The sequence below is a fragment of the Trichosurus vulpecula genome, chromosome 9 (assembly GCF_011100635.1).
Source record: "Trichosurus vulpecula isolate mTriVul1 chromosome 9, mTriVul1.pri, whole genome shotgun sequence".
Lineage (NCBI taxonomy): Eukaryota > Metazoa > Chordata > Mammalia > Diprotodontia > Phalangeridae > Trichosurus > Trichosurus vulpecula.
The window spans coordinates 2,572,149-2,701,100 of NC_050581.1; the positions used below are offsets into that span (position 1 = coordinate 2,572,149).

Below are 128,952 nucleotides of genomic sequence, written 5' to 3' on the forward strand. Positions count from 1 at the left end.
CAAAATGAGGTTTGGAAGGGACGTGAAAGGGGTATATGGAGGAGTCACTGCCCCTTGGGTGGAGCCAGAAGCAATGGTCCCTGATGGTTTCCTTCTTCCTAATAGCCCATCCCTGTTAAAGGTCAAGGTCATATCCTCCCCACTACCCTACCTAGTTGAGGAATGCTGGGTAAACCCAGAGGATCAGATGTTAAATGACCTTCCCAAGGTCAGTTAGCGTAGTTTCAGATCTCAAATATCTAGTCCAATCACCTCATTTATAGATAAGTAAACTGAGGCCCAGGAAGCTGAAAGGCCTTGCTCCAGAGGATACAGATAGTAAGCAGGCCAGCTGGGATTCAAAGCCCAGCATTCCGACTCCAACGTCCAACATCCTTTCCAACGTTACGTTCCAACAATCTAACCCAATGTTACATCAAAAGCTTTTTGCCTATTTTTATGTTCTTTTTCTTGATCTGGCAGTAAAATAGAATGTCACTTCTTTTATAGGCATTGATTATCCTCTAGATCTGGTGGTAAAACAGAATATCACTCCTTTAGTAGTAATTGATCATCCTCACAATTGCTTCCTAGGAACATCGGTAGAAATCACATAGTGGAAGCACCAGAAACCTTCGTTTTTCCCTTTGGACTCAGGAAAGACATAAAAAAAAAATCTGAGGAGGAGAGAAGGGCCTTCCCTCCCCACTTTAATGGCAGATTCCTAGACAAGTAGCCCCTAGGCTGGCGTCCTATCTGGTGAGGTTTTAAGGGTCTATTAAGTTCAAAGCCTATAACTTTGACAAATATAAGAACTCTGGTCACTGCAAAGACTCCACGGTTCCAGAAGATCCATGATGAAGCGCACCGTCAACCTCCTGACAGAGAAGGATGGACCCAAAGTGAAGAAAGAGACACATGCTTTGGACATGGCCAATAGGGGAATTTGTTTGGTTTGACTAAGCTATGTTGTTACAAGGAGTTTCTTTTTCTTTTTCTCAATGGAGTGGGAAATGGGGGAGGGTGGGAGGAAGAGAAAATAGGTTTCCTGTTAATTAAAAAAAAAAATTTAAAAAAGTTCAAAGCCTGTTCTTGAGCCTGCCTACTGAGACTGACAGCAACTCCCTTTACAGAATCAGCGAGAGATCGAACAATTCACTCAGCAGCTCTCTACAGTTTAGACACTTAGTATTCACTGAACGTGTAATATGTTCACTCATCTGATCCTCCCAACAGCCCCGAGGTTGGGCTGGTATTATCCCAACTGAGGAAACTGGGATCACACAGCTAGTAAGTGTTTAAGTCAGCATTCACACTCAGATCTTCTGAATGGATAAGCTTAGTGGGTCCCCTGGTACTGGTGAGTCCGGTCTGCGTGGGATCCAGAGTAAAGCGCCGTATCTTTTTCTCCTCCGTATCTCATCTGTTCTGTCGCTACTCATCAGTTTGTACTTTGAGCCCAAAGTTGGTATCTGGGAGTCAACATCATTAATTATTGGCTCCTACCTAGATGTGCCTTTCCTGTTGCAGAATGACCACCATGAAGCTAATAGCATCACTCCCTCCCTGGCTGTCTCCTGCAAGTGGTTCCGTGCCTTAGAATCGCCGCTTTTAATATCAAGACCTTTGGTGAGACCAAGATGTCTAATGACACCGTCTCTGACTATATTGTGATGGTAAGTCCTGGGTGGCCCAGGCAAGCCACAGTCACCATAACTGATCTCGTTTAGGAAGCCTTGGGGCATCATCATCATGGGTGTGCTAGAACCAGCTCTAAGCTGACGGCTAAGATTTCATTGTGAACGCTTACACCTTGGAGATGGTCAAATTCTACACATCGAGGCTTAATTTATTGTTTTGTTGATTTCTAGACTTAAGAAAGGTGACGGAGAAAATGTCCATAACACATATTAAACTTGAGAGCGATTCCTGCATGCGTTTTTCTCCTAAGAACAAGCTGTTAACCATTTACTAGCACATCCCTTTAGTGTATTTTGAAAGTAATCATGAGATTTCCAAGATGGCTGTCTGAAGATGGGGATGGATGGGTAGCAGACCACCCAGCTCCCTGATAACTACTCTAATAAAATCCTGAAGCTTGCATCAGACCAATTATAAAGAAATCTAAGGAGAAACTACAGTGACCTGTAGCCAGTCAGAAGCTGGAGGGAAATAAAGGCAGCTGCTATCAAAGCCAGGGGGGGTAGCCTCCCAGCGCAGCCAGAGAGGCCAAGAGCCCATGGAGCCCAGCGTGTCCCAAGGCAGCAAGATCGGAGTCTCCAAAGGATCTCTGAGGAAGGATGTTACCCGCTTCCTGACAGAGTGGGCATGAGCACAAGGGGCAGAAAGAGATTTCCATTTTTAGACATGACCCAAGGGTTTGTTTTTCTCGGCTATATTTACGTTATGAAGAGCTCTTCCCACTCCCTTCTTCCCCCATTAACTGAGGAGGATTAATAGGAAGGACGATTAATAAGAGCAATGACAAAAAAAGACAGTTATGTCATTTTAAACATTTTGTACAAGAAAACAGAAGGAAGTTCAGAAGGAAGCACAAACAAGCAGGACAGTTTTGAAAGTAATATACTAAAAAAAAAAAGCAAGTGGCATGAAATAGAGACTTATTGTTTAACATAGAATTCATTCTGGCAGATGGAAGTGTAAGGATTGAAATAAAAATAGAGAAGTAGCCCTCCCTACTGGGTGAGTCAACTGATGGTTTGGTACTGGCTTTGACACATTCACTGGCATGCACACTGAAATTGGGAGAAGCTTAACTGACAGTATTCTGTTCGCAGTCTCTCAAAGTAAAAATCTGACTCCAGGGAGCCCCTCAGGCTTTATCATAGTGGGGAACCTGGAAAGCATGAGAAGGCCTGGGGAAGAATGCTGTAGGTATGAATGGGGGAAAACCATTGGGATGATGGCATTTGGGGAGGCCACCTGTAGTACAGGGACAATTATACCAGCTTCTCCTTATTCAGAAATTCTCTTCAATGTATTGAGTCTTTCCACATTTGCAGATCCTGAATCAGTATGATATTGCTCTCGTCCAGGAGGTGAGAGACAGCCATCTGACAGCTGTGGGGAAACTGCTGGATAAACTCAACAGGTGGGTCTCTGAGCTGGGCTGCCACATACAGAAAGAAGATGTGGATGAGGAGAGCTGCCAGGGAGAGATCCTGGCTTTGAAACCCAGACTGTGATGAGATTGGGAAAGGGTTTGTAATTGAGACAGGCCTACAGTGAAAACATAAACCTTCAGGATTAGCCCAAGAATATTTAGGGTTAGAACAAGCTCTTTTTCCATCAATCCCAGATACAGTGGTCGCCACGCCCTCCAGCACCAGGTAAACGTCCAGAAAGAAAATGTGGAGAGTAGAAGGTATAGTTACATGAGATGGGGCATCATTGGCCCCATCTGTATTAAGGTACCTTCAGTTGCAGGAATAAAACGTTTAATTTTTCATTTCTTTTCAGTGACTCAGCAGATGCCTATCATTTTGTGGTCAGTGAGCCTCTAGGGCGGAACAGTTATAAAGAACGCTATCTCTTTGTATTCAGGTAATGCCCCCAAATTGGGAGAGGAAACAAAGATGGCTTCTCTTGGAAAGAAAAATAAAGGACTTTGAGATTCTTAATCACAAGCATTTACCCCTCTAAGGGTGGAAGGGTAATAGACAGCAGTTGTGTCAGGTGGGATCCTACCTATGAGCAGAGAAACTGGATGAAAGGGACCCTGCTACCCTCTCCCCCCACTCAGGATTCTATTGATCTGCCAAGACCTAATTAGGGTTTCAGCCTCACTGTCAGCAGAAGCCAGGGGAAGCTGGTGGACCCATTTCACATGATAGGAACCAGAACTAAGAACAGTCAAGAATCAGATTAAGGATGTACCAGAGACAGAAACAGATGATACAGAGTTAACTATGTCACATCATCAGCAGGGCCAGTCTTGGAGACCAGGAGATGCAGGGTTACTGAGACTGAACCTAAAACCCAGAGCCAGGTGAAGGCCAGCAGGGTAAGCTGCAAACATCATTAGTGGCTTAACCCTCGAAGCCAGGATTAAACCAAGAAAGGTCTGTAGACTTCCAGGTCCTTCTATGAGCATCCCTCATTGATAGCCTTAGTTCTATAGGAGAGCCACTTTAGAAAGCAGGAATTAGAAGGGCTAGAGGCTCATATCTGATTTTGGAGTAAGAGACCAGGCAGAAGTTGAGAAATTTCAGTATTTACCCATTCTCTCCTTTCCTTCTTCCTTTCTCCAACGTCCTCCACCCCCAGGGGACTATACACCAGGTAGGGAAGAGAACATGCACCACTCCCCTAAGATCATTCTCTGCCTGAATTCTCCCCCTGCAGACCTGACAAAGTGTCTGTCCTAGACAGCTATTATTATGACGACGGCTGTGAACCCTGTGGAAATGACACCTTCAGCCGGGAGCCTGCCATTGTCAAATTCTCCTCTCCAACTACAGGCAAGAAGCACTCAAAGAAAAAGACCTACCTGACATCCCCAAAGCCAACCTCCTCTAGGCTGTTTCTGGATCCTCCCACAACCTTGTTTTCAGGGCTTTCCCTGATCACCCCCTATCTATACTTCTACCCTCCCAGTAGGATGTGGCTCAGCATGCTGGTACCCCAGGCTGGGGATGGGCAGAGGTGGTGGGGAAAGAGGACAGGGAGTGGGCAGGCCTGGAAAGAGGGACCGGGACACTGAACAGAGACAGGCACTGACCACAGATGCTACTGCTGCTTCCTCAGAGGTGAGCGAGTTCGTCATCGTACCTCTGCATGCAGCCCCAAGTGATGCTGTGGCTGAGATTGATGCACTCTATGATGTCTACCTAGACGTCCGCGAAAAATGGAACACAGAGGTACGAGCCAGAGGAGCCGAACACAGACCTCACACACCTCTCACTCTTCCTACTCCAGGCAGGGCGTTTGGGGAGGTGACGATGGGGTGGCATCCCCTCCCATTTTTTCTATTATCCCATCTGAGAGGATTTGAGCCCAGATTTCCCTTACTTGGAGGCCAGCTCTCTATACATTATGTCACCCTGGGCAAGTCCCTTAAGTTCTCAGCGCTCTAGGCAACTCTGTAAGATTATAAATTGTAGGGAAGGTGCCACTCTGCACTGGTGGAGGGTGTTTGTTTATTTGGGAGTTTCCTACAGGTCCACTGCTGGTCCCTATGTCTATCCCACTTAGCTTCCTGAGAAACAGGGCCCTCCTGGCTAACAATGGGACTCTGCTTGACAGGACATTATGTTCATGGGAGACTTCAATGCTGGGTGTAGCTATGTCACTGCTTCCCAGTGGTCGTCTATCCGTCTGCGCACTGACCCAACATTCGAGTGGCTAATTCCTGACACTGCAGACACCACTGCGACAACTACAAACTGTGCTTATGACAGGTAAAGTTAGTCCCTGGGCCACTGGTTCAGCTGTGTTTGAGATCACCTCAGAAGTGTAGGGGCAGCTGGGCATTCAGAAGTGCAAGGGCACCTGGGCATTCGGAAGCACAGGGGCAGCTGGGCATTCAGATAGTTATCTGGTTTTTTCACACTGATACAGGAATGCATTGGTAACAAGCACTGGCCAAGTACTTACTGCATGTACTTAGCTCCCCTACATTGTAGCCTCAACTTTGCCACTAACTACGGTGGAATCTTCAGCAACTCAGTTTCCCTCTTGTGAAGTGGTCAGATTATGTGATCTCTAGGGTGCCATCTAGCTCAAATGTTATATGCTTGAAGTACAGGCAGGTGGCATGATCCAGGAGAGACGGCACCTAGTTTCAATTTCACAAATTATGGGCCGTGAGACCTTGGGTAAGCCACAACCTTTGTACCTTAACTTCCTGCCTCTCAATTAAGTCCCATACTCTTAGAACATTAATCATACAGTATACAAAATGCATATTGGGGGATAAAGGCATGAACTGTGACTTTGAGTGAATAGCACCTAGTCTTTGTAAAATGAACAGGACAATCTCTAAGGTCTCTTCCAGTTCTAACATTTATAACCGAGGCCCCAAAACCCCAACCAAACAAACAACCTGATCGTTGATCAGAATGAATCTGGTGTCTTGATTTTTCAGACTTTCTCGAGTCACTCCATTTCACCACTGCCCTCTGAGGCAGTAAGACTGCTTCCTTTCCTGTCTCAGGTCCAGCATTACAAAGTATGGAAAGCTGGAGAGCTTCAACATTCTACATGAAGTGCTGGGAGGTGGAGGGGTGGTAACAAGCTCAGAGTTCTCTCCTCTGTAAGAGAGTTTTCAGGGTGGAAAAGTCTTCAGCTGCCTTCTCCTTCCTTATCTGACCAGCTCCTGTAATCCTAAGAATTTAGCCTCACAGTGGTATCTAAGCCAAACTGATCCTGGCTGGATGGGCGAAGGAAAAGCAGCAGTGAGAACAGTTGCCAAGTTCCTAGGTGTCCTCTCTGGACTAGTAGCAATTCAAGGATTCTGATATGAAGATGCTGACCTGGCAGGGCAGGCTTACACTTTGCCTCCGGTTGACTCTCCAGTGCTAAACTTTGTCCCTTGTTTTCAGCAGATTTAGGGGTTCCAGGATCTGGAAAGTTGCTTTCTCAATCTCATTTTCAACTGAGACTATCTACCACATGCACTGTTTTCTGACTTTGCAGTTCCTATTTCAGCCCTCTCCAACATCTATACGGAAATCAGCCTTGGTCCCAGTCCAGTGCTCCAGTACTGGTCCACTGACCCTCCAGTACAGGTCCAAGAACCTGGTCCACATTCAGCATAATAGGAAGCTGGTTCCTGATTTTACAGGCTGTGCACCTGTCATACCACTGTACTGATACTTTACCTTGCAGGCTCATTTCCTTTCAGTAAGACTGAGGCATGGGTGGCAATGATTTTTTCCAGGTATGTTGATCCTGAAATTCAGGGGGAGGTTTTGACCTTTGTACCCGGGTGTATGTTACAGGATTGTAGTCTCTGGAACTAAGCTACAAAGTGCCATCGTGCCTGGGTCGGCCACCACATTTGATTTCCAGGCAGCATACAATTTGAGTTATGAAATGGTAAGTTTTTCTCATTCCCTTTTTATCCTGTTTTGAAGTTTCATTGAACATGAGCCTGCGACGTTACAGTTTTTGAGCTAAGACCTGAATTAGCTGGCTCAAGATAAACTTACCTTGTGAATGTACCATAAAGGCCCTTCCTCAAAGACTGCCTTTGATCAGAAGCAAAACAAATCTCTCAACAAATGCTAAGACCGGACACAATACCCACTTTTGCAGCTTCTTTCTTCCACTTTGGAATTGGAGACACACACACACACACATCCCTGTATCTTCCACGGAGACAAAAGCCTCCTTTAGGATCACTATCTAGTGTCGTACCGAAGGACTCAGGAATGTCTGGCTCTAGAGGCTCAGTGGGGAGAGCAGGAGGCTTTCCTTTCTCTCTTCATTGGTCCTCCTCCACCTCTCAGCCCTCCAATTATGATGTTCCCAAGGATCGGGCTCTTTTTTCTACAATCTCTTCCAAGGAAATCTGATCTGTTCTTCCCAGTCACCCAGTCTTGAAATGAGCACAGTGGTTTGCACTCGATGTGGAGTCTGAAGCCTGGGCTCGTGGCAGCTGTTATCTATCCATATAACCTTGGACAAGTTAGTTGGTCTCTTTTCTCAGCTGTCAAATGAGAAGGTTGGCCTAGGTGATCTTAAGGTCCCTTCTAGAGCTAAAATCCTGACCTTTGGTTACCTTTGTGAATCCATAAAGATTTATAATCTTTCCTCTCTTTATAATCAATTCCCATCAGTACTTCCAAATGTTTTCCACATCTGTTCCTTTCTTTACTTTTCCTACTGTCACCACCCTAGTCCCAGTCCCTACCTGCTCAGACATAAATTACAGTACTGATCTCCTCCCTCCAAATGAATTCTTTCATGTGATGCCGTGGTAAGTTCCCCCAAATAAGGATTTGATGTTACTCAGCATTCCACCTCAGAAAACTTCAATAGCAACCTACTGCTCCAGGATCAAGTCCAGACATTTTGTCCTGTTATTTCATGGTCTACTACATCATATCCCCTATCGCCCCCATGTATACCTTCTACCTTTGTCTACCTCATCTTACGTCCCCAAACTACACTTTCCAACTTTAAATTGTTTTTTATTATTTTATTTTCCCCCAGTTACATGTAAAAACAATTAACATTCATTTTAAAAACTTTGAGTTCCAAATTCTTTCCCTCCCTCCTCCCATTGAGAAGGCAAGCAATTTGATACAGGTTATACATATATAGTCACACAAAACATTTCCATAAGTCATTTTGTGAAAGAAAACATAAAACCAAAAAAAAAAAAACCTCAAGAAAAATAAAGAAAGTAAAAAGTCTGCTTCCATCTGTGTTCAGACACCATCAGTCCTTTCTCTGGGGACAGACAGCATTTTTCATCCTAAGTCCTTCAGAGTCGAACTGGATCATTGCACTGTTGAGATTAGCTGAATCATCCACAGCTGATCATCCAATACGGCTGCTGCTTTGTACACCGTATACTTCACTTTACACCACTGCATGCAAGTCTCTCCAGGCTTTTCTGACAACATCCTGCTCATCATTTCTCATAGCACAACAGTATTCCATCACAATCACAAACCACAACTTGTTCAGCCATTCCCCAATTGATGGATGTCCCCTCAATCTCCAATTCTTTGCCACAAGAAAAGAGGTGCTACAAATATTTTTGTACATATATGTCCTTGTCCTTTGTTTTTTCTCTTTTGAGATACAGACCTAGTACTAGGTGCTACCCAGTGCAAAGGGCATACATGTTTTTATAGCCCTTTGGGCATAGTTCCAAATTGCTCTACAGAATGATTGAATCAGTTCACAACTCCACTAAAAGTGCATTCACGTCTCATTTTCCCCACATCCCCTCCAACATTCGTCCTTTTCCTTTTCTGTCCCATTAGCTAATCTAATAGGTATGAGGTAGCGCCACAGAATAGTTTCAATTTGCATTTCTCTAATCAGTGAGTTACTTTTTTCATATGGCTGTAGATAGCTTCGGTTGATTCATCTGAAAGCTGATTGTATCTTTTGGTCATTTATCAATTGGGGAATGGTTCTTACTTTTATAAATTTGATTTGGTTTCGTTTGAGACACGGGACCTTCATTAGAGAAACTTGCTTCAAAAATCTTTTCAGTTACTATTGCTAACTATATTTCCCTCTATCCTATCCTCGCCTCATTTATTCTATTCTCTCTTTTAACCCTGTCCGTTCTGTTACTCCCCCTCCCTTCTCTAATCCCCTTCCCCTATTTTCCTGTAGGGTAAGAGATTTCTGTACCCAGCTGAGTGTGTTCTTTCCTCTTTGAGCCAATTCTGATGACAGTAAGGTCCACTCACTCTCCCTCACTTCTCCCCTCTACTGTAATAGCTTTTTCTTATCTCTTTTACGTGAGATCATTTACCCCATTCTATCTCTCCCTTTCCCTTTCTCCCAGTACATTCCCCTCTCCTCTTAATTTTACTTTTTTTTAGATATCATCCCTTCATATTCAACTCAACCTGTGCCCTCTGTCTATATATATGTATATTCCTTTCTATTACCCTAATACTGAGAAAGATCTCACGAGTTACAAATATCATCTTTCCATGTAGGAATGTAAACAAAACAGTTCAGCTTTAGTAAGCCCCTTATGATTTCTCTTTCCCGTTTACCTTTTCATGCTTCTCTTGATTCTTGCATTTGAAAGTCAAATTTTCTATTCAGCTCTGGTCTTTTCATCGAGAAAGTTTGAAAGTCCTCTATTGTATTGAAAATCCATATTTTGCCCTGGAGTATTATTCTGATTCTTGGTTTTAATCCTAGCTTCTTTGTTTTTTTTTTGTTTTTTTGGAGGGGGGAAGGCAGGGCAATTGGGGTTAAGTGACTTGCCCAAGGTCATACAGCTAGTGTGTCGAGTGTCTGAGGCCGGATTTGAACTCAAGTCCTCCTGACTCCAGGGCCGGTGCTCTACTCACTGGGCCACCTAGCTGCCCCAATCCTAGCTTCTTTGACCTCCAGAATTGAATATCATATTCCAAGATCTTCAATCCCTTAATGTAGAAGTTGCTAGATCTTGTGTTATCCTGATTGTGTTTCCACAATACTCAAATTGTTTCTTTCTGGCTGCTTGCAATATTTTCTCCTTGACCTGGGAACTCTGGAATTTGGCTACAATATTCCTAGTTTTCTTTTTGGGATCTATTTCAAGAGGTGATCAGTAGATTCTTTCAATTTCTACTTTACCCTCTGGTTCTAGAATATCAGGGCAGTTTTCCTTGATAATTTCTTGAAAGATGATGTCTAGGCTCTTTTTTTGATCATGGCTTTCAGGTCATCCAATCATTTTTAAATTCTCTCTCCTGGACCTATTTTCCAGGTCAGATGTTTTTCCAATAAGATATTTCACATTATCTTCTATTTGTTCATCCTGGGTGTTTTTTAATTGTTTCTTGATTTCTCATAAAGTCATTAGCTTCCATTTGTGCTATTCTAATTTTTAAGGAATTATTTTCTTCAGTGAGCTTTTGGATCTCCTTTCCCATCTGGCCAGTTCTTCTTGCATTCTTCTCCTCATTGGCTTTTTGGACCTCTTTTGCCACTTGACCTAGTCTTTTTTTTTTAAGGTGGTATTTTCTTCAGTATTTTTTTTTACGTCTCCTTTACCAAGCTGTTGATTCGTTTTTCATTATTTTCTTGCATCACCATTTCCCTTCCCCATTTTTCCTTCCACCTCTCTTACTTGATTTTCAAAATCCTTTTTGAGCTCTTCCATGGCCTGAGAACAAGTCACACTTTTCTTGGGGGTTTGGATGTAGGAGCTTTGACTTTGTTATCTTCTGAGTGTGTGTTTTGACGTTCCTTATCACCATAGTAACTTTCTATGGTCAGATTTTTTTTTTCTGTTGCTTGCTCATATTCCCAGCATATTCCTTTACTTTTTTTTAAAAGTAGGGCTCTGCTTCTAGGGTGGAGGGCACACTGTCCTAAGCTTCTGGGGTTTTATGCAGCTGTTTTCAGAGATATCTCTAGGGACCTGTAAGTTTTCAGTTCTTCCAAGGTGGTATGATCAAAGGAGAGGTGTTTGCTCCTCTTCTGGCCTGCGGTCTGGTCTGTGATTGACCACAAGCACTTTTTTCTGCATTGGAACTGTGACCACAAGCTCTGGTGCTCCTCCTCTCCTTGGGACTGCCACCCAGGACTGGGATCCAATTCCAAGTATGAGGAAAGCAAGAGTCCTGCCTCCATGCTAGCAGAGACCCATGATCTCTTTCTGACCAGTTGTTTAACCCCCTTACCATTTCTGGGCCAAAAGCTCCAGAAGCAGCTGCTGATTCAGTGGCTCCCAAGGCCTGCTCCTGGTTTGCTGGGGCTGGGGCTGTGCCGGCACAACCTGCACTCCTCTGTCCTCCTAGTGAAAAGCACCTTTCCTGCCAACCTTCTAAGTTGTCTTTGGCGTCTGTGGGCTGATAAGCCTGGAAACCACCAGTGCTGCCACAGATTCAGTCTCCTTGAGGCCCTGCTCATCTGTCTGGAGTCGGAAATTTTTTTTCACTGTCTTTTTGAGTTCTGCTGCTCTAGAATTTGTTAAGTCATTATTTAAAGGTATTTTGAAGGGTCTGAGTGCTTAGGCAAGTTCCTACATTTACTCCATCATCTTGGCTCTGCCTCCACTTTTCCACTTTTGATCCTACTGCAATACTCTCTTCTTTTCTCCATACAGACAAGTGTTCTAGTTCGCTCGACCCTCATCATATTCGTGCTAGTATGGATGGTATATACTGTTAGTTATCTTTCCCAGGGTTAGGCCTCATTTCCCTAACAAGATTAAGGACAAGACTCACATCTGTAGTGTGCCCCCCACCCCGCCGGAAGCAGCGCTCTGTGTTTGTCACTGATGTGTTCCTATTGGTGTTGCACGGCCCAAATCACCACACGGGTTTTCTTTTGCTTAGGCTCTAGCCATCAGCGACCATTATCCTGTGGAAGTGACACTGAAGAAAGCCTGAATCTTCGTGGCGGCCTTATTCATCCAACGTCCTTATTTCATCTAGTTCTCTAACTTTTCCTGTCTACTTATGACTATCTGTAGCCAAAGTCACCAAAAGAAATGAAAATGATGGCTGGTGCATTTACTAGCCTCCAACCCCTTCGCACGGGCTCCTAAATGTTGACATGCAACATATTCTATGATGAGATCTGGACAAACTGGATAGTATTCATTCTGATTTAGTAAAACAAAACAAAACAAAACAATAGCTACCACCTTCGTGGGCCTGAAAGAGACAATTAAGTTGATTAGGTTTTAAAACTGATATCCTAGAGTCAGGGTCCTGAAAACATCCTTTTCTGAATTGTTAAAGAATTAAAACACAGGTAATTAAAAAGACCTTAAATGGAATCTGGGAAAGCCTTTGATCAAAGTCAACAGTCGTTGTTCCTAGAAGGAATAATGATCTATATCCTATGGCCCTACTCACCCATCAACATTAAAGAGCCTGATCCTGGCCACTACTCCTCTGTATCTGTCGTCTTCCCCCGTTAGAACACAAGCCTTGTATTCTATGGCAGGGCCTGTCTTTGCTTATTAGTACTTGGCACAGTGCTTGACATATAGTAAATGCCTAATAAATGCTTTTCTGTTCATTTATTATTTACTATTCTTTAGCACATATTAAAATGGTTTAGACTTCAGGTACACAGTAGATTCTACTACTATGTTCCAAGTATTCACCACAATGTCTCTGCTCTCCTCATCTCCATAAATGACTGTCATGGTCCTGATTTGCATTACATTTTGATTATCTGTCAATTCACATGCACTTGTATATGTCTCAATGCAACGTAATTATAAGCATTATAGAATCATCTAATAAAGCTTTTAGAGCAGACACAGTTCTTTGATTTCTGATTTTTTACAGCTTTCAACAAGGGAGTTTTCTAGTCTCTCTTCTCCTTTCTTTTTACCTTGTTTAGATGAAGCTCATTTGTGATTACAGCTTTAACCAGCACAGAATCCCTAGGGTTTTGCCCTGGAGGGCTAGGGGGGTAGGGGTGGGAGGAGAGATTGTCTTGTGACTGCACGTATTTTCTCCCCAAAACCCTCACTGCTTTGCCTTAGTGTCTTCACATGGCAGGCACGGCACCACTGAGATACAACTGACCACAGGCCTACCCCATCAGCATCCGCTTTCTCCCTCCCAACCCACGTGGGGTTGCAGGCCAGACTCTTGGGGTATGAGCTGCCTCTCAATTCAAATGAACTTGCTCCAGGCAAAGGATTCCTAGTTATAGCTCTGGTTGTGCCCTGGACAAAGCCTGATTCCACCTAACAGAGAAGTTAATGGAAGAATTATACCAAGGAAGAAGCAACAAGACTAAACCTTTTCATGCCCTCAAAAACTTTCCAATAAAACCGGTTTCTTACTGTGGCGAGCTTTGTGTAGACTCTAGAGATGTTCATATCTGCAGCCTGTAACGGTGTTGGCTTTTTGTGTCCCAGAGGTCGAGACAGAGGAGGTCGCACAAACTCAGAGAGACTTCATGTACGGGAGTAATTTAGTTTTAAAAAAAGTAGATGTTCAGATTAGCAAAAATATATAACCAGTCATACTTGTGTTTGTATATGTGTATGCACACACAAATATGTGTACATACATAAACATGCACATACGTGTGTGTGTGTGTGTGTGTGTGTGTGTGTGTGTGTGTGTGTATACACATCACAAATTTATTAATATATAGGCAGCTGGCTTTATTGGACTCTATGACTATACACTGTACATACACTCAATCCCTGAAAGGCAGCTTGCAAATACGCTACAAGTTAGAAAGGGGTCTAGATGAGAGTTTAGGAATGCCCCAACGTAAATTCCATTCCCACTTCCAGGGAAACTCAAGCCATTTTTTTTTTTTTTGGAGAGGTGAGGGAGGGAACAAGGAGGAACACTGGGTTGACTGGAAGTACAGTGGCCACTCATGGGTAAGCAGCCTGGTGCCCCGCCCCCACCTGCCATTTCTAGGGGCTCATCATATTGGTACCAGATACTTTAGCACACTATAGCTAAGAGCTATTTTCTACTGCTGGCAGATCACAAATATCGCTTTAGCATAAAGACATTACTCTTGTTACAATATCCTTGTGCACCTGCAACCTATGATGGCTATTCAGCCACTTCAGTCAGGTCCCATTCGGGGTTTTCTTGGCAGAGACGCTGGGCAGGTCGCCATTTCCTTCTCTAGGTCATTTTATTGATGAGGCGCCTGAGGCAAACAGGGTCGAAAGACTTGCCCAGGGTCACACGGCTAGTTAAATGGCTGAGGCCAGATCTGAACTTAGGAAGATGAGTCTTCCTGACTCCAGGCTATTCTCTGCCCACCACACCACCTAGCCGCCGGTATCTGTATCTACTTATAAGGGTAACTACCAAATGAGTATTAGCATATACACGTATCAGTTAATTTAGGGCAAAGCAAAAGAATACCATCGCAGTCTCTCATCCTACTAGAAGAACAAGAACAGAGGTTTTAAAAAACACTTTAATTTCCTTGGCTAAGACAAAAGAGGTTTATATTTCTGATATTTCCCTTTGTTTAAGCCAGTCCTTCACAGTTCAAGTCTGCGTTTGTGTAATAGGAAGATTTCTTGTTACTTTTTACTACAGAAGATCAGAGGGACTATGAATTGTACATGTTTCCATTCTTCATCCCCTCTACAGTAAGAGCACATCCTCTGATGCCTCATAAATTCAAAATGAATTCAATCCCTTAAAAGACTATTGGAATTTGCCAGATTTCTGTCCTTTGAATATAGCTGCAGTCAGTGTTTTTCAAGAGCTTTGGTGAGAAGTTCATTCAAACGGCCCACCATTGGTCTAGGGTCATCATTCAGTCCTGCTGCTATCATAGCATTCTCATATATCTGCAAAGCAAAGGGAAAAAGAAGAAATATACATCAATGTGTAGCAGAAAAAAAGAGATAAAAAAGCCACGTTGAGCTTGGAATCTCTAGCCTTTAGAGAGTCCAGGGCTCTGGTTCAGATGTCAGCAAAAGTGGGTTAGGCTTTTCTGAACCAGCACAGCAACAAAGGCGTGCCTCTCATTTCTATTCTAATGCATGGCACTCATTATAAATTAAAAAATCAAGAAAGACTTTCCTCTTGACTGATGAAGGATATGAGTGGATCCTCTTTCTCAAAATGGGATTTAAAGGGAAAATAATGTCTCAGTAGCAGCCATAGCTCCTTGAACATAATCAGCTTTCCTTTTAGGTATCTGTATTTTCTACAATAAGCTGGAAAAGCTCCAGAACCATCATGAAAAGAAGAGTAAAATGGAGTTTCTTTGTTGACGGCAGAAGCCATAGGCACTGAAGAAAATTCTTCCCCAGAAAGACATTCTCATACTCACCTGATCAATCAGCAGCTGGGCCAGATCGGCGTGACTCTCCCTCAACTGATTCAGCTTCCTGATCAGAGGATGCCTGCAACGTAGACCAACGTGATAAGAAGGTTTCCAAGAGCAGCTAGACACCTAGAGCATATTGCCCTGATACTGGTGCGCCTTATTTTAAACAATGACATACAGAAAGAATTCTAAAAATTGTATTAAAGGCGCTCACTATTTAAAATAATCCTACCATAATTCCCTTATAAAACCAATATTTTTGTAAAGCTCTGAAAATACAGATTTCATATATAATTTAAAGCAGAATACACCTCTATCAAGCCAATCAAGGTGATTATCAGTCTTCCAATAATTTTCAGAAGTTCTTGGTGAACTACTTTGTGTTTCACCATTACTTTCTTTTCCCACAAACTTCGTGATGGGCAGAGATGCTCCAGAGAGGGAAGGATAAATATGCAAAATGAACCTAAAAGCAAGTCTTTGGTCCTTTCTTACTGTTCCTGGTACCCAGTAAAACCACACCTCTCCCAACTGTCCCCAGGACGATGAGCTCAGTCAGGTAGCTGCCAAATAATCCCCACTAAAGTTTAAAGTTAAATTGACAAGGGTTTGAGATGTTACCTTTTCTGGGGTTTTTCTCATGTCAGTGGAAAACTCCTAAAGACTGAAAAGTCTTCAAAACCCAGATGTATTTTGAATCCCTAGTAGTGGGATTTCAGGCACTGTGACAGCCAGTGAAAAAGTAATTTTGGGGACAGAAAGGCCTTGTTCAGCACCATTCACATTATACACCACATATATGAGGACTCATGTACACTTGTAAGGCCAGATATGAAAACCTAATCAAAATGGCTTTTAAAGGATGGGAGGGGTGAAACCGCTGATGTATACCCACAGTTAGACACCACAGACAGTAGCTATAATGAAAGAAGAATAGGAACTGGGACAAGCAGAAGTTCATGAGACACAAAATTCAAGAAAAGGAACCAGAAGCAAAACTCCAGGCCTTGAATCAAGACGGTCAAAGCTTAGGCGACAAGAAACATGAGCCAGAGCTCTGAGTGCAAGGAAGCAAATGTGACCTCCCAGGTGTCACAGAGCTGTTGGAAGTGAAACCCAGGACGGGACAGAAGAGACTGAATAGATAAAAGTGGGGTAAATGGGGCAAGAACATACAATGCCGTAACTACTGAATTATTATCTTCGTTCAACGAACCTATTTATCTAACTGTAGTGCAGCATTCAAAATTATTTTATTATCAAAATTATCATCTACAGTTTACTCAGCCTTGCTAAGCACACTTTTTAAAGGGGGCTTTTGGAGGAATGTCATCAAGTTGTCACCTTGTCATTACGCAAGACTGTACCTAAAATCAATTCCTGTGTTCAAAGAGAAAGATTTAACTGGTTACAGAACTCCAGTGTCTCACAATGCAGTAGTACTGTCTACCTTTTATCCTAATCCAGGGGGAGAGAAGCCACATGTCACCTTCTAGGCACTGGGCTGTTGCCTTTTGACTGAGTCCAAGTTTTATAGAACAAATCCCTTTATGAAGGGAAAAAACAAGCCTGAACCTTTTTGTGCCTCAAAAACCTTTTGAGAAAACTGGTTTCTTACTATGGCGAGCTTTGTACAGACTCTAGAGATGTTCGTATCTGCGACCTGTAACGGTCTTGTTGTTTCTGTCCTAATCCCTGCTTATGCCCAGAAACAAGACACTGTCCAAAGACAACACTTCAAGAGAAAGCTGGTATAAATATATTCATTCAGTGATTTCTCCTTATTGAGTTATTATGCACAATTTGAGATTCCACTTAGCAAATATGAAAAAATATTTAAAATTAGCAACAACAGAGAAATAAAATAAATTATGAGGAAAATACTTCATTGATAACAGTTCTCAGTTCCTCAGGGTTTTCTACAGGTCCTTTGTATAGTGACCAGTTTCTACTTCTTCTGATTTATATGGACTCAGGGCAAGTCGCCCTGCTTTGCGCTCTTACAGACGACGCTTTTCTGCTGTGGCCATGAGGAGCAAGAACACAATATTTTATCTGATCACTGGCTTCTTCTTGATTATAAACAACAATTTCTATTATAACATACATTCCATTTCCAACTCCCTGATTATTCAGAGAATTACACTTTTGTATGAATTTTCTATACTACTTCTCAAACTCTGTCCCAGGGCTCTGAGTAATGCTAGCTACACACATCCCAGTTAGTATTCATTACGCCCTATGGATTACAAAAGTCAAGTTTAAAATTCTGCAAGCTAGCCACTAGGAAGAGGCAGTGGGGTCAAACTCCAGACTAATGCCAGCACTGCTGCTGTGGTATACCTGGCCTAGGCCTCTCTCCTGGATCTACACTCCCCAATGACCTCAGACCCTGACTACCCCAGACCCTGCTTCATCTCTCCTCCGCCTCAATCTTAACAAACATGACAACCTCTCTTGCTTCATCATGGTGCAAAGGAAGACACATTATTAACTAAGAGTTAGCCTGATAGTTGACTCATTCATTTATTACAGGGAAAATGACTCTGACTGAATCCCTAGGCATAGTCAGCTGTACCTGGTATTGATTTCAAGGGTAGGCTGTAGAATCTGGGCACGCTCCTCAGTGGTTTTGGCCAACTGCTGCATGCGCAGGAAATGCCTGGCAGCCCCCATCTCTAGCACAGTGATCATGGCAGGGTGGGTATCCAGGCGAAGAGTCACCTAAAGACCAATTGTGAAGAGAAGGCACAGAAAGGAATGCCAGAATTTTGATAAGGTCAATGTTCAAATTCTTCTTAGACAACAAGACATAATTAACCATTAACCGTTCTTCTGAGGAAATATATTTTTACAAACCTTAATTAGCTACTTTTCTAATTAAGGTTTCCCTCTCAACTTTTCACCAATTGTACGGACAACACTTGGGAACCTGAGCAGTTACGTTAAGAGGTACATGTTTACAGAGTTCCATGTGTGCTAGGAGGGAGATATTGCTACAAAATTCTGACTGGGATTTATTCTCCACTTCATTGTCCATCGTTCGGCCATTCCTCGGATTTCCCCAAGTCCAAAGTTACTCTTATCTTCCCTCCCTTCAACACAAGTAGTCCAGCTCCAAGGTCTCCTGACTGCAATATTTTCTCCTTTTCTGCAGCTTCTCTCCCAGTCTCAATGGGCTGCTATTACCCTGCATTGGTGGTTGCATCAGTCTTTTATTTGTTTCCTTTGCCTTAAATTCTTCTTTCTCATCATCTCATGCTAAACACATCTGCCAGAATAATCTTACATGACTGCTAAAATAATTAAGCCCCATTTTCATCATATTCATTCCTTGTTCAAGAATGCATCACGTACTGTTACGGCCCCCATCACAGATCCAAAATCAGTCTGGCATTCAAGGCTCTTCATCAAACTCTGACTTGTCCTTAATTTACTCGAGACGTTCATTTAATTATCTTTTCCTACAAGACTGATGATTTCATCTGCACGCCTTAGTTTCTGCTGTCGCCTCTGCCAAGAATGCCCCCTCACTCACTGATCGATCATTCTCCGAAACCTGGTTCAATACAGAATTCCTTTGGATTCTACCTTCCAACACTTAATAATGCCTTTGTTCGGTCCCAGTCTACATTAATTTTTATTTACATTCCTTGGTAAATGTCCTTAGACTCTTGTGTTTATTAAGGTCTGTATTTCCAGATAGACTCTCAAGGGGCTTTAAGCTTCTGAAGAATAGGGTTTATAGCTTAATTCTCCTCTCTCTTCCCACAATAGTTCATGAAGGATTCCTCATTTAGTATTCTGTGAAGAGCTGGAACTCAAATATCATAGGCTAACAAGATTCCTTTTTCATCATTTCTCATGGTCCACCAAGAATTCTTTTTTTTTTTATTTCTAAATTTAATTATTTTATTTTTCTCAATTACATATAAACAAAAATTTTTAACATTCATTTTTTAAAATTTGTGTTCCATATTCCCTCCCTCTCTTCCCTCCTTGAGAAGGCAAAAAATTTTTTAATTTAATTTAAATTTATTTATTTAACATATTTGGTTTTCAGCATTGATTTTCACAACAGTTTGAATTACAAATTTTCTCCCCATTTCTACCCTTCCCCCCACTCCAAGATGGCTTGTATTCTGGTTGCCCTGTTCCCCAGTCAGCCCTCCCCTCTATCACCCCCCTCCCCTCTCATCCCCTTTTCCCTTCCTTTCTTGTAGGGCAAGATAAATTTCTACGCCCCATTGCCTGTGTAGCTTATTTTTTAGTTGCATGCCAAAAACTTTTTTTTTTGAACATCTGATTTTAAAACTTTGAGTTCTAAATTCTCTCCCCTCTTCCCTTCCCACCCATCCTCCCTAAGAAGTCGAGCAATTCAACCTAGGCCACACGTGTATCATTATGTATAACCCTTCCACAATACTCACGTTGTGAAAGGCTAACTACATTTTGCTCTTTTTCACCCCATCCCGCTTTATTGAATTTTCTCCCTTGACCCTGTCCCCTTTCCAAAGTGTTTGTTTTGATTACCTCCACCCCTATCTGCCCTCCCCTCCATCATCCCCCCCCCTTTTATTTTTTTTTATCTTCCTCCCTCTTCTTTCCTGTGGGGTAAGATGCCCAACTTATGGTATTCCCCCTCAGGCCAAATCTGATGAGAGCAAGGTTCACTCATTCCCCCCTCACCTGCCCTCTCCCCCTCCTCCCACAGAACTGCTTCCTCTTGCCACCTTTATGCGAGATAATCCACCCCATTCTATCTCTCCCTATCTCCCTCTCTCAGTATGTTGCTCTCTCATCCCTTAATTTCATTTTATTTCTTTTAGATATCTTCCCTTCATCTTCAACTCACCCTGTGTCTGCTCTCTCTTTTACATATATATATATGCATATATATGTATATACATACACATAAACATATATATACACACACATACATACACATACACACATATTCACATATATACATACATACACATTCACTTATATATATACATAAACATATATATATATATGCATATTCCCTTCAACTACCCTAATACTGAGGTCTCATGAATCATACACATCATCTTTCCATGTAGGAATGTAAACAAAACAGTTCAACTTTAGTAAGTCCCTTGCAATTTCCATTTCTTGATTACCTTTTCATGCTTCTCTTGATTCTTGTGTTTGAAAGTCAAATTTTCTATTCAGTTCTGGTCTTTTCACTGAGAAAGCTTGAAAGTCCTCTATTTTATTGAAAATCCATATTTTGCCTTGGAACATGATACTCAGTTTTGCTGGATAGGTGATTCTAGGTTTTAATCCTAGCTCCATTGACCTCTGGAATATCGCATTCCAAGCCCTTCGATCTCTTAATGTAGAAGCTGCCAGATCTTGGATTATTCTGATTGGGTTTCCACAATACTCAAATTGTTTCTTTCTGGCTGCTTGCAGTATTTTCTCCTTGATCTGGGAGCTCTGGAATTTGGCAACAATATTCCTAGGAGATTTCTTTTTGGGATCTATTTGAGGAGGCGATCGATGGATTCTTTCAATTTCTATTTTGCCCTGTGGCTCTAGAATATCAGGGCAGTTTTCCTTGATAATTTCTTGAAAGATGATATCTAGGCTCTTTTTTTGATCATGGCTTTCAGGAAGTCCAATAATTTTTAAATTATCTCTCCTGGATCTATTTTCCAGGTCACTGGTTTTTCCAAGGAGATATTTCACATTGTCTTCCATTTTTTCATTCCTTTGGTTCTGTTTTATACTATCCTGATTTCTCATCAAGTCACTAGCTTCCACTTGCTCCAATCTAATTTTTAAGGTAGCATTTTCTTCAGTGGTCTTTTGGACCTCCTTTTCCATTTGGCTAATTCTGCCTTTCAAGGCATTCTTCTCCTCATTGGCTTTTTGGAGCTCTTTTGCCATTTGAGTTAGTCTGTTTTTTAAGGTGTTGTTTTCTTCAGTGTATTTTTCAGTATTTTTTTGGGTCTCCTTTAGCAAGTCATTGACTTGTTTTTCATGGTTTTCTCGCATCCTTCTCATTTCTCTTCCCAATTTTTCCTCTACTTCTCTAACTTGCTTTTCCAAATCCTTTTTGAGTTCTTCTATGGCCTGGGGCCAGTTCATGTTTTTCTTGGAGGCTTTTGTTGTAGGCTCTATGACTTTGTTGTCTTCTTTAGGCTGTATGTTTTGGTCTTCTTTGTCACCAAAGAAAGAATCCAAAGTCTGAGACTGAATCTGGGCACGTTTTCGCTGCCTGGCCATATTCCCAACCAACTAACTTGACCCTTGAGTTTTTCAGTGGGGTATGACTGCTTGTAGACTAAAGAGTTCTATGTTCCACGTTTGGGGGGGAGGTGCCAGCTCTGTCAGACCTGCACTCCTCCTTCCCCAAGAACCCCCAGTCCAGACTGGGCTTAGACCTTCAGCAGGCTGTTGCACTCCTGCTCTGATCCGCCACTTAATTCCTCCCACCAGGTGGGCCTGGAGCCAGAAGTAACAACAGCTGTAGCTGCCCCACCTCCGCTGCCCCCGGGGCTGGAAGCCGAACCACGAACTCCTTCCACTCCTGCAGCTTTTCCCACTGACCTTCTCCGCAGTCTTTGGTGTTTGTGGGTCGAGGGGTCTGGTAACTGCCACAGCTCACATATTCAGGGCGCTAGGGCCCCCTCCACCCAGCTTCTGGTCTGGATGGTCCCCGCCGCTCAGGCTGGGCTCTGCTCCACTCCGTTCCCAGCTCCCAGCTCCGTGTGGAATAGACCTCACCCAGAGACCATCCAGGCTGTCCTGGGCTGGAGCCCTGCTTCCCTCTGTTCTGTGGGTTCTGCCATTCTAGAATTGGTTCAGAGCCATTTTTTATAGGTTTTTGGAGGGACTCAGGTATGGAGCTCACTCTAGTTCCTGCTTACCAGCTGCCATCTTGGCTCCGCCCCCCTCCACCAAGAATTCTAACCCACCTACTTTACTGTTCTGCTTAGATTTCCACCTTCTCTACAAAGCTTTTTTCCACTAAATAGGAAGTAAAGGTGTTGATCCAAGCTTATTCACTCCCTTTCCTGTGAAGACAATCATACATAACTTGAGACACAATATGAGACAAAATTAAATATTCTGTGAACAGTCGGCTATTTGCTGCAATTTGTACATCATTGTCTCCCTGTGTATTCAGTGCGTTTGGCTACGTTAAGGTTATCTGTTTTAGTATACGAACTGAGAGGGAAGCTTATTTAACTTTTCCTGAATGGTGGCAGGGCACAGCACCACGAACACACAGACACACACATTCACTCAGTCTATGTCTAAGGACTATTCGTCACATTCTGCTTTTGTACCTTCAGCCTCAAACACCAAGGGCAGCCTTACCTTGACATTGGTGACTCGAGTACCCAGTGCATTTCTTATCCAGGCTGTTAGATCCTCGGCCTCCTTCTCTGAAAGACGTTCAGTAGCTAGAACAGAAAGACAACTAGAAACTAAACTTTCTCTTTAAATGACACTTCCTACCAATGCCTGTGTGCTATATCCACGTACTGCCTCCAAAGGAAATCAAAAAGACAAATTTCACTGTAAAACACCAATGGGCCTGAGATTTGAACTGGCTCTGTGACCACAAAAGAAAAAATCACTGGCTAAGTAAGACTTTTTTGTTTAAAACTCAGAGACAAATAGAAAAGCTATTTTCTTGTCACCTGGGATCTTGAAATGGGTCCATGCCATCTTATTTGGAATATCAAAAGTATTACTATTTTAAAATAAATAGACTAGGAAGCAAGATCAGCTTCAAGGAGCCAAGTCTTGGCTATCTGAAAAATCTCCAGGTTCCTGATGATTAATCATTTGCCATTAATCTATCTTAATAACCACTGTGAACATTATGCAAATAGTTTTTTTAAAAATATGCTGAATTCACTAATATGTAAGACACTAAAGAGGCCTAAGTAAAAGACCGCACACTGTAGCCAGTTTGATGCCTTCTTTATCTCAATTATGGTTTGTTGTAATACTTACCCTCCCTTCAGTAATTAGGAAACACAGGTTGCCACGGCAGGATGTACTGTGATGCTGTTACCACCTACCAGCGGGAGAACGGGGACCTGTAAACATGTAAGACACCCACCTTGAGAACCTCCCTCAAACTTCTCCTCTTTGTAGTGATCAACGACGATGTCAGTCTCCACAGAAATCAGCTTCTTCTTGTCAAATTCTCGGAGATGCAGCAAGGTCAACTCATCAAACTGTTCGTAGCAGTAGAGCACCTGTGAAGAGCCGGGCGGCGTTTACATAGGCCCAAGGGTGCTAGAAGCTGCTCACGGCGGGAGAACAGCAAAGAGTATAGTGGATAAAAAATGCTTCCTCTATCCCATCCAATTTCCTAGTCAGGGCAGCCAATAAATGCTGGAAGGAAGCTGCAGATTGTCTGGAATTATTTTTAGAAATGGCTGATAGCATGGAAAGCATCTGGCTCTGCTAAGATATTAGGAATAAAACTGGGACTCTGGTACTAGATGCAAAATCCCTATCACTAGAGATGTAGTTAGGAAATGGACCAGGTGACCCGTTGTACCTTTTAGTTCTTAAAGCCTACATGAATTCTATTAAAATATTTCATTATAGTTTCCTTTTTATGACGACTAACTGAGCAAAGATATTAGCCAAATCAAGTCGTCGTTCAAGTCCTTATTCAGTCCTCTTCTATGTAAATCATTCATTTATCTGTCAACATCCAAATACAGTAGCAGCAAAACTATAATTAACTTGGAGACTACAGAGTATGAAATATCTCTCCTGGAATATATACATTAAATATGTAATTTATACTATAGAGACGACTCCATTTCTACATACATTCCTATATACACTTCCAGAACATATACGTTTTTAAAAACCTTAATTTCATGTAACTCTATACACAGGATACCTGGAAGAAGGTACCAGAAGAGGAGCACAGGTAACCAGAAAACTGAGGCAGCTCAGAGGTGACCAAAAGCAATGGAGAAGATAAAGATGATGAATTATTACAGGCAGTGGGATACGGTGGAAAAGTATTGGACTTGGAATCAAAAAGACCTTGGGTTCAAATCCCACCTCAGACACCTATTAGCCTTAAGGCTCTGGGTCAGTCACTTAATCATTTTTGTGCCTCATTTTCCTCATGTGTAAAATGAGGGAGTTGGACTCAACTGCCTTTAAAGTAACTTACAGCTCCAATCTTACAAGTGACAGTGGCTGTTACAAGTGAGGAGTGAGTGACGTTGCTGCACATTCTAGATCCTATCCTGTCAACTTTAATTATATTTGTACTGAGATTAATTGCAGGCTTCTCTTAGTTGCTATTCAGTTGAGCCCACATGACTCTGACAGTTCACCGACCTCCATATTCTTCTGCTTCATGGCCTCATAGTATGGTGAGTTTTCAGCCAGGTGACGGTTGGGGGCACATAGGTAGTAGATGTTCCTGGTACCAGCCTGCATTCGACTGGCATATTCCACAAGGCTGGTCAACTGGCCAGGAGGCAGAGCTGATGATTCATAACGCAAGAGCTTTGCAATATCCTCCTGGCAATGGAGATAAGGGCATATTTCAGTGATTAGCTCCAAGATGAACGGGGTTAGATTTCTCAGAGGACTAGGGAATGACCCACACAAGCTATTAGTTAAAGAGGATATTTGCTCCATTCCCATACAGCATGTCTCTATAATAGCCCTCAACCTCCCACCCCCATCTCAAGGCTTAAATATTTTTCCATAGTGTAAAAAGTACTTCCTGGTAAGTAGGAAATCTGAGTTTTACATTAGCTTCTACCACAAAATTCTGGACAAATACTTAAACACACGGTCTTTTTCCTCATATAAAATTGAGTAATTAAACCAAATGACTGCTAGAGTTTCTTCTAGCTCAAAGATTATGAGATAGATATCTAATGAAACTTGGGAATATAACAGAGAGGGTAGTTTCAGCTATGTAATCTTCTGTGTTAGGTCTTAGGTTTGTTATTAATGGAAATAAGATGATGACAGGGCAGCTAGTTGCTAGGATGCTTCCATGACCTCCTTGGGTCATGGGTGCTGCAGGACCCTAGAACCAATATATACCTTAAAGTAAGGACTATTCTGACTTTAGGTCAATTCCTAGTTGAGAAGACATGCTGGCAGGCAATTTGGTGGTCGGGGCGGGGACGGGGACGGGACCCCTCAAGTAGCCTGAAATCTCTGACCAAACATCTTCAAGAAATATGGTATGATACAGTAAAAAACAAAAACAAAAAACAAAAGAAGTAGGCAATCAGCTTATCAAGATAAGCCTAGGAACTAGAGGGGTAAGAGACTTCTCTTGGCCTGTTGTAATTCCAGAATGAAATGGGCTGGCTGGTCAAGTCTTATAATAGTTATAAGATATTAAACTTATTTGGGTATCCTTGCAGGTAAGAAATGTGGCTGCTTCCAGAGATTTTCTACTACTATGACTCAGTTATGGTCCCCAAAGCCCTCTTCTAGTGGATTCTTATTCTCTAGAAATTAACCTTTTTATAGACCCAAATTAGTGAGATTGTACAGAAACAGGCATCTCAAAATTCACCCAGTTATTATTAGGAAATCCCACAGTCATCAGGGGAAACCAGCTCAAATACATAATTACGGAACACATAAACCTGTCTATCCCTCTCAAAGAAAGTCAGGATAACTGGAATTTAGAGTAAAGGGACACACCAACATAGTGATAGCAGTACTTCTTGTAATAGCAAAGAACTGGAAGCAAAGTAGATGCCCATTGAGGAAAAGATAAACAAATTCTGATACATGAATATAACATAACTATTCACTGTGCATTAAGAAATGACAACTATGAGGAATACAGAGAAATACGGAAAGCCTTACAGAATGAAGCAGAACCAAGAAAAAATATACATAATGACTCCAACAATGTAGATGCAATAAGCAACACAGACCAATCCTGTGAAATCACAGTGCTCAAGCCTGGCCACAAGGAGCTAGCTCTCCATGCTCCTCACCCGCAGAGGGGGAGGACTGGAATTATGGAACACTGCATAGGATGTCAGACTTCTCAATTCTGTTCTGTATTAGAAGTAATGGCTCTCCACAGGGAAGAGGGGGAAGGGATACACTGGCAAATAAGGGTGATATAAAAACAAAGGATATCATGCATAAAAAAAAAAGCAACCAACCAACGAAACAAAAAGGAGAAAAGAGGCTGAAGACAATGTCTGTGAACACAGGGAGAGAGTGGGGTGTAAAAAACTAGGATTTCAGGTCCCTGCCTGGCAAGTTAATCAGAGGATCTCAGGTGACTGGAGCCAGCAAATCCACAGAGAGAACAGTTAGAGGTATGAGAGAGAGGGCCATATGTATTATGTCAGTATGAGCTCTGGTTACAGTCTCCCTCCAAAATCTGTCTAGTTCAAAACCCAAGTCTTAGTAAAAACAAAACAAAACAAAAAAAGAACAAGAATCATGGAGACAAGGAGCATTGATAATAAAAATAAATGAAACATCTTTATCTGAGCTGAAAGGACGTTTTAAAAACAAGTGCTCTTAGAGAAAATAAATCCTTTTTCAATCGCTATCATTTCTCCTCCTTTCAAAAGAGATCTCTTTATTTGGGGGGGGGGCGGGGCGGTGGTAGGGGGACAGGGACAGGCAGGGAAGATAGGAAGGGGAAGGACCTACATTCAAGGAAATGGATAAAGTATAAAAATTCTAGTTTACAACACGTTCAACATGACCAGATTCTCAGCAAGGCATCATAGCTTATGTGCATTTACATTTAGTTTGTATTTTTTTTTATGTATTTTCTATGTGCGTATATTTTTCCCAATAGAATACAAATTCCTTAACGGCAGAGACATTTTGATTATTGTCTTTCTATCCCTAGCACCTAACACAATGACTGGCACAGAGTAGGTAGGTGCATAATAAATTCATTGCTAATTGAATGATTCCTCTAGAGGAGTCTGGTGGTAACATTACTAATGATGCCTAAAAAATATAGCTTGATTAGGGCTACACTTCTGATAAACTGGGAGGGTTCTTCCACTGACACTACGTAGGAGGTGGATGGGACGTCAGATTCTTAAATACTAGGGTAAATGAAAAAAGGAAAATCACTGTCTTGCAATCCAGTCTGGAGTCCTTCGTCCTTAACACTGATCGCTTCATATTTCTTCCCCGGACCTGTCCTGTCTGATGATGCCTCATGATCTAAGGCAGCCAGAAGGAGGCCTAAAAACACGAAGCTCTTACCTTGACTTCCTGCTCAGCAATAGTTACAATTCCCTCCCTCATAAACAATCCATAATCTTCGAAGAACTTGGCATACTTCTCAGGGTCTTTTTTGCTCTGGTCAATGAAAAATTTTATCAGCCTCTGTTGTAAAACATCTCTGAGTTTTCTGCAGAATGAAATTTTTTTAAAAAAATTGTGATAAGACATTAATTTCAAACATTTCCCTACTAAAGCGTCCAACTCTTTTGAGAACAGAGGGTGGAACATTTCTCATCCCTGTATCTCCAACGTCTACTGCAGTGTTCTGTACACAGAGCAAACATTTAATAATGACCAAATCTCTAATATTAAATTATGAAGTCACCAGAAATGTTAAAAATAATTAATAATCAGAGAAATGCAAATTAACACAATCTTGAGAAGATTTACCTGACATCTGCCAAACTAGCAAAGATACCGAAAAATGGAAAAGCTCATTGTTGGCAGTGCTATGGTCAGAGGAACACACTTCACTGATGATTAGGCTCTGAACTGGTTTGACAGCTGTGGAAAACAATCTGAAGTTGCAATAAAAGCTGCCAAACTGCTCCTACCCTTTGACCGAAAGCTTCCACTAAAGGAAAATAGCCCAAGGAATCGCAGCAAGAAAAGATCCCAATGCACAAAATGTCCCTAACAGCATTATTTGTGACAGTAAAAAGTTGGAATTTAAAAATATATACACTAAGCAATTGGGAGGGGATGAAAACACAATGGTACATGTATGTAATGGAATATTAATGTACTAGAGGAATGATCGATGTGAATAATTTAGAAAAACATGGGAAGACTTGTATGAAGTGATGTACAACAAAAAAGAACAATACATGCAGTGACAATTTTATAAATAAAATCAACTTGCAGAGATAATAAACTGCCGGTCAACTACAGTGCTTAATGTGAGCAACACTGTCAAAGTCAAAAGCAGTATCCCTTCTTTCTGTTGTAAGCAATGAACTGATTTTTAGGCATTTACTGGGAAAAGTTTGTTGTCCCAAAACAATATGGATCAACAAAATTAAAAACAAAAAAATATAAAAGGAAAACAAATATGAGCTCATGAAACTCAAGGTTCTGTCCACCCTAGGCCTTAGCTGTCTGTCACACTGTCCGTCTTCCCCATTTTTCTCCTTATATTTTACTGAGAGCCAACGCTATTGGAAACAAAGAGACTAAAAGATACAAAGTTCTGCCCTGCTCCACAACAGTTCTCAGGACTGTTAATCTACAAAAAGCTTTCCACACTAACTCCTCACCACCTTCACAAGGAGTCATACTGGTACAAAACCACACCATTAACCAAATATGCCACAACACCTCAAACTTTCACAGCTCCCCTCGCATTTTGGACCTAAGATCTTCCCTGCTACAGGTGATAATGAAAAGATTCAGTTGAGGGTGAGTGAATTCATTTGACATTTTCTTCAAAGGACCAGGCCACCCTGATATAGTCACAGAGTTTCTGGATGGAAAGGTGATGTTGGTGTATTTGAATTTTCTGATTAACTTGAGAATGTGACATCTAAACTCATGTATTTCTGGAGCTTACTTTCTCAGCTGATAGCTTGGAACGTGATAACAAGACAAAAACACTGGCTTGGAGTCCTCATTTTTAAATACAACGTTTCCTCCTCTAACACATGTGCTTACCGAATGAGGGCACTTTCCTGAAGAAGCTCCCGGCTGAGATTCAAGGGAATATCCTCACTGTCCACAACACCTTGTGTTAAAAACAAAACAAAACAACAAAAAAAAACAAAGTCAGCTCTCTCAGAGGTCTGTCTCTGACACACAACATCTCTGTTCACATTCACCCACCAAATTTTTCTTACTGCTGTCCACACCATCTCTTTGTAGGTCAGCCAAATGTATCATTTAACAGTACACTTTAATAATACCATCCCCTCCATTTTCTCAGCTAATACTGAAAATGAGCTCAGCTGGGGGTGGTGGGGAAGTGAAAGAGAAGAAAAGATAGTGGGAGACAATTTTTCTGACTGTTCTTCCAACTACTTTTTGTGGTTTTTTGAGATTAAAACCTACAGCTAAAAACAAAGAGATTTGGCAAACTAGAGAAGGTAGAGATCTTTCTGAAGGCAGTGTCTGTAGTCACTTATTCTGATTGAATGTACATTTAAAATGGTCTCAGACACAAAAACCAGCTGAATTGTTTTTTAAAAGGAATTTTCTGAGTGTAATTTCAACATAGACCTTTGGCACTAAGCATCATTCACGCATGTGGACAAGTTCCACCATTTCTGAGGATGGGAGCAAAGAAGTCTAGCCCTCACACCTCGAAGGAAGCGCAGCCACTTGGGCAAGATGTCAGAAGCTTTGGTCTGGATCAGAACTTTGCGGCTATAGAGTGTGACACTGAAGCCCAGCTCCCGGCTGACATCAAACATGGATGGCTTCTGTAGAATAGGGAGAAAGAATATTAAAAGCTAGAGGGATGACTACTTCAATGTAAATGGAAAAGAACTACAAAACAATTAAAGATGAATCTTGCAAAATTATAAAGAACAAAAAAAGCCATGACATTAGAAGACACTTCCTGGTAGGGTGGTGAGGAGTCTGGCAGGTGTAGAACATCAAATATGTCATATTTTTTCAATATAATAGGCAGTTCTGCTGACTTTTTTTTCTTTTTCCAAAAACAACAATTTGTTATGAGGAATGGCTCTGGGAGGGGATGGGGGAAGGATGCAGAGGGAAATCAAGACGATATAAAAATAAAAGATATCAATAAAAATCTAATTTTTAAAAAGTCAATGGAAATAAGTAATCAAAAGATTGATTTTAACTGGAAATAGAGATTGTATAAAATAAGAGTAGGTATTCAGGGCCAGTCCTGGACAAAACTGTGAAGGAAGTTATTTATTCCTCCCACTTCCTCTTTTCTCCTTTCCTGCCATGCTCACCCTCATCCAATACAGGGTCCCATTCAGTTGACAGTGAAATATCCCCTGCTAAATGTTAACTAAAATTCGCTAGGAACCTCTCAGAGATTTTTATTTTTAAAAGTAAACTAAGCCTTCATAACAAAACAATGGCATCTTACAGTATTTAATGGTGGTTAGCCAATGGGATGGCTACTTTTAGAATGAAAACCACTCAATCTTTTTACGTTCCATTCCCACCCCTGCCCTCTCTCTTTTTACTATCTATCTGTTCTGCTGTCAGGAACTCAAAATCTGCAGCATCCTTACAAAAAGCATTGGACTCCTGCACAGTGGCACCTGGAGGAGAGAATAACCCATAGATGGCAGCTTCTACCCACAAGGGGTACCCTTGAGTCACACTATTAGCCCAAAACAGGTTTAGGCTCCTGGATGGTTGGATTTTTCTCTCTCTCCTGAAAAATATCATTCCAAAAGTCTCAAAATGCCTTTGACCTATAGGTGGGAGTTTTATCTGTATTCATAATCCACCCACAAACTTATTTTTCTTTTAGATATAACTTCTAAGTTCTATTTGTGGGTATGGAATTATCTATGTTATAATCTGATGAGGGAGCTAAGGTGCTGCCACTGCTAGGAAATATTTTAACTTCTTTTGCCCTTGTTATTCCATTTAGTCACAGTTAGAGGACTCCAATGTTGAAAGCAACCAAGGGAAGTTTATTCCTTAAGTAGAGGAAAGCACTATGCATTCTTTTCCATTCTATAGTCTCACCACATCCCCAAGACCAAAAATCAGAGTATGAATATCTCACTGATTCTGGCACATAGAAAATACTCCGTATGTTAAGTGGCGCGTCAGTCTTGTAGTGGAGAGTATAACGGGGCTTATCATAAGCTTGGGCGATGTAGCGGTAGAATTCCTCATGCTGCCATTCGCTAATGTCTTTAGAGTCCATCATCCAAAGTGCCTGCAAAAGGAGATAAATTGGAAAAGCAATCCATTTAAAATGCTTCTTTCCATCAAGCAAATGTAGACAAGCATGTCTAACTTAATTTTTTAGTGAATCAACATCTATAATGTTAGCTCCCGTCAACAAAATGGTGCTCACGCCTGGATATCTTATAGTATTAGACTTAGCAAATCAATCAGAGGAGAACTGATTTTTTCTCCAAGCTCCTACAGAGGGTGTATAAAGTGGACTGGGTGTTTAGGGGTAGACATGAAAAACTCTGAAGCAACTATCCCCATTCTCTAGCCTAAGGACGTCCTACTTTTGGAAGTGTTACCAAGATAATCACAGAAGGCTGTTATAAGAAAACAGGAGAATGATGTATGGCTTTGGGAGCAAGGATCTTGCCTCAGGAGCCTCAGACTGATGAAAGAAATAAGATCGAGATATCAAACATCAAGAGCAAAAATGTGGCTAGAGGGACGTGGTTCATAATAAAACACCCTTTAAAGAGATATTTAAGAAAACTTTCTTTTACTTCAATAAAGATGATGACTCCAAGTAATCACTTATGTGTCGATGTTAACTTGTAGGAAGGTCTGTAGGGAATCTGTCCTTTGCCCTATGCCAACTTAAAAAAAAACAAACCATCATGACTTAAATTAAATTAAAGGTGTGTGATCAATCAAGTGGTAGAGTGCGGTGGAAAAAACACTAAGTCTGTAATCAGAGGACCTAGACTGAAATCCTGCCTCCGATGCACACTGCTTGTGTGACCTCAGGTAAGACCCCTCATCTCCCTGGCCATGGGTTTCATCATCTACAAAATGAGGGAGTGGGATTGGATGACCTCTGAAGTTCCTTCCAGGTACAGATTTACGATCCTATTAAGGGCCTTCTATTTGTCAAGCACGGGGAATGCAAAGAAGCCATGCAAATCTGCAGACAACACCAGGCTGGTAGGGACAGCTAACACATGGCATGGATCTTAAAAGTTAGGAACCTAGAATAGTGGGGCCAAACCTAAGAACAACAATCAACATTTACTAAGTACTTACTACATATGCCAGGCACTATGCAAGGTATTAGGCATACAATGACCAAAAAACTTAGGTAACAAGTATGTGCAGACTAAATACAAAATAAAGAGAGGGTAAATACGAGGAGGTTAGGGAGGGAGGACACTAGTCTCTGGGGGAATGCAGAAAGGCTTCAGGAAGAAGGTGGTGCTGGAGCTGTCTTAATGAAAGAAAGGGATTTTATGAGGTGGTAGGAAGTAAGGAAGTATTTTCTAGGCATAGGGGAAGACCAGAGCAAAGACACTGACATGAGAATAGAGAGGCCAGTTTTGCTGGACTGAAGAATGATCAAGTGCAGATCTGACCATGTCACTTCTGTACTCAAAAAATTCCAGTGGCTTGCCATTTCTGAAATCCAGCTTAAATTTATAATTATCATTAGTGAATTTCATGCCTCCAATCAAGTTATCAAATCTTACTGTTTCTATCTCCACAACACCTCCTGTATTCAATTACTCACATAACTGGCTGCCACCTTATTTACTTCAGATCCTCATCACTTGCCTAGACTATTGCAATGATCCTCTAACAAGCATCCCTGCCTAAAGTCTCTCTTCACTCTAAACCATCCTACACACAGATGCCTGCCAATGATTTTCATTAGGCACATATCTGCCCATACCCTACTCAATAAACTGCAGTGGCTCCCTATTGCCTCTAGGATCAAACAAAAACTCTGTCTTTTAAAGTCTACCGCTACTGATCCAACCATTCAGGAGAGCAATTTGGAACTATGCCCAACAGGTAATCAAACTGTGAATACCCTTTGATCTAGCAATACCACTACTGGGTCTATATCCTAAACAGATGTGGGGGGGGGAGGGCAGGAGGAAGAGGGGGAGAGAGGGAGAGGGAGAGAGAGAACACAAAAACCTATTTGTATAAAAGTATTTATAACAGCTCTTTCTGTGGTGGCAAAGAATTGGAAATTGAGGGGATGCCCATCAATTGGGGAATGGCTGAACAAGTTGTGATATACGAATGTAATGGAATACTATTGTGCTATAAGAAGTGACGAGCAGACAGACTTCAGAAAAGCCTGGACTTATATGAACTGATGCAAAGTGAAGTGAGCAGAACCAGAAGAACATTGTACTCAGTAATAGCAGTACCGCATGATGATCAATACATGATGAGCTAGGAGGAAGAAGATAAAAACAAAAGGGGGGATGATAGAAGGGAGGGCAGATGGGGGTGGAGGTAATCATTAAAATTCAGCTCAAGCCAACTTGACTAGGATACCTTTCTTGTCCCTTTCTCCCCTACCCCCATCCTCTACATGGTGACCTTCCATCAATTCTCTCCCTTGTATGTTCTGATTTAGGTGTGTTGTTCTACCTCACCCCCTTGAGGACAAAGGCTGTTTGTGCTTTATCTTTGTTTGCCGCTGCATTTTGTATCATCAATAGCACATACTACGCATTCAGCAAGTACTTGTTGACAGACTGATGGCTGATCTCTGTCTTCCAGTGAAGACAATATAACCACTTATTGAGGACTCTGAAGAGGAGTTTCTGATACTAGCAACTTTCCTTGCTCCTTTCTGTCGGCCATTTGTTCCCAAGACTGTAGTACATACAGAATATCCTTTTGGGATTCTTGACTAAGTCTTACCTGTAAAGTATTGATGCGTTTTCCATTTAGGTAAAGGGGAAAGCTGACAAAGTTGCTGTACTTTGTTACTACCTCTGGAAAAAAAAATAAAAGTATTACATTACTGATTAACACTGAGAGTAAGAAAACAAGTTTTGGACCCTGCTGAATGAATTAACTAGCTAATAGCAATGAGATTCATCACCAGAATGCTGGCCACAGCAACTCATGGGTTGTAATCTACATCTGTAGGGGAGAAACCATGGATCTTATGAAAGATTCAAATAAGTGGAATTTAGAGAGTGTGCTGACTGTGTCATCTGTGATGGGCAGGAGTAGAAAGAAACAATTGGCTGGGCAGGGAAGATTTCACATGGAATTACTTCAAAATACTAAGATGTACTGAATACAGAAAGCTGTAAAGGGAATGAGTCTGAGTAAAAATCCTCTGCTTCCAAACAATCTTTCTCTTTTTATAAGGTCTAATTGAAAACTCTGACCAAATGATAAACATGCAACTAGCCAGAAAGCTGTCTCAGACACAGGGCAGTGCAGCATAAAGGGCTATGAACTTGAAATCAGAAGACTTGAGCTTGAGTCCTTGCTCCACCACTTTATTAGCCTTGTAACCATGGACACTGAACCTACTGACCTCCCAGAGTTATGATGAGAAAAATTCTTTTTAAAACTGCAAAATACGGATGTAAACTTTTACTACATTATGATTTATAATACCAACCCATTCAGAAGATTTTCTTCTTTATACATACACCTGTTGTTATTGATTCCTGCTTGTATTTTTTCCCCTTATGCTACCCTTCATCAACAGTCCTACATAGGAAAGCACCACTACTCCTCCCTCATGCCCCACCCCAAGTTAAGTATGTTTCTGAGGAACTACAGTACAAAGTGGAGATCTGGGGAGGGGTAGATCCTGAGATTCAGCTGTTCACTGCTCACAGACCAGGTCTACATGGCAGAGCCAGAGGTCCATCAAAGGGCAAAGGGTCCTTCCTTCTCTGCTCACCTCGTACTCGGTCTTCATTAGCAAACTCTTTGCAGTCTGATTTAAGGTGGATGATTATTTTGGTTCCAGTTCTAACACCTGAAGCTTCTGCAATTTCAAAAACTCCAGAGCTAAGAGGAAAAGAAGGGGAAAAAATGAATGTCACATAAGTACTAATAAATCTTACAACAGAAAACAAGTCATTTTACCTTAGGACATTTTCAAATACTAGACAAAGGAACAATGACAGCTATTGGCTCGATTACAGCTGTTTCTCCTATACACTCAATGGTAACCAAGATGACAGCTTCCACTTCATGAAAACTACAGAGCACCAGCATGCTGTCCTGGAAAGAACAGTCATTCCACCTGGTGCCTGAAGTCCTGGCTCTGTCCCCAGCAGCTGGGAGGGTGTGTGTGAAGCTCATCACTTCCCTTTTCCAAGCCCTGATTTTGTATTCTGCTAAATGAGGACAGCAATGCTTGCCCTTATAGAAAATTACAAGATTATTATTCATAGGCAACTGGCAAGTACAATAGGCAGTGCTGGGCCTGGAGTCAGAAAAACCTGAGGTCAAATCCAGCCTCGGACATTTACTAGCTGTGAAACCCTGAGCAAGCCATTTAAACGCCATCTGACTCAGTTTCCTCCACAGTAAAATGGGATTAATATTAACACCCACCTCCCAGGGTTGTTGTCAGGATCAAATGAGATATTATTTGTAAAGCGTTTAGGAGAGTGACTGGCACACAGCAGACGCTTAAATGCTTGTTCCCTTCCTCTTCCCTTTCCCCTTATTATTAAAGAGAAATTTAGGGCTCCAGCAACTGCTGCTCTGATCTAGGGAAGGCTAGTTATTGATCATTCCTCTAACAAGCAGGAATTGTGGAAGAGTTCTAGAAGGCTGCAAACATAATACTGAATACTTTGGCTACTCAGGGATGCGCTGGTAAATGTTTACCAACTGGCTATTCATTCAGAATCAACAAATGTACATGACATACTTTTAACTTTTTTCTACATTACTGACATATTTTCTATCACTTTCTTTAAGTCTAGACCAGTAGTGTCAAACTCAAATAGAAATGGGGCCACTAAACATTAGTTAAGGATCCCTGTGGGCAGCATATTGACTTGGAAAACCACATATCAAGATCATCTATGCTCTATTGTATTTTTATTTATTCTGTTATATATTTCCCAATTGCATTTTAATCTGGCTCAAGTTTTCATTGTTTGACACCGCTTGTCCAGACCATCAATAAAACAAGTCCTGATTTGTAGCATTTGCCATTTTCCAAGGTGGAAATGCTCTAACTGAAAATTTAACAATTTACTCCCCTGGTAAAAGCTGGTTCCAGGACATCTCTGGTCCTAGCTAGTGTTTTTTATGTTCTTCCTTCCAGGTCTTATGCCTCTGATGAACAGAAGAAAACCAAATGGAAAAATCTTCTGCAAAAAACGGGGAGAATAGGGAGAGCCAGAAAAGGGGACCTTGATAGGATCTTGCCTAAGTATTAATTTGGTTTGATTTTCATAAAATGAACATTGGAAATTTGTAGCAGTGGCAGTTTTCAGAGTTATAAATAACTAAATAAATATTTATTTAGTATTTCCTCTAAACTGCAGAGTTGCTGATATTATTGTTAGATATGATATAACAGAATAAAAATAAGACAACATGCTTTAGAAAATCAAAAGCAATGTGAAATTTGTTAAAGCTGCAGAAGCCATTTTTGTTTAAACCAAGCTAAGCTTTGGAAACATCTACACCACTAGTGAGAAATTCCATCCACCTATGATTATTTTGGGCGTAGAAAAAACACTCCTTTGTTAGAGAACATCTTTGGAAACTTATGAAAAAAGTAACAAAAGTAACAAAACTGTAAACAAAAAGTAACTCTGTCTGACGCAGAGTCCAACTAAACATCAACCTCGTGAGGGGAAAAGGCTGGAAAAAAAAAGGTTCTGTGAATGCCAAAAACTTTATAGCAGCACTTTTGGTAGCAGCTAAGAATTGGAAACAAAGTAGATGCCCCTACACTGGGTACATGAATGTGATGGATATTATTATTGGGTTCTTAGAAATAATAAATACAGAGCAGCATGGGAAGACTTCGGTGAAGCAACGCAAAGTAAGCAGGACCAGAAAAACATTATACCAAATGCCTAAAACGATTCGTAGATGGAAAGAATAGGAACAATAAAAACAACAAAGCGATCTGAAACGAACGCTGCGAATGAGAAAGCTTTCTCCTCGCTGTGCACGGGTGGAGAACTGTGGTGGTAAAACCCAACAGCCAACGTCAGACCTTTTGGATTATGTTTAGTTCTACCTGTCTGTTTAAATATCTTTTTATAGCATTCATTGTTATAAGCTCACTGGAAGATGGTAAGATGATTCAGCAGGGAACGGAATGAAAAAAACAGCTGATGAGAACGCTGCAGACTTGTTCTCTTCAATGAAAACATACAAGAATATGTAAAGAGGGTTATAATCTATGATAAGAATGAAAGGAAACTAGGAGGCCATGGATGCTAAGAGAAAAGGAAATCAGGTAGCTTAGGAAGAATAAAATGAATATCCTTTGGAAGAAAGAAACTGGAGTTGAGGCTTAAACTTAAAAGATTTAAATTCTCTTTTTACTATCAAGAAGCCCTCAGAAGGAAAGACTAATCTAAGATGTTAGTGAGGTGCTCAAAGAAACCAAGCTGCTCACACTCCCCATCCCAGAAAATAGAGACTATGATGAGAAAAGATGTTTAAAAAAGAAAAACCTACCAAAATTTTAAAAGAAGCAATGAAAAACGCTAGTACATAACAAACAATTCTGGACAGCAACCTAAAGCAAGAGAAGTAGAAAAGGAAACTATACAGGATCTCTCAAGAGACATTCTCAGCTGAATAAATGACATCCAAAGAGATTAGCCATGATTTAGCATTGCTTAAAAATAAGAATCATGGGGCCAGAGAAAAGAAAAATTTGGTGTTAAAAAAATCAAGAAAAGAAACAAACAATTAATGAAGAAGAATTGTACACAATACAGAGTGCGAGTAAATAAAAGAATTATCCAAGTTATTGGAAAACACCAAAGACCTGAGTGACGGACCCAGAAATCTCAGGACTGCTGATATCCCAGAAAATTTATACAGAAGCTTTTTGCTACTCTCTCCTTCTTCACCCATCTCATTTGAAGAGGTGGCCTTACTCCTTACCACGGCTAACCCTTCTACCTATTTGAATGATCCCATTCTATCCCATCTCCAACAGACTATTCCCTCTTTTCCCCCATCTCTCACTCAGCTTCAATCTGTCCTTGTCTACTGGCTCCTTCTCTACAGCCAACAAACATGCCTGCATCCATCCTGTTGCTACTCATAGATCTCTTCTGCCCTTTATGGCTAAGCTCCTTGAGAAGGCCATATATGATAGGCACCTCTACTCTCTCTGATCTCTCTCTTCTTAAGTCCCTATGATATGGCTTCTGAACTCATCATTCTGAAACATGAAATCAACTGTGCAACTCACACCTCCTCAGATCAATTCCCGAACCAGCTGCAGGACTTCACACCACTCACCCCATCCCAAGTCAGCTTCTTTTTACATATTTCCCCATTAGATTGTAAACTCCTGGAGGGCAGGGAGGGTCTTATGCCTTTCTTTGCATTCCCATCACTTAGCACAGTGCCAGCCACTCAGTAGATATTTAATAAAGTTTCCTGACTACTAAGTGATTTAGCCACAGAGTATCACACAGACAGTAAATGTCAGGTAGGATCTGAATGCAGGACTTTCTAATTCCAAGGCAATCACTCTCTTCTCTACTTCATGCTACCCCTATCATATTTATAATTTTTGGAAAAATCACACCATACTAACATTAGAATGTCACAACTTATTCAACTATTCTCCAGATGGTTTATAATTTTTTTCCTATTACAAATAGAGTAGCTGTGAATATATATCTTTTTCCCCCTTTTAGTAACTTTGGGATAGATTCCTAGCAAAGCAATAACAGAGGTGAAATGTTGAAGAAAATTCTGTACTCTGTATTTTATGCACAAGGCTTCCAAAACAATTTTTATTCATCTATGATTATTTTAAGGAAGAAATGTTTAAATCTAAGAATCTCCTTATACCTTAGGAGACCTAAATCAAGTCATTTTGATTTCACAAAGTAAATTTCAGCCATCAGTCAAGAGCAAGCAAGGATCCACACTGTAGGCAACAACAATTCAGTTAATAGTTTGCTTCACAGTGAAATCTAGCTGGTCAAAAAAGAATCCAAAATATACTTCTATAGACTTAAATAATCAAAATGGTTTCTTGTTTCTTTTAGGTGGATCATTAACCTAATCTTTTCAGGGAATGGAAAACAAACTACAGCTTCCAGATCAATCATTCAAGGTTCACCCCCTTCTCCCTGGCCTTTATCAGGTGACAGCCCTAATCAGTTTAGGAAGAAGTACTCCACAGACTCTCAAAAGAGAGGAGGGCAGGACATCGTTTTGGAATTGATAGTTAAAGAAAGACTGATAAGAACTTCTTTCTTAGATTAGTCCAAGGTTAATCTTTAAATTCTTTCTTAAAATTTCTAAATGAAGGAGGGGAGAGGCATTTAGTCTGCTTTCACAGAAAGTATGATCAGTTCTGTGTACTTGGATAGCATATTGCTATTTTGCTCTCTAAATAGCTGGACCATTCTCTCCAACAATGTATCAGAGTGCTCTGACAACACTGGATTTCATACTTTTTTAGTACTTTTGACATTCGGTTAAGTTGTTGTTTGATAGAATTGTTAGGGAGACACTGGAGTTTATTGAGTAGGAAGTGACGTGGTTGGATCTGTGCTTCAGGAAGTCACTTCAGCAGCTGGGAGGATGGGTGGGACTGGGGAGAGACTTGAGGCAGGCAGACCCACCAGCAGGATAGGACAATAATCTAGGCATGAGGTAATGAGGGCCTGGGCTGGAGTAGTGGCCCCGCATCAGGGGACAGAAATGGGCTAATTAGGGAGGTATTACAAAGGTGAAATCGACAGGCCTTGGCAACATATTTAACGTGTGTGTGTGTGTGTGTGTGTGTGTGTGTGTGTGTGTGTTTGAGGATACTGAGGAGCTGAGGATGATACCTAAGTTTTGAGCCTGGGGGACTGGGAGGATGTTGGAACAGCAAGGTTTGACAGTGAGGAGAAGATCTGAGAGGAAAGATACTAAGTTCAGTTTTGGTCATGTTGAATTTAAGATGTCTTCTAGACATTCAGTTCTGATGTCTGAAAGGGAGTTGATGTGAGACTGGAGGTTAGTAGAGGTTGGGGCAGCATAAGCAGATTGAAGAAATCATCGGCATAGAGAACGTAATTAAATCTATGGGAGTTGATAAGATCAGAAACTGAAGTAGCATAGAATGAGAAGGTTCAGACTGACCCTTGGGTGTATTAGTGGGTGTGATGTGGATGACCATCCTGCAAAGGAGACTGAGGAAGAGCAGTATCATAGGTAAAAGGAGAACCAGGAGAGAATAGTGTCCTGAAAACCTAGAGAACATGAGGTGATCGGCAAAAGCTGCAGAAGTCAAGAAGAATGAGAAATGAGAAAAGCCACTGGATTTGTCAATTAGAAAATCACTGACAACTCTGGAGAGCGCAGGGTCAGTAGAACGATGAGGCTGGAAGCTGGGTTAATAGTTAAGACTTGGTGAACATGCCAAGCGTTGTTGGGAAGTCCAGCATGCACCAACAGGAATATGTGTGTGTAATGACCTGGTTACAATGATATGATACAGTTACTTGCACCATCAAAATGTCAATACAGGCAAAAAAAAAGGATAAATTTACAATAAATTATTACATTTAAGATGTCATTTAAAAATATTTTTTAATATTTTTTTTGAAATGATGCAAATTAAAAAAAAACCATCAAAGGGTTAAAAAAAAGTAGATTTTCAAGGGGGTGCCGAGTAATTTTTTTTTAAGGGAGCAGCAGGCCAAATAAGTTAGGGAACCTCTGAGTTGGGTGGTAGGGGATGGGTAATAAGGTTTGGATGATGAGCTGCACAGGTTCAGAATCACTGGGATATATAGGGTATGACCAGGTGTGGTTCTATTCATCAGTGAGTAGAAGATGCCATCTCTGTGTTGCCAGCTTTAGCCTGTGAAGAGTGCAACTGACTTCAGGGAAAGGCCCTCAGGCCGATAGGGGCTGGAGTCTTGCTGGCATTTAAGTTAAATGGGAATTATCGACCATTTGCAGGCCACTTGTTCTGCTATTCTCAGTAAAAGGTGCTTCATCCTCTGAAAAAAAAATCCTCCCTTTGTGATATTCCCATGAATAGTCTACTAGGCTGTCAATATATTAATGACAAGAAGAGGCGGGAGATAAGAAACAAGGAGACAAGTGCAGCACAAGATGGAAGAAACCCAGTCAGATGGGAGGCCTCATTTCACTTCTCTTCCCTCCAAAGGCTGAAGAAGGTAGCAGGAAACAGAGGAAAGCCTGAGGTCCAAGGTCTGAGGGAAGGCTGCTTCTCTTCTAGGGAAGGTCTTCACATTACAGAAGGAGAGACATCAGGGCACAAGGGGGTGGAAGTTGCCTTTTTCTGGGGCATACAGAAGTTGTTTAATTGTATCAACTGGTCCCAGCAGCATTTCCTCAAGGGATGCACACAGTAGGAGATGGAAGGTCCAGAGGCAAAGGAAGGTCTTAACCCTCTTTTCACCTGAGGCTGGAGATCAAATGAGGATAACTATAAAGTGGAAGTCTAGAGAATCATGGTGGCACAGATGAAAGCTGGTTTGGCCCCTTGTTGCCTTCTCTTAGGAGACATGTGTAGTAGGAGATGGCAGGTGGATGGTCAGAAGAAATTGTTAAGTAGATCTAGTACTTGACATTCTGAAATATTGCAAGAAATCAAAAATGTATCAAATCTGGGTATTCCCTCCACTTGTAGAATGAAACCCTCCACAGGTCAGCGAACAGTTTTATGACTGCAGAGGCCAAAAACTTCATTACTTGATGTCCAAACCTCTGATGAGGTAAGCTGAGTAAAAGGTTCAATTTGGTATCTCAGATTTTCAACTCAATCACTTAAGAAATATTTGGAAAGCACTTACTTTCTATATGAAAGGAACTGACAGAAATATCTTGACTCTGTAAATAAAAGCTTGCAAAATTCTCTACATCTCACATGGCTGATAATTTACCATTTACCACATCAATGTCATATCAGATATAGAGGTGCTCTAAAAATCCAAACAGATTCTTTCCATTCCAGGGCTTTTAAATACTTTGCAAATTAGTGATTTTTCAACTTGGATTTCATTTGCAAACCGGAGATACCCATCCACATGGGGAAAAAAAATTCTTTGTGATATTCCCAAGCAATCTACTAAGTTGTTATAACATTACATGCCAAGTGCTAGTCCTTAGGGCTTAGCCTTCCTTCAGACACTCACCCGTCTGAGAGCCACTGGTAAGCTGGGCTCCCAGGCTCTGCTGACTGTGAATAAACTTCCACCTTGTCAGCTACCATGAAAGCAGAGTAAAAGCCCACTCCAAACTGCCCGATGATCTTGCTGCTTGCCTCACTCTGGTTCTGCAGGGCGTCCAGAAATGCCTATGGTGAAAAGGGCATGACAGGCATCAGAGTGGTCACAGTTTACCATGCTGGTGTACCTACTATTCTTCCACAGGGAGGTAACCGGCAGATGTGTTCATTGTACAATCTTCCCTAAAGACCCCCAAGCTCAATCCAAAGCAGTCCCTAACAGGGACATACCCGTTTGGGGCAAGGTGGTCCTCATGAATAATCCTCAATGACCTCTATTAAGCCTCTCTGAGTAGTGAACAAAGCTTTGCTGGGACCTTCCTTAAGTGGGCTATGGTTATTTTCCTGCTGGTATCATCTGACACCTATGTCTCTGCCCTAAAGGATAATGGGAAAAGATTGGGGGAACAACTGTACTATCCACGGGACAGCAGAACCAGGGAGAACGTTTGATTCCTCGAAAGAAATGGAAGATGTTTAAAGATGTAGATGACGACAAAAGGAAAACAATCAAGCAAGAGGGAAATTTTAACCTGCGTCAAGAAGCTCAAAGATAATATAACCTAACAATCAACCAGCAAGAATTAATCACGCACCAGCTACGTGCCAGGCCCTGTGCTAGGCTTGGGGGAACAAAAGCAGAAATGGAACAGTTCCTGCTCCGCAGCAGCTAACATTCAACTGGGAGAGATATGTACAAAATAAACACAAGGTAAATGAATTGACGGAAGAGGACACAGGAAAACTTAGGGGGAGGGGAAACTCAAAAAGGATGGAAAAAGGCCTTCAGACCCTTTAGAGCTGTGGAATGCATACTGGGCTCTTCCTGTAGGTGGGAGAAGGAGAAAGGACTACCTTATGTTGCAAGAAATGATGATTTAGATCTACAGGTGACATCAAATGAAAAGTCATCCAACAGAGGTTAGAGAGTGAAAGAGATGTGACTGCTAAAGATTCCTTGTTGAGAAGTGTAGAGACTGCTATCAATTAACCTGACAGATAAACCAGGTCTACTGTCTTCCTGGGACTTGTATCTAGGTTGAGAGCCTTCAGAAAATTATCAAGCCTGATGACCATTACCCACTCTGGAGATTAATACGGGGATAAATGATATAAGAAGAAACCTAGAAGGCACTTTTTTTTGAAGGCACTTTCTAAAAACAATTTTAAAAGACATTTTAAGTTTTGAGTTCCAAATCTCTCTCTCCTTCCCCTCTCCCTGAGGCAGAAAGCAATCAGATATAGGTTATCCATGTGCAGTTATGGAAAACATTTCCTTATTAGTCATTTGGTACAAGAAAACCTGAATAAAAAAATGAAAGAAGGTGAAAAATAGCATGCTTCAGTCTGTATTCAATCAATATCAGTTCTTTCTCTGGAGGCAGACAGTATGATTCATCATTAGTGAGACTGTCTTGGATCACTGTATTGCTGAGAATAATCACAGATGATCATCTTACAATATTGCTGTTGCTGTGTACTACATTCTCCTGGTTCTGTTCGCTTCACTATGCATCAGTTCATGTAAGTCTTTCCAGGTTTTTCTGAAATCATCCTGCTTTTCATTTTTTATAGCACAGGATATTCCATTACAATCATATACCACAGTGTGCCTAGCCATTCCCCAATTGATGGGCATCCCTTTAATTTACAATCTTAGAAAGCACTTCTAAAGATTATAAAGACCTAAGTAAAAATTAGAGATCCTGGAGGACAGAAGTGAAGTGAACAACTAGCTAAGAAGTTAGTGTCTAAGAAAAAGATTTGGATTTCTATACCACTGGACAAATATACCAACAATAGGCATTTGGCAAGAGATGGAAAGCTTCTTTTTGTTTAAAAAAAAAACCATAGAATTTTGTAAATCCAAAAAGGAAGCTAGAGGAAAAAACCTTTCCATGCAGCTCTGACAAGCCTGGCACCACAGAGGTACTATATACAGCAACAAAGGAAGAATAACAGAAGACAGGCTCAGTAATTCATCAGAGACCATATTCAACAAGAGCCAGCAATAAAAACCCATAGAACTGGGATGTATATATACACAAATGTACAAAGTACAAGTAATACACAAGTGAATTAGAGATTTTAGTGGCAAAGAAATTTTGGTTAAATAAAATCAACTTTACAAAAACAGGATGGGAGAGAGACATGGCTAGACAGGTTTTTTGTGAAACTATCTGGAGGTTTTAGTGGACTATCAGCTTAATATAAGTCAACTGTTGTATGATATAAGGGTGAAAAAGTGAATGCTATCCTAAGCTGCAGTAAGGAAGTGTAAAGTGTCTAAAATGAAAGAGGTACTATTTTTGCTAAATCCAGTCTGTGGCATCAGATTTCAGAGAAGACAAAGATAACCCAGAGTAAGCCCAAAGTGCAAGGGCTGGAGAACATGATATGTGATTTGGTTGAAGACTGAGGATGCTTAGCCTAGAGAAGATATAGGAAAGAGATGATGACTGCCTGCAAGTACCTGGAGGGCTGTCATGAAGCAATTAAATAGACTTGTTCTGTTTGGTACCAGAGAACAGAACTAGGAGAAATAAGTAGAAGTAGAAGGGACTGCTTGACTGTACTCTTTTTGAGGAGGGAAGGCAGGGCAACTGGGGTTAAGTGACTTGCCCAAGGTCACACAGCTAGTAAGTATGTTAAGTGTCTGAGGTCAAATTTGAACTCAGGTCATCCTGACTCCAGGGCCAGAGCTCTACTCACTGCGCCACCTAGCTGCCCCGTTGACTGTACTCTTTAAGTACATACAAGTTCAGTTGGATGGCTTCTGAGGTCCAGTCTATCTCTTAAGAATCTCAGTGATTTCCGTGGACTAACTAAACACCCTCAGAAATAAGTAGCCTGCCTTCAACATGAGCTGTTTCTCCTTTTATGTTACCCTTCTTTGTTCCTTACTGTCCCCCCTTCAGACTAGCTCACTGTTCTTCTTATGTGTGGCTGGCTTTTCCCTTTGCCTCCTGCTGTCCTCCGTTTACTTATTTCTCTTGATGGCATTACCGTCCTCTAAGGAGCCTGGGCACTTTGATTCCATATTTGCTCCACTGCTGTCTTACCACATATCTAACTGGTTGCCAAACTCTAGCTATGTATATAATACTTATATCCATTTTTTTCCTTTTCAAATTCATTTCACAATTGCCTTATTCAGGTCATTTTTAACTCCAAAACTGGATAACAGCCTATTAATTTATTTTCCTCTGTACGCCAGCCTATTCCAATCCATCCTTCACACTGTTGTCTATATATCTATCCTAATGTACCATTCAGATAATATTAAAACCCTTCAGCAGGTTCCTGTTACCCACAAAATAAAGTGTAAACAATGACATCCTTCCATTCAAGGTCCTCCATAATCCAGCAGCAATCCACCTTTCTAGCCTTATTTCACAATACTTGATGTATCCTATGTTCCAGTCAAATCTGGTTATTCTCTGCTCCCTGTTCTTATCTTGATTTCTCACTCTGCTTAAGCAGGCTGTCATCCCTGAAATAAATTTTCTACCTCCTTTCCAAAGCCCTATCTATGCTCATTTTTGTCTACTGAAATCTCTCTTACTTAGAGGCTCAGCTATGGTACTAGCCCCTTCACAAAGTCTGACAATAATCTCACCCTGTTCAAATTTGTCAGGGTATTCTATCTAGACCAGTAAATTATTTACATGCTGTATATCCGCGCCTTCCCACCCTAACCCCCCAACTCTCTGAAGATGGAAATATTTTTTCATTACTATAAACCTGCTGCCCAACACAGTGACCCTCACATTACAAACTCTTAACATATTTGTTGTGCTGAATCCCTGAAGTTCTAAACCCACCCCCAAAAAGTGATTAAAAAGTTGCCCCCTTTCCAAGTAGCAAAACTATTAAAAAGTCATTCGGGTAATTGTTCCTTTGTTTAAGGGCATATGTCTCAAGTCTACATTGGCTTGATTATTATAATCTAATATAATCAAACAGTGACTGCAGTAACAACAGAAAGAGAGATGCAAATAACGGCGGGACTTCATGTAGCTGTCAAACTTACAGGCATCTTAAAGCCCACTTCTACAGTTACTTTCAAAGTCAAAACTGGTCCTAGAGGTCACAATAATTGGTTTGCTTCCACGAGATAGTTTTAATGGGGGCAAAGAGATCAATCTATAATCATTAAGGAAACACCCAAGAACCAAACACTCTGCCCCAAACATACCCTATGTAATAGAAACTTGAAAATTTCTAAAATAGTAGTCTTAGGAAAATGATTTATATGAAACTTCACAATGAATGCATTGCTTAAATACAACTTGTCAGATAGAGTCCAAAGGAGACTAAGGTTTGCTTCCAAAGAGACTTATTTTGGAGGTAATTGCTCCAAAAAGAAAGGGCCCTTGGTTGCTGAAGCTGAGAGCCAAAAACCCTTACAAAAAATTAAAGAACACACAATAAGGAATTTACCTACCTTTGAGCCTGATCTAGCAATAGTTCCCAGGTTGGACACCAACTCCTCTTGTGTCATGCCAATGCCAGTGTCCTGAAGGAGAAAGCCAAATAATATTAATACCACTAAAAGACAATTTGCTAGATCTTCCCATATTAAATGAACTACTCAACTTTATGAATGTCTTATAATAAATAGGCACAGTAATTCAAAACATCCATGGCAATAAAATTTTTTAAAAAGCACCAGAGTGACATGATGATATGGGAAAAGTGATTCTATTGTGGTTTAGTGCAGAATACCAGGCAGGCAGCCAGGAAGGCTGAATTCTAGTCCCAGCATTTTCACTAACTGTGTTGGCAACCAAAAATGGGCTCCTTAGCACTTAGTCAACAAGTGGCCTTGACTAGTCTGGCTTTTTCCCCTGAACTGAATGCTGTTTGTATGTTGGACTGGAGTAAGCTTGTCGGCCCCTTCACCTTGCTTCCCTTGCTTAAGCTGATGGAAAGAACCTGTGCTTTCCCGGTCAACTCCTTCACCTTGCTTAAGCAGATTGAAAGAACCTGTGCTTTCCCTGGCGTACCTTACACCCCCGCAGAAGCTGGATGGTTAAAAACGGCTTCCGTTGGAGCCAGAGGCTGCTACAGCCACAGCTGAAGCAGGAGCTGCCAGTGGCAGAGCTGACCTACGGGAGGAAGCTGAACAAGGACTTCAGGCCAGTGGGTAATCTTTTTACCATAGAGGGGGAAGTATGATTTTGCTTTACACAATCATGCTTCTCTGTAGCCTCCTGGTTACTCTTTCAAGGCGTACTTACTGGGCCTGGAAGCTTTTGATCAATATATCAAAATGGGGTTGCTGGTTCATGGGTTGGTTACTGTGGAGCCTAAATATATGTTTTGATTCTTCTGCCTTCTACTTTGAGAGTTTCTTATATCCGGCGGTTCTGAACCTTTCAGACATGTATATGATCCTCTTTGAGATTATAAACTCTGCCCTCCTAATACACTAACTTAAGCAAATCCCAGAATTCCAGAGTTGAAAAAAACCTCAGAAGACAACTAATCCAACCTACATTTGACCAAGGATCTAACAACTGGTCATCTAACCTTCAACTGAAGATCTCTAGTAAGGAAAAAACCTATTACCTTAGAGGCAATCCATTCCCCTTTTGGAGAGCCCTAATTGTCAAAAAAATTTTCCTTAGATTGAACCAAAGTTCTTTCCTACAACTTCTACCTCTTGCTCCTAGTTCTGTCTTCTGGGGCCAAATAAAACCAGTTGCTTCTTCTCCTTTGTAGATCTAAGTCTCCTAATCTATAGGACAAGAGGGTTAGACTAAATTACCTGTGAGATCACTTCCAGCTCTAACACACTATGATTTCATGATTCTATTGCTATCTATTCATTAAGCATTAGAAGAAACAAGGACCAGAAAAAATAACCTTCTTCCTATGCAATAAGACTGGGAAAGGAGGAGTGGAAAGGAAAACTAGATAGCTGTCCACTGACTGATTTGAAATTTCACTGAACTAAGAGAAGACGAACAGAATACTTCCAAAGGGTCTTTTAAAAAATGTGACCTCTATAGTTTATTTTAGCAGCATCACTTCCACTCATCTGGATTTAGCATACTCTATTTATTCAAACGTCTGTATCACCATATATGGTACTGTACTCTACCTAGTAATGGCAAAAAAAAAAAAAAATGACAAGAAGAAAGAAATGGCTATTACCTATCGGTTTCCAGTTAGTTTAGCTTTTACATTTTCCGCCAGGGAAATGAGAATTCTTTTATTGGCTCTCTGTTGACCAATTACTCAAAAACTTGCCATAGTTAGGTCTTTTGATTGAAAAGTTTGTTGATCTTTGCTTCACACAACCCTTTAGAGTAGGGGGACAGATAGATAGGTTTGTTCTCAAAGGCCTGAGTATTGCCTAGTACTAGTCTTAATATACACTATTATTCAGGAACTATCCAAGGAACAAAGAGGTCTGGAGAGCCACAAAACCTGTCAGCAGGCCTAGAAACCATTTTGGCTATACCCCTAATCTGGTAATGCATCCCTTGGTAAATATGCCAGGATGGTTGGTGCAGTTTTTTGCAAGGAGTGGGGGGTGGAGGAGCTCGGAATGGGAGATAGTATTCTGAGTTTTTATGGTTTGAAATATGATGCAGTTACACCTTCCAAATGGTAACTTAATATTTGTAAATGGTTTAAAGGGCAGATATGCTTCTGGAATGTTGATAAGTTATTAGAAATATTACAATTTTCTGTAGATTACTGTTTAGATACCCTATTATCAGCATCTAAACTTTGCTCCTTGAAGTTAAAGCATTTTTGAGGATGTTTCAGTTGTGTTCTATAATAATAAAAGATACTGCTGTATAATAATTTAGAATCGTCATAGGAATGTGCACCTGAATATATCATCAAATCTCAATGGAATCCTGGGATTGAGGACAAGATACCTTACAGGTTGTGTTATGGAAGTGAGGCTGTTCTTCATTATATATAAAGTGCATAAGGGTATATTATCTCATTTCCAGAATGAATCCATACTCTATAGTGAGGTACTTTAAAATTATTTTCCAGGCAAAGGTATACTTCATTGCTTCATAAATGCAAATCTTTTGATAATGCCTAAGTTTGTTTTTCTTTTTTACACTGAATGGTTTGGTAAAAAAAAAACACTAGATAGGGAGTTAGAAGACTTGCGTAAGAGCTGTGACAGTGAGCAAATCCTCAAAAAGTTTTTTGGCCTGTTTTTTTATTTGTGAGATAGAGATAATTAGACACACTACCTACCTAATTAATTTACACCATGTAAAACAACATATGTAAATGGATATTATTACACAAATACATTATTACACAAGAGTTCGAATTTATAAAACTGGTAATTTCAAGTTCCTCAAGTATCCTTTATTTTATGAAAGATTTCTTTATGACGTTTTTTTAAATAGTGAGCTTCCCTAGTACATTCCCTAGCCACATTCATGGAATCCATCTGAAATTTTAATTTTCAATTGAGAACCTGTAGCAGAATACTAGAAGGCCCACAAAGGTATTTATGCAGGGAAAAAAAAACATAATATAGTATAAAAAAAGGAGCAGAATTTGAAAGACCTGAGTTCAAATTTCAGCTATTAACATTAACGTGCTATAGGACTCTGGGCCTTGGATTCCTCGCTTACAAAATGAACCAGGTGATTTCTAATTTTCTTCTAGCTCTAATATATATGATTTTAGGATTTTTTTTTAAAAAGTAAAAACACAACTATAAGTGCTACTATGTCATATTTAAGTTAAAAATGACAATAGTTTTCAAGACAAAAATTTATTTGGATGGATGGTGACAACCAGAAATCACATTATCAAATACATGTCTCCTTCCTGACTTTAGTGCCTAATGTCATTTTGTCCTTCTTTAGATTTTAAATCCATTAGGAAAAAGAAATAAGAAAGTGTAACTATTTAAGGAATACACTAAAATCACATATTTTTGGTACTCAAAATTCCATTACTACATGGGAAAAGAAGAGGTGCAACCCGGTCAGAGATAACATTTCTAACAAAGCAACCTGAGTATTACTCTGGACACCAAATCCCCATTATTTTGTCCTAAAAGTCAATGTTAATATAGGTGTATGAAAAAGGAGCAATGGGAGTGAAAACATAGCCCTAACAGCGGTCTCTGGCCACAACACGAAACAGATCTGCAGATATTTACTGTGAGAGCATCACTTTTAACTTCAGTATTTGGACCAACAGCTCGCGTACTACTGAATGAAGACCAAGTTAAGTCAAGTATTGGTGCCAAGTATTTGATAATTTATGAGCAGAGAGACAAAAATCCTTTGAAATCAATACAAACTTCAAAACCTTCCTCTGAAACTGTGCTCTTCTTTAAATGTATCCAATCCTACGTGGCTGCATCACGTTAGAAAAACTACTGCAGGGGCAGAGCCAAGACGGCACCGTGAAAGGAGGGAACTACTGGAGCGCTCTCACAAGTTCTGTCAGACACATCTAAAAAAGTGAATCTGAGCAGATTGGACAAGACTGAGGCGGGGCAGGAGCGCCGGGTGCACAACAACAGCACAAGGCCACACCAAATGGGAGCAGCAGCCAGTGCGCCGGTCTGGGAGAGTGCTAGACACGCAAAACACGGGAGCAGGAGCAGGCCCAGGTGGAAGCACCAGCTATGGCGGCAATCACACCCCAGGCCTCTCAGCCTAGGACAGGAGTCTATCAGAGCTACAGGAGACACCAGTGCAGAGCCTGCAGTCCCGGGAGCAGCTACCCTTGAGGCCTCCAACCCACAGTCTAAAGGTTTGAAACTCACCTTCTGGAACTTCTGGGAGCCATGATAACTAGGTAAAAAGGCTCTCATCCCTCTCTTCCACAACCAGAGAATACTACCTCAGGAGAAACTCTGAAATAGAGGAGCCAGAAGTGGAGCTTCAGTAGCCTTTTGGCTCGAGAAGTTGGGGAGAGGGCCGTTCCTGTGGTGGCGGAAGGAGACTAATGCAGGAAGAGAGGTGTCCCAGCAGGCCTCAGCGGAACAACGAGAGTAACTGAGGCCCAGGGGGGTGGAGCTAACCAACATCAACGCCAGGACCCCAGATGTGTCTCTGCATAGCCAGGGGAAGTGGCAGACACCAGTGCACACAACTGCTGAGACCACCCATGCTACAGGACAGTCCTAGGGGAAGAGGAAACCTCTAGCAGCCAGACCCCCTCCCCCACACCTCATGAAACCAGAGGCCACAGCACACAAAGCCAGTGAGCAGGCCCACAGATTCCAACACAAGAAGCTTGGGATGGATCCCTTGAGCCCCAGAAGCAGAGATCCACTTTAGAAGCCAGGGCAAAAAACAAACAAACAAACAAATAAACAAACACCATGAAAAAACAGACCAAAAAACCAAAGGCTATTGATTCCTATTATGGAGACAGGGAAGATCAAATTACTAATTCAGAAGAGGACAGCTTTGATACTATACCCACATCTGAAACCTCAAAAGGGAATGTGAACTGGCCTCCAGCCCAAAAAGCATTCCTGCAAGAACTCAAGGAGGACTTTAAAATCCAAATTAGAGAGATAATGGAAAAAATGGAAAGAAAAATTCACTGATGAGAACAAATCTTTAAAAAGTAAAACTGGCAAAATGGTTAAGGAGGTTCAGGATATAAATGGAGAAAATGTCTCATTGAAAAATAAAATTAACCAAATGGAAAAGGAGGTACAGAAGCTGAATGAAGGAAACAATTTGTTAAAAATTAGAATTGGGCAAATAGAATCTAATGACTCTGAGACATCAAGAATCAGTCAAACGAAATCTGAAGAATGAAAAAATAGAAGAAAACGTGAAATATCTGATTGGAAATACAACTGACCTGGAAAATAGATTCAGGAGAGATAATCTAAGAATTACTGATCTACCTGAAAGCCATGATGAAAAAAAGAGCCTGGACAATATCTTCCAAGAAATCATCCAAGGAAAACTGCCTTGAGGTCCTAGAACCAGAAAGTAAAATAGTCATGGAAAAAATCCACCAATGACCCCCTGAGAGAGATCCCCAAAATGAAAACTCCAAGGAATATTGTAGCCAAATTCCAGAATTATCAGGCCCAGGAGAAAATACTGCAAGCAGCCAGAAGGAAATAATTCAAATATCACGGAACTACAGTCAGGATCACACAGGATCTTGCAACTTCCACAATAAGAGAAAGGAGGAATTGGAATATGATATTCCGAAAAGCAAAGGAGCTTAGACTACAACCAAGAATCAACTACCCAGCAAAACTGAGCGTAACTTTTCAGGCAAGGAGATGGACATGCAATGAAATAAGGGAATTCCAGACCTTCCTGATGAAAAGGCCAGAGCTCGATGGAAAATGTGATCATCAAATACAAACTCAAGAGAGACATAAAAAGATAAACGGGGGGAAAAAAACCAATGCTATTCAATAAGAGAAAATTGTTTACATCCTTATATAGGATTACATTGATTTACATATGTTATTATGTACGTCAATCTTGAGAATGGTACAGTTATTAAGACAATTCAAAGGGATATACACAGACTGAGGGTGTATAAAGTAACTGATGTGATAATAAAAAACATAATTAAGGGGTGCAAAGGGATTGTTCTGGGAGAAGAGGTAGAAAAGGGTAAATTACGCCATAAGAAGAGGCACAAAAACATAGAGGGGAAAAAAGGGAGGGAGAAAAGCAGTGTTTGACCTTTACTCTCATCAGATTTGGTTCAAGGAGGGAATAACATACTCCAATAAGTATAGAAATCAAATTTGTCCTACAGACAGTAAGAGGGGGAAGGGGAAAGAAAAGGTGGTGGGGCGGGGTAGAAGTAGCAAGGGCAAAAGGGTAAGATAAGGGAGAGGTGTCGTTAGGGAGGGAAAATTGAGGAAGATGGTGGTCAAAAGCAAAACCCTTTTGAGGAGTGGAAGGGAGAATGGAGAAATAATAGCATAAACGGGGAAATAGGATGGAGAACAACACACAGATAGTAATCATAGCTATGAATGTGAATGAGATGAACTCTCCCATAAAACAGAGGCAGAGAGCAGAATGGATTAAAAACCATAATCCTACAATATGTTGTTTACAAGAAACATCTGAAACAGGGGGATACACACAGGGCAAAGGTAAAAGGCTGGAGTGGAATATATTATGCTTCAGCTAAAGTAAAAAAAGCAGGAGTAGCAATCCTAATCTCAGACAAAGCAAAAGCAAAGGTAGATCTAATTAAAAGAGATAAGGAAAGACACTATGTCCGCTAAAAGGCACCATAAACAATGAAGCAATATCATTACTTAACATACGTGCACCAAGTGGTATAGCATACAAATTCTTAGAGGAGAAGTTAAGGGAGTTACAGGAAAAAATAGATAGCAAGACTACACTAGTGGGGGACCTCAACCTTCCCCTCTCTGAACTTGACAAATCTAACTTTGAAATAAACAAGAAAGCAGTTAAGGAGGTGAACAGAATTTTAGAAAAGGTAGATATAATAGACCTCTGGAGAAAACTGAATGGGGATAAAAAGGAATATATCTTTTGCTCAGTGGTACATGGCACACACTCAAAAACTGACCATGTACTACAACATAAAAACCTCACAATCCAGTGCAGAAAGGCAGAAGTGGTCAATGCATCCTTTTCAGAATATGATGCAAATAAATTTATTTGTAATTTTTAGTTATTAGTATTTTTATTTCTATTATTTGTAATTTTATTACAAATAATAATTTGTAATAAAAGATAAACTAAAAATTGATGGGAAGCCAAATAACCTAATCCTAAAGAATGAGTGGGTCACAGAACAAATCATAGAAACAATAACTTCATTCAAGAGAGTGATAATAATGAGACAACATACCAAAACTTATGGGATGCAGAAAAAGCAATTCTTAGGGGAAGTTCTATATCTCTGAATGCTTACATGAATAAAATAGAGAAAAAAGGAGATCAATGAATTGGACTTGCAACTGAAAAATCTAGAAAAAGAACAAATTGAAAATCCTCAATTAAATACCAAATTAGAAATACTTCAAAACCAAAGGAGAGATTAATAAAATTGAAATAAAGAAAACTATTGAACTAATTAACAAAACTAAGAGCTGATTTTATGAAAAAACCAATAAAATCAATAAACCTTTGCTCAATTTGATTTTTTAAAAAAAGAAGAAAACCAAATTACCAGTATCAAAAATGAAAAGGGTGAATTCACCTCCAATGAAGAGGAAATTAAAACAATAATTAGGAATTATTTTGCCCAACTGTATGCCCACAAATTGGACAACCTTAGGGAAATGGAGGAATATTTACAAAAATATAAATTGCCCAGGTTAACAGAAGAGGAAGTAAAATACTTAACCCCATCTAGGAAAAAGAAATTGAGCAAGCCATCAATTAACTCCCTAGGAAAAAGTCTCCAGGGCCAGATGGTTTTACATGTGAATTCTATCAAACATTTAAAGAACATTTAATTCCCATACTTTATAGACTATTTGGAAAAATAGGTGAAGGAGTCCTACCAAATTCTTTTTATGACACAAATATGGTACTAATACTTAAACCAGGAAGAGTCAAAACAGAGAAAGAAAATTATAGACCAATTTCCCTAATGAAAATTGATGCAAAAATTTTAAATAAAATATTAGCAAAAAGATTGCAGCAACTTATCAAGAGAATAATACACTTTGATCAGGTAGGATTTATTCCAGGAAGGCAAGGCTCATTCAATATTAGGAAAACTATCAGCATAACTGATCTTATCAACAACAAAACTGGCAGAAACCATGATTTTCTGAATAGATTCAGAAAAAGCTTTTGACAAAATACAACATCCATTCTGATTAAAAACACTAGAAAGCATAGGAATAAATGGAGTTTTCCTTAAAATTATAAGTAGCATCTACCTAAAACCATTGGCAAGCATTATATGTAATGGGGATAAGCTAGATGCATTCCTAATAAGACAAGGGGTGAAACAAGGACGTCCATTATCACCCCTATTATTCAATTTGGTACTAGAAATGTTAGCTTTAGCAATAAAAGAAAAAGAAATTGAAGGAATTAGAACAGGCAAACAGGAACCTAAGTTATCACTCTTTGCAGATGATATGATGATTTATTTAGGGAATTCTAGACATTTCAAGTAAAAAACTACTTGAAATAATAAAAAACTTAAGTAAAGTTACAGGATATAAAATAAACCCACATAAATCCTTGGCATTCCTATATATTACTAACAAAACCCAACAGCAAGAGATAGAAAGAGAAATGCCATTTAAAGTTGCTGTAGACACTATAAAATGTATGGAAGTCTACCTGCCAAGACAAACCCAGGGCCTATATGAACATAATTATGAAACACAAATACAGTCAAATCAAAATAAATGGAAAAACATCAGTTGCTCATGGTTAGGCTGAGCTAATACAATAAAAATGACAATTTTACCTAAATTAATTTACTTATTCAGTGCCATACTAATCAAACTACAAAAAATTATTTTACCAAGCTGAATAAAATAATAACAAAATTCATTTGGAAGAACAAAAGGTCCAGAATATCAAGGGAATTAAAAAATAGAAATGCTAGGGAAGGTGGCCTAGCCATACCAGATATTAAACTGTACTACAGAGCAGCAGTCATCAAAACTACTTGGTATTGGCTAAGAAACAGAGGTGTGGATCCGTGGAATAGGTTAGGTACAAAAGATGCAACAGTCAATGACTATAGCAATCTACTCTTTGATAAACCCAAAGAATCCAGCTTCTGGGCTAAGAACTCACTATTTCACTGAAACTGCTGGGAAAATTGGAAAATGGTAGGGCAGAAACTGGGCAGAGACCAATATCTTACACCATATACCAAAATAAAGTCAAAATGGGTTCATGATTTAGGAATAAAGGCTGATACTATAAGCAATTTGGGAAAGCAAGGAATAGTTTACCTGTCAGATTTATGGAAAAGGAAAGAATTTATGACACAACAAGAAATAGAAAGCACTACAAAATGCAAAATGGATAATTTTGATTATGTTAAATTGAAAAGTTTTTGTATATAAAAAGCCAATGCAGAAAAAGATTAGGAGGGAAGCAGAAAATTGGGAGAAAATCTTTACAACTAGTATCTCTGATAAAGGTCTCATCTCTAAAATATACAGGGAACTGAGCCAAATTTATAGGAATACAAGTCATTGAGAAATAGTCAAAGGATATGAACAGGCAGTTTTCAGAGGAAGAAATTAAAGATATCTATAAGCATATGAAAAAATGCTCTAAATAACTATTGATTAGAGAAATGCAAATCAAAACAATCCTTAGATACCACATCTCTCCTGTCAGATTGGCTAACATGACAGAACAGGAAAATGAGAAATGCTGGAGAGGATGTGGGTAAATTGGAACACTGTTATATTGTTGGTGAAGTTTTGAACTGATCCAGCCATTTTGGAGAGCAATTTGGAACTATGCCCAAAGGGCTATAAAATGTGTATACACTTTGACCCAGTAACACCACTTGTAGGGCTATATCCCAAAGAGATCACACAAGTGCGAAAGGGACCCATATCCATATGTACAAAAATATTTATAGCAGCTATTTCTGTGGTAGCAAGAATTGGAAATCGAGGGGATGCCCATAAATTGGGGAATGTCTAAACAAGTTGTGGTATATAAATGTAACGGAACACTATTATGCTATAAGAAATGGGGAACATACGGACTTCATAATAACCTGGAAAGACCTACATGATGTGATGATGAGTGAGGGGAGCATAATCAGGAGAACATTGTACACAACCACAGACATATTGCTTCTGTGAAGACTAACTTTGATAGACTTGGCTCTTTTCAGCAATGCAAGGTTCAAAGACAGCTCCAAAGGACTCATGATCGAAAGAGCTATCTATATTCAGAGAATGAATTATGGAATCTGAATGCAGATTGAGGCAAACTGTTTGCTCTCTCTTTTTTCCTTTTCTTTTTTGGTTTTGTTTCTTCTTTCTCATGATTCACTCCATTGGTCATAATTCTTCTTTACAACTTGACTATTGTGTAAATAAGTTTAATGCGAAGGTATATGTAGAACACATAATGGATTCCATACCGTCTTGGGGGAGAGAGGGGAAGGGAAGATAATTTGGAACTCAAAAACTTGTGGAACTGAGTGTTGTAAACTAAAAATAAAAAAATCTAAAAAAAAAAAAAAAAGAAAAAGAAACTACTGCACTTCCCGTCTGAAGCTACCAGATGGCACTGTTCCTTACTACCAGTCATTTTTCTCAAGAAAAAAAGAGCAAACTCCAAAAGGACAAGCCTCAACAAAGAATTAGGCATTTTTTTCTACACAGGTGGACCCCCTATAGATGAGGAGGAAGCATGCCTGCCCAAGAAAATGTAGGTGCATAATGTAAAATTAAGAGGGCAAAAAATACTAATGAACCACATAATATCTTCCTGACTAGAATGAACTTTTCCAGGCCCTCAAACTGTATTTCTTTAAGAAAAGAGACCAGGCCTTGGTTTTCCTTAACAGTTTCTTTAGTGCTTTTACTACATAATCTTTTGATATACTTGTTAAGTCATATTTATGGGAATTCAGGTGTAACAACTAGGAAAAATAGATAATTTAGCCTTTATTACTGGCTTATATATTTGTAAAATATTTAGAGGAAGCTAAAGTTCACAGAAGGGACATGATTTACCAAAATATAAGAGCTACAGAGTCAGGACTACGTGACTCTAGAATGCTATACCACCCAGGACACAGCTCAAGCGTAGCGGCTCAAGCATGTTGGCTCAATTAGTGTTTGCTGAATTTCTGAAGAGGAAGAAAAATCAAAGAATTTCCCTCAAAACTGTCCAAAAGAGAAGAGAAATGATCCATGGGGGGAAAAATGATTCGGCAATCACTTCTTTCTCTAGAGACTTTAAAATAGAAGAATGTCAAAGATAAAAGTACCAAAGCAGAAGGTGAACTCAGAATGAGAGGTCTTGTTCTGACGATACCTTCAGAAAGAACTGAGCAGAGGAAGGAGCAGCAACAACTTGGATATCCGTGAGGCCAGAATGAGTCTCTACCTCATAGATGCTGTATGAAACCAATAATACTATCAGACTAAATATAGAAAGAAACTCCCAAGTTACAGATGAATTCCATTCAATCAGTACAAGAAATAACAAAAGTGTTCTGTGCATGAAAGCTGACTCAAGACAGAACCACATTCCCTCTATAATCTATACCTAACTTGTACCAAACTCACTAGAATAGGATTAAAATGATCTGGGTTCAAGCCCTCCCTCTCCACTTATCAGTTATGTGATCTTGGCAAAGTTCTTTCCCCACTTTGGTCCTCATCTACAGAATAACAGCGTTAGAGCACTAAAATAACTTTCAGTTCTAAAATTCTATGAATTCACTCTCTTTCACTTCCATATCCAATCAGTTCGGTTGCCAAGCCTGGTTGTTTCTACCTCTATAACAATTCCAACATCTATTCATAACTCTAGTTTAAGTCTTTATCATCATTCCCTTGGACTACCTGAAGTCTGAGAAGAAGCATTTAGACAAGCCATCAGGGAACCTGTAGAAATCAGGAGAGGGTAAGCAATAGTGTGAAATGGAGGTTTCAAGAGGTCAGGAAAGCAGAGAGGCAGCTAGATGGTGCAGTGGATAGAGCACTGGCCCTAGAGTCGGAAGCAGAGATGAGGCCTGAGAAAAGGCCACCGGATTTGGCAATTAAAAGATTACTAGTAACCTTGGAGTAAACAGGTGAGTGATGAGGTTGTGGAAATGAGTCTGAAAGGGGCTAAGAATGTAGTGGAGGTGAGAAAATGGAAGCAAGAAGTGTAGCTTTTTCCAAAAGTTTAGCTGAGCATGGGAAGGCAAATATTGAATAAAAGGGGACAGAAGTACCAACTGTAGGTTTTTTAAGGATGGGGTGGATCTAGGTGTGTCTGTAAGCAATAGAGAAAGAGACAGTGGATAGAGGAGATAGGATGACTAAAAGGGCCAGCTTTGGGGCTGATCTCTTCCTCTGAGTCTGCATCAAGAGGACAGTGAGAGGATGACTCAAAGCATCGAGCTGGAGAGAAGAAATGAGCTCATGACAGACAGCCTCTAACAAGTATGAACTGAGGTTTTCTGATGAGATGGAGAGGAGATTGGTTGGCTTGAGGAATACAAGGTTGGAACAGATGCTGAGAGGAGTACGATAGTTAATCGGAGAAGAGGAAAAGGACTGGCATGCAAACAGGGAAAGACTGAGATAAAAGTGTAAATTTATATATAGTGAACTCGGTAAGCACGGTTGTGTGATTTCTTTAGCGTTCAGCAATCTATGGGTAATAGCAGAGAAGGTAGATGGGAATATCTGGGATTACAGTTTAGAAAAGTATAAATGGCGACAGGACAAGAAGGCAGGAGCCTCAAGGATAACGGATAAAGCAGAATGAAAGCGGGTGATGATGGAGTCAAGACTGGAAAGGGAGGAGAACAGGCCAAAGCAAGAAGGATGATCTGGGAAAGCAGAGAGAGGTAGAAAGACTGGAGGCTGCAGGGAAGAGAGCTGGAGAAACTGTGACATTCCAGCCCATCCCTAACGAACCGTTTTTGTTGTTGTTCAGTTTTTTCTTGGCAGAGACACTGGAGTGCTTTGCTATTTCCTTCTCCAGCTCATTTTACAGACGAGGAAACTGAAGCCAGTAGGGTTAAGTGACTCGCCCGGGGTCACACAGATAGTAAGTGTCTGAGGCCAGATCTGGAAAATGAGTCTTCCTGACTCCAGGCCCAGCGCTCTATCCCCTGTGGCACCTAGCTGCCCCCTCCCAAGGAGACAAAGGCAGAAATGAGCTGTGCCAGGAAAAGGAGCTATCAAAGAGGCTCATCAGCTCTACAGGCATCTCCAAAGAGAAGATCCAGGCCAATGAAAGTCCCAAGCAAAGATGAGCTTTTTCTCCAACATCCCCTCTTGTTCCCTGCCTATTCACAGATATTTTGTTATCCCAGTGTTTTTAGTAAACTAAATTCTGCCTTAAACAGCAGGAGAAGGATAAACTCTAGAGATAAGTAATCAATGTAAAGTTAGGCAAAGATCCCGCCCCCTTCCTAAATATTATTAATTTTCCTAACTAGGGGGTTCAGAGAGACTGTGACTGAACTCTTAACTTTCTGTCTAAAATAAACTTGCTAGGGAGAAACTATAATATAGATTTCAGAAGCCATTATATTTCCCTCTAAGCTTAAAATGAATTAATATTGCTTCTGAGTATTATAAATTGAAGACAGAGAGTAGAGTTGGAAGGGGTGAGATGTGACTAAGAGGTATAATCAGGTAGAGAAATTTCAGAGTTATGGAGAGTAGAAGTTGGATCAGTTGTAATGAGATCAAGTCTATTCCTGTTATTGATAACGTTGGCATTACGTTTTAGATACACTTATGATATTAAAGACTCCTTTATTCCTGTTTCCTAGTATTTTTTAACAGAAATAGGTGTTGTATCTCATCAAAAGTTTTGTCTGCAACTAAATGATGAAATAATTTTGTTGTTCTTGTTATTAACGTAGTGTGTTGTATTGATAGTTTTCCTAGTATTGAACCAATCCTAAATTTCTAGTATAAATTCAACCCAGTCATAATGTATAATCTTTCTTGGTGTTGCATTCTCTCAAGAGAAATAATGAAAATAAGAGAGAAGGAAGGGGGCCTAACAATATCATTTCTCAAACTATATTGCAAAGCATTCATCATAAAAACAATTTGATACCAGTTAAGAAACAGAAAAGTCATTCCGTGAACAGATTTGGTATATAACATACAGAAGCCTAGTGTGTGATTACACAAAAACTCAAGCTTACTGAGGTAAGAACTCACTATTAACCAAAAACTGCTAAAAAACTGGCAGTCTAGCAAAAATTAGGTATCGATCAACAACTCAGACCATATATACCAAGATAAGCTCCAAAGAGTGAGATCGTAAACAAACTAGAGGAACAAGGATGAAATTATCTTTCAGGTCTATGGTTATGGAAATAGTTTAGGACCAATAAGAGATACAGAAGATCACAAAAGATAAAATGGACGATTTTAATTACATAAAATTTAAAAGTTTTTCCATAAACAAAACCAGTGCAGTCAAAATTATAAAGGAAACGGGTAACTGGGGAGGGAGGGGTGAGGAATTCTTTGCAGTGAGTTTGTCTGCTATGTATGGAACTGATTCAAATTTATAAAAATAAGAGCTATTCCCCAACTGATAGTCAAAGGATTTGAGCAAGAAGTTTTCAAAAAAAGAAATTCAATCTATCAATAGCCAGATAAAAATGCTTCTCATCACTAACAATTAGAGAAATTAAAACTCAAACAATTATGAAGTTCCACCTCAAAGACAAGATTGGCAAAGATGACAAAAAAAACCAGAAAATGGCAAGCATAGGCACGGTTATGGAAAAACAGGGACATTGCTGCACTGCTTGTAGAGCTATGAGCATGCCCCCAAAGTTACCAAACTGGGCAAAAATACGTGTTGTGGTGGCAAAGAATCGTATGTACAAAAATATCGTGCAGTGGCAAACAACTGGAAACTAAGGAGGTACCCATCATTTAGGGAAAAATAATTAATTTAATTTTTAAAAAGAAAGACATCAGAACTCTGATCAATGCAGTGATCAATACTGACTCCAGATTACTAGTGGTAAAACACATGTTATCAGTCACGGCCAACCTGTTGGTTTGTGTTGCTTAATTACGCTTGTTTGCTATAAGAAAGCACACTAATTGGAGTGGGGAGGAAAGGTTACTAGGAAGTTAACAGTGAAAAGCTATCACAAAGTCATCTATATGTCTGGTTAAAGTGGAAACATAAAAAGTCCCACTCAGCCCAGGTGTCCCCCCAAAACACTGCAGCAATAATAAAAAAGGGCACTAGAGGAAAAGTGGCCAATAAAATCATAGGGAACTACCATTAAGATTCCCCATTCAGTCCAGAACTGCACCAAGATAGCCAAAAGCTTTCTAGAGTTCTAAGCAGTATTACAATGGAACTAGGATGTAAAGTCAGTCCAATCAAGAGCCTTGGGGAATTAATTAGCAATGCTTCTAGTCCAGTGTCCTCAGACTTTTTCCTAGGAAACATCTCTTGTGGAGATGAAGTCAAGCAATTGTTCCTGCAGGAGGTACTGCCACAGCTACTAAAGACCTAGAAAAAACATTCTTGCCACTAAAGTCCTCGGCACAGTCGAATGATTTATTAACATAAGAAACTGATATGATTTTATCAGTGCAGCTAATAGTATAGAAAAAGCATTAACATCTGCTTTATCACTGCACTCTAAGGACCACAGGACTTTTCCACCTGACTTGCAAATGAAAACTTCAAGTTGCAAACCTGTATCTTATCTCCCCACGTTAGATGATCCCCTAGAGAGCAGGAGTTTCTCTTACTTTTTTATTTGTATTTCCAGGGCTTTGCAAAGAGTAAGCATTTAACATATCCTTCCTTCACTCATTCATTCACCGAATCACTGATAAAGAGAGAGCAAGTAGCTTACAGCATCTCCAATGTGACCTGTCAGAGATAAGGTAGAGACTAGAAGGCTGGCAGGCCAGTGCTGCAGGGAGACAAGGCCAGAAAATGTATTCAAGCCTTGTGTTCTCCCAAAATTCTTAAGTCAGCACTCTTCTTTGAGCCTCAGTTTGAGGGTGTCTGCCCACCCTGTAAGAGAATACACAGTGTCTGGGCAGGTACATCAAGGGGCCTTCCAAGAAGTTTTAGACCAGTATAGTCTTCCACATGATGCTGGGAGCCTGTCAGTGCCACACAAGGGGATAGAAGGCCTGGTTGAGATTGCCCAAGAAGTCAGAGACAAGACAGAGGCGTGGACCTTTTACCTACCTTGGACCAACAACATGACAAGGAAGCAGAAGTCAGAGACTACAGCACAGGGTAAGGCCTGGTTCCAGCCATCTTATCTACATAAGACTAGAGAAGAAAGGATCTGGAAGGGACTGACATTGGCATAAAAATTCAACCCAAGAACTATGCCCCAGAGAAAAGTAAACAGAAGAAAACTCTGACTACAATGAAGAAAGCCTGTGGCATAAAAGAAGCCCAAGGAATGGAAACGTATGCAATGGAAATACACAAGCTAATAAGTTAACTTAGGATGAGCAGCTCCACTTTGTTCTTAAGTCTCTATTCTATAACTAAGTACTTGTTATGTTAGCTGTTTTTCTGCAATAAGCACTTCAGTGGTAGTTTTAAAATGATGCCAGATGCATGGGTCTGGTCTTTAGCCAGAACCACAAAAATCCACCAGAATGACAGGTATCAGTCAGCTCCTAGTTCATGACTAGTACAGACACTTTGCTCCCCACGCTTGGAAATCTGAATATCTGTGTTTGCTCAAGCAGCAGTGATGATCGACAGACCTTGCCATCTCAGACAGAGACATGGAGAGCCTCTGGCTGGGCAGAGGACCTTTCTGTAAGCATCCAATAGGAGACGCTGACTGAAACTTTTAGGAACCAGGGTGATGGTTTGTTCTGAGAGGGGCTGACACTTAGACTGTTGAACAGTCTAAACAGTTTGATTGTATTCACTGATGATGGTGTCTTATGGGTGTATCAAATAAGCCTATGTAACAGTAAATCAGTTTTACATGGCTACCACATGTTAGAACATATTAAAAACCTACTTTTCAGTTTCCCTATAAACTTTAGGAAATATTTCTCTGGCCTAAAAACCCTTTCTAGATTCATCTCCTCAGGTGGGTTGGGACAAAGAAAGGGAAGGAAATTAGCATTTATACAGCACCTACTACGTGCCAGGCACTGTACTAAGTGCTTTTACAAATACTATCTTATTTGACTCTTTCAACAACCCTGGGTGGAAACTGAGGGGAAAAGAAGTTAAATGACCTGCTCCAGAAGTGTCGCACAGCTAGTGAGTGTCTGAGGCCAGATTTGAACTCTGGTTTTCCTGACTCCAGGCCCAGTGTTCTATTTACTGTGCCAGCAGCTGCCTAGCAAAACAAGGAGGAAAAAGAACAGGTCTTTCTAAAGGAAATGGAGTAAGAATGGAAACCAAACTTTAAACAGAGTACAGCTTGTCTTGGTAAAATTCTGGCCTTCCTCATTCCCTGAAGCAATCTGAGCTATGGCTTACCAAGAAGCAGAGTCTTCTTCTCAATTCAGAACAGATTAAATTAATAGTCAGAGGAAACAGGTCCCTTTGATTACTCAGTAGAACAGGAGGATAAGAAAGGAAAATAAAGGAATAAAGTAGTGATTATTGTTCTGGAATGTTAAACCCCAAACTGCATTTTAACCTATTATTATCTTTTATTCAAGATTCTTATAAATGTTACCTCAGATAATCTTGGGGTAGAAGAACAAGGTTAAGAGCATTGGAGGGGACCGACTATGCTTGTTTAGTCATCTCCAGGCTACACATGTATGAATACTAGACTGATGTTAAATAAAATTGTTTGTGGAAAACTTGTGCCTAAAAAACAGAGTATTAATACTTTTCTTCAACAAAGGTAACCTACCCAGAAGAAGAGAGTAACTCCCCTAATAAATTTAAGAACAGTCTCAGGGAAAAAAAAAATGGCTTAGCCACATGGACCTGAAGAGTAGATGAAAGAAACGTCAAACTGAAAACAACTGGGAAGTGCCATAGAATAGATCCAGAGCTTCTAAGTTAAAGACAAAAATACTGTGAGCAAAAGGAAAAAGAAGTTCATTTCTCAAGGACATGTAGTCAGATCACATAAGACGATGCTGCGACTACTAAAAAGCAGAAGAACTCTTGGAATACAACATTGAGTGTACACACACATACACATACATGCACATATGCGTACACATGCACGCACACACATCCTGCCCCCCAAAAGGTTTATAACCAAGAATAGTATATTCTGAAAAACCGAGTATAATTCTACAGGAGGAAAACAGTGTAGCTTTAAAAGGAGTGAATTTTTAGATATTTCAGATGAAAAGACCAGAGCTAGGTAAAAGCTGTGAAATGCAAACAATGGAGACAATAAAGGGCTGGAAAGGTAAATACATTTAATCGCAGAAGAACAGATGTGTCAACTGATGCAAAAAATTTTTACTTTGAAATAAAAATTTTCAGCCTACTATCTCTCTTTTCTTTACCTTATGGATATAAAAAAATTGCACTGTGGTGAGACAGTCTGATGATCCTTTGGAATATTCTTAAATTGGGCTTTCTAGTGTTAAGCAATTGGAAGAGGTTATATCTAAATGGAGAAGAGAAACATCCCTACAGAAATCCACACTCCTTCATTGCGAATAAAGACAACTTAGGGTTTGGGGGTAGTTTTGTTCTGTTTTAAAAAGAAAAAATTGAAAAGGGAAAAGCAATACACTAGGGAAGAAACTAGGAAAAAGTGTGGGTGTGGGTGTGCAGGATTTACTAATTACTCACAAATGAGGTTTACCAGAATAAGAGTATACAAAACATAGAGAAGGGGGTGTGGGGAATGGGACTCTCTTAACTGAACTAGGCAGAAGAAAATGAGCCCATAGTCTGGTATAAAAACATATTACAAGGAGAATGGGAGGTAGAGAATAGATGAGAAAGGAAGACAAGCTTAAGTGGGAAAGAATAGTCACAAGTAAGACAAACTTCAGCTCTACTGGGCAGGTCTTAAATGGGGTGGGGGTGAGGAGAGATGTTAAAAAGAGAAAAAAAAAAGTAAAAACTAGTGAAAGAAAAAAAATTGTGATCTGAGCCTTGTCCAAGTGAGAAGAGGAAGCACAGAAAAGTTGCAAAATGGAACACAAAGCAGAATTAAACAATTTTTCTATGATAATCCTTTTTATTTTGATCTACTGTGATTTTATATTGATCATTTTTAAATTTCTGTTGCCTAAAACATTTTTTTTGTTAGTCTTCTCAAGAAACCAATTTTTTAGTGTCTTTCCAATTTACCTATTTTCTCTAATTTTCGAGATTTCCCCTTTCATGCTTATTTCTGGTTTATTTTTCACTTTTAAAATTCCTCCAATTTTGCATCCTGTTCATTGTCTACTTTGTTCATGTATTTGGGGGGTAAGATGATACGATTTTTCCTCTAAGGACTACTTTAGCTGCTTCGCAGAAATACTGGTGTGTCGTCTTGACATTTATCATTGTCTTTCCCAGTCGTTAGTCATTTATGTGATTCGTTCTTTGACTTGCTGAGGATGCCATTAAATCTTTAAGTCCGAGTCTTTTGCTTGTGCTCCCCATGGTCATTATTTTTACTATGGTGTGATGGTGTTAAGGCAATGGGTAAACGAGAAGATCTTTCCCAGCCATTTGAATAGGCCTAAGGTGGGGCTCCAGGTGGGGCCAAAGAAGGGAGGTCTGATCACATCCTTGCTCCCAAGTAGGCCCAAAACCCCTATCTATTAGGTGCTAAGCCGATGTGGGCATGAAGCCCCCAGGGTCCTAAGGGGAGGTGCTAAGACCAGAGCCAATAGTAGCAGCCTAAGTTCTGGTCACTCAGACAACATTCTAGTGGACTGGATGATGTCTAATGACTGTATAAAAAGAGAGAACACCGCTTAGAGACTGAGATGTGGTGGAGGCAGAAGAAGGAGAAGCAGAAGCAGCAGCAGCGGCAGAAGCCGAAGCCAAAGCGCTAATGAGAGCAGGACTGACCCACATGCAGACCGCAGAGTGCTGAGCAAGGGCTTGAGGCCAGTGACTAATCTTCTTACTGGAGGGCCCTAGCATTGGCTGGGGGGGGGCAGGGGGGGAGCAGCGGGAGCACGAATATGATTTGGCTTACTGTCATCATGTTTTTCTGTAACCTCCTGGCTACTTTTGTGAGGCAGAGTTATTGGGCCTGGAAGCTTCTGGCCAGGATATTGAATTGGGGACACTGGTCCGTACGTCTGCTACTTTGGAGCTTGGATAAATGCTTTAATTCCTCTGCCTTCTACTTAGAGAATTCCTTATATCCTAGGATTCTGAATCATTCAGGAATATTTATGATTTTCTTTGAAATCATGAATTCTGTCTTCATGCTATAGATGGTCTACAAAGCACATGCTCAAAACTTTTGCTTTTTAAAATTTATTTATATATTCTCTGTGGTAGAGTAGATGGTTGATCTTTACAAAGGTGCCATGTGGTACTGAAAAATATGTATATCCTTTAATGCTCCCATTCATTAGATATCATAAATCTTTCAGTTCTAAATTCTCCAACAGTTTTTCAGCTCCATATTTTCCTTTTGCTTTTCTTTCTGTTAGTCTATCCAGCTCCAAGGCAGGAACATTAAAGGTTCCTACTACTTCTGTGTTAGTATAGCATTCAGTGCATATTTCTTTTATATCAATATTGGTTCACTGTATAAGGTTTCTCTAAGGATAATGTAATTTCTTTGTTTCCTTCTGTTGATATATCATGAATTATTAATTTTCCTTTGCCCAATAGCATAATTGTAATTCTTGTTTTTCTGGATTTAACACATGGTAATTTTCTTCTAACCTCAGATTCTCTTTTCTCTCTCAGTTAATTCAAAATCTCCTTTCCTATCCTCTCCAATTGCTTCTATTTGTTAGCATTTCTTTTTTCTGTGCCTTTTTCTAAGCAGTCTTTCCTCATTAATTTTCTTCATTAATATGTCGTTTATTAAAAAAACACACCTGAAACACACAAGATATAAAACTGGAACAGAATTTATTATGCTTGCTTCAGGCAAATTAAGAAAACAAAGGAATGGCAATCATGATTTCTGGCCAGGCAACAGCAAAAACAGATATAGTTAAGAGATAAGCACCTGAATCACACTATGTTTAAAGGTACCAGAGATAACGAAATAATATATAAATTCAAAATATATGCACGAGTGGAATTGTTTCTAAGTCAAGTGTTCTTAACTTGAAGTATACTGACCCCAAAAGCATCCATGGATAGATTTCAGGGGGCCTGTGAACTTGGATGGGAAAAAAATTACTTTGTTTCAATATAATTGGTTTCCTTTGTAATACTATTCATTTTATTTTATGCATTTAAAAATACTATTGAGAAGAGGTTCATCAGACAGCCAAGGGTCCATGACACAAAAAGGTTAAGAACCCCCAAAGATCTAAATACGAGATGGAAAAAAATCTAATCAAATTAGGAGGAAGACAGTAAATCTTAAAGAATATGGGTCAAATAAATCATAGAAACAATAGACTAATTTCATTAAAAAAAAAAACAATTAAGAGACAGTATACCACAACTTCTGAGATACAGCCAAATCAGTCATTAAGAGAAAATTTATATCTGAAAATAATTTCATTAACAAAGACAGAAAAAAAATATAAAAAAAAATTACAATAATCAGAGGAAAATAAAATTAAAAACAAAAAAAATTAACTGATAAAAACTTTCTTTGAAAACAAAAATAAAGAGTAACTTTGGATAACTTGATTCAAAAAAGGAGGAAAAAATGCACCAATATAACAATTATAAATATCACAATGACCACCCAGCACAAAATCACTTCATAGATGGTCCTTAAGAGCTACTATGACTGAAAAACTCATTATCCTGTGTCCAAGGTGGTGAAGAAACTCTCAAGAGTTTAGGCTGGTGTTCAAATGACAAACATCTGGTCTCTTATTAGACCTATACCCCTTCCTAAACCTTCAATCCCTCCTATCCCTGAGTACTTTCACAGTAATTACCTTTACTCTAAATTCACTTTCTTCCCTTCCCAATTTCAATCCTATAGTTGTTTAAACCTACACTACCCTTTAATGTCCAATCCCTCGCTCCTTTGTTCTTTATCAACACTTATGCCTTGTCAAACTTCAACTCTGAATTCAATGTCACCACGTTATCGTTCTACTCCTACTTACATGCGGCTGAACAGAGACAGAGGAAATCCTATAAGAAAAACAACTATGAAAAACTTGTGAACTCTGATTAGTGCAATGACAAACTGTGAGTCCAGAGTACCAAAATGAAACACAGTATTTACCTCCTGACAAAGAGAATGCAGAACAAGAAGAATATGGGAATTTGTTTTGCTAGGATATACTTATTTATTATTATTATTATATTAATATTATATTATTATCATATATTCTTTTTTAAAGAAAGTATAATAAGGGGAGCAGGAGGGGGGATAAATGCTTGTAAAACTTTTATTAAAGAGGGGAAAGAGAACAGAATGAAAGGAACACAATAAAAGTCAGAAAGAAGGAGAGAGGTGCTAGAACTTGCTACTTCTCATAAGTTGAGTTATGTAAATATGCAAACATGGGAGGAAGGAGTAGAAAGCAGGCATCAAATTAACTTGATTCTTATCTGAAAAGGACACACACAAAAAGTTTGGTTTAGAAATATGTCAGATTCAACAGGTCAACAATCAGGGGTGAAGGTGCTGGGGGCATTAAGAGAAAACTTCCTAGTCTTGAAAGAGGCAATAAAAGAAGGGGGAAGGGAGGGGAGAGAATAGAGCCAAGAACCAGAATCTAAGGGGGTGTTGGAATGGCTGGACAAACTGTAGCAAACAAATGTAATAGAGTATTACTAAACTGTAAAAAACGATGAAAGAGATTATTTTAGAGATTTCTAGGTAATATAAAGCAACACAGGGGGAAGTGAGCAGAATCATGAGAAAAATTTGTACAAGAAAAACTATACTATAAGGAAAAACAGCTTTGAAATTCTGATGAATGCAATAATCAACGATGTTCTCTATGATGAAGCACATTTTACAGATGTGACAGAGAGGTAATGGACTTAAGATGTAGAAAGAGACGTACATGTCTGGATATAGTCACTATGTGGATTCATTTTGTTTGACTACATGTTTTCATTGTAAGAGATTTTTTGTTGTTGCTTTCTATTTTTTAAAGGGGTGGGAGGAGTTAGAAATCCTGATGCCCCCCAAAGGGGGCCATTTTTTAAAATGTACAGAAGAGAACAGAAAGAAATAGGGCAGTTTTGAAAGTAATGTGTGTGATTTAAGTGCTTTTTTAAAAAGCCAGTGGTCTGAAATGGAGATCTGTAGTTTCATATATATAGTCCCCTTTATATTCTGCTATGTATATAGAAATGCTCTTTTTTGGTATTTAAGTTCAAAACTAAGATTTAAAAAAAATCAACCTGACAAATATAAAGTAGAGGTGTAGCAGCTTGTATTAGCTCTGAAAGCCTATTATTATATTTTCTGTGAGTATTTATACCTTAGCAGTCAACAATTGCTAAAAATCCGAGCTTGATTTATTGTTTTGTTGATAGGACAAAATTGAGAAAGTGATGGAGAAAAAGTTAATATAATGCAAATTAAAGTAAAAAACGTGTGGAGAACCAATTGTTAAATATTTGTTAGAACACCACTAGCAGTTTGTTTTTTAAAATATCTGAACTATCAGCCCTCTATGATTTCACAGTGTGCGATGGCAGTTAAAAAAGGTAATACAACCTTGAACTATATTGTGAGGCATCAAGTCCAGGACTAGGAAGGTGATTTCATCATACCCTACCATGGCCAGACCACATCAGGAGAACAATAGTTCAGCACTGGGAGGGCTCTGATGAACTGGAAAGCATTCAGAGGAAGCCGACCAACACAGTAAAAGGTCTCGGAATGTTCAGCTTAAAGAGAAAAAAACTTAAGGGACCCATGATAGCTGTATTTAAGTATTTGAAAAGCGGGCACATGAAGGAGGGATTCAGCTTGCTCTACTACATTCCAAAGCACAGAACCAGGAACATCACATGAAAGTTACAGAGAGGTAAATTTAGGCCTGATGTCAAGGAAAACTTCCTAATGATTTGAGATATATGGAAGAGGAAATGGTATTGGGTATTCCTGCACTGGATTAAACAAAGGCTAGATGACTCTTCTAAGATCTATTCTATCTCAATTGCTGTTTCATTATATATCTAAACAAATCATTACTTTTGTCCCTCCAACACTAAGAGAAGATTTTCTTTTTGATGTCACAACTTTATCAAAGTCAAAATGGAAAGGAATTTACAAAACTGGACAAAATACAACTGGAAGAGCAAGAATTTGAAGTGATTAGCTAGGGAAAAAAGTAGGAATGAAGATGGAATACTACACTCTCAAACCTCAAACTATATTTTAAAGGAGTAATCATCAAATTATCTGGTACTACTTAAAAATAGAAATGTAGGATCAGTGGAGCAAACAAAATTAGCAAGCGCATAAAACAGCTGAACGAAACCCAGTGTTTGAGAAAACTCTTTGATTCAGGAATGACTAAACAAATTGTGGTACACGAATGTAATGGAAATATTAGTAGGCCAGAAGAAATAATGAATTTAAAGTATGGAAAATCTTAATGAACTGATGCAAAGTGAAGTAATCAGAACCAGCAAAACAATATAAGCAATGAATATACAAATGAGTTTCAGAGAGGCAGTGCCTACCAGGTGCCAGCACCGTGCTAAGCATTTTGCTATCACTGATGAAATCTACGTAAGTCATATGTAAAATGTAAAAAGACACAGAGAAATGCTTCAAATGTGTTTGGCAGATCCTCTCTGGAGGATCTATGAGAGAACATGAACAGGAATCACACAGGTTGAAAAAGCAGAGATGATTTAGATCTATGATGATGAAGAGAATGCCCAGAAATTCAGAGGTGGAGAACCTGCGGCTTTGAGGCCACATGTGGCCCTCTAGGTCCTCAAGTATTTTGGGGTTGAATTAAAATGTATTTGAATAGTCAGCCAAGCTGCCAGTGCATGAGAAAGCAGTACAGTCCTACTTTCCCCATTACTACTCCAGCAAAAACTGTCAGACCAAGTAGTGATTAGGAAATCTAAGGAAAAACCAGAATGGGGGCAAGTGACTGGAGCAGGAGCTATGGAAAGGTGTAGTCCAGGATTACACACTCAGCCTTGGACCTAGTCCACACTATGGGACCTCCCAGAAGGGCCGGTACTGCAGAATTAGCCCTGGAGCTGAACCCTGGTTTGAGGACATAGTTAAACAAGTGGTACCTCCGGAGTGGATTGGGGGACTTAAACCAAGAACAGGGTCAGGCCAGCAGGGTGATACCTCTGAACCTGATGTACCTTTTAGCTAGCTGATCAGGGATGGGACCTACTGTTGTTTACTAAAGCACTACCTTCAGCTGTGTTGCATGTATACAAGGCTTTCTGGACCCCACAAAGGCTAGGACAGGGGTAGGGAACCTGAAGTTTCATGGTCACACGTGACCCTCTAGTCCTCAAGTGCGGTCATTTGACTGAATCCAAACTTCACAGAACAAAATGCCCTTAATAAAATGATTTGTTCTGGACTCAGTCGAAAGGCTGCACCCAAGGACCTACAAGGCTACATGTGGCATCAAGGCTGCAGGTTCCCCACCCCTGGCCCAGATCAATGGGCAATCAAATTAAAAAAAAATGAGGGTAAGAGTTACTAACTAGCTGTGCCATCTTGAACAAGTCAGTTAACCTTTCTAAGCCAGTTTCTTCACCTGAAAATAAGAAAGGTGGATCTGACTCAATTTAGTTTAGGCGACATTATTTGATACCTACTATGTCCAAGGTACCATGCTTGGGTTCTAAGATCCTATACTCCTATCAATTGAGAACGAAAAAGTAGGATGTCTACTCTCTGAAATTAATAAGTAAAATATGTCCACTGGCTATAATGTACCACGTGTCCCTCCATGATATTTTTATAGATATTACCCACTAGAAGGGCTGAAAGGGAAGGAGAGATGATTTCTCTAATTATACAAGACTGGGTAAAGGAGGATACCTGGATTGTGATGGTGCCTTTCTCAACATCTGTCTGCAAGTGAATCTCCATTTCTGGCAATGTCTGGCCCTCTGAAATCAGCTTATGGCGCAATTTTTCCAAGGCGTCACTACTATTGGAGATCAGTTCTCGTATAAATACCTATTGAAAGGGAGATAAAATGGAAGTAACCTGTAGTGAACACTGCAATACTTAGTTATTACAATTAAAACCATTAAAGAATTGGAAATAATAATCCCAGCATGCTTTGGTTCTTTGAACATAGGGGTTTTCCTGACTTTCTAATTATAAAGAGGTTTCTCAAAGCAGTTCCACAAAACCCTTTCTTCAGGAGGGATAAATAGAGTCATGACATGGAATCTTTTCTGAATTTCTAAAGCCAAAAGTTATGGAACTGTCATGTAAAATTCTAAAATCAAAGGTAAATGCTATCATGGAATTTTTTTTTTTTTACAATACCCTATCTCTTCTAAAGAATAAAGAAAGAAATGTTCACTGCTTCTTTTTCAAACAGTGAGTTTCAATTAAGTATCTCTATAAACTGAAATCAACTGTATTCTACAAACATATGTAGGACTTATTACAAATCTATTATCAGGGACAACTGAAAACAAGTCTATGCAGACTTCACTTTGCAAATACATGTGATACAAAATTACATAAAGTACACAGAGGGTGTAATTTAACCTCAAGTAGAACTGAATCTAGGGTAAATGGAGGTACTTAAAATAGTGCTTTATGCAATAATATTTCTTTTAAGATCCCCTCCTCTTTACCATATACATGTCTTACCCTTCCATTTTACTCCTCTCTGTAACCCAGTATTCAATTATGTATCTCTGGACAGCAGTAACTGGCTATATATATATATATATATATATATATATATATATATATACATATTTATGACTCTTCTAGTCTTCATTTCTTAAGTATTCTGGCTGCCCTATGAGAATTCTAAGCTCCTCAGAGACCTTGTTACTTGGTAATACAGCACGTAATAGGTCTTCCATAAAGATGGCTCATTGGCTGATTTTTAAGCAATAACCTCAAAAATATCCAAAACTTAGGGTAGTTAAGGTAGGCAGCCCATTTACTAACCATAATGTACACCAAGAACTATCCACAATGGAATTTTAATTACTTTGGACTTAAATGAGCACAACTCCTAATCACCCCAATTCACATGTCAAGGGGATTTATTGATTTAAATTGTCAACAAAATAAAAGTTATTTCCAGAGTCAACCTATGCAAAGGACCACCTGGGTGTATTTATCTGTGAAACCAGAAAGAGATTTCTGTTTAAAGGACTCTGGTAACTGCCCAGAGTTCAGTCCATTCTCATAAGTAAAATACTATCTGGCCTTCCTCAGAATTGTATAAAAATGTAGCTTTGCCAACAGTGGGAGTGACTGACAGATACGATACCTCCTTCTCTGAGTACAAGGACCGAGCAACAATATCCAAAAGCTTCTTGGTCTCAGCCTGGAACTCGTGCTTGGAGATGGCACCTAGGAAGGGATCACACACACAGCCACTAAGATCTAACTCCTATTTCCTGAAAGGACATATAAAAAGGATTGGGGAGGGGGTGATTTTTTATGATTTTTGCTATTCTTTTTTTAAACAGTAAATGGTATGAAGGAAGTCAATGGACGTTTTCAGGAACGTATAACTTGTGGGTAAGTCTTACTGGTAAGGAAGTCCTACAAAATTTTCCCACCTTGATCAGTGGACTCGGGCTTTCTAAGGCTCCTTTTTACACAACAGAGTGAAAAAAGAAACTTGGTCGGTAGCTATGTCCCAATTAATGCAAATAATTCACTCCCCTGAAGTGACTGCATTATTTGAAGTCACACTGCATATTACCATTGGGTGGCCTGGAACCAAGTAACATATTTTACATAACGAAAACTTCAAATAGTATGAATTAAATACATACATATCTTGTACAAAATCACTAATATGAAAATGCTTTACATAACTGCAAATGTATAACCTATACCTGATTGCTTACCATCTCAGGGAGTAGGGAGGGAAAGGAGGGAGGAGGAATTTGGAACTCAAAACTTTAATTCAATCAGTCTTTCTATCTTCTATCTCACACTCTCTGTTTCTGCCTGGACAATGAAAACCAGAAATGGATAGACTTGAAGAATGGTTATGATGTTAATCTTTATAAACTTTCCTAAAGCCCTGGAGAATAAAAGATACAATTCAAGAAACGAATCCTTGGAGAAGCTCAGCCAGTAACCTCCAAATTTATTTCTTGCCTCTGATGACCGCTAGTAAAATCACCATTTAAGGGGATGGTACCACATCCCCTAGTTTTTATAGGCAGCCACCAGAGGGTGTGAGACACATTAGGATGAAAGCCAGAAGTCCTTGTACAGAGATGGCACGTTATTTTGGGGGAAAAGTGAGCCATCCCATGTGTCTGAGGCCTACTATATTCAAACTTAATAGATGGCTGTATCGCATAAATGTTTCCATTATCTCCACTATTTCCTATTATTGAGACCAACGGCGATACCCAAACCAATTCCTGTTAATACCCTGAACAGTCTCTGTACTGCTGATGATAGTATGCAGTGGCTCCTCTTTTTTATCTTCGGCTGCTTGTGTACTGTAGTTCTGTCCACCACAGATGCTAGAAACAGCCAGGTTCCGCACAGGGCTCATAATCTCAACATTTCTCCATCGACACGGAGACAGTCTTCCTGGAAAAGAAAATTCAAAATGGTTGGAAAATAGTGATGATAATATCCATACAGCATATCAAAGTTTTCCAAGCGCTTTGTGTGTTAAATCACCTTATCCCCATAAAAACCCTGCGAGGTAGGCAATGGCTTTATTCCCATTTTACAGATAAAGACCAGGGTCACACAGCTAAGGAAATGTCCAAGGCAGATTTCAAATTCAAGTCTTCCTGATTCCAAGTCCTGGGCTCTATCCAAGGCTCCACCTGGCTGCCCATTAATGGATGAGAACAGATTAGTGTACTCTAACTATGACGACTGGCAGAAAAAGGTATGGATATTTCTAAAGCTACCAATTTTTCAAAAATGCCCATAACTCCCCATAAGAATTGAATGCAGTACTTGAATTTAATTCAAAGTTTTCCCATGTTTTCTTTAACTGTATTATTCCTTGCACATCCCCAAAAGTCAACATAGTCTAGGATATTAGGGAAATTCACAAAACATAATTCATTTAACCCTTTCGGTCTCCAGACTTCTAGTGGAACCCGTCATTGAACCGCTACTCTGATTTACCCCATCCATTCAACAATCCTTTCAATTCAACACACATTTATTAAATGCATACTAGCAAATAAAAGTTCTAGGTGCTAGGGCTACAAAGACAAAAAACAACCTATCGGAAAAAAGTCTGCATTCTGCTGGAAGGAAAACCTGTACACAGATAAGTAAATACAAAGTAATTTTAAGATCGAGAAAGTAGTAACAGCATGGGAAAGGCAAGGAGGGTCAGAAAGAGGCTCCAGTAGTATGTGTCATATGAATTCTGCTTTGAAGGAAGCTAGGGATTCTTTGAGGCAGAGATAAGGAGTGTATAATATGTCATGGTGGATGACCCATGCAAAGATATGAAGGAAGGAAATAGAATATCCTGTACAAGAGAAAGCTAGCAGGGCAGTCTAACTGAAAAAGTACACAAACAGTGATGAGCGATATGAAATAATATCAGAAAGGCAAGTGAAAGTCATATTAAAGATACCCCTAAGCGTCCTTTATTAAACAACTAATGAGTATCTCACTAAAGGACATTATAAATGAAGGATGGTATAGAAGAAGAAACAAAGGACGAGAGAGAGAGAGAGAGGATAGATAGCATAGTGTCCTTGCCTTCCTGGAGCTGGTCATTTAGCAGAGAAAAGACAGGTATACACATATAATAAAAATTAAAACATGTGTATTAGATACCAAGATCAATGTCGTTGGCTGGCTGCATGAAGACTATCCATTTTTTGGTTCTGGTTTTGCTTCGTAAATTAAAATTTTTTTCCCCAGTTTTCAAACAACCTCTTCTCCCTCCCACTCCTTCTCTACACCTAGAAAAAGAAAAAAAAGAAAAACAAAGCTGTATAACAAATAAGCTTGCCAAGAAAAATAAATTTAGAGTGACCACATCCAAAAATGTGCGTCAAATTCTCATAGTAGCAATTTAGATTTGAAGATCTTTCCCACCCATTAACAGGCCATGTGACTTGTTTATATCACAGGAAGCCTAAGTAACGTGTGGTGGGAGGAGCTTCGTGACAGGAAAAGGAAGTTATGTTACAGGAATGCTGAGAGAGAGAGAGAGAGAGAGAGAGAGAGAGCGAGGGAGCAGTTATGGCTGCTAAAGGCCACCCTCATGATAGTTAGAACTGAACAGGCTGACTTAGCTGTAGTGTGAGTTTGTGGGGAAGACCCCAGCAGGAAGTCAAGAGAGGTTTTGAGATGGCAAGGCTCCATGTGGTGATAATTGTGTTTTAATCGTGTTTTAGCTATTATGATGAAGTGGGCTAACTGGCTATGGGAGCTGAACATTTGGTTATGGGATATGGTTCTCCGGTGTCTGAATAAATGGTTTACTTCGTCTACTGTCTAAACTACACAGGCACTTTGACAATTATCATCTCCATTGTAATTTACTGCCTTACTGATACATTATTTGGCAGCGAATATGATGGGATTGCAAGGTATAAGATCTATATTTAGAGGCAGAAGGGCTTTAAAAGAAGAAATGGTTATCCCAACATGGGAAGATGTACCTTATTGCTCCCTAGGAAGGGAATGGTCTAAAGGCACTGGTCTCTGTGAGGACTGGAAACACAAGCTACGGAGTGGAGGATCTAGAGATTTGGAGGTATGTCTCAGAGAAGCCAGGAACAGAACTGCCAATAGAGATCTCTAGATGAGGCTGGTTTTACTCACAGTCTATCCTATTGTATGTGAAAACAGGGACAAACTCGGACAGTTGTGGAAAGGTCTGAGAATGCTTCTCCCATACCATAGCAAGTTAGAGAATCTCAGGTGGTAGAACAACAGGAATCTACTAGCCTTCTTGTAAATTCAGCTAGAAGGCAGAGGGAGACAAGAGGGTCAAGACTGTACCTCAGTTCAGCCAGGGTCCAACCCAGTGGTCGGTCTGGTGACCATGGTGACAAGGGGAGAAAATCTAGACAGGAAGATACAATGTCAGAAGCTGAGGCATGAGATGATATATTCTATGATGCTACTTCTGAGCCATAGAGTGTTACTGTATCACACCAGACTTCTCAAAGAGAATGCACCCCATACAGTGAAGGAGACAAGAAACATAGGGTCATAATACTGTGTTTAGGGAGATTTGGGAAGATTCTACACAGCAGGAAATCACAGATATCTTGAGTAGGTTCACCCAGAGAATGGGAGAATCGTTAATATCTTGGATGGTGAGAATCAGCGACGAAGGGGCTGGAGGAGTGTCTATAGATGTTGTGGATTGTATGAGATTCTTAAGTATTAGTCAGAATTCTTTTGTACAGCAAGTTCTTAGGGATTATCATTCGCAAAGAGGTAACCAAATAACTAATTTGTTGGCTTTGGCTGTGGCAGGCTGTAAAGAAGAAGATCCTGCTGATACTATGTGGCCTACTGCAGATAGACTCTGGTATTCAATTAGGGACTGTATGAGAAAGTTAAAGGAGAAGGTAATGAAGACTGCTATTATGTTGGGGAATGCAGAAGTTTCTTACGAAACTCCCTTGGGAGTCTCTCACAAGAATTTGATCGTTAAGACAGCACCCCCCATTTATAAACATGTGAGCCCTCTTTCAGAGGTGCTGGATAAGGTTTCACAGTTAAGTGACTTAGGAGACTGGGGAAATAATAAATTTCCTCGGGAGAGAGGGGTATATAGCCAGAGGATTCAGCGTGCAGTGACAAGGAAAGAAATGTTTACTGCTCCATTGAAAGTAGGGGTAGATTTTAGAAGAACAGATGGTATTCCAACTAATGAGCTATACAAAATGGTCTAACTTAAGGGGCTTAATAGCAAACAGAATAGAGAAGTAAGAACTGCCCCTACAAATCCTACAGATCTTGAACACTCATATCCAAGTGAGTCACACCTTCAAGGAGACTAGGGAATAGGCTGAGCCCCAGCTCAGATTAAAGAACCACACAGACAGTATTACAGACCCCGTATTAATCTGACTATATATTGGAAGAATGGATCAAATACTATAACCAGGGCATTGATAGACACTGGGGGACAGGCCAGCTTGATTTATGGAAACCTTGACAAATTTAAGCATGGAACTCCTATTACCATCACAGGACTAGGAGGGGCTGAAATATCAGCCAAACAAGTGAAACTGATGATGAAAATTGGACAATAGCCTAAGAAAGAATATACCATGGTCATGGTACCCATTCCCGAACACATCACTGGAATAGACATATTGAAAGGCATGACTCTGAATTTGCCTCAGGGGAGATATCAATTTGTAGTACAGAAGATAGGAATTAATACAGTTTTAGTGGGTAAAGTAAAAATGGACCCAATCACTCTACCTAAACCTTCTAAAGTAATTACTTTGAAGCAGTATCGTGTGCCAGGTGGGCAAGGTGAGATTGCCAATACTATAAAGAAGTATGTTGAAGCAAGAGTGTTAGTACCAACAACCACTCAATGGAATAATCTTGTATGGCCAGTATGAAAGTCAGATGGAACGTGGAGGATGACAGTGGACTACAGACAACTGAATAAAGTGACTCCACCCTTGTATGCTGCTGTTACAGATACTGTTACCTTAATAGAAGGGATCCAGAAATATGATGGGACTTGGTATGCAGTTATTGATTTGGCCAATGCTTTCTTTTGATCCCAAAAGACCCCAAACAGTGGGACCAGTTGGCTTTCACGTGGCAAGACTGACAATATACTTTTAGCTGAGTGCCACAAGGGTATCTGCACAGTCCAACTATCTGTCATAGGATTGTGGCTGAACATTTGGAAAAATTAAAGTTACCTGGTATACAGCTTACCCACTACGCAGATGATATTACGATACAGGGAGAAAATGTAAAATAAGTAGAGAAGAGTTTGATACTTTTAATTGAGCCTATGAAAAGCAAAGGATGGGAAATTAACCCTACAAAGATTCAAGGACCAGCTCAAACAGTAAAGTTTTGGGGTATACAATGGAATAAAGGACTACCAGAAATTCTCCCACAAGCTTGACAGAAGATTCAAGATTTTCCTATCCCCACCAACAAGAAGCAGTCACAAAAGTTCACAGGACTGTTTGGTTATTGGAGGCACCACATTCCACATCTTGGTCAGATTTTGAAACCCTTATATAAAGTTACCAGGAAAAAATATGAATTTGATTGGGGACTCAAACAGAGTAAAGCTTTTGAAGAAGCTAAAGTTGCCATACAATTGGCTCTGGATTTATGGCCTATGCAAAGTGAACCAGTGGAATTACAAGTGACTGTACAAGATGACTACGTGAATTGGAGGTTATCAACAAAGCCGAAATGTACCCTTGGGATTTTGGTCAAGGAAACTACCTTCATTTGGATTACAATATGCACCTTTCGAAAAGCAGTTGTTAGCTGCATATTGGGCATTGGTAGAGACTGAGCAACTGACTCTGAGCCATGAAGTGATATTAAGGCCTGGAATCCCAATTATGACTTGGGTAATGAGTACCCCAGCATCCAGCAGAATTGGACATGGGCAAGAGGCTAGCATATAAATGGAAATGGTGTATTCAGAATAGGTCACAAACAGGCAAAAGTGGGTTTCCGCTCTACATGAATCTATCGCAAGCATTGGCATTGATGGAAAAGACAAACCCTCTGAAGCACGGCAACAGCTGGTACACAATCCTTGATAAAATAGAATGACGGATACGATGGACTAACTGAAGAACAGAAGAAACACGCATGGTTTACTGATAGGAGAGCAAAATATTTGGGCCATAAAAGACACTGGAAAGCAGTGGCCTATAACCCATGTACTAAGAGAACTTTGGAAAGTACTGGGATAGGTGGAAGCAGTCAATATGCTGAACTTACGGCAGTATATCAAGCTATTCAAACAGAGAAAGGAGGACAGTGCCATATATTCACTGATTTGTGGGCAGCAGCTAATGGGTTAGCTACATGGTTGCCAATGTGGAAAAATCAAACTTGGGAAATTCGTGGTAAACAAGTTTGGAGCAAAGAACTATGGGAAGATATAAGGGACATGTCTTTGGTTACTAATTTGTCAGTTTTTCATGTAGACTGCTACTGAACATATTGTCCCTACTCTGACACCAACTGATAATCTAGTACTAGCAGAATGGGTCCCCCAAAGGGCCGGCCCTTTAGGGGTCCAGGCCATACACTGGTGGGCACAAGATCGAGGTATTATTATCTCTTATTCACTGTTAAAGCAAGTAACAGAGGAACATCATATATGTCAATTGGAAAAGGAACGTACTGTGCCTCGGGTAGTAACTGCAGAAATAGCAAGGGGAAAAGTTGCAGCCCAGATTTGGCAGGTAGATTATATTGGACCACTACCCCAGGATAAAGGATACAAATTTCTATGTACTTGTGTTGACACCTATTCAGGTGTACTAGTGGCTTGTCCTTATAAGAATGCAACCCAGGAAAACACCTGCAAAACTCTAGATATTATAAGTCTATATTACAGAACTCCAATGCAGATTCAAAGTGACAATAGGTAACATTTTAAAGGTAATGAGATAAAGAGATACTGTGTATTGAACAATATAGAGTGGACATATCGTATTCCATATTATCCATCTGGGTTGATAGAAAGAATGAATGTACTGATGAAAGAACAGTTAAGAAAGTTAAGTTCTAATAATTCATATCAACATTGGAAAGATAATTTGTTCACTGCTTTATGTAATCTGAATAATAGACCATTAGGAGGATGTACACCTCTAGCCAGAATGATGACCCCGAATCTGCAAATTAGAAAACAACCAACGCATAAGATCCAAAATATTGAGTATCAGACTGTGAGGGAAGATGTCCCACCACTGTATCCAGGAATACCTGGTTCGGCAGGATATGATTTATGTTGTTTAGAGAACTTTTGGTTGGATAGAAAAGAGATAAGAAAAATCTCTGCTGGGATATGTATGAGAATCCCTAAGAATCCTTTTGGATGGATATTACCTAAACCAGGATTAGCAGCTCAGGGAATACATGTATTGGCTGGAGTGATGGATTGTAATTATCAAGGAAAATTATTGTGACGCTCCAGAATTTAGGTGAAGAACCTATACAGTCATGTAAAAATGATAGAATAGTTCAATTAATTATTATTCCTTGTGAAACAATACCTCTTGTGAAAACTGACCCTCCTTCCAAAATAACTATCAGAGGAAAGGAAGGATTTGGTTCTACTGCTAGAATAAAATTGGGAGCTAAAGTATGGGTTAAATGGAAGCCAGATGATGTTCCAAAGGCTTGTTTCAACAATCTGGCTAGCAGCTGTTGTGGGGGTGAAAGACCAGCACAAGCCCAACAACAAGCATGCTACCAGCACGCTTCAAAAGCCCAGGTTCTTTTGATCTGCTTTACTAAGGAAAGTAATGTTAAGGGGTTAACAAGCTTACTTTAATTCAGCATACAAATACCATTCACTTAGTTCAGGAGAAAAAGCCAGACCCTGAACTTCAGAGCAAATACAAACAAATTATAAACATTGACAGACAGACCAAATACAATTCATAGTCACCAACGTCTAAGTTCAGCCCGGGAGCTCATAACAAGGGCTGGCTCAGAGTCATGCGCGCCACCACTGCTGTGGGTAAGAGCTCTGAAAAAGAGAAAGCCAACCCCTGGTTTTATATCCTTTTCAGGGTCAAGGGTGAGTCACACATGAAACTCACCCACATGACCTAAAATTGTCACAAAGAGGTGATTTAAACCCACATGGTCTAAAAGCCTCTGATGTCCCAAACATGTCACTCAAACTTATGTGTAAACTAGGCCCTCCCCTGAAGCAAGGAGGTGTGTTGGCAACCAAAAATGGGCTCCTTAGCACTTAGTCAACAAGTGCCCTTGACTAGTTTGGCTTTTTCCCCTGAACTGAATGTATGTTGGACTGGAGTAAGCTTGTCGGCCCCTTCACCTTGCTTCCCTTGCTTAAGCAGATTGAAAGAACCTGTGCTTTCCCTGGCATACTTTACACCCCCGCAGAAGCTGGATGGTTAAAAACAGCTTCCGTTGGAGCCAGAGGCTGCTATAGCTACAGCCACAGCCGAAGCTGAAGCAGGAGCTGCCGGTAGCAGAGCTGACCTATGGGAGGAAGCTGAACAAGGACTTGAAACAGTGGGTAATCTTTTTACCATAGAGGGGGAAGCATGATTTTGTTTTACACCATCATGCTTCTCTGTAGCCTCCTGGTTACTCTTGTAAGGCGTACTTATTGGGCCTGGAAGCTTTTGATCAATATGTCAAAATGGGGATGCTGGTTCATAGGTTGGTTACTGTGGAGCCTAAACATATGCTTTGATTCTTCTGCCTCCTACTTTGAGAGTTTCTTATATCCGGTGGTTCCGAACCTTGCAGACATATATATGATCTTCTTTGAGATTATAAACTCTGGCCTCCTAATACAGGAGGTCACCAAGGACTCTCAATCTAATCAAGGAAACAAAGGCCAAACTCTTCAAGGGCACTTGGTTGAACTGAGTGCTAAGAGCCCATTTTGTTTACCAATACAAGGCTGCAGAAATTATAGCATGTGGGAAAGACAACACTTACCCAGGAGAAAATAATTATGAAACTATACCCTTGACTCATATATTCTATCATGAATAAGGCTATGATAGCTTCTTTGTTTCTTTTTGGCTTTTGTCCCTTAAGTTTGTTTGTGAGATTTATTTCCTGCAGGCTTAGTACCATCCACCTGCAGATATCTGATTGCTTAAGCCAGATGTCAACCTCTAATGTGTTCAGGTGTCATCTCTGGACCTGTCCATGACTGTGATGCATCATCCCTGGACCTGGCATCAACTGAGTTCCAGATGCCAGCTTGCTAAAGAACTGACCTCTCAAATAGGACTCAATCTCTTGGGGCAGGGATAGCTCTATATCAATTTTCAGCAGGAAGCTTTGGAGGACAAGACCTTCTCCCCTTAACCCAAGATTTGAACCCCATTCATTAGAAGGGGGAATGATGACATTGTTTTATATGCTTATCTTGTGCTATCCCTGTTATATTGTTGTGTAAAGTTCTGTTGACACCAATTATCCCAGAATTCCCACTGCCCTATGTAATGGATATGAAAGATCTTGGGGACAAATGTATTAGCAATTTAGATTTGAAGATCTTTCCCACCCATTAACAGGCCACGTTATCTGCTTACACCACAGGAAGCCTAAGTCACACGTGGTAGGAGGAGCTTCCTGACAAGAAAAAGAAGTTATGTCACAGGAAACGCTGAGAGAGAGAGAGAGAGAGAGAGAGCGAATGAGCACAGCTATGGCTGCTAATGGCCGCCCTCATAATAGTTAGAACTGAACAGGCTGACTTAGCTGTAGTGTGAGTTTGTTTGTGGGAAAGACCCCAGCAGGGGGTCAAGAGAGGTTTTGGGATGGCCAGGTTCCATGTGGTGATGGCCTGTTTTAAGTTCTTTGTTATTATGATGAAGTGGGCTAACTGGCTGTGGGAGCTGAACATTTGGTTATGGGATATGGTTCTCTGGTGCCTGAATAAATGGTTTACTTCTACCTTCCATGTGGAAAGTCTCGTATACTTTGCGATACAGAACCACAGAGGCATTTTGACAATTATCATCTACACTGTTATTACTGCCTTACTGACACAGTTCTTCAGATTAATCCATCACCTTTCTGTCAGGAGGTGGGAAGAAATCTCAATTATCAGTCCTCTGGAATCAAGACTGATCATTGTACTGATCATAAGTTCTTAAATCTTTAAAATCAATTGTTTTTTACATGTTGATATTATGGTATAAATTGTTCTCCTGCATCGTACACACTAACAGAAACACTGTGTGATGATCAACTATGACAGACTCGGCTCTTCTCAGCAATACAATGATTCAAGACAATTCCAAAAGACTCAGGATGGAAAATGCCATCCACATCCAGAGAAAGAACTATGGAATCCGAATACAGATCAAAGCAGACTACTTACACCTTTTTCTCTTTTTCCTTTCTTGTGATTTTTACCTTTTGTTCTGATTCTTCTTTCACAACATCACTAACGTGCAAATATATTTAACATGATTGTACATGAAAAACCTATGTCAGATTGCTTGGGTACTGGGGAGGGACGAAGAAAAATTTAGAAATCAAAATCTTATAAAAATTAATATTGAAAACTATCTTTACATGTAATTGAAAAAAAATACTACTAAGCAGAGAAATATAGAAATTGTTCTCCTGGATCTATTCACTTCATTTGACATCATTCATTTCTTAAAACATGATAGTATTCCACGACTTCGATATGCCATTATTTGTTTGCCCATTTCCCAAATGACAGGCACTCCCTTAGTTTCCAGTTTTTTGCTACCACAAGGACTGTTGTATTTTTTGTACATAAAGAATCTTTCCCTCTTTTTTTTTTTTTTAAATCTCCTAAGGGTATTCTTTCTGGGTCAAAGAGAATCTGAGCACTAACTTTTAAAGAGCTAAAACCAATCCCAGCCATTTGGTTTGAATCAACACTTTTCTGATGCGCTTCATTCTTACTTGAAAGGTTATGATTACAAAGTACATCAATGCTAAATTTCAATGGATTACTTCAGGGAAAAAAAAAGTTATACTGGAAGAACATTACAGCAAAGGATCAATGAATGATCTGAGGTGCCAGGTTAAAATTTCTGAGGAAGGGGTAAAATTTCTGAGAGCACAGGCTAAAAGATGGCCAAGAAAGCATTCAATTTAACAAGCACTTATTAAGGATCCACTATGTAAAGACATTGTGTTAGGTAGGTCCTGGGGATATAAAGACAAAACATAAAACAGTCCCTCCCTTCAAGGAGTTCACATTCTACTTGAAATAAAGGAACTGTAACACTTAAGTGCTTCAAAACCCAACAGTTTCAATTATATCCACACAAACCTAAAAATCCTCCTAGCTTGTTTTCCCATCTCAAATCAACCTATTTTTAAATATTAATGACATATGAGTCTTCCAACATTAATTTCATTGTCAATGTTTGGCTTGTTAAGAAACTACTATGTTTCGTTCCCCACTGACTCTCAGACTAAATATAAATACTTCATTCTGGCACTGAAAGCCCTTCAACAATTGGTCTCACCTTTATCTAGTCTTCCATATCAGTCCAGTTTGTCTATTCACTGTTCCTCGCAAATTCGATGCTTATCCTCACCTGTTCACATACTATCTGCCCCGGAAGCCAGGAATGCTCATTTTGACTACTTTGCCCAAAAGCACCAGTACAGTGCTAGACAAAGTTACAAAGTAAGTGCCTGTTGACTTACTGGATCATAAAGGGTTTAAACAGTAAAAAGGGGAAAGGCTGCCAGCTTTTCACTTTAGTAAATCCTATTTATAAGTAAAATTCATGCTTCATTTCTACTAAACAATATTTGGTAAACTGTGTCTCTTCAAAGCTTTATTCTCTACAGCTTTGCTCTTCTTCTAATCTTTGCTCCCTCAAAAAAAAAACCCTGAACTATCTCAGGGACCTTCATACATCCTCCCTGATCTTCATCCTTCCTTAACTAAGACTAGCCCCTTCTCTTCCTCTTAGCCTGCCCCCTCCACTAAATAAAGTCAGAAGAAGAAAAATACATGAGCTCCACAAGAAATATAAAAATCCAAGGAATGAGACTCCAATATTTTAGGGCTCCCCTTTCCATCAAGTCAAAATTCAAGGAGAACCCAGAACACAGAAAAAGAAAGAGGTGAAGGGTATGAGCCATAATGGTTTCCGAAAGAGACTTCAATATTTCTCAGCACAATTCCAAGGTTATGATAAATAGAAACCCGCCTAGTGATCAACTAGATTTCAGGTGAATGAGGACATGCAAAATTAAGTCTCAAACAGATAATGCAACACTATATAAACCAGATACAAAACATGTTATCTACAATGCTTCTTCCTTTGCCTCTTTCCCCCAACACCCCAAAGGAAAAACCACAAACCTCAACGACAGACTACAATGTTCTAGTGTTAAATTATTTGGTGGTTTAGGTCACACAAAATAGGAAGCATTGAGAGACAGAATATGCCACAAAAACAAAAAAACGGCCCAGGGAAGAAGGACAATGCTACAGATTTCATCCCAACCAAAATTCTACCTATCCTGCAAAGCTCAGCTCAAAACCTTTCTTCCTCCATGAAGTCAACCTATGCTGACCAAGTAACCAGCTCACACTGGCTTCACATCTCTTAGTTTACATCATGTATCTGAAAACTGACCCTTGTTATGGTTCTTGTACCACTACTTACTGCGTTACCATTATTTGATTTTTCACATATTCATGAACGTTGTCTTCCCAAGCAGAGGAAAATTCCTGAAATTGCTCTCCAGTCATCAATGGTTGAATTGCCAAATCTGATGGCCTTCATAGTCCTCCATCCTACTTGAACCCTGCTACAGTTGACACTGTGGGCAATTCTCTCTCTATATACACACACACACACACACACACACACACACACCCTCTCATCAGTTCCCATGAGTTTAATTATCATCTCTATGCCTGATAATTCATAGATCTAAATAGCCAACTCATCTCTCTCTCCTGAGCTTATATCCTATTGGACATTTGCAACTGGACGTTTCTCAAACTCATTATGCCCAAAACAGAATTCGTTATCTTTCCCACCAAACTAACCTCTTTACCAAACTTTCCTATTTCTGTTGAAGACACCACCATCTGTACAGTCTCTCAGGCTCAAAACCTCTGTATCAGATAATCATTGCTAAACCTTGCCACTGAAAACTTTCACGCTCCTGGACTGAGTTGTCAAAGCAGCAAAAAGATATAAAAGGACAGAAACTCAAGCCAGACATCTCTTCCACATAGAAGTGAGCAGAGCCCAGAACTAACACAAAATCCAAAGTCAAGAGGCAGTCTGGAAAAATGAGCAAAGAGAAAAAGAATCTAACCATTAAAAGCTACTTTGATGACAAGAGAGCTCAAGACTCAAACACAGAAGACTATAACTTGAAAATCTCTACAAGCAAAGCTTCAAAGAAAAATGCAGATCAGACACAAACCTAACAAGAATTCCTAGAAGAATGAAAGGAGAGTGAGAGAAAAGTATAAACAGGGGGGAAAATAGGATGGAGGGAAATACAAAGCAACCATAACTATGAATGTGACTGGGATGAACTCTCCTAGAAAAAAAAAAGGATAGCAGAGTGGATTAAAAACCAGAATCCTACAATATATTGTTTACAAGAAACACATTTGACATTGAGACACACAGAGTAAAGGTAAAAGGTTGGAGCAGAATGTATTATAATTCAGCTAAAGTAAAAAAAAAAAAAAAAAAAACCACGGGTAGCTTTCATAATCTCAACCAAAGCAAAATTAGAACTAATTAAAAGAGACATGCTAAAAGGTACAATAGACCAGCGCTTCTTAAACTGTGGGCTGCAAAAAATCTGGCTACAGGAAAAGGTTTCTGAAGATGCAATGACCAAAGATTAACTAACATTCAAACACATAATGAATCTGAGGGGTTGCTGGCAGCACTTGCCCATGATGCATTGCACAACTTCACAGCAAGCTCGGTTTTTGAACACAAAGCATAGGCACTCTGCACTATACATGCCCTCCCACCATGCAATGCCAAAGAATGCAACCGAAACAAAAATTTTGTGGATGGAAAAAGTTTAAGAAGCCCTGACATAGACCAAGAAGTAATATCATTACTAAACATATATATACCAAATAGTATAGCATCAAAATCTTTTTTTTCTTAATAGTATTTTGTTCAATTACATGTAAAGATAATTTTCAACATTCATTTCTATAAGATTTTGAGTTCTAAATTTTTCTCCCTCCTTCCCTTCTCTCCCCTGCAACTTTTTCAGCCATTCCCAAATTGATGGGCATCCACTAAAATTCCAATTCCTTGCCACCACAAAAAGCTGCTATAAATATTTTTGTACATGAGGGCCTTTTTTCTTTTTTTATGATCTCTCTGGGATAATGGACCTTGTAGTGGTATTACTGGATCAAAGGGTACGCAGAGTTTGATTGCCCTTTGGGCATAATTCTAAATTGCTCTCCAGAATGGTTGGATCAGTTCACAATTCCACCACCAATGCATTAGCATCCCAATTTCCCCACATTTCCAAGATTTATCATTTTCCTTTTCTGTCACATTAGCCAATCTGAGAGGTGTGAAGTGGTACCTCAGAGTTGTTTTAATTTGTGTTTCTCTCATCAATAGTGATTTTGAGCATTTTTTTCATATGACTATGGAAAGCTCCAATTTCTTCCTCTGAAAACTACCTGTTCATATCCTTTGACCATTTATCAACTGGGGAATGACTTGTATTCTTATAAATTTGGCTCAGCTCTCTATATATTTGAGAAATGAGGCCTTTATCAGACACACTGGCTGTAAAAATTGTTTTCCAGCTTTCGGCTTTCCTTCTAATCTTAGTTGCATTGGTTTTGTTTGTGCAAAAACTTAATTTAATGTAATCAAAATTATCCATTCTGCATTTCATAATGTTCTCTATCTCTTGTTTGGTCATAAATTCTTCCCTTCTCCATAGATCTGACAGGTAAACTATTCCTTGCTTTCCTGATTTTCTTATGGTATCACCCTTTATGTTTAAATCATGTATCCATTTTTGACTTTATCTTGGTATGGGGTGTGAGACGTTGGTTTATGGGGGTCAGAGCCAAGATGGCGGCCAGAAAGCAGGGACTTGCGTGAGCTCCCTACCAGGTCCCTCCGAAAACCCATAAAAAATGACTCTGAACAAATTCTAGAACTGCGGAACCCACAAAATAGCAGAGGGAGGCAGGGCTCCAGCCCAGGACAACCTGGATGGTCGCTGGGTGAGGTCTATCACGCAGAGAGCTGGGAGCAGAGTTCAGCGTGGGTGGCAGTAGGACCAACCAGACCAGGAGTCAGGCGGGACAAGCCCTAGCGCCCTGAATCAGTGAGCTGTGGCAGTTACCAGACTTCTCAACCCACAAACACCAAAGACAACAGAGAAGGTTAGTGGGAAAAGCTGCGGGGGACAGTGAAAGGAGTTCATGGTTTGGCCACCAACCCCAGGGGCAGCGGAGGTGGTGCAGCTACAGAACTACAGCTTGAGTTGCTGCTGGCTCCAGGCCCACCTGGTGGGAGGAATTAAGTGGCAGATCAGAGCATGAGTGCAGAGCCTGCTTAAGATTTTTGTCAGGTCCAGGTGGTGGTTCTTGGGGAAGGAGGAGTGCTGGTGTGGCAGAGCTGGCTGTATAGAAATAGCTCTGAAAACAACAGTGCACCCCCTCAAGCTTGGAACAAAGTACTCTCTACTCTTCAAGCAGTCATACCCTGACGAAAAACTCAAGAGTCATGTAAGTTGGCTGGGAACATGGCCAGGCAGAGAAAACGTACACAGATTCAGTCTCAGACTTTGGAATCTTTCTTTGGTGACAAAGAAGACCAAAACATACAGCCTAAAGAAGTCAACAAAGTCAAAGAGCCTACAACAAAAGCCTCCAAGAAAAACATGAACTGGTCTCAGGCCACGGAAGAGCTCAAAAAGGAGTTGGAAAAGCAAGTTAGAGAAGTGGAGGAAAAATTGGGTAGAGAAATGAGAAGGATGCGAGAAAACCATGAAAAACAAGTCAATGACTTGCTAAAGGAGAACCAAAAAAATACTGAAGAAAACAACACCTTAAAAAAATACACTAACTCAAATGGCAAAAGAGCTCCAAAAAGCCAATGAGGAGAAGAATGCCTTAAAAGGCAGAACTAGCCAAATGGAAAAGGAGGTCCAAAAGACCAATGAAGAAAATACTATCTTAAAAATTAGATTGGAGCAAGTGGAAGCTAGTGACTTTGTGAGAAATCAAGATATTATAAAACAGAACCAAAGGAATGAAAAAGTGGAAGACAATGTGAAATATCTCTTTGGAAAAACCACTGACCTGGAAAACAGATCCAGGAGAGATAATTTAAAAATTATTGGACTACCTGAAAGCCATGATCAACAAAAGAGCCTAGATATCATCTTTCAAGAAATTATCAAGGAGAACTGCCCTGATATTCTAGAGCCTCAGGGCAAAATAGAAATTGAAAGAATCCACCAATCGCCTCCTCAAAAAGATCCCAAAAAGAAAACTCCTAGGAATATCGCTGCCAAATTCCAGAGCTCCCAGATCAAGCAGAAAATACTGCAAGCAGCCAGAAAGAAACAATTTGAGTATTGTGGAAACACAATCAGAATAACATAGGATCTAGCAGCTTCTACCTTAAGGGACTGAAGGGCTTGGAATACGATATTCCGGATCAATGGAGCTAGGATTAAAACCAAGAATCACCTACCCAGCAAAGCTGAGTATCATGCTCCAAGGCAAAATATGGACTTTCAACAAAACAGAGGACTTTCAAGCTTTCTCAGTAAAAAGACCAGAGCTGAATAGAAAATTTGACTTTCAAACACAAGAATCAAGAGAAGCATGAAAAGGTAAACAAGAAAGAGAAATCCAAGGGACTTACTAAAATTGAACTGTTTTGTTTACATTCTTACTTGGAAAGATGATGTGTATGATTCATGAGACCTCAGTATTAGGGTAGCTGAAAGGAATATGCATATATATGTGTATATATGTATATGTGTGTGTGTGTGTGTATATATATGTACACACATATGGGTGTGTGTGTGTGTGTGTGTGTGTGTGTGTATGCTCCTGGTTGTGGAAGTTTTTCAGGCCTTGAGAGCCATGTCCACAGCCCTCTAGGAAGCAAAGCCTGCCAGGGGCTGCAATCCAGAAATACCAGTACTACAAATCTCTGAACTGCAAGTGGCAGGGAAAGCAGACTCTGAATGCATGATGCCATGACAGAGAACTAAGGAAGACAGGGAGTAGGACTGGTTACCAGGACAGGATACAAAGGCAGCTGTGCAGCATTCCACGAAGCCTATCCAGCAGGGGCCAGTTCTGACCACCCAAAGGTCAGCTGGAGGTACTGACCCAGTCTGGTGAACTGTGAATTGCCAAGTGTCACAAGAGTCTGAGATGCCTTGAGTCTAACCCTCAAAGAAACCACAATCAGAGGGGAGAGAGTCAGGAAGTGAGTAACAGGGAAAGTAAATAATCTAATCCTAAAGAATAAGTAGGTCAAAGAACAAATCATAAAAACAATCAATAATTTCATTAAAGATAATGACAACAATGAGATGACATATCAAAACTTGTGAGATGAAGCAAAAGCACTAGTTAGGAGAAAATTTATTTCCTAAATATTTGTATCAAAAAAATAGAAAGCAGAAAAAAACTGGGCATGCAATTTAAAAAACTAGAAAAACAACAAATTAAAAACACCCAATTAAACACAAAAATAAAAATCCTAAAAAGTCAAAGTTTAATAAAACTGAAAGTAAAAACAAACAAAAAAACTGCACTGATAAATAAAATTAAGAGCTTTTTAAAAATAAAAAAAACAGACAAGCCATTGGCTAATTTGTTTAAAGAAAGAATGCCAAATTACCAGTATTAAAAATAAGTTGAGTGAATTCACAAATAAAGATGAAATAAAAACAATTACTAGGAGCTATTTTGCCCAATTACATGCCAATATATCTGACAATCTAAATAAAATGAATACTTAAAAAAAAATAAATTGCTCAGATTATCAGAACAGGAAATTGAATAATTAAATGACCTTATCTTAGAAAAAAAAAACTGAACAAGCCATAAATGGACCCCCTAAGGAAAAAAAAAACAAACCAGATGGATTTACAAGAGAATTCTACCTAACATCTAAAGAACAACTGATTCCAATACTTTTTAAAAACTTTTAAAAAATAAGCAGAGAAGGAATCCTACCGAATTCCTTCTGTGACATAAATTTGGTCTTGATACCTAACCCAGAGAGAGTCAAAACTTGGAAAGAAAATTATAGACTAATTTCCCCAATGAATATTGATAGAAATATTTAAAGATGAAAATACTAGCAAGTAGATTTCAGCAATAAATCACCAAGATGGATTTATACCAGGAAAGTAGAGTTGGTTCAAAATTAGGAAAGCTATAAGCATATATTAACAACAAAAACAAAAATCATGATTATTTTAATAGATGCAGAAAATGCTTTGGACAAAATACAATACACACTCTTGTTAAAAATACTAGAAAGCAGGGCGGCTGGTAAGCACGGACTAGAGTGAGCTCCGTACCCGAGTCCCTCCAAAAACCTATAAAAATGGCTCTGAACCAATTCTAGAACGGCAGAACCCACAGAATAGCAGAGGGAAGCAGGGCTCCAGCCCAGGACAGCCTGGATGGTCTCTGGGTGAGGTCTATTCCACACGGAGCTGGGAGCTGGGAGCTGGCAGCTGGGAACGGAGTGGAGCAGAGCCCAGCCTGAGCGGCGTGGACGATCCAGACCAGAAGCTGGGCGGAGGGGGCCCTAGCGCCCTGAATATGTGAGCTGCAGCAGTTACCAGACCCCTCGACCCACAAACACCAAAGACTGCGGAGAAGGTTAGTGGGAAAAGCTGCGGGAGTGGAAGGAGTTCGCGGTTCGGCTTCCAGCCCCCGGGGGGAGCGGAGGTGGGGCAGCTACAGCTGTTGTTACTTCCGGCTCCAGGCCCACCTGGTGGGAGGAATTAAGTGGCGGATCAGAGCAGGAGTGCAACAGCCTGCTGAAGATCTAAGCCCAGTCTGGACTGGGGGTCCTTGGGGAAGGAGGAGTGCGGCTCTGACAGAGCTGGCACCTCCCCCCCAAACGTAGAACATAGAACTCGTTAGTCTACAAGCAGTCATACCCCACTGAAAAACTCAAGGGTCAAGTTAGCTGGTTGGGAATATAGACAGGCAGCGAAAACGCGCCCAGATTCAGTCTCAGACTTTGGATTCTTTCCTTGGTGACAAAGAAGACCAAAACATACAGCCTAAAGAAGACAACAAAGTCATAGAGCCTACAACAAAAGCCTCCAAGAAAAACATGAACTGGCCCCAGGCCATAGAAGAACTCAAAAAGGATTTGGAAAAGCAAGTTAGAGAAGTAGAGGAAAAATTGGGAAGAGAAATGAGAAGGATGCGAGAAAACCATGAAAAACAAGTCAATGACTTGCTAAAGGAGACCCAAAAAAATACTGAAAAATACACTGAAGAAAACAACACCTTAAAAAACAGACTAACTCAAATGGCAAAAGAGCTCCAAAAAGCCAATGAGGAGAAGAATGCCTTGAAAGGCAGAATTAGCCAAATGGAAAAGGAGGTCCAAAAGACCACTGAAGAAAATACTACTTTAAAAATTAGATTGGAGCAAGTGGAAGCTAGTGACTTTATGAGAAATCAGGATATTATTTTTTTTTAATGCAATTTATTTATTTAACATATTTGGTTTTCAACATTGATTTTCACATCAGTTTGAATTACAAATTTTCTCCCCATTTCTGCCCTCCCCCCCCACTCCAAAATGGCTTATATTCTGGTTGCCCTGTTCCCCAGTCAGCCCTCCCCTCTATCACCCCCCTTCCCTCTCATCCCCTTTTCCCTTCCTTTCTTGTAGGGCAAGATAAATTTCTACGCCCCATTGCCTGTGTATCTTATTTTTTAGTTGCATACAAAAACTTTTTTTGTTTTTGAACATCTGATTTTAAAACTTTGAGTTCCAAATTCCCTTCCCTCTTCCCTTCCCACCCACCCTCCCTAAGAAGTTGAGCAATTCAACCTAGGCCACACATGTATTATTATGTATAACCCTTCCACAATACTCATGTTGTGAAAGGCTAACTACATTTTGCTCCTTCCCAACCCATCCCGCTTTATTGAATTTTCTCCCTTGACCCTGTCCCCTTTCCAAAGTGTTTGTTTTGATTACCTCCACCCCCATCTGCCCTCCACTCCATCATCCCCCCGCCTTTTATTTTTTTTTTATCTTCCTCCCTCTTGTTTCCTGTGGGATAAGATACCCAACTGAGTATGTATGGTATTCCCTCTCAGGCCAAATCTGATGAGAGCAAGGTTCACTCATTCCCCCCTCACCTGCCCTCTCCCCTCCTCCCATAGAACTGCTTCCTCTTGCCACCTTTATGCGAGATAATCCACCCCATTCTATCTCTCCCTATCTCCCTCTCTCAGTATGTTACTCTCTCATCCCTTAATTTCATTTTATTTCTTTTAGCTATCTTCCCTTCATCCTCAACTCACCCTGTGTCTGCTCTCTCTCTTTTACATATATATATATGCACATACATACACATACATACATATACACATAGATACATACATACATACACATTCACTTATATATATACATAAACATATATATATATGCACATATATATATATATGCATATTCCCTTCAACTACCCTAATACTGAGGTCTCATGAATCATACTCATCATCTTTCCATGTAGGAATGTAAACAAAACAGTTCAACTTTAGTAAGTCCCTTGCAATTTCCGTTTCTTGATTACCTTTTCATGCTTCTCTTGATTCTTGTGTTTGAAAGTCAAATTTTCTATTCAGTTCTGGTCTTTTCACTGAGAAAGCTTGAAAGTCCTCTATTTTATTGAAACTCCATATTTTGCCTTGGAACATGATACTCAGTTTTGCTGGGTAGGTGATTCTAGGTTTTAATCCTAGCTCCATTGACCTCCGGAATATCGCATTCCAAGCCCTTCGATCTCTTAATGTAGAAGCTGCCAGATCTTGGGTTATTCTGATTGGGTTTCCACAATATTCAAATTGTTTCTTTCTGGCTGCTTGCAGTATTTTCTCCTTGATCTGGGAGCTCTGGAATTTGGCAACAATATTCCTAGGAGATTTCTTTTTGGGATCTATTTGAGGAGGCGATCGATGGATTCTTTCAATTTCTATTTTGCTACCTTAAAAATTAGATTGGAGCAAGTGGAAGCTAGTGACTTTATGAGAAATCAGGATATTATAAAACAGAACCAGAGGAATGAAAAAATGGAAGACAATGTGAAATATCTCCTTGGAAAAACCACTGACCTGGAAAATAGATCCAGGAGAGAGAATTTAAAAATTATTGGACTACCTGAAAGCCATGATCAAAAAAAGAGCCTAGATACCATCTTTCAGGAAATTATCAAGGAGAACTGCCCTGATATTCTAGAGCCACAGGGCAAAATAGAAATTGAATGATGATGAGTATGACTCATGAGACCTCAGTATTAGGGTAGTTGAAGGGAATATGCATATATATATATATGTTTATGTATATATATATAAGTGAATGTGTATGTATGTATATATCTATGTGTATATGTATGTATGTGTATGTATGTGTATATATATATGTGTTTATATATATATATATATATATATGTAAAAGAGAGAGAGCAGACACAGGGTGAGTTGAGGATGAAGGGAAGATAGCTAAAAGAAATAAAATGAAATTAAGGGATGAGAGAGTAACATACTGAGAGAGGGGGAATACCATACATACTCAGTTGGGTATCTTACCCCACAGGAAAGAAGAGGGAGGAAGATAAAAAAAAAAATAAAAGAGGGGGGGATGATGGAGTGGAGGGCAGATGGGGGTGGAGGTAATCAAAACAAACACTTTGGAAAGGGGACAGGGTCAAGGGAGAAAATTCAATAAAGCGGGATGGGTTGGGAAGGAGCAAAATGTAGTTAGCCTTTCACAACATGAGTATTGTGGAAGGGTTATGCATAATAATACATGTGTGGCCTAGGTTGAATTGCTCAACTTCTTAGGGAGGGTGGGTGGGAAGGGAAGAGGGAAGGGAATTTGGAACTCAAAGTTTTAAAATCAGATGTTCAAAAACAAAAAAAGTTTTTGTATGCAACTAAAAAATAAGATACACAGGCAATGGGGCGTAGAAATTTATCTTGCCCTACAAGAAAGGAAGGGAAAAGGGGATGAGAGGGGAGGGGGGGGATAGAGGGGAGGGCTGACTGGGGAACAGGGCAACCAGAATATAAGCCATCTTGGAGTGGGGGGGGGGAGGGTAGAAATGGGGAGAAAATTTGTAATTCAAACTGTTGTGAAAATCAATGCTGAAAACCAAATATGTTAAATAAATAAATTGCATTTAAAAAAAAAATACTAGAAAGCAGAGGAATAAATGATACTTTCCTTAAAATGATAAGCAGTATCTATCTAAATCAAGAAGTATTATCTATAATGAGGATAAATTAGAAGCCTTTCCAAGAAGATCGGAGGTTGAACAAGTATGGCCACTATCACCATTACTATTAGATAATGTCCTAGAAATGCTAGTTATTTCAGTAAAACAAGAAAAAGAAATTAAAGCAATATGCATAAACCATGAGGAAACAAAACTATCACTTTTTTCAGATATGATGGCTTGCCAAAAGAATTCTAGAATCAACTAAAAAACTAGCTGAAGCCATCAACAACTTCAGTGAAGCTACAGGATACAAAATAAATTCACACAAATCCTCAGCCTTTCTATATGTTATCAACAAAACCCGGTAGGAAGACAGAGACATTAAAAAAATACTTGGGGGTCTACCTGCCAAGAAACACAGCAACTATATGAAGACAATTGAAAAACACTCATTACACAAACAAAAGAACTAAACAACCGGAGAAATATTCATTGCTAATGGATAGGCCAAACCAATATAATAAAAATTACATTACTACCTAAATTTATTTAGGCAGTGCCATGCCAATCAAATTACCAAAGAACTATTTTTATAGAACTCCAGAGTTCCTCCTTTATCTGAAAGAAGTAAAAGTCAAGAATATCATGGGAAACCAAGCAAAAAGGGGGGAAAGGAGAGGAAGCAGCAAGTGGGAGATGAGCAGTGCCAGATCTCAAACTATACTAACAAATCATCAAAGCAATCTGATACTGGCTAAGAAATAGAGAGGTCAACCAGTAGAATGGATTAGGTACACAATAGATAGAAGCAAATGTGCACAGTAACCTAGTGCTTAATTCAGCTCTGGAGACAAGAACTCACTGTCTGACCAACATCATTGGGAAAAGTAGAAAGGAGTCTGGCAGAAACTAGGCAAAGACCAACATCTCACATCATATACCAGATAAACTTAACTAGGTACGTGATTTAGAGATAAAAGGTGATATAAGCAAATGAGCAGATCATGGAAGAAATCATCTGGGATATATGGAGAGAGGAAGAAAAGTTAGAGACCAAAAAAGAGATAGAGAGGTTCAGAGAAAATAAAATGGATGATTTTGATTACATGAAATTAAAGTTTCTACACAAACGAAAGCACGGCAGCTAAAATGAGAAGAAAAGCAACAACTGGCAAGTTTCTCTGATAAAAGGCTCTCTCATTTCCCAAATATGTGGGAAATTGAGTCAAATTTACAAGAATAAAGGCCAAATCCAACCGACAGATGATCAAAGGATTCAAATAGGCTGTTTTCAGAAGAAATCTAAACTCTCAATAGTCATATGAAAAAAATGCTCTAAATCACTAACAATTACAGACATGCAAATTAAAACAAGTTTGAAGTACCACCTCACGTCCATTAAATTGGCCAAGATGACAGAAATGGAAAATAACAAATGCTGGAGTTGATGTGGGAAAATAAGTATACTAATGCACTGCTGCTGAGCTGTAAACTAACCTAACCATTCTAGAAAGCAATTTGGAACTATGTCCAAAAATCTAATGAGCACTACATGCACTCCTACCCAGCAATACTGCTACGGTACTATGTCAATACCCAAATAGTTAATAGGAAAAGGACCTATGAGTACAAAAATATTTATAGCAGATCTTCTAGCGGTGACAAAGAAGTGGAAACTGAGGAAGCGCTCATCAACTGAGGAATGGCCAAACAAGTTATGGTACATTAATGCAATGAAGTACTATCATACGATAAAAAATTGATGAAAAGGATGGTTTCAGAAAGACCTGGGAAGATTGGCATAAACTAATGCAAAATGAAGTTAGCAGAACCAAGAAAACAATTTATAAAGTAATAGCATTATTGTAAAGATAACTAACCTTGAAAAACTTAGTAACTTAGAGATCAATAAAATGACCAAACACAACTCCAAAAGACTCACCACAGAACATGCTATCACTATATGGAGCACTGATGCACTCAACATCAGATTGAAGCATATTTTCTTCTTTCTTTTAGAGTAAACCAAAATTTTTTTTCTATGACTATACATACCTATAATGGGTTCTATTTTTCTTGCTTTCTCAATGGTTGGCAAAGGGGATGATGGAGAGAGAATTTCAAACTAAAAATAAAACTGATTTTTTTTTTTAAAAATCAGAAAAAGAAAAGAAAAAAGTCTAAATCTGCCTCTCTTCAACTTCCACCCACTGCTCCTGGTTCTGCCCCTCTGGGGCCAAAGAGAATAGAGCCCTCTTCCACATAACAGCTTTCAAAAACTTGAAGAGAGAAATTGTGTGGTCCCTCACCTCACCCCACCCCACCCCAAGCTTCTTTTTCAGGCATAGACTCAAGGCTCTAAACCACACTGACCACTGTTCTATGATCTGTGCCCCTCCCCCCAAGCTTAAGGAACTCTTTATTAAACCATGGTGGAGAGAACTCCAGATAAAATCTGCTAAGAACCAAGTATAGTAGATTAGTTTTGGAAGATACTGCTTTCTTAATGCAGCTGAAGATAGCACTGGCTTTTTTGGCTGCCACATTATTCTGACATACTTACAAGTAATATAAGCTTATAGTCCACTAAAACCTTCATAGTGTTTTTCAGAACACTAATCATACCTCCCAAATCTTGTACCTGCGAAACTGATTTTTTTTTTATACCCAAGTATAAAACTTTACATTTATCCTTACTGAATCTCATCTTACTAGCTTTGGGCCAATACTTTGGCTTATCAAGATACTTTTGGATCTTCACTGTCATTTAGTATATTAACTGTTTCTCCCAGTCTAAGGTTATCTGCATATTCGAGGAGCATGCTATCTATGCCTTTATCCAACCAAATTACTTTGATAAAAATGTTACACAGCCCAAGGCCATTTAAATCCCTAGGGCTCTCCACAGACAAGAGGCCCACAATCTAACCACTTTTGAATCTATTTGATTATGTTTTTCTCTAATCCAGATCTCTCCATCTTCTCCACAGGAGCGATATTAAATACTTTAATGAAAGCTTTGCTAAAATCTAGATAAACTAGCATTTTAAATTAGCATTCAGCACTCCTCTCATCTTGTCAAAAAAGGGAAATGAGGCTGGTCTGGCACTATCTGGCTCTGTCATCACCACTCACCCATCACCAGGGCCAGCAGTAACGAGTCCTTCTTGGAGATGAAAACACTTCCTCTACTCCTCCACCTAGAACTCCTAGTTTCCTTTAAGGCTTGGCTTGGTGGTGATCTCTTCTTTGAAGACTTTGCTGATGCCTCCATTTATTAGTGCTCCTTCCCTCAGCAAATCATACGGTATTTACTTGTGTTTATATATACACATGTACGGTCTCTACTCTACCCCATGTAAGTTCCCTACAAACCTCATTTTTGGGTTCCTATCCTCAGCCTAGCACAGTACCTTACACTTAGTAGGTACTTAAGAAATTGTCAAGTTGGACTGAACAGCTATCTTTCTTATTTTGTTGCTAAGCACTCATCATTCAAAAGAAACTTGCCACATCTAAGAGCCTTTTCTCAACTCTGGTCCTTCTAGACTAACATGCAGCACCTTGACATAATCACGCTCTCCTCCTGGATCTTCTTTCCTCTCTTGATTTTCTTGACACTGATCTCTTGGCTCTCTATCTGTCCAACTAATCCAAATCTCCTGTGCTTGCTCTCCATTCATGTAACATTCACTAACAGTGCCCCTCACAGGGAAAAGCATCTCACCTCCTTTCGCTCTTTTGCACAGGTAAAGAATGTGTAGCCAGGAAACACTGCAGATAATGTCAGTTTTTTTCTCTTCCTTATTTAAACAAAAATTGTCATAAGTAATGGCTCTCTCTGGCAGGGCAAGAGACAAAAGGGAAAATCTAGGTCATGCAAAAACAAAAGATCAAAAGCAAACAACTGTCTTCTTTTTTAAGTAGTGAAATGCTGACACTTTTTTCTTTCTGCCTTCAGAATATTCTTGAAGGCAGGGCAAGCTGCAATTTCAGATGCCATGTTTTCCACAATTTCATAACACTCCAAAACATATGGCTTAGAAATTGTACACCTGAAAAGGTCCTGAAGTCACCTTCCTCCAAGATGCGATTGGCTCAGGTCACTGACATTATTTTGTGATCACCTAAGTATACAAGATACAAGTGAACTCCTGCCTCTCTGGTGACTGGCTAGTAGACCACTATGGTGGGCAACTCAGAAGCAGGGGAGCTCTATTTAGTGGCATCAGTGTATGGTGTCCTTGGAGCATATCCTCCCCTGCCATACTAACTGCTGAATAATCTACAAACACCCTACTGCACTCCACTATCAGATCTAAACTATCAAAGGCATTAGCTTGAGTGACACTCAGGCTAGAAGTTACGTATACAGAATCCTCCACAAAAAATCTTTTCCTTAATATTCACTTCTACTTACCCACCTTTACTGACTTTTTAAAATATATTACTTCTATAATACCCGCTCCCCAATCCCCTCCTCATTTGTAGACTTCTATTTTTGGTTCCCAATTAAGTTTTTCTTCCCTAAAGTATTCCTTTAGCCCTCATTTTCCCTTATTTTAGGATCATCACAACATAATAAAATGACCACAAGGCCCCCTCTTTCTGTCTTATTTAATTTTATAACCACTGATATCATTAAAATTCACCTCCACATTAGAATGCAAATATTTCACCTTATAAAGTCTCTTCCAAATGCCCATTTATACATTACGATTTTATGCTGATGATTCTCTTTACTCCTGTCCCTGTATTTCAAACCTTCTGCTGAACTCCAATCTTTTCATCAGCGATGCCTGTAAGACCTTTATTTCATTAAAGATCCATTTCCTCTCCTGCAGTATTACTATTCAGTTTTGCTGGACACATTAATAGTTGCAAGCCTTTATCCTTTATGTTTTGGCTATTATATTTCAAGCTCTCCACTCTTTCACATTAGTAGCTGCTAAAATCTTGTGTACAGTTTCTCGGTACTTTAATTCATTGCTCCTGGATGTATGTGGTATTTTTTCTTTGACCTGGAAGTGCCGAATTTTGGCAAGATGGTTCCCAGGAGTTTTCATTCGGGGCTTTCTTTCACGAAGTGACTATTTTCCTTTTGCTATCAGGTGCAAATAGGTCTGGGTACTTTTCTTTTATGATTTCTGGGAAAATGATATCAAGGCTCTTTTTTTTGTGATGGTTTTCAGCTAGTCTAAATGATTCTTAAATTATCTCTCTGCTTCATATGTTTTCTAGTCAACTGTTTTTTGCTACAAGATACCTTGTTTCTACAAATTTTCTCTTCTTTTGGCTGTTTTAATATTTTTTATTGTCATAGAGTCGATCTTTTATTTAATTTTTATTTTTCAATTACATGTAAAAAAAATTTTTAATATTTATTTTTTTAAAAAACTTGAGTTCTAAATTCTCTCCCTCCCATCCTCCCCTCCTTCCTTCTTGAGAAGGCAAGCAATTTTATATAGATTATAACTGTGAAGTCATGTAAAACACTTCCATATTAGCCCTGTTGGAAAAGAATACACAGTGCCCCACCCCCAAAGGGAATAAAGTAAAAAAAAAAGTATGCTTCAATCTGCATTTAGACTCCATCAGTTCTTTCTCTAGAGGTAGACAGCATTTTTCATCATGAGTCCTTTGAAACCGTCTTGGATCACTGTATTGATCAGACTATCTAAGCCACTCACAGTCATTTATCATCATACAATATTACTATTACTGAGTACAATGTTCTGGTTCGGTTTATTTCACTTTGTATCAGTTCATGTAAGTCTTCCAGGTTTTTCTGAAAGCATCCTGCTTATCATGTCTTATAGCACATGAGTATTCTACCACAATCATATACCACAATTTGTTCAGCCATTCCCTAATTGATGGGCAGCCCCCCAATTTCTAATTCTTTGCCACCACAAAAAGAGCTATAAATACTTTTGTACATACAGGTCCTTTTTCTTTTTCTTTGATTATTCTGAGGTACAGACCTAGTAGTGGTACTGCTGGGTTAGAAGGCATGCACAGTTTTATAGTCCTTTTGGTGTAGTTCCAAATTGTTTTCCAGAATGGTTGGAACAATTAATTCACAACTCCACCAATAGTGCATCACTGTCCCAATTTTTCCACATCCCCTCTAACATTTCATATTATCTTTTTCTGTCATATTAGCCAATCTGGTAGGTGTAAGGTGGTACCACAGAGTTATTTTAATTTGCATTTTTCTAATCAGTAATGTTTTAGAGTATTTTTTCATATGACTATAGAAAGCTCTGATTATGAAAATTGCCTGTTCAGTCTTTGACTATTTAGATTTAATAATTTCTAACTGACTCATTTTTAACTTTCAAGGAGTCTGTTGCTTGGGTAAGGTTTTGTACTTCTTGTGCTATAATGTTAATTCTCTTGCTCTATCAATCTCATTTCATTAATAATAATTTTTAACTCAAATCTCTTGTTTTGTTTAGGTTAGGAATTAGAATTTACCTTTTGGCCAAGCTGTATTTTTGGTTTTCTCTTTTTCCCTGAGGTTTGGCTCATAGGCATTTTATTCTCCTCTTCCAGGTTTTTGTCTTGGGCATCTCTGGCACCATGACAGCTCTTTATTTTTTGTTTATTTACTCTTCCAGCCTTATTTCCAGGATTGGGGCATTGTTTCAGGACAAGGTGCTGTGCACAGGTCTTATATCCAAGATATGTAAAAAACTGACTCAAATATATATATGGAATCATATGGCCTCGGATGATCCTGGGTCTTGTTGCTATATTCTTCAGGTATTGCGTGCTAAGTCCTTCAAAAATCACCCTTTTTTGAATGGTTCAACTTAAGCCAAGAAGCTACAGACTTTCAGCAAGCTCTATGTTAGATTAAGATCATGGCCTGATCACTGTCCTCCTAGCCAGGGGTGGAGAAGCAACATGTAGCCTTCTTAGTCCAAACTGTACAGAACAAATCCTTTTATTATGGGGATTTGTTCTATCAAGTTTGGATTCAGTCAAATGACTGCACTTGAGGACCTAGAGGGTCACATGTGACCATGAGACTTCAGGTTCCCTACCCCTGTCCTAGCCTTTGTGAGGTCCAGAAAGCCTTGTATACATGCAACACAGCTGAAGGTAGTGCTCTAGTAAACAACAGTAGGTCCCATCCCTGATCAGCTGGCTAAAAGGTACATCAGGTTCAGAGGTATCGCCCTGCTGGCCTGAGCCTGTTCTTGGTTTAAGTCCCCCAGTCCACTCCGGAGGGACCACTTGTTTAACTATGTCCTCAAACCACGGTTCAGCTCCAGGGCTAATTCTGCAATACCGGCCCTTCTGGGAGGTCCCATAGTGTGGACTAGGTCCAAGGCTGTGTGTGTAATCCTGGACTACACCTTTCCATAGCTCCTACTCCAGCCACTTGCCTATGGGTTAAATTTGTGATCTTGAGCTGGAAAGACCCCCCTCATTCTGGTTTTTCCTTAGATTTCCTAAATCACTACTTGGTCTGACAGTTTTTGCTGGAGTAGTAATGGGGAAAGTAGGACTGTACTGCTTTCTCATGCACTGGCAGCTTGGCTGACTATTCAAATACATTTTAATTCAACCTCAAAATATTAATTTTCGTCCATATTTTTTAAAATTCCATAAACATCCATGGAATAATAGACATCACCTGAGCATATATGTCGTGCTAGAAGGGACATGAGAAGCAATCTAATTCAACCACTTTCAATTTACAGAAAAGAAAACAGAGGACCAGGAATAATACTGAAGGTAAAATCTGAATGTAGGTTTTCTGAGTAAAGATCTAATGTTCCTTCCACAATACCATGTTCCATCAAGGAAGTTCAGGAATAAGAAGGGAGTCAGACTAAGAGTGGTTTTATTACTTTTATTTATATAATATAAAAAATACAACTTATAAATTAAAGATCAGGTTACTGAATAATTCCACTTTTAAAATCAAAGTGCAACACAAAGAAGAATTAAGTAGGCTTAGAAAACACGCACCTACTGGAAAATGGCCAACTCTGATAAATATACTGACATAGTGAGAAGCAGAATTGTTCCAGAACTACAAAAATTCCCAAATACATCAGTTTTGCACCATCCTATATATCACAAAAGGTTAAGGAATTTATCAAAGAGATGAGGAAACACAGATTAATGGCTTGGGAATTTGGATGATTTAAACCTTACTGAAAATCTAGGGGTTTTGGTTGTTCATAGTTAGGGCTTCCTACTACTTGAATTCTTTACCTTTTCCATGCTACACCAATCAAACTACCAAACACTTGCCTTATAGAGCTAGAAAAAACAATAACAAAAGGGTCAGCAATACCAAGGGGAATAATGAAAGAAGTAGAAGACTTCAATCACACTATAAAACAGTAATCATTAAAACTACCTGACACTGGCTTAAAAATATACAGGTACATCAGTGGAATAAGTTATATATGTAACATATAGAAGCAAAAGCACAGTGGCTCAGTGTTCAATAAACTCCCAAACCCCACTGGGGGGAAAGACTCCCTACTTAACAAAAACTGCTGGGAAAACTGAAAAGTGGTCAGGCAGTAAGTAGATTTAGAATGACACCTCACACAATGTACTTCAAGAAGCTCCACATACATATAGGACCTAGATGTAAAACATCATAAACAAATTAAAGGAGGAAGGAAGGACACCTTTAGCAAGTATGGATAAAGAATTCTTGACCAAAGAGGGGAAAGAAAGGATTGCAGGAGATAAGATGGAAAATGTGGGTTACATAAAATTTTAAAGCTTTTGCACAAACAAGGGGCGGAGCCAAGATGGCGCCAGGGAAGCAGGGACTTGCTTAAGCTCTCCCTCAAATCCCTCCAAACACCTGTAAAAAATGGCTCTGAACAAATTCTAGAGCTGCGGAACCCCCAAAATAGCAGACGGAAGCAGGGCTCCAGCCTGGCCTGGATGGTCGCTGGAAAAGGTCTATTGCACAGTGCTGGGAGCAGAGTGTGGTCCAGCATGGGCCGCGCCAGGACAGATCAGACCAGGAGCTGACCAGAGCAGGCCTTAGGGCCATGAATCATTGAGCTGTGGCAGTTACAAGACTTCTCAACCCACAAATGCCAAAGACCATGGAACAGATTAGTGGGTAAACTGCTAGATCGGGTTAGGGAGTGGTCCAGCCACCAGCCCTGGGGGTGGCGGAAGTGGTGCGGTGCAGCCACGGAGCTCCAGCATCAGCTGCTTCTGGGGTCCCTGGCTCACACAGCGGGAGACCAGAACGGGAGTGCACGTTTGCCCTGCTTGGATATCAGTCGCAATCCTAGTTGGCAGTTCTTGGGGGAGGAGGAGTGCTGCTGTGGCAGACCTTGCAGTGACAGTGCAGTAGAAGTGGCTTTGAAAACAGCAGCACAGCCCCTAAAGCTTGGGACAAAGCACTCTCTACAAGCAGTCAAACCCTAACAAAAAGCTCAAAGGTCAAGTAGCTAGCTGGGAACATCATCAGGCAGCGAAAAAGGATGCAGACACAACGCAGATTCAGACTCTAGAATCTTTTTTTGGTGACAAAGAAGATCGAAACATACAACCAGAAGAAGTCAACAAAGTCAAAGAGCCTACATCAAAAGCCTCCAAGAAAAATATGAATTGGGCTCAGGCCATGGAAGAGCTCAAAAAGGATTTGGAAAAGCAAGTTAGAGAAGTAGAGGAAAAATTGAGAAGAGAAATGAGAGAGATGCAAGAAAATCATGAAAAACAAGTCAATGACTTGCTAAAAGAGACCCCAAAAAATACTGAAAATAACACCTTAAAAAATAGACTAACTCAAATGGCAAAAAGAGCTCCAAAAAGCCAATGAGGAGAAGAATGCCTTGAAAGGCAGAATTAGTCAAATGGAAAAGAAGGTCCAAAAGACCGCTGAAGAAAATACCACCTTAAAAATTAGATTGGAGCAAGTGGAAGCTAGTGACTTTATGAAAAATCAAGATATTATAAAACAGAACCAAAGGAATGAAAAAATGGAAGACAATATGAAATATCTCATTGGAAAAACCACTGACCTGGAGAATAGATCCAGGAGAGATAATTTTAAAATTATTGGACTACCTGAAAGCCAGGATCAAAAAAAAAAAGAGTCTAGACATCATCTTTCAAGAAATTATCAAGGAAAATTGCCCCAATATTCTAAAGCCAGAGGGTAAAATAGAAACTGAAAGAATCCACTGACCACCTCTTGAAAAAGATCCCAAAAAGAAAACTCCTAGGAATATTGTCACCAAATTCCAGAGTTCCCAGATCAAGGAGAAAATACTGCAAGCAGCCAGAAAGAAACAATTTCAGTATTGTAGAAACACAATCAGGATAACACAAAGTCTAGCAGCTTCTACATTAAGGGACTGAAGGGCTTGGAATATGATATTCCAGAAGGCAATGGAGAAGAATCACCTACCCAGCAAAACTGAGTATCATGCTCCAAGGCAAAATATGGATTTTCAATAAAACAGAGGACTTTCAAGCTTTCTCAGTGAAAAGACCAGAACTGAATAGAAAATCTGACTTTCAAATACAAGAATCAAGAGAAGCATGAAAAGGTAAATGACAAAGAGAATTCATAAGGGACTTACTAAATAGTTAAACTGTTTTGTTTACATTCCTCCATGGAAAGATGATGTGTGTAATTCATGAGACCCTTCTCAGCATTAGGGCAGTTGAAGGGAATATACATATACATATACATATACATATGTGTGTGTGTGTGTGTGTGTGTGATCCCATATATATATGGGCTGATACCTAAAAAAATAAAATTAAATTAAGGGATGAGAGAGGAATACATTGAGAGAGGGAGAAAGGGAGAGAGAGAATGGCAGAGATCATCTCATATAAAAGTGGCAAGAAAAAGCAGTTCATTGGAAGGGAAGAGGGGATAGGTGAGGGGGAATGAGTGAATCTTGCTCTCATCAGATTTGACTTGAGGAGGGAATAACATACACACTCAATTGGGTATCTTACTTCGCAGGAAAGTAGGAGGAAGGGGAATAAAAGTGGGGATGATAGAAGGGAGGGCAGAAAGGGGGAGGAGGTAATCAAAAGCAAACACTTTTGAAAAGGGACAGGGTCAAGGGAGAAAACTCAATAAAGGGGGATAGGATAGGATGGAGGGAAATAAAGTTAGTCTTTCACAACATGAGTATTGTGGAAGTGTTTTACATAATGATACATATGTGGCCTATGTTGAATTGCTTGCCTTCTTAGGGAAGGTGGGTGGGAAGTGAAAGGGGAGAGAAGTTGGAACTCAAAGTTTTAAAATCGGAGGCTCAAAAGAAAAAGTTGTTTTTGCATGCAACTGGGAAATAAGATATACAGGCAATGGGGTATAGAAATCTATCTTGCCCTACAAGAAAGTAAGAGGAAAGGGGTTTGGGGCGATGGGGGGAGTGGGGAGACAGAAGGGAGGGCTGAGTGGGGAATGGGGCAATCAGAATATATGCCATCTTGAAATGGGGGGATGGTAGAAATGGGGAGAAAATTTGTAACTCAGAATCTTGTGGAAATCAATGTTGAAAACTAAAATAATGAATAAATAATAAAACATTTTAAAATTTAAAAAATGATGACCAAAAAAATTAGAACTTGGGGGAAAAATCTTTCCTGTAAGTTTCTCTGAAAAAGGTCTTATATCCAAGACATGTAAATAATCAAAATATATAAAAACAAGAGGCATTTGCCTAAAGAAAAATGGCCACAGGATATGACCAGTTAATCCTCAAAGAAAGAAATCCACACTATCAACAACCCTATAAAAATATTCCTGGGGCAGCTAGGTGGTACAGTGAATGGAGCACCGGCCCTGGAGTCAGGAGGACCTGAGTTCAAATCCAGCCTCAGACACCTGACACTTACTAGCTGTGTGACATTAGGCAAGTCACTTAACCCCCATTGCCTTACCTTCCCCCCTCCAAAAAACGAAACAAAACAAATTCCTACTCAGTAATAGAGAAGTGCAAATCAAAATACATCTGAGGTTCCTCATTACATGGATTATTAAAGACTGACAAAAGCAATAAAGAAAAGGCCAAGCGTTGGAAGGGCTTCAGGAAAATAAGCATACTAATGCATTACTGGTGTTGCTGGGATTACATCCAGACTTTCTAAAAAGCAATCTGGAACCACGCCTCCAAAAGTCACTAAACTGTGGGTCCTCTGGCCCGTGGATACCCCTAGAAAGTTTCTGTGCCAAATGTACCGAGACTGAGTAACAGGACTCATGTACAAAATGTATTTTATAGCAGCTCCTTTTGTAGTGTCAAAGAGCTGGGATTTAAGAGGTGCCCATCTACTGGAGAACGGCTCAACGAACTATAGTATACAAAGGTTAAATGTTTCACCATTAGAAATTATCGAAGTAAAAGGTTTGGAGAAGCCTGAGATCTGTGTGAAACAATGCAGAGGGAAGCGAGCAGAAGCAGTGAGAAGCATGTACGTAATAACATGGGGGCAAATACTTGAAAGACTTGAGAACACAGCGACCGATCCCTTTTCCAGAGGACAGCGTGGAAGTTGCTCAGGACTCCTGACGATCCAGGTACAGAATGCCCAGGCATTTTCTGAGAATCGCCGTCAAAATTTTGTCTCGATTATGCGTAAGAGGGTTTTTTGTTGTTTTTGTATCAATGGAAGTCCAGGGAAGGAGAAAGAAAATGGCCATTGGGGTTGTCGAAGGAAAAAGAAAACTGATTAAATACAAAAGAGACAGGAAGGAAGCCGGAGGTAAACAGGCAGGACATAAAACTATGTTGAATTTATACAGGGAAAGCATACGGAAGTGTTATTTGGCGTTTAAATTCAGAACTCGTATTTTCTTAAATCTATGGGTTCTGACAGAGGTAGATCTGAAAAAACAGATTATCACAAGCGCGCTCAATACCTAATGCGCTCAAAGGACGATTTCATGAGGAATTTAAAAAAATGTCAACATCTTGCACACTCACGATTACATTACGTAAAGCAAGCGGCTGCAGAAAGGGGAGCCCACGGGGTCGTGGCCATTGTGTGGCAGTGAACGTGCTTTAATTTGTCCCAGCGAATTCACACCCCACCGCACCGTTGTAGGATCGCCCAATCTTCCTCCGGGTTTCACAATCTCTGTCAAGGCACCACCCGGGCACCTGCCTCCAACACTGGAAAAAACCGATGCCTCGACTCTCCCCATCAGCTCGTTTGCCCCTCCCCACCCTCCTCTTTCCCCCTCACTGCCACCACCTCGTGGAGACCATCCTCAACGACCTACCTAATCTACGCTGCATCAGCCTCCTGCCGGGCCTGGCCCTCTCCACTCCCCTCTGCCGAAGGACTCCACAGGACAAACTAATTTAGCTGCCGCTCTTCTGCTCAAAGCTTTTAAAGGCTCCCTGTTGCCTACCAGGTAAATTTCAAAACGCTTAACCCGGCATTCAAGGCTCCCCACAAATCGGGTCCCACCTTAGCTTTCCCGCCTCATTTCCCAGGTAATCCGCTGCCCCCAAACTGACCCTCCCTGTTTCGAGAAGCCTCAAGCGTTCCCTTCACCCCGTCTTCTCTCCGAGCCCCTCGTCACAAGCGTCTCCCCCTAAGACTTCTCTCGCGCCTCTCTATCACACGTGACACCGCAGCTCCCGCGGGTGTCCGCTCCCAGACTCGGAGTCCCACGACAGCAGGGGCTGGGCCTTAGGCTTGCCACCTCCTTCGGCGTCTCGCGGCGCTTTCCGCATGGACCGCCTTCAACAAGCGTCGGTTATCTGAGGTACCCAACATTTTTTTTGAACCGCCCATTAATCGATAATCGGGCAAAACCCCAAGACCGAGAACGACAAAGGGAAATGAAAATGAAAACGTTGGTTGCTTTCGGTTCTCGTCCTCTCCCCGGGTCGGCCCCGCTTCGGAAACCCCACGTGGGCGGCCTCCGCGCCGGGGTCCGAGCTCCTCCCCGGCCCAACGCCCCCGGCGGCGGTCGGCGGCCCCGAGGAAGCTGCGGGGAGCGGGGGGCGCTACCCCCGCCGGCTCCTTACCTCCCGCGACGGTCCGCAGCCCCGACTCCCGTGGCCCGAGCAGAGGCCGCAGGTGTCGGCCCCCGAGCAGCAACAGTGCGCGGAGCTCCCGCGCCATGTCTTACTCCCGGGAAAAGGCTTCACGACAGCGGAGCGGGGTAGGGGTGAGGGGCAGAACCGAGCACGGTCCGGGAGACAGCTGAGGGCAGAGAGCGAGGCAGCGGCCGGGGTCTTCGCGAAGCGGGCGGCGGGGACCGTTGACGTCACTCGCCGCGCGACTAAGCTGTCCTCGCCGTTCGCCTGCACCGCGGTCGCCCTCCATCCCGCTCGGGGTCCTCAGCTTCTCAAGTGACCGTCGGAGGCTTTCCCGCCGACCCACCGGCGGCCTGTGCAGCTCGTCCCGAAGCATGGGAGGGAGGAGAAAGAAGAAGAAGAAGCGTCCTTGAGCGGAGATGGGGATGCCGACATACCTACCCCGACGCCGGTCAGGCTTAGGCGAAGACATACCCGCTGCACAGTGATCCCGGAAGGGGACCTCGGCGACCTTCTGTCTGGTCGTCAAGGGCAACGCTCCGCTTGCCTCCCGAGGCTCCTTGGTGTGGCTGAAAGAAGTCGATTGTAAAGCGCGACCCGTGACCTGTGACGCGCTGTAGCAGGGGAGGGAGAAAGAGACCCGTCGGCTAGATCGAGTCAAAGTCGCGAGTGGGCGAAACTTGTCACGTCTCGTCGTCCTGTTTCCCCTCTGTAAAAAGAAGGGTTTGGATCGGCCGCTGCTGCTGCTGCTGGGATGATGGCGATGGTGGCGGTGACGGCGATGGTGGCGGGGTTAATGATGTGACTCTTAAGTAGCGCATGAAAATCGGCCCAGTTCTGGGTCATCTCGAAGTTCTGAGGACTCTTCCATCTCCCCTGTTCAGACGGGCACCCACTAAATCCGAGTCAGGAGAGAGGTCTAGACCAGCCCCTCCCTGATCAAGCCCCGGCCGGCGGTCATCGGCCATTCTTCCCAGACCGGCGGTGAGATGGAAATCCTCCCGAGGGCCGCGCTCCCTGCTTGGACAGCTCTGATTGTTAGGCAGTTTCTCTGTCACTGAGCCTCAGACGCGCCTCTGCAACTTCCCAGCTTTGCTCCAAGCTCCGCCATCCGGAGTCAAACAGAACCCCTCCACCTTGCGCACGAAAGCCCTTTGGATGCTTGAAAACAACGAGCCTGTTTCCCCAGAGCCGCACGAATGTTACCCGGTAGTTTGAGTCCCGTTTCACCCAGTTCATTCCTCGCGTGGCATGCTCTTGCGGGCCTTCACCATTCTAGTCTCCCTCCTCCCCATGCTTTCTAGCTTAGGAATGTCTCCTCAGATGGGATGCCTGGAACTGAACACGGTACTCCACGTGTAGTCCCAGCACAGCTTATGTATTGGGCCCTTACGTCCTGTCCTATAGGGTGTTCGGCTATGGAGAGACGGAAATGAAGCAGTCCCTGCCTTCAAGGGACTTACGTTCTATTTGGGGGAGATAACACATACATATATAAATGTATCCAAAATAAGTACAAATTAATTTGGAAGAGAAAGCGCTAGTCATTGAGAGATCAGGAAAGGTTTCACGTGCTTGAGCTAAGCTTTGAAAGATATTAGGACTTTTAAGAGGCAGAGGTGAAGACGAGTAAAGTGCTTTTCAGGCATGGGGATCAATTGGTGCAAAGGCACCGAGGTTGGAAATAGAGCAGGTGGTATGTCGCCAAAACAGTTTTTGTCTTTCTTTGTATTTCTGGGGCATAGCACTGTGCATGAGAGTAAGTACTCACTAAATTCCTGGTGACCCAATGATTGATTCTCAGGGGTATGGCTAGGAGGTTAATGTTTCACCAAATGGACAGAGGCCATCACAAAAGATAAATAATTTTAATTTTATAACATTGAAAAGGTTTGGTATAAACAAAATTAATGCAACAAGGATAAAAAGGGAAGTGGTCAATTGGGGAGGGAAACTTCACATCAATTATTATATTTAAAATATAGAACGGACACACATAGGAAACCAAAAACCATTCCCCCAGATCCCCAATGGGGATCCCCAATGGATAAATGGCCAAGGGATACGAACAGTTCTAAAAAGTATTACAAATTGTTAACAAGTAGATGAAAGAATATTCCAAATCACTAATAACAGAATGCAAAACAAAACAGTTCTGAGGTTTCGTCTCATATCCATCAAATTGGAAAGGACAAAACCTAGGAATAATCAATAGTGGATTTTAGAAAGACAAACGTGTTTACACATGGTTGGTGGAGCTGTATATTGGTCCAATCGTTGTAGAAAGCAGTTTGAAAATATGCAAATAAATTTACTAGAATATCCATACCTTTTCACCCAGAGATTCCACTGTTAGGCATACACCTCATCCCCAAGGAGGCCACTGACATAAAGATTCTGCATTCAAAAAAAAAATTTTGTAGCAACATTTTTGTAATAGCAAAGAATAGTAAGGATAATAGATACCAATTCATGATGGAATGGATAAACAAAATGTCATACATTAATCTAGTGCATTGGTTCTCATTTAGTGTTTGAACACTCCGAAGGGTTTGAGATGATAGTCTAAAGGGTTTGAGATAAAAATTCTTTAATGATTCCTTAAGCATTAAGTAAATGTGAAATTATATTATAAATGTATTTTTCCTCTGTGACAAGCATGTGCATGTTTAAAACATTGTAAGTTTGTGTCTGCAATAATTCCAAGCCATCATGGTCATGTGCACAATTTTGGTATTCCTGCAAATGTTACATGAAACTGACTGCTTCTGATACGGAAAATCACTGCTTCATGTGAGACAAGTAAAGGAGAACATAATGTAGAAAGATATCTGAGTAGTACAAGTGGGGAAAAGGGGAGAAGAGAGAGCTTTCTGTGAATGACCCCAATATTTTCAGTGTAGTGTGAAGCAACGTTCTCAGCTGAGAGGTTGGGGAAAAGGGGTACCATGGGAGGTTTGAGGAGGGGTGATCTAATTTCTATCCCATTATAATTTGCAACATACCATGTTCAAGGGAACCTGTAATATAACTCAAATTAATATAACCAAAAGACAAACCAATGGAAAAGCTCAGGAAGCAGAATGTAAACATCTCTGTATGAGGACAAAATCATTCCCATAGATCCAATGGAATCTATACATTTGCAAACATTTAAGACCTCACGACCAATCTTACACTGAAGTGACTCCTTTTAGTTGGCCAGGCTTGAAATGTTAAGGCTGATAACACGCTGATAATAGAGTTTCACAAATTTGGTGCTGCTAAATTCAAAATAACTTTTTACTGCATGTTTAATCAGATTGGTTTGGGAGTTCCTAATCATAGAAACTGCTTTTTTGGACCACCAACCTCCTCACCCGCTCTCTCTCTATATGCATATGCATACAGAGTCAAAGGTTGCTAGAGAATTTTTAACAGCTTTCTTGGACTTTTGTACCTTTTGTAAAGAATAAATAAAGACAATGCATTTTGAACTAGACATATAAAAATAGGCAAAAAAAAAAACTTCACACGAGTGTCAATACTAACATGTACATAAATACAGATTTAATGCTTGAAAAATTCATTTGCTAATTTCTTGGATGTATGCTAGGTTTTAAAACTTCCTCTGCTCATTATCTTATCTTACTAAATAAATTAGGGAAGGGTATTATTTCTAAATTCACAGCCTGGCTTACCAGCCCAGAGACTACTCTGCATTTTACCTTTTTTCTAGATTGCTGATGTAGCTGTTATTCTCAAGATTAATTTTTGTGCTTGTCCCTCAAGCAATCTATACCCACTTGGAACAAATGAACAGACTCTAGCAACAGCTATATTGGCAATAGGGTTATTTTACTCTTTTATTAACTTTTCCCTCAATGTATTTTATTTGTTTCGTTAACTATTTCTTGATTACAAGTAAAAAGAATTTTTAACATTTTAAAAAATTTTGAGTCCCAAATTCTCTCCCTTCCTCCCTTCCCCCTTCTTGAGAAGGCAAGAACTTTGACATAAATTACACATGTGAAGTCATGCAAAACATTTCCATATTAATTCTGTTGCGAAAGAAAGTGCAGACCAAAAAAAAAAAAGAATAATAAAGAAAGCAAAAAAAGTATGCTTCAATCTTCATTCAGATTACATCAGTTCTTTCTCAGGAGGTAGATAGCACTTTTTTCTTCATGAGTCCTTTGGAATTGTCTTTGATCATTGTATTCATCAGAATAGCTAAGTCATTCACAGTTGAAGATCATATAACATTGCTGTTACTTTGTACAGTGTTCTCCTGGTTCTGCTCATTTCACTTTGCATTAGTTCACATAAGTCTTCCCAGATTTTTCTGAAACTCTCCTGCTTATCATTTCTTATAGCACAATAATATTCCATCAAATCATATGCCACAATTTGCTGAGCCATTCCTCAATTGATAGGCATCCCCCCAATTTCCAATTCTTTGCCACCACAAAAAGAGCTGCTAGCATGACTAATGTGGAAATAGTTTTAACATGATTATACATGTATTTGTTTTTATGTGATGAACAAGTTTGAATGAAGATTTGCAGCAAATACCCATACAAGAGACTTACAGTTATGGAATGAAGTAAGGATCATTGGAAGTATATATGAAAATAGGTATGATTCTGAAGACCCTTTCACTAGGGACCCAGCTACCACAGATTTTCAGATAGCAATTCCATCAGGAACACATCATCATGGATTACCCATGAAATGAGTGACTCAGCGCCTCTTGGGGCAGAGGGAATTTTAAAGCCCCAAAGAGAGTTGTATGGAAGTATAATGGCCGTGTAGGACCTGGAGTTAGGAAGAACTAAGTTCAAATTCAGTCTTAGACACAGAATAGCTATGTGACCTTGGGCAAGTTAATTGATCTCTGCCTGCTTCAGTTTCCTCATCTGTAAATTGGGGGTAATAATAGTACCTACCTACCAAGGTTGTGGTGAGGTTAAAATAATATTTGTAAAAGAGCTTTGCAAACATTGAATACCATATAAATGCTAGATATCATTATTACATCACATGGAATAGTCTTGCCTAAGCCATCATAAGGGAAAGTAGAGGGTTTAGAAGGAACTTAAGAGAAGAAGGGTGTGGCAGCCCTGGGATAGAACTGTAGAAGCCAAAAGAAGTAATGATAATTTATGCAGAAACGTGTGCTTATTTTAAGGTAATTAATAGTCCAATAATACAATTGCTGTCCTACAAACCTCATGTAGTAGAAAGAGCGCTGAGTTTAGAGTAGGGTGACTTGAATTTGAATCCTATTACTCTATGACTTCTTACCAATGGGACCTCGGACAAGTAACTTAAACACTCTGAGCCTCAGTTTTCTCATCTGTAAAGTGGGGAGAGAAAAGTGAAACAAATTATTTTTAAGGCAACTTCCTACCTTAAATGATGATTCATGCTGGTTATTAGTGATTTGAGCTTCCTTATCTAGATGTTGACTACTTAGTCTATTAGGAATATGTTTGAGAAAATATATTGAGAAAAATAAATAATAAAAAATAATATATTCTTGAATTTTGCTATTAACAAAAATAAAATTTGCTGCCCTATAGTTTGCAGACTCCTTTCCCTTTTTTGAAATTCAGGAAAACATTTGCCCCTCTCAAGACCTGTAAGCATCTTTCTTGATCCCCGTGATCTTTCATGGGTCATTGATAATCACATCCACCCGTTCTTTGAGTGCCCTGGGATGTAATTGTCCTAAATCTGATGCCTTTCATTCATTAAGGAGCACGGGAGGCTCTCTTATTTCCTTCCTGCTAATTTGGGATTTCACCTTCCTGTGGCTCGTTTTTGTTTCATTTTGTTTTTTGTTCTTTGCAGTTCAAAGATTTTTCTCCTTAGCAGAGAAAAAGCAAGCAAAATACAAGTTGAGAGCTTCTGCCTTCCCCCCATCATCTGTTATCATTGTTCCATCCACACTGAGCAGTGGTCCCGACCCTTCTTTGATAGTCCTTTTCTCCCTTTAACATAGCTAAAACAGCAACAACACATTTAAAAACCTGTTTGTTGAACCTATGATCCTAAATATGGGAAGGGAATTCAAAGTTACATAAAGCAATTAATCATAACCTAATTATTAATATTAAGATGCAGCATCCCCTCATAGACTACTCTCTCAGTTAGCACTTGGCACTTTGTAGCTAGTTTCTTATTTTGCCATTTTAGTAAATGCCTTTGCCAAGAACTAATCCTCCCAACTGGCTGACTGTTAAAAGGAAGCACACAGGTGAGAACTTGTAGACTTTAGTAGTAGGGACTCAAACCCACAGGACTCCCCATAACCTATGGCAGCAGTAGCTGCCCTGTAGGGACCTTACCTGTGATTATAAGACAAGGTTATGGCTGCGAGAGGGGGTGCCATATAGATCTAGTTGATATTAGAATTTTTAAAAATCATGGCTCATCTGCATCACCACTAAAAGATGCAACTAGGTTTTTGATATAAGAAATACAGTTTCAGAATGTGAAAAAATCAGGTAAATTAGTTTGACTTTATATAGGCCTCCCAGAAGACATGGTAGGTGGGGGTGGGAGAGGGAAGACAGAGAGAGGATTGTTGAAGCATTTTTTTAATGTATAGAAAAGAACAGAGAGAAGGCCAGAAAGAATCACAAATAAACAGGGCAGCTTTGAAAGTTGCAGATTGAACTTATTACATTTTAAAATTTAATTTAAAAGAAATTTTAAAAGGGAAAAGGACCTATTTGCACAAAAATATTTATAGCAGCTCTTTCTGTGGTGGCAAAGAATTGGAAATTGAGGGGATGTCCATCAGTTGGGGAATGGCTGAACTAGTTGTAGTCTATGATAGTGATGACATGGAAAGACACAAATGGATGCAAAATGAATTGAGCAGAACAGGAGTACATTGTACACAATAACAGCTCTTCTTGGCAATAGAATGATCCAGAACAATTTCCAAGGACTCATGATGAAAAATGCTATCCACCTGCAGAGAAAGGACTACTGGAGTCTAAATGCAGATTGAAGCTGACTATTTTTCACTTTCTTTATTGCTTGCATATTTTTAGACCATGTCTTCTTTCACAATATGTGTGATATGGATATATGTTTTGCATGATTGTATATGTATAACTATATAAAATTGATTATCATCTTAGGGATGGGGGAGGGGAGGAAGAGAATGTGGAACCCAAAATTTTAAAAAATGAATGTTGAAAACATGTTTTTACATGTAATTGTGGAAAAATAAAATATTCAAACAAAATTTAAATACTAATTTTAAAAATTGTTTTTATGTGTAATTGGAAAAAATAAAATATTATGAAAAAAGAAAATTTAATTGAACAAAAGGAAATAGCATATAACAAACAAAGATTTTCAGTTTCATATATCATACTCCTTCTGTTCTACTACGTATTTGGTAATGTTTATTTTATATGGTGTTTTAGATTTCTTAGGGCATACTTGTAAAGGACTATCGTTCTAACACTAACTCCCAAGCACCAGTGTGCTTTCTCTTCACAATCAACCAGTAAACTCAGTTATTTAACAAAAGGCATTTACTTCAATGGAATAGCAAGAATAGTCGTTACAGAACATTTCCTTCCTATTTATATGGAGGAGATAGACACAGTCCTTGGGGGAAAGAGAAGACATGATATTAATATGTAGTGGTAATGAGATATATTTGTAAGGAACACACATGGGAAAGGCAACTCATGTCTCTAGAAATGTAGAATCTCCATGTCCTTTTTCTCTCTGGAGGGTCCTCATGATGTTTGTTCTAGTGCTCAGCTGGGCTGGTTCTTCAAAGACCATGATGTCTCATCTAGATAGCTGACTCAGTTGAGATCATTCCTTGTGGGCTTCGGTGTCTTGGCTAGATAGGCCAGTCTGATGCTTGGCTGGATCAAACAATTTACCTAGTAACTGTGTTGGGTCCACACCAGTCTGAGTTGCTGCTGAGCTATGTCTAGGAGGCTAGGCTGCCACTGGGAAATGGCTGTTAGATGAGGTGAGATAGGATGCTGTGCCTTTGAATAACGGTTGACTTTCTCCTTTTAGCCCCGACTTGCTGGATGGTACTGCATTTGTCATCTTGGGTGTTGCAGTGTTTCTTTTCAGCTAGAGCGCTCTTTCAGCTAGGGCGATGGCCCTTGGTTTAGGATTAGCGGAAACCTCTTCTCTTATACTCCCTCAGAGCTGAGGCTACGAGGCCATTAAGGTTATTACCTCTAGGCAAAAGTTTTGCCTCTCCTATACGAAGATCCCCTCTAGCTCAAAAGCTCCTTTCTTCAGTAAGCCATTCTTAGGGAGATCAATTTCAATCTAATCAATTCCTCTTCTATACTCCCTTGGGAATCTCATGTAGGTAAGTAGTTGGCAACAATCTTATGCAGATAAGTAGTTGGGGCAACTAAGCTACATACATAGTGAATAGAGTGCCCGGCCTGGAGTCAGGAGGACTCATTCATTGCCTGAGTTCAAATCTGACCTCAGGCACTTGTCATTTAACGTTGCTTACCTGTTTTCTCACCTGCAAAATGAGGTGGAGAAGGAAATGGCGAGCCACGTTGGTATCTTTGCCAAGAAAACCCCAAACGAGGTCATGAAAAGTCAGACATGACTGAAAACGCCTGAACAAAGAAGTTGGGGACAAAGGAATGAATGCACTGTCTAATGGAGGCAAGTTCATTGTCTTCCTGGCAATAACTCATGTGCCTGTACCAGAGATCAGTGGCGGGAAAGATCTTACATTTCCCCTACTCTACTGCCCGTACCACCAGAGAGACTTGCCAGTAGCAGGCAGTGCATACATCTATCTGGGAGCAGAGAAATACTAAGGATAAATCAATGGAAAAAGGTGTTATCTGAGGAAGAAGGCACCTTCAAGGTTCATGACACCTTGCTCCAGAGAAGAATGCCAGCTATGGACTCAAGAAAGGACTTCCTGGTCATAGAGTCCTAGGATTTATGAGTTTATGTGTGTCATGCATGTGTGCCTCACTACCACAACATTTCTTCTACATGTCCTCCCACCCACAAAGCCTGGTGGATGTGGTATAGGTCCTTATTACCACATGCCTTAATTCTTGTTTTGTTTTTGGAGGGGAGAAGGCAAGACAGTTGGGGTTACGTGACTTGCCCAAGGTCACAGAGCTAGTAAGTGTCAGGTATCTGAGGCTGGATTTGAACTCAGATCCTCCTGACTCCAGGGCCGGTGCTCTAACCCTACATGTCTTAATTCTTGTAATAGCCTGCTGGTGAATCTCCCTGACTCATTTCTCTAGCCACATCAATGCACCCTCCCCTTAGCCACCAGCGTGATTTTCCTGAAGTACAGGTATGACCACGTCACCCTGTTCAACAAACTCATGGCTTCCAATTACTTCCTGAATCAAATACAAAATTATCTTTTCTGGATTTTAAAGCTCTTCCCAGTCTTCTCATACTTTCCTTTCCTTTCCATGCTTTAGGATCCTGTGACACTGGCCTTCTTGCTGTTATTCATATAAGACACTCCAGTTCTCAACCCCATGCCTTTTCATTGGCTCTCTCTCATCCCCAGAATACTCTCCCGCCTTGTCTCCACTTGGTGGCTTCTTTCAAGGCTCGGTTAAAATTCTCTTTTGCAGGAGGCCCTTCCCGGTGCCTTCTACAGCTAGCGCCTTCTGCTGAAATTAACTTTCATTTACACTGCACATAGCTTTTACGAACAATTTGTTTTGCGCACTGTCTCCCCAATTATAACGTGAGTTTCTTGATGTCAGGGATCACTTTTTTGTCCCTTTGTATTCCGGCACGTGCTATGTGCTGATGACTACCACTATACTCTAACTTTGGAGGCTGATCTTCCCGTGGATCTGTGTGTATTTGAGGGATCATAGGTTACAGATTTGGGGGGCATGTTTTGCACCAACTATTCTTATTATACCTTCTTAGGAAATGCCTTTATGAAAAGATAATTATTCTGGAAGTTGATAATTAATGAGAGGTCTATTGGTGGGGGCTGGTAAGCTCCAGGGTTAGAAGTATCGCCCCACTGGGCAGCTGCCTTCTGGGGCCCTAACCCAACTCAAGTTTGTATAAATTGAGGGAATAGTTCTAGTGGGGGGGTCCACACCTTTATTTTATTCGAACAATTTCATATATATGCATTCTCTACCTAGGGAGTCATCCCTTGTAACAAAAAATAAAAAGAGAATGGAAATAATCAATACAGCAAAACTAACCAGCGTCTCCACTGGGTCTAACAGCATTTGAAATATTCCATCCCCATAGTATCCCGCCTCTGCAAAGAGGAAAAGGAGGCCTATTTCCTCAACTCTTCTTCAGTGCCAAACTTGGTCTTATAATTACAGTTTTCCTTTTGGGATATCTGTTGTTCTTTATTAGAGTAATTGTATATTGTTTTGCTGGTTCTGCTCTCTGCTCCTTACATCAGTTGGTATCTAATATTTCTGACAAGGGACTGAATTCCAAAACATATGGGGAACTAAGATAAACATATAGGACCACAAGCTATTCCTCAATGGGAATGATCAAATAATATGAACCTGCAATTCTCAAAGGAAGAATAACAAATTAGTAACAGCTACCTGGAAGATTGTTCAACTCACTAAGAATAAGAAAATACAAATCCAAACAGTTCCGAGGTTTCACTTTGCGCTCAGAAAATTGACCAACCGAACAGGAAAAGGGAATAGCTAATGTTGAAGTGGCTGTGGAAGTACAGGAAAACTGATACACTGCTGGTAGAGTTCTGAATTGGTCATTCCACCTAAAGGTGAAAGACGTGAAAACTCCTCTAGGAAGTTGGACAGCGTGTGAAGGAATCACTTCAAAAAGCTGTAGTGAGCAGCAGAAATCCCCAAAGTTCAGGCTATGAAATTAATATAAGGAAACAGATATGAGAGCACCTTGACTGTTCAGTTGACTTGCTGTGTATAGCTTTAAACCAGTTACTTCCCCTCCCTGGGTCCTGAGATTCAGGAACATGAAGCAATCCTTCTACCATACTTTGCTTTTCTGAACTAGCTGGTTCTGTTCTATCTTCCTCTGATACCACCTATCCGATCCATTGATTTAAGAAGAGCCCAGAAATACTGGCTAGGGTTTATAGGGGGAGGAAGAATAATGTACTAGAAAGGAAAGTGTATGAGGAGAAGCTAAAGGAGAGTCAAATTCATTTGTCCTCAAGACCTCTGAGTCAAGAAGGATTTGTACTTTATGGAGTTTTTACTCCAACAAATGACAGGAACTTCAGCCTCTGTTGATGACAGAATAAAGGAAGTACACTCAATCAAAGGACTGGGGAAAGGATTTAGCAACAACAAAACATTTCTTCTTTATTGTTCAACATAGGATTAGGCCAATGAAGGAGGTTGGCTGATTTCCTTTTCTGCACATTCACTAAAGTAAGGAACATTCTCTTCTTCCTAAAGTTAAGAAGATTTGGTCTTACCAAAATCACAGTATCACAGAAGCTTCGGGCTGTGAGAGGCCTCGTAGATTACCTAGTAATGCCAAAAACTGACATTTTTATATAGGGCTCTAAATTCTGTGAAGTTCTTTATCACAGGGTTCTGGACAGATTCAAGCTATAAATTATTTGCCTTGGGCTTAAAGATTTGGAAAGTCTACGAGAGATCCTAACTCTTCCCTTTAGAAGCCAACCGTCCCCAGGACTGAACCTGGCTCCTGTATATGGATCTAGAGCTGAGAAGGGCCCTTTAGTGGAAAGTGAGAAGGCAAGTTACCCAGACCCCTTGGGGCCATCAGTGGTTTTTTTGTACATTCTCCCCATTTTATAGATGAGGAAACTGAGGCTGAAAAAAAAGTTGAGGGACTTGCCCAGAGTCACATAGTAAGTGTCAGGCCTTCCTGACTCCAAGTACAGCAATACATCATTCTCCTCCTCCTCCTTCTTTTTCTCCTCCTCATCCTCCTTCTTCCCCTCTTCCTCATCCTCTTCCTTCTCTTCCTTCTTCTCCTTCTCCTCCTCCTCCTCCCCCTCTTCCTCCTCATCCTCCTCCTTCTCCTCTTCCTCCTCCTCTCTCTGTCTTTCTCTCTCATTCTCTCCCTCATTCTCCCTCCCCCTTCTCTCTCTCTCTCTCTCTCTCTCTCTCTCTCTCTCTCACACACACACACACACACACACACACACACACACACACACACAATGATCTCTTAATAGACACATACAATGGTCTCTTAATAGACCAACATCTTGATGAAGAAGCTGAGGTCCAGTGGGATACAGTGATATGCTCAAGGTCACATAGCAAATTAGTAGCAAAGCTGTACCTAAAACCTAGGTCTTCTGACTCAGCCCAGTGTTTTTCCAGTCTTTCCATCATCTTGCTGTGGAATACAGGTTGAGTGGTCTAGACTGTAGCAGCCATAGCAAATGAACTGTGTGAGGCATACTCTATATGCCCCTACAGATACCAGCATTATGTTGGATACACCAATAGTTGCTCAAACTGGATATGTCAGTAGCTGTTCACTTGAGACTTAGCCCGTGCTTTCTCCACGAAGTTAGTGACCTCTTTAACTCTTATAGTCACCAGAGGGGCTAACTGATATCTAGGACTGCCCGGTCAGGGAGGGGTAAAAGAACAAGGTAGAAAGGAGATATTAGTCACATAGCAGGTACTTAATAAGCCTTTGCTGAATTGTACAAGAAGGCTGCATCTGGCAGGCTGGGCTGACCGTGGGCAATGGCTATAGAATGAGGTAAGAGAGGGTGCTCTGCCTCTGAACAGAGAAAGAGAAAGACAAGCATAAAGCTGGGAGCTAAAGAAAAGGGTGACTAATATCCAGAACCACCTCTGTGCTGTCCGTGGTTTCTCAACCAACCCCTTTGCTAGGCAGGATGTGTAAAATTCCTGCTGATGAGGGAAACTGAACTCTGACTCATTCCTTTTTCTTTGTTTTTTGTTGATTTAAGTGACAATTTTTGGAAAAATTTCTACCTGAGTCACAGCCACTTCCTCTCAGGTTCATAGGAGCCTGTTAAAAGTCTCTTAGATAAATTGAGAGGTCCAGTACAAAGTTTGGGGTAGAGGAGGGTGGTAGGAGGTGTCTTATTTTTTATTAAGATCATGTAGTTTCTAGATTTTGAGGTGAAAAGGAAGAGAAGAAAAACCTCCCTGAAGAAAATCAGTTGTAAATGCTTGGCTTTTCAGTCGATTTTAAGGCCTTAGGGCTAAATTTATCTTTGTGAGACAAAATAGTCAGGCTGAAGTATGGCATTTCCAGGAGAAAGGACTTTGTAAGCCTTTGGCCTGCCCAGCCTAGCAGGAACAGTAAGTCTTCCATAGGACTCAATGCTTCGTCTGGAATTCCGATTCCTCTTATTTAATCGTGGCTTTTACATCGCACCTTATATCCTTAAACCAGTTTCGCATTCATTTTCTGATCTGATCCTCACAACCATCTTATCACTTGGGAAACTCAGGGTTTATCCCCATTTTATAGAGAAGAAAATTGAGGTCCAGGGAAGGTCAATATTATTTACTAAATGGTGACTCTGTAGCAGGTATTGTAACATAAAAACGAAAAACAAACAAAACAAAATGATCCCCTATATCAAGGTTCTTACATTCTGTTGGAAGGTAAATAGATGCATCTATACATAGGTAAATACAAAAATAGGAATACAATAAATATGAAGTATATAAAAGTATGTGTGTACATGTATAAAAGTCTATGCAGTATATAAAAATGTGAAGTAAATAAACAAGCTAAATATGAAGTAATTGGAGGGCCTGGCCTAGCAGCGGGTGGACCCGGAAAGGCTTATGCAGAAGGAGGCACATGAGCTAAGCTTGGGAGAGAGCTAGGGATTCAAAGAGGCAGGGGTGAGGAGGAAACAGCATTTCCAGTTTGGGGGAGGGAAGACAGCCTATGGAAAAGCATGGAGATGGGAATGTTGTACACAGGGAAGAGCATGGGGGCCAGTTTAGCTGATATGTAAAGAGAGAGGAAGTGATGTGAAATCAGTCTGGAAAGACAGGTTGGAGCCCAGATTGTGAAGGAGTTTAAATGATAAATGGAGGAGTTTGTGTTCTGTCCTAGAGACAATAGGGAACCCTTGGAATGTATTGAGTGGGGGCATTGGTGACATGGTTAGATCTGTGCTTTAGGAAAGCCAACTTGGCAGCGATGTGGAGGATGGATTGGATTGTGAATACACTAGAGGTAGAGAAAAGCTAGTGTGGAGTTTAGTTCAACGAACCAGGAGAGAGGTCATGAGCATTTGAACGAGGGTGCTGGCCGTATGTGCGATGATAAGGGGATGGACAAGAGAAATGTTGTGAGGTAATACAACAATAATTGGAAACTGATCTGATAGGAGGAAGGGAGAGAAAGATGGAAGAATTGAAAATGAGATTGTGAACCTGGATGACCAGAAGAACAGTGGTGTCCTTGACAGAAATGAGGGGGTTTAGGAAGAAGAATAGGGTTGGAGGAAATGAGTTCCATTGTAGACATGTTAAGTTTTCATTGAGAGTCATTCGATCTCTATGGGAGATCCTAGTAGAGACATCCAGGCAGACACTGATGTATGGCTCAAAAAAAAAGGAAGAGGGCTGGATATGTTTGGGAGTCACACCTGCATCGAGACAATTGAACAAGTGAGAGCTGATGAAATCATCAAGACTGGAGAAAGGAAGGCCAAAATAGAGCTCTCAGGGATCACTAAACACAGGAGGTAGGATATGGATAATTATCAAGCAAAGGAAACATAGGAGAAGCTGTCAGACATGTACAAGGAGAACCAGAAAGGAGCAATGTTTCACAAAGCTAAGGGAAGGAGTTTCCTTAATGAAGAGGTAGCCAATAGTATCAAATACTGGAAAGAGGTCACAAAGCGTGAGGACTGAGAAAAGGGTGATGGATCTAGTAGTTAAGGGATCATGGTAATCTTGGAAATGGAGGAAATGAATGTAGGCAACTTTTCCCAACAATTTGGTGGAAAAGGAGATGATATGAGATGGTAACAGAGGAAGATCTTTGTTGTAGGAAGCAGGGAGGGAGTCAATGAATAAAGAGAGATTGGAGATTACAGACAGGGGATGATCAAAAAGGGCGACGTTCCAGAAGTGACAGGAGGGAATAGGATCGAGGGTACAAGTAAAGAGATGAGCAAAGGCATCTACTTCTGAGACTAGAGCAATGAAGGAGAGGATGAGTGACAATGATACAGAGATCTGAAGTTTAAGAAAAGTAGAAGCATCAATAGATGGACTCAAGTTTCTTTTTTTATTTACTAAATTTTCATTTTTACATCACTAACATTTCCCGATGTATTCTTCCCAGTCTTTCCCAAGAAATTACTACTTACAGTAAAAATTTTTAAAAAGGGGGAAAAGTTCAGTAAAATTAATCAAGATATTTTTAAAAATCTGACATTTTATTCAGTATCCCACATCCATAGTCTCCACGTTTGCAAAGGAGGGGGATCTGTCTTCTTGTGCCTCTTCTTCGGAATCGTCCTTGCACATTAGAATTCCACAGTATCCACTTTTGATTGTCTTGTTTTTCCATTTATATCATTGTACTCACTGTGTGTATTATTTTCACAATTATTTTCATAACAGCTCTTGGTTCTACTTAATTTGCTTTTATTAATTCATTTAAATCTTTCCATACTTCTCTGTATTTATTATATTCATAACTTCCTATATTACGTAATATGCCATTGTAGCCATGTACCACAATTTGCTTAATCATACTCCAGTTGATGGACATTGACTTCATTTTCAGTTCTTTGCTGCTACAGAGAGTGCTGCTATAAATACTTACATAAATACAAGAAACCTTTCTGTCACTGACCTCCTTGGGGTATATGCGTAAAGGGAATCTCAGTGGAATCCCTGATTCAAAGAGTATGGACATTACTGATTAGAGAAATGCAAAATACAATGCTCAGATACCACCTCTCACCTATCACATTGGCTAACATGACAGAAAACGAAAATGACAAATACTGGAGAGAATGTGGAAAAATTGGGAGACTCACGCACTATTGGCAGAGTTGTGAACAGATCCAACCATTCTGGAGAATAATTTGGGACTATGCCCAAAGGACTATAAAACTGTACGTACTCTTTGACCCAGTCATACCACTACTAGGTCTGTATCCTAAAGAGATTAAAGAAAGAGGAAAAGGATCCATAGGTACAAAAATATTTATAGCAGCTCTTTTTTGTAGTGGCAAAGAATTGGAAATTGAGGGGAAGTCCATCAATTGAGGAATGGCTGAAAAAGTTGGAAAAGTTGGATGTGTTGGAATTATGCTATAAGAAATGATAAGAAGAATGGCTTCAGAAAAGTCTGAGATGACTTATGTGAACTGATGCAAAATGAAGTGAGCAGAACCGAGAGAACTGTTACATAGTAACAGCAATATTTTAATGATCAATTGTGAAAGATGTAGTTATTCTGATCAAGACAAAGATCCAAGGCAATTCCAAAGAACCCACGATGAAAAATGCTATCCACCTCCAGAGAGAGAACTAATGAACTCTGAGTGAAGATTGAAGCATATTTTTAAAACTTTATTTTTTCTTCTTTTGTGTGTGTATGTTTTCTTTTGCAATATGGCTAATATGAAAATGTTTTTATTACTTCACATGTATAATCAATATCATATTGCTTGCCTTCTCAAGGGTAGGAGAAGGGAAGGAGAGGGAAAATTTGGAACTCAAATTTTAAAAAAAGGAATGTTTAAATTTTTTTACATGTAATTGGGAAATATTTAATGAAATAAAAATTTTTTTAAAAATATAAAAATAGCCAAATGAACAAAGAATATGGCTGGTTTGCATAATTCTAAATTGCTTTCCAGAATGGCTGGATCAATTCACAGCTCCAAGAATGAATTAGTGCTATCTTTCCACAATCCCTCCGATAGCCACTGTTCCCATTAGGCAGCTGGCAGCACAGTGGATAGAGTGCTGGATCTGGAGTCAGGAAGGTCTGAGTTCAAATATATACTCAGGCACTTATTAGCTGTGTGACTTTGGGCAAATCACTTAATGTCTTTTTGCCTCAGTTTCCTCAATTGTTAAATGGAGATAGTAATAGCACCTATGTCGTAAGATTGTTGTGAGGATCAACTGAGATAACACTGAGATAAAGCAATTGGCT

The 128,952-nt window shown here is 40.1% G+C and overlaps 2 protein-coding genes across 2 annotated transcripts; one reads left to right on the forward strand and one right to left on the reverse strand.

Moving 5' to 3' along the window:
• The first annotated feature begins 1,510 nt into the window (after positions 1-1,510).
• Positions 1,511-12,026, forward strand: DNASE1 (deoxyribonuclease 1). The gene is given in 9 exon segments (XM_036739108.1): positions 1,511-1,545; positions 1,547-1,655; positions 3,003-3,091; positions 3,460-3,543; positions 4,345-4,460; positions 4,747-4,859; positions 5,245-5,399; positions 6,942-7,038; positions 11,973-12,026. Coding segments are annotated over 9 exon segments (852 nt in total).
• A 2,512-nt stretch (positions 12,027-14,538) lies between these two features.
• Positions 14,539-112,049, reverse strand: TRAP1 (TNF receptor associated protein 1). Its single transcript, XM_036738717.1, has 18 exons — positions 111,802-112,049; positions 76,061-76,225; positions 74,934-75,016; positions 73,505-73,645; positions 47,220-47,291; positions 42,681-42,841; positions 35,246-35,355; positions 34,240-34,313; positions 31,409-31,564; positions 29,987-30,107; positions 29,344-29,413; positions 27,673-27,820; positions 24,784-24,969; positions 23,531-23,669; positions 22,777-22,862; positions 18,002-18,147; positions 15,427-15,499; positions 14,539-14,938 (listed from the first exon to the last, which is right to left on the reverse strand). Exons 1-18 carry the CDS (start codon positions 111,896-111,898, stop codon positions 14,837-14,839), a joined length of 2,130 nt encoding a protein of 709 aa, XP_036594612.1. The 5' UTR covers positions 111,899-112,049; the 3' UTR covers positions 14,539-14,836.
• Positions 112,050-128,952: the final 16,903 nt, after the last annotated feature.

Coding starts and splice junctions, on each gene's coding strand:
- TRAP1 (XM_036738717.1), bottom strand. CDS start 111,898: ATGGCGCGGGAGCTCCGCGCACTGTTGCTGCTCGGGGGCCGACACCTG. Junction 76,226..111,801: donor GCTGCGGACCGTCGCGGGAG/GTAAGGAGCCGG, acceptor TTTCTTTTCCAG/GAAGACTGTCTCCGTGTCGA. Junction 42,842..47,219: donor TTGCTAGATCAGGCTCAAAG/GTAGGTAAATTC, acceptor TTTTCACCATAG/GCATTTCTGGACGCCCTGCA.